At 46.6% G+C, this 126,276-nt stretch overlaps 3 protein-coding genes and 2 non-coding genes across 6 annotated transcripts; 4 read left to right on the top strand and 1 right to left on the bottom strand.

Moving 5' to 3' along the window:
• Positions 1–33,980: 33,980 nt before the first annotated feature.
• On the top strand, positions 33,981–48,351 carry FCSK (fucose kinase). The gene is made up of 23 exons (XM_065898588.1): positions 33,981–34,080; positions 34,435–34,586; positions 35,686–35,736; positions 36,720–36,845; positions 37,162–37,234; positions 37,585–37,682; positions 38,076–38,156; positions 38,642–38,761; positions 38,940–39,111; positions 39,527–39,639; positions 40,299–40,400; positions 40,522–40,692; positions 41,178–41,242; positions 41,957–42,327; positions 43,009–43,219; positions 43,394–43,560; positions 43,656–43,877; positions 44,219–44,362; positions 44,526–44,645; positions 46,304–46,491; positions 46,575–46,674; positions 47,177–47,400; positions 47,576–48,351. Exons 1-23 carry the CDS (start codon positions 33,999–34,001, stop codon positions 47,648–47,650), a joined length of 3,228 nt encoding a protein of 1,075 aa, XP_065754660.1. The 5' UTR covers positions 33,981–33,998; the 3' UTR covers positions 47,651–48,351.
• A 785-nt stretch (positions 48,352–49,136) lies between these two features.
• Positions 49,137–76,828, bottom strand: COG4 (component of oligomeric golgi complex 4). Of its 2 annotated transcripts, XM_065898649.1 has the most exons (19): positions 76,658–76,828; positions 74,935–75,017; positions 74,140–74,254; positions 71,065–71,239; positions 69,400–69,593; positions 67,089–67,194; positions 66,406–66,563; positions 65,616–65,674; positions 63,165–63,298; positions 61,347–61,465; positions 60,620–60,786; positions 59,651–59,816; positions 55,301–55,363; positions 51,848–51,964; positions 51,149–51,241; positions 50,175–50,258; positions 49,871–49,972; positions 49,493–49,621; positions 49,137–49,271 (listed from the first exon to the last, which is right to left on the bottom strand). In XM_065898649.1, the coding sequence occupies exons 1-19, from the start codon at positions 76,826–76,828 to the stop codon at positions 49,137–49,139; spliced, it is 2,370 nt and encodes a 789-aa protein (XP_065754721.1). The 2 variants fall into 2 exon arrangements, with proteins under 2 accessions (XP_065754721.1, XP_065754722.1); XM_065898650.1 differs by lacking the exon at positions 55,301–55,363 and having other exon boundaries at positions 76,658–76,816.
• A 321-nt stretch (positions 76,829–77,149) lies between these two features.
• On the top strand, positions 77,150–124,131 carry SF3B3 (splicing factor 3b subunit 3). Its single transcript, XM_065898486.1, has 26 exons — positions 77,150–77,242; positions 79,639–79,776; positions 82,047–82,373; positions 83,068–83,240; positions 83,945–84,086; positions 86,384–86,496; positions 88,648–88,785; positions 89,579–89,682; positions 95,523–95,688; positions 97,738–97,833; positions 100,991–101,063; positions 106,338–106,489; positions 106,794–106,949; positions 108,200–108,355; positions 108,858–109,001; positions 112,615–112,737; positions 113,473–113,627; positions 117,919–118,093; positions 118,800–119,005; positions 119,104–119,260; positions 120,226–120,351; positions 120,754–120,966; positions 121,479–121,577; positions 122,250–122,393; positions 123,012–123,116; positions 123,519–124,131. Exons 2-26 carry the CDS (start codon positions 79,707–79,709, stop codon positions 123,657–123,659), a joined length of 3,654 nt encoding a protein of 1,217 aa, XP_065754558.1. The 5' UTR covers positions 77,150–77,242; positions 79,639–79,706; the 3' UTR covers positions 123,660–124,131.
• On the top strand, positions 82,667–82,746 carry LOC136141572 (small nucleolar RNA SNORD111). The gene has a single exon (XR_010657747.1). It is a non-coding gene; the product is annotated as a small nucleolar RNA SNORD111 (small nucleolar RNA).
• Positions 88,303–88,393, top strand: LOC136141570 (small nucleolar RNA SNORD111). The gene has a single exon (XR_010657746.1). It is a non-coding gene; the product is annotated as a small nucleolar RNA SNORD111 (small nucleolar RNA).
• Positions 124,132–126,276: the final 2,145 nt, after the last annotated feature.

Genomic DNA, 126,276 nt, shown 5'->3' with positions numbered 1-126,276 from the left:
GTTAGGATTCGGAGCTTTCACTGCCGTGGCCCGGGCTCAATCCCTGGTTGGGGAACTGAGATCCCTCAAGCCGCACGGCATGGCCAGAATAAAAAATACATATAAATTTTAAAAAGTAAACAATAATAAAAAATAAGCAGAAGAAATAAATGGTAATGAAAAAATGTTTTGAAGCCACTTTCATAAGTCACTGTATAAATATGCAGATGGAAGTGATCATTATAACCAGCCCCCACTCTTTCAGCTTTGACGTTCTAGAAGTGAAAGCTTTCTCTAACTTCTCGTGGACCACCAAGACACACGAGGCCTCAGGTACAAACCAGGTTTCACAAATCGGAGGCAATGAGAAGAGTGAGTGTGTAAAAGCTAGAGAAGCTGCCGGGACGGTGGGAACAGTTGAAGTGGACTGCTCTTAAGCTTCTGTCAGCAGAGACACACCAGGGCTGCTAGGGACAGTACTCTCTCTGGTGGCTCCCCTAAGCACCGCAGGCTGCTGGCTAAGTCCTCCTTAGCTAGGACTTGTCAGATCTCACAACCATCCACCACAGCTCAAAGTCCCTTTCCAGTCAAGCCTCCCAAAATGAAGAAGGTACCTAGAAACACTTGGCTTCACATTTTGGCTTTGCCGCTTGTCAGCTATCAACCATTTAGCCCCCCTGATCTGTAAAATGGGAGTACCATCTACTTTGGAGGGTTTCTGGAAGGACAAGAGCCAGAAAGCTCCCAGCCTCAGTGCCTGTGCTCCTGGGGTGGGCAGGTGGAGGGCCACGGTTTGGTTAGTCCAAGACCCAGCCTGGCCAGCTTTCTGGGCTACAGGCCCGTGACCCCGAGTAGGCAACACAGGTTCCTCAGCACCCTCAGCCCCACTCCAGCCCCGGATTCCCCAGGCCAGCACCGCCAGGGTCTTGCTCCAGAGCTTCCTTCCCTGCCTAACCACAGGCACTGCCTGCCCACCCCATCGACCCCCCACTGTGGCAGCTTCCAGGGAGGTGGAGTGGGCAGCGTAGACCTGAAGTCTCAGAGCCTGCTCTGCCCCAATGACCCCCACCCCCAGGCAGCACAGCGAGCAATGCTGTGTCCATCCTGTGGCAGAGCTTGTGGGTCACGGAGCCTGTCTCACGTGTTCCCTGGCTTCATCACACTACACAGAACAGAGGCCTGTCCTGAGCTGGTTCTAAACAGCTCACTGAGGTCCATCCCATACTTGGCCACCTCTGTGGCTCTCTAGACACAAGTTGGCAGCAAGATTCTAGAAGAGACACACAGCATCTCACACGCATTTCATTCTACAGATAACGCACCCGGGAGAACTTTTCAACCGAGATTTTTAAAAGCCTTAGTCTTTGGTGTCTTTTTTTAAGTTTTCAAACTCTAAGTATTGGGCTTTGTATTTTGATGAAAACTCAGAATAGTGGCATTTGGGGCCTGTGACCAGTAATCAGACCAAACTTGTAACCGACCATGGATCTGAATAAACCTGTTCTTGGTCCTGAAAAAAAAAAAAAAGATTCTAGAAGAGACAAAGTTTATAACGGGGTTCCTCTACAGGGCTGAAAGCCTCTGACATTAAGAGAAGCAGGAGATGGACCTCTCTGGCAGTCCAGGGCTTAAGATTCCGAGCTCGAGCCCAAAAAAAAAAGAGAGAGAGAGAGAGAGAGAGAGAGAGAGGCCGGAGACAGGTGAAAGACCCTGAAGGTAGGAGACTGGGAAAGAAATCTAAGCTTCTTTGAGGACTTCTGGAGGAAGCAGGGAGCAGGATGAATTAAATGGTGGCCTAGGGCAAGTCAGAGAGGAGTCTGGAGAAGCTGAGGTCTAGACCTTATTGCCCAACTCTCCCTTCCAAGGCAATTAAACTTGACTAGCCCACCCACACCCAGGGTCAGGAGACCATGATGCTTACAGTCTGCTCTGATTTCCTCTAAAGATAAAGTTCAAAGCGTGGGAGGCTTGGCTATTCTTCATGGTTTAAGATTCAGATCTCAGTCACAACAGAGATGTAATGAAGAACCACAGAAAAGCTGCCGGGCCCTCCTTTTCCTTCTGCACCTTGTCAGGATGCCTAGGGGATGCTTCGAATCTTAAGAGAAAAGCAAAGAGAAAAGCAAAGGATGTGTTCATTCAGCAAATATTTATCGCACAGGGGAGTGGCAGACAGCATGGGAAGAGCCCCAGGCCTCTCCCTCCTTGTATAGCCGCATCACTGACCCCTTAGCAAAGCTCTTCTCTCTCCAGCCTCGCAGTTCCTGCTCTGTCGAGGAGCAGAGCAATGGGACTCCTCTGTTTTGAGGACGCCCCACCAGCCCCTCTAGTCTGTCCGCCACCCAGGGCTCCTTGGTTTTGCCGGCCACGCTTCCCCTAGGAGAGCTGCCCTTCCAGGGGTATGCCAAGGGCAGCTGACTCCAGAGACCAGCAACCCAGGTCCCAGCTGTCAGCCTCTCCCTCTAAAGAGGAGGGAGCTGGTGACAGCATATCCCAGAGGCCTTCAGAGGGGCATAACCAGAGCAATACCCACCAGCTAGAACACGGGTGGAGGGCAGAGCCGAGGGCTTCAAGAAGGACAAGGTGAGTCAATCCTCAACTTACAGACCCCTTGGGGAGAAGGATCATGCTTCCTGTCCAAGTCACGCTTATCAATGGGAGTCCTCCTTCCTCAGATACACGGGTTACTCCAATCCTCCGCAATGTTGGCTCCCCCAAATGCACACACACTCTACCCTGGGGTGGGAGGACTAGTGTAGGTTTGATAGATAGAAGGTTTAAAAGAGAGTCTCATTGCATTCCATCGTCCCTGCCAGAAATGGGTGAAAAGAAAGGAGTAAATGGTTTCTCCGGGTAACCTTCAACCCCCTTCTCCCCAACCCACACACCCACGTGGCAGGGGACAAGCCTGTGAAAACCTGTTCCATACACCCAGACAGCTTCCTGGAATACTCCCAGGCAAGGGTATGCAGACTGAGAAGGAAGCTCCAGGGGCTGGGGGCAAAGGGCAAATGTTCTCCTAAAAGAGCAGATTCATACACATGGCAGAGAGAGGCAGGGCATTCCCTTTCTAACTCCCAACCAGCCCTCTTAGACAGCAACCCCAAGAAATCCTGAATCTGATAACTCTCGCCCTCACCACTGGGGAAGCGGCAGGACTGGTGCTTCTGTTTCCCACCACTGGCCTGGCTCGCCCCTTCCCCAGCCTGCACTGCACTGTGGCATGGGGCTCTGGACAGGGTCCTCCTCCCTATTCTGTAAGCACTGGAAGGTTGGCCACCTGAAGAGAGCTGATGGGGAAGGGCTGAGCTACGGTCTACACAAGTCCTGCCAGGACACACCTAGGGAAGGGAGAAGCTGTGCTTCTAGAATCTTCCAGGCCACAGTCTCTGTGGCTCACAACTCCAGCCAGGCCTTGGCCCAGGCCCAGAGTTGAAGGATTCAACTTAAAACTCTGGCATCTATCCCCATATCCTCTGTGCGATGGGGGGATGGGGCAGAGAATGCCGGGGAAGAGGTCATAACCTAAGTGGCCAGCACTGTGACCCTGCAGGAAAGGGGCCCGGGAAGCAGGGTGACTGATGCTTCGCTGGAAAGGAGGGCTGCAGGACCGGTGTCTGTGTAGTCATTGTATGTGCATGACCCAGTAGGACTCCAGGCCCTCAGCAACCTGGGGGCAAACACCAGCCCTTCCTGGGGGGCATACTGGGATGGACCTGGCCCAAAGCTCTGATACACAGGGCAAGCTCTGGCCCCTGACAAGGCTGGCAGAGCTCCTGGGATGTGAAGGTCCAGAAACAGTGCTTCTGGGAGCACAGCAGCCCCCTGTCTGGGGTTCTTCCGTCCCCCAACCCACGGCGGAAGTCAGGGGCGCACACTCACTCCACTAGGGCCAGCGTCACACTTGAAGGTGCAAGTGAGAACAGGGCTCTGTGTCCTCAGTGCCAGGACTGTGCAAACCTCTTCCCCTGGGCTGGTATAACCTATGGCTGGAACTCTTCAATCCTCATGGCCCAGCCAAGCCACCCAGGTGGGAAGTCTGTCAGAGCCTCTGGGACCAGGCAATATCATGAAGGTGACAGTCCAGGCTGCAGGCACGGAGGCCTACTTTGTCTGCGGCGAATTTCTCTAAAGGGCTCCAACCTCGGCAGGGTAGCAACAGTGGGCTGTTAACTGTCGGCAGACAACCTCCCTTACTCTATCCACCCTGCCCCCACATTTCCTTATCAGGCGGCGGTACTTCTGATTTTTTTGCTGCTTCATCTGAACACTGGTTATGAAATGGGAGCACCTTGCGTGCCAGCAGGCAGCCGTTTGGGGCGTGGACACTGTCCTGGGCACCACTTACGTGCCAGGCAGGATGCAGAAGTGGGGCTGCAGGCTGGAAACTCCACTTTGTGGTCAGGCGCTTATTTCCTTCTTTCATCAAGATTAGATGACTTCAAAGTGTTCTTTTTACTTTTTTTTTTTTTTTTTTTAAACCAGAACACTCTTTCCCCCCAACCCACCCGAAAACTTCCATCAACCAGGCCAACTTATCAGTTTCTATTCTTGTGGCCCAGTGGGAAGAGGGAGGCTGGTGGTGAGACTTGTATAATTCCTGCCAAGATCAGATGCTGGAGAACCACCAACCCTTTACGGCAGCTTGTGGGCTAAGCTGGGGCCTGAGTGCTGTGTCAAGAGATGGGGCGGGCTTCCCTGGTGGTGCAGTGGTTGAGAGTCCGCCTGCCGATGCAGGGGACATGGGTTCGTGCCCCAGTCTGGAAAGATCTCACATGCCACGGAGCGGCTGGGCCCGTGAGCCACGGCCGCTGAGCCTGCGCATCCGGTGCCCGTGCTCCACAACGGGAGAGACCACAACAGTGAGAGGCCTGCGTACCGCAAAAAAAAAAAAAAAAGAGATGGGGCCCTGTTACAAGGCTTACTTAGAATAAATAAGGTGACACTGTTATAGGTACAGTCATGTAGGTGCCAATTCCCTGGGGGACCTCGGGAAGGAGCTACATTCCCTCACAGCCAATCAGCCCTGAGTAGAGAGGAGGTGGCCCACCTGCCCTAAAGAGGACTCATGACAGGATGGGTCCCAGAGGTCCTTAGGGAGACAGGTCAGCGCTAGGAGACCAGAGACTCTGGCAGAAAGGCACACAGAGGTGCGCTGGCCCTAGGGGTGGGTATCTCCAGTGGGGAGAGTACCCCAAAAATCCTGGAAACAAACCAGTAACCTGTCCTCTGTGAGCCAGACTGTTTTTACTCTTCATACACCCTATCTTTAGCTTTCCTTTGTTCTCCTTTTATACTTAGTAACGTCTTTCGTCTTGGGGAAAGGTCAGACTGTGGCAGCTATGCTAATGAAAACACAAAGGAGGTGTTTGCATCCATGCCTGGACCAGGAGATTAAAGGGAGCAATGTCCCCTCTCTCCCTCGGGAGTGGAGGTGGAGAGAAGCCCAGAGGTGGGCCCTTTGCTCAGCCTGTGTCCTCTGGAGTCATCTTTCCCACAGAAACCTTGGGAATTGCAGTTAGAGGCCCTGAGCTAGTGCCCAGCCTGGTGCCACAGGGCAACTGCCAGCACCAATCCCGCAGGAAGCACCCCTGCCCTGTGCCCCCGCGAATCCCTGTGTCACTAATATTCAGCTCCAGGAGGCAGAGGGCACGTGGCTGGTAAACTGTAGAGGTCAGTGCACACCTGCTTTCATTCACCCCTTGCTCTGGCTAAGCCGTCTTCCTCGTCACTGAGAAGCTGATAATATGCTGTGACTGACTCAGGCAGGACCCCTGGGAGGAAAGAACATCCCCAAGGTTGCTAGGCAGGTCATCCGCTTTCCCTTCAGGAAAGTGGCAATATCAGCTGCTATGAGTAGAGCAAAGGCAGCCTTCCCCTTGCCCTGCCTCTGCCCCTCGCCCCTGGGTGAGGGGAGCCAGGGTGGGAGAGCAAGGAGCCCTCCCCAGTCCCATCCTCAAAGAGCGATTCATCCTCCTGGACCTGGCCTACATTATATGTTCCCTGCTAAGATAATATCTGTCATGACATCTATTACTGTTGTCAACTTTGGGGGAACATGGAGGGGAGGAATACACCAACTGGGGTCCATCACCATGGTCCCCAGGGAGCGGTATCTTTTGGCTAACTTTATTATATATCCTGGGGTTACAAGGGGATGGCCAACACGATGGTGCTTATTTGGGGCTTGGGCTGTACAGGGTGACTGGGGGCCACCAAGAGGTGGGGCCCAGGGCCTCCTTTCAAGCCCCTTGCCTGGTGAGACTGGGGCAGCCCCACCTCAACACGTGTCTATGAGTTAACATTTTACAGTGAACTCTGGACTAAACCCAGATGACCTCAATTCCAGGACTGGCTTTGCTATTCGACAGCTGCATGTCTGGGCAAATCTTACCGCTCTGGGCCTCAGGTCCTCCATCTGTAAAATGGGCATGATGATGCCTGCTGCCCTGCTTACCTCACAGTCCCCATCAAGATGAAATAAGCAATGACTATAAGCTTCAAGGCACTATGTACCCGAGGTACCAGTGAATTTCAGCCTCACCGAGAAGAGGGAGTCGGGGACAAGAGTAGGCACTGTGGCTAAGCCTGAGGGAACAGGAGACCGGACCCAAGCTGGCCAATCTCTGGGAACATGAACCCAGACAGAAACAGGTGGACCAGGGAGCCTGCGGGAGCCAAGCATGCAGGGCAGACACAGCGCTCTAGTCAGTCTGGGTTGGCAAACAGTTCAGGAGAGAAGACTGGTTGTCAACACGCATATGAAGGGCAGGAGGAAAGATGCATGAGGAGATGGTCAGAATGAAAAAGGAATTCAGTCCCAAACTCAGAAGAGCCCCGCCTTGCTCACTGAGCACCTTGGGGCTGGGGAGAAGCACCCCCAAGCTCCCAGGACCTCCAGCATCTTATTAACATACATGTCACACTCAGGGGACAGCCTTCCCTTTCTGACCAGGGGCCCCAGGGGAGTGACCCACTCTGGGCAAGACACCTGTGTCAGACTGAACTTGAGGTCTCCTCCTGCTAAGGTGGGGCTCGAAGCCCCAAGCACTTTTTTTTTTTTTTTTTGCTGCACTGCCCAGCTTGCAGGATCTTAGTTCCCCAACCAGGGACTGAACCCAGGCCCTTGGCAGTGAAAGCGCGGAGCCCTAACCACTGGACCGCCAGGAAATTCCCTCAGAGCTCTTTCTACAACACCCCATTCTTGGCTCTGCCAAGCTGAGTCAAACATCTGTACCCTTTACAAATTGGAGGTGATGCGCGAACTGAGGCCAAAATTGTGCTATTCATCTCTCTGTACCTGAAACTGGCACCACCATCCTGGGCATTCTCTTCCAAGGGAGAAGACACAGGGGCACAACCCTCCCCAGCAGGAAATACAACGTAATCCAGAAAGCACAGCAGCCCTAGAGCTACATTCTTATCTAGGCCCCAGCAGGAAACTGCACAGAGGAGGGTGAGCATCTAGGAAGTTGAGATGACAGGGGAGACGGGGAGGGGATGGAGGCAGCACCAGGGCAGAAGCGGGCAGACTTGGGCCAATGCCTCCTCTGTTTACTGGGACCTGGTTGAACACACACTGAGTGAATGTCTCCCTCATCTCAGACAGATGGCCCCGGGCCACCACGAGGAAGGGGCTATTTTCCATAACCTGCCTGTGTCTATTCTTTGTCTTGCAGTCCAGGGGATCAATGACTTTGTGGATGGGCAACCGGGGTATGGCGGCTCCTCCCTAAAAGACACGACTTACTACTGGAAAGAGCCTCAGCCTGCAAGTCAGATGACCTGGGTTCTGGACTCAGTTCTTCTACCTACTGGTTTGAGGAGATCAGGCATATTTCTCAACCCCACTTCCTGATATGTAAATGGAATGACTCAATGATTCTAAGTCCCATTCTACATGCTAGCATTCAGTTTTTAACAAGGTAAATGAATACATGGCAATAAATCCTTATAAGTTTGTCTACAGTGGTGATTCTGACATGCACACCTAGCTCTGCCTACTGCCTCAATACACGAAGTCTTTAGAATGCATGACAACCCCATTTTCCTTTGGGAAGTCATCTCTCCCCAAATTTCCATCCCTGTGCCTGGCCAATCAGAGCACCAAATGCAGCCAGCCATGTACTTGATCCAAGGTTGGGCAAGGACCCTGATTCCAAGTGAACCCAGGACTGCTGACAGGTACAGTCAGCCTGCACTGCTGACAGGCACCTTCTACCACATGGGAACTGAGAATGCTGTCACTATGGAGAAGGGTGGGGTGAGATGGAGTTGTTTGAGTCCCTCATCTTCCCTGTATGTGGCCAGCCATTCCCTCAGGTATGAGTCAACGGATTCCCTTTTATAAAAGCACTTTGAGTTGGATTCTTGGCTGTAATTGAAGAAGTCCAACTGATACAATCTTGCACACATGTACAACCATTTTCCATTTCATTTAAAGGAATTTTAAAAAGCCACTACAGTATCGCTTGCCATCTGGTACAGAAGGGTTGCCCTGAACCTGGCCCTAAAACCCTGTCCTTGGTAGGTCAACCCAACTCAGAGGCCCATGGGCCCACAGGAACAGAAGTGATTCTGGGATTCCCATCAGTGACTCATTCCTGGCCAGGACCCACACCCTTCTCCAGCCGCGGACACTGCCCAGATGTACAGATGGTGAGAGAGCCACTGACATGCATGGCCTTTCTGGGTGGCCTGGGTGGGGTCAGGAATGCCCATAGCCAGAGTCCCCTCGCCACAAGCAAGACTGGAGGGCCCTGGCTGGGCCCTGAACCGGCTGAAGTGGTCAGGGAAAGAAAAGATGACCCTGGACATGGAACGCAACAGGAAGTCAGGACCCTAGGTTCCATTCCTTATCTGGCAATGGATTTTGGGAGGAACCCTTTCCAAACCGGTTTCTCAACCTGTTAAGAGTCATGTCTGGCTTTTCAAATGATGTCAGACACTCCCCTGAACTCCAGACACATCTATCCCACTCATTTCTGGAAGCCGCCCCTTTGATGACATACCTTAGAGGCACCCAAAATTACCTCAGACTCACCCTGCTCCAAATCAAACTCACGCACGCTCTAAGCCCCCCAAACTGGACTCCCTTCTGTATTCCCAGTGTCTGGAAAGGGACATCATCCAGCCAACCCTGAAACCTGGGAGTCATCTATGTCCCTTCCTTCAACCTCCTACAGCAAACCTCTTATAAAGTCCACCTGTTTACCACCTAAATCTCTCAGCTTTCTACCTTCCTCCACGTCTGCCACCATCACTCTATCCAAAGAACTGTCACCCTCCACCAATAGTAGCCCCTTAACTGCTAAAGCCCCAGATCTACTCAACGGACCCCCCTCTAATTCATTCTCCAGAGAAAGGCCAAAGTTATCTTTCCAAATGCAAGTTCCATCAGATCCCCATTTCCACTCCTCCCAGCAAAACACCCAGCCCTCCCAAAGCTCTGGGGCAAAGGTGGGACTCCGTTAAGACCCCATGGTCCCAGGTCTGGCTGGCTGAGTGGCAGGTTAACCCTGAGACCAAAATGGACCAGGCAGGTCTGGGAGTCATTGCTCAGCCCAGAGCCCTGGCCGCACCCTGGAGTACATCCCACTCCCAGGTCAGGCTCAGAACAGCTCAGTCTTGCCAGGACTGACCCTCCCCCAGTACAGACTTCATCTAATCACAGATGGGAATGGGAGCTAGAGGCCAAGCAGGGGAAGCCCAGCTGGGCTGAAGCCAGGGGCTGTGTATATCAGAAAGGAGAGAATATAGAGCAGGGCCACAATAGCCTGTCAGTATCTGTGGCGCAGGCTGAGAGAAGGCAGCTGTCGGGAGGATAAAACTCAAGAAGCCTATCTCTTCCCTCTTATCAGACTGACCCTTGGCAGCCTCACAGCCTGTGGAGAACAAACAGTCATTAACAACCCATCCCATACTTCCAGCACAATCGTGTACAACCAGCCCAGCCCTGGGAAAACCCAGGCCTTCCCCCCTGCCAGGGTGGTTCTTGGGGCCCATCTCTTGGCCAGACCTCTCCATCCTGCTTCTCCTTCTTGAGCAATGAAATGTTATGCTCTGCTCAAACTGGTCTCCTCGGGGCCAGTGGTCCCTGCCCATTCATTTCAGGCCTTTGCATCATGTTTTGTGTGGCCTTTGCCTCACCATCTTCCTTCTCTCCTCTACTAAGAAACTCTACCCAGCCCCCTTCCAGGCATGTTCTCAACTCCTTGCAGACCCGCCAGGAGTCTGTGCTACCGAATTGGCGTCTCCCATGATCAGCCTGTCATCCAACCTCCCATGCTGGCTTTGGGGAAAAAATCTTGCTAGAGCAGAGTTAGGGTATAAGGAGGTGAGGGGACTGGGAGCAGAAAGAAACAGGAAGCCTATAAACAGTCACCCCAAAGGCTAACCAGTATAGGCCAGTATAGGAAGGGAAGAATGCAATGAGAGACCAGTTGGGTTTTTCTGCCTGAACCCAGGACAGAGGCAGAGCGAGGGTTGGGAGGTGGGGATGAGGACAACGAGAGGCACGGGGACAGCTCCCTTGGCTGCAGGAGCCCAGGTTCTCCAGAGAGATGCCGGAGCAGGCTGGCTGCTGTTCAGTACATCCAAGCGGGTTAGCAGAAAGGTCAAACCGATTCCCATGGACGTCTGGACTGCATGGCGGTATCCTGGGCCTCAGCACCATCTCCTCACTCAGGATATGGCATTCCTCTGTCAGGTCTACCAGACGATTTGAGAGCAAATCCCTGAACAGGTCTTTAAATTCTTTATTTACAGATGAGGACTCTGGGGCCCAGAGAGAGGCAGAGACTTGCCCTGGGTCACACAGCACCAAATCCCTGCAGGTAAGTAAGACAGTAAGAATCCTGTATACACCCAGCCAGACTGGGCCCTGGACTATGAAAATCACCGGGGGCCCCCTGACCAAACAAACTGCTTCCTCTCTGGAAGAGCCAAATAGCCCTGCCCTGAGGCTCTCATTCAGGCCAGGCCCCACCCTGGCCACAGTGGCAGACAACAGATGGTCTGCTGGCTCCTCTTCCTGTTTTGCACAGGATGAATGGCAGGGTAGGCCCACAGATCCAGGATGGGCAGGAACTGCTGGGATAGTGGGTGGGCAGCATAGGTGGAAGAAGACACCTTGTGAAATAGCCCAACCAGGTGTAAAGAGGGGTGAAGTATCTTCTGTGTTAATCACAGGAAATGCCACTTGAGAGATCTGAACTCACATTCATCCACTGCTGCTTTAGGGTCCAGCGTGAATTGCTTTTCAGGCACTGAGGAAATCCCTTCATTCATCAGCTGCCACTGCGGCCTTGGGCTGGACCTCCCTGACATAAGCTGCTTACCCTGCTCCCATTGCATAGCATCTTCCTCTCTAAGGAAGTGCCAACACTGGCTCCCCTACACTGGAAGAGCCTGAACGGGGTTCCCATGCCTCTCCAAACCCCCTTTGGGCTTTCCCATCTCCCTCTACCCATGGTACCTGGGGTCTCCTCCTGAGTCATGCTGGAGGCCCCAGGGATCAGCCAGAAGCTACAGAGGTGTGGGTTCAGGGAAATACAAAGCCCTCTGGGACAGGATGGAACAGAGAGAAGGCCAAACCCTGGAAACTCCCTTGTGGCCGCCTCGGACTCAGATGGTTCCCTAGAAAACCCAAGAGACAGGAACTGGGAGCTCAGGGGCTCTCGCCCCTCCCCTGCCTTCCCGCACAGCCTCAGTCCCGCCGGCTGCTGTCTGTTCCACTTGCTCGGCCAGAGGACTCAGCACCGGGCCAGAGACTTTTGTTTCCTCCTGACTCTGGTTCCAGTTTACCATCAGTATCAAATGAGGTATTTTGTTTTCAACTGAACTTGGGAGAGAATGAGGGTTGCAGAGCACTCCACTGACAGGTCAGGGGAGAGTCCCTTGCAAACCCAAAGGGACCCTCCCCACCAGGAAGGAAGGAGGTGGTAACTCTGCATGGTGACAGATGTTAACTAATTTGTAGACATTTCAGTGTATACAAATATGGAATGTTATGTTGTATACTGGAAACTGACATAAGGTTATATGTCAATTACATTTCGATTTAAAAAAAAAAGGAAGGAAGGAGTGGGAGTGAAGCAGGGTGGAGCTGTGGGAGGTGACATGAGTGGGGAGGGGCAATCCCCACTCGCGCCCTCAGTTCCCTCACTTGTACCTCTTCCTACAGTCCACCTCTCAACCTCCCCTCTCACTACCCACTCCAGCCCCTCTGAATTCCCTGCAGCCACACTAACAACTTGTTGATTCTTCCTCACCAGAACAGTTCCCTCTAGACCAATTAGCTATTCGCATTTGTTGCTGATTTTCTTCCTCAGAAGGCTTCAGACCTGCTCAAGCTGGGAGGCTGTTGCCTGCCTGCTGTGCTAGGACTTTACAGCGGAAGGGTGGAGAGAAAGGGTGAGGGCTGCTCTCTGGGGTCCCTGGGTCATGCCCCAACACCTCAGGGTCTCCTGCCCTCCCTCGAGCACAGGATGGGCCTCATGCCCCGACTGCACAGAAGCCGGGCTGCTTTCTGTGTCCCTCCGGTATGTTTCCCTCCCTGATCCTAGAGAGGAAGAGAAGGAGAAAAAAGGAAAAAGGATGCTAATGGGCAAAGGTGATAAACTAGCAAGAGATGAGAAACAGAGGCCTACAGGACAGAGAACAATGCCCCTCCAGGGAGGAGATCCCTGCGCTGCCGACTCCCCTCCCACGTCAGCAGCCGGTGGGGTGATGTCAGTCAACCTCTTTCCCTCTCTGGACTTCCTCATTTGCAGAGTCACATCCCCTTGAAGGAAGAAGCCATTTGAGGATGTTTTTCAACAACTGATAGCACAACTGTTTGTTTCATTTTAATGTTATTATTATTCACAAATACAAATGTTATTATTTCACAAATACAAATTTAGCACGGACATCAAAATAAAGAAAAGTTACATTTTTCTCTAGATTTTTCTTGCCCCTGGTTCACCTTCCTGTCCATGGTGGAATGCACTGCATTCATAGGTGACAAAATATCACATATATTTGAATGCTAACAGCTCTAACTGAGGGGAACAGTCCTCTTCACCCAGGAAGATGACCTTCTCTCTGAGAATCTGTGGAGATAAGTACTCTTCAGCACTGCCCCTCCTGCCCCACCCCAGAGAGGACCCTGTCCCCTCCCTCCCGTTCCTGTAGGAGGAAACTTGCCCAGTTCTCAGCTAGAAAGTTGGGGTGGCCCAAAGCCCAGCTTATGCCCTGGGGCCTTAGGAGAGATCTGCAATGGCAACATGAAAGTGTGATTGACAATATGCTGTATAATGATTTATGAATAAGCACCAAGAAGTGCTCTAGAATGGCTGCTTAAGGAAACACACAGGCGTCCCTGGTGAGCCCGGCCTAACTGGAGGAAAAGCCTGTTGTCCCCAGGCAGGCAAAGTTCAGACCCTCTCCCTGCAAAATGTCATTTGGAGATGTTTGCCCTAATAGTTAGTAAGGACTTGTTAACAACCATTCTGAGCACAGAGGGAGGAAAATCTAAAACCTAAGTCCCCAGAGAGCTGGGCCAGGTCCTTTAGTTGGTAAGGGCTCAGGTATTGGGAACACGTGGTGGGGGAATTTGGGGCATGGGAACTGAGAGTGGGGAAGGGGAAGGAGGAGGAAGAAGGCCACGCAGGTGGAAGTGCGGAGACAGAAGAGATGTAGGCATGTTGAGCGTGGACAACAAAGCCCCAGCTGCTTTCAGGATGTACTGGGCCCCTGAAGCTTTGGGGCCCCACCTCCTCAGGGCTGAGGCCCCAAACCTCAGGCAGCATGGAGCCAGGAGTAACGAGCTCACCAGGGTTTCGTGTGTGCTGTGAGCATCCTGCGTGCAGCTCCTCCAAAGCAAAGGCACATCATCTCCTGCAAACTCTTTCTCCTCCTGACTGCCCCACTTCAGCTAAAGGAACCAACCTCATCACCCAAACAATGAAGTGTCAAACCCTAGCCAATCAAGTGTCTGTTCCAGAAAATATCTACTTTCACAATTCTAGAATCAGTCCCTTCTTTTCCATTTCTACTGCCAAGTTCCAGCCTTCATTACATCTCACCTGCACCCTATCTAGTTTTCCGTTTCCTCCCTCCCTTCTTTTCTTGTCCCCTTATGACCCAGCTATACCCTGCTGCCAGCCTGCCCTCTGCCTGCTCAGAAACCTTTCAGAACCAAGCCCTCCCTTTGCCGTCTGCCGATTTGAGTGCTCATTGAGCACCTTGCTGGACTGATCTCTTGAAGTGTCCACTGCCACTTCTTTTGGGGACTTCAGCTTTTGGATACAGTCTGGGGGGACTGCCTACCATGCCACCAGCCCTTCCCTGGCCAGGGAAGAAGCATGACCCAGCCTGGGCCAAAGAGACATATCCTCCCTGGGATATGACTCCCAAGCTGTGGTGACAAAATTACAGAGCACAGCTGGAACAGATTTATCCTGGCGACAGAGGTACCCTGAAGAGGCTGGACTTTGGCTCCTGCCTTACCCACTCCAAGACCCTGGAGGGGACTTGGGTCCTGAGTCATCCCTCAGATTCTAGGAGTTCCCATAGCCCTCCAATGAAGTCCTTTCCTGCTAAAATCAGCCAAGCTGTTGCTTGTAACCAAACAGGATCTTCTCACTGCTTTTTGAAATACCTCTCCTATGCTCCAACCAAAAGGGAAAACTCCCTATAAGTGCCATGATGGCCTCTCTCTGCACCTGTTGGCCTGCACACTCTCCAGCCTGTAGGCACTGCTGCAACTCTACCTGCCCCTTCAGGGCCCAACCCAAAGGCCTCTTCTGAACCCTCTACGTGGACGACTTCCGCCTCCTTTAAACCCACAAGCCACTGGCTGCCCCTTCTGCCTTCCACTGTGGACACTAGTGTACTTGTCTTATCCCTCTCCCAGCGGACAGTGACTTGGTCATTCTCTCCTCCACAACACCCGGCATAGTTCCAGGCTCAGTAAAATTCACCAGGCTCTGGGGGCAGACAACCCGGACGACAATTACAGGTTTTCCGGGCAAGACAGGCAGTGAGTGACAGAAAGCACCAGGGTGTGCTGTCAGTAAGGCCTGAGTCTGACTTCCGTATCCTCCACTTACCAGCTGTCTGAGCTTGGGCAAGTCTCATAAGTTCCGCAAGGCTCAGTGCTTCATCTATGAAAGAGTGACAATAATGCCGACTCCACAACACTGCTGTGAGGATATAACAAGCTGACATGTGAGGGCATCTAACCCGGTGACTGGTGAGGAATAAGCACTCAGGGAACAGCAGTCGTTATTCCAGCTATTCATAGCGACTGGTTTAGCAGATGCTCCATCAGAGGGTTGGAATCAGGAGCCCTGGGCCTGCTGTGTGACCCACAGTGCATCTCTCTGTTTCTCAGTAACCCCACCTGCGTCTACATCTGCCTTATCAACCTCCTAAAGAACAACAGGTGGAAAATGCTTGGCAAAGTAAAAGCACAATGCAAGGGGTTCCTCCTGTTTTTCTAAATTTCAGAGATTCCCAGGCATCCTGTCAAGTGTTCAGCATGGCCAGCACCCCAGCCCGCTCGTTCTGAGGGACAGGGCAGATGAGTGCCCGGTTTGGCGTCTGCTACTCCATGTCCACGCAGCCACCTCTTTTCCAAAGCCCTGGGGCCTAAATGTCCTGCTTTTGTGGGGCCTTCTTTCAAATAGCCATAGGGCAGTGTCTGCTATGTAGTTACAGGGGGACTGGGAGCTCAGGCCCCACAAGTCACCCCTACCATCAACCTAGCCAACACTGGGCAGCATGAGAATGGAAGGAAAAGGCTAATCCAGGGCAGCTGCCAGGACAAGCCTGAGTGGGGAAGCAAGGTAGGAGGAAATTTCTCTTAAGACTTTACATCTGGGGACTTCCCTCGTGGCACAGTGGTTAAGAACCCGCCTGCCAGTGCAAGGGACACGGGTGCAAGCCCTGGTCCGGGAAGATCCCACATGCCGCGGGGCAACTAAGCCCGTGCACCACAACTACTGAGCCTGCGCTCTAGACCCTGCGAGCCACAACTACTGAAGCCCGTACACCACAACTACTGAAGCCGGCGCGCCTAGACCCCGTGCTCTGCAACAAGAGAAGCCCGCGCACTGCAACGAAGAGTTGCCCCTGCTCGCCTCAACTAGAGAAAGCCCGCATGCAGCAACGAAGACCCAACGCAGCCAAATAAATAAATAAATAAATTTTAAAAAAGAAAAAAAACAAGACTTTACATCTGCCTGGATGAATCACCCAAGCAACCGTCATGGCCCCAAACCAGTGGTTCTCAAGTGTTAGGCCAAGAAACTGGGCAGAAATCAAATCAAATCCTAGCCCCCACCCAGACTGCCTGAACCAGAAAACTCTGGGAGTGGGGCCCAGCCAGCTGTGCTTTAAACAGCTCTCCAGGGGGATTCTGATGTCTAATCAAGTATGAGAGATCCTGCCCTTTAACTGCAAGACTCTCCACTTTAACTCAAATTACTGAACACCTACTATGTGCCAAGGACCAAGCCGGTGGTGATATTTCATAAATGAGGACACGTCTGAAGAACTTCCATAGTTTAATGGTGGTCAAAATCAAGTACACAAATACACAAGGCAGGATGGGGTATAGAACAAAGCAACGGAATCAGCTTCCCATCCCTCTTGCCAGACTCCACCCCTCAGATCTTCTCTTGCCATGACCGGAGGAAAAAGATAACTCCAGTTCTGGGAAACCGGTCCCCCCATGCTTCTATTTCGGACTCCTCAAAATTGCAGTTAGTTTTTTGAAGAAGAGTGATCCTCACCCTGAGGCATGTTTCAGGTCCAGAGGTTTGGCTCATGGGGAAATAGCCCACGAGGCCACACCTAGTGGTTCTTAGCAACTTGGAAATTGGCACTACCTAGGGTTTGGGCTCAGAAAGTTCCTAGAGAGCTGTGAGCATGCCACAGCACATCACAACACCGCATTCCCATGCAGGGTCACTCCCTCAGGTCCCTGGCAAGCTCGCACGTGAGTGCAGATGCAGACATAAACACGCACACAGACAGTTGGCCCCCTGGCCTCCCTTCCTCCATTCTCAAGTTACAAGGTTAAAGGCGTCCTATTCACAGCCAAGGGGGAGGCATGAGAGAGGGGTGCTGAAGCAGAGAACCATCTGGTTCAGATCAAGACTGCTCATTCAGGATCTCAGCGGAACTCCCAGAGCCTGCCTTCCTGATGGCTCATAGATTTCCCTCCCTCCCCCAACTCCCCACTGGGAAACTGAAGACTGGGCTAGGAAGGGGTGACCCATAGGCAAATCTGCCGAAGGAAGACAAAATACTGAATTATACACGCAAGTCTGTGCCACCTCTCTGAGCCCTGGCTTCCTCTTTCTTTCAAATCCTGAACACCACGACTAAACTTGAGATCACCACCTACAGTCACTGCATCTTCCTCCACAAAGAGCTCAGGGCACCGATCAGGCATCCTTCCCTGAACCGGCAAGCCCCTCCAAAGTTAGCAGCAGAAGCAAGATGAGGCTGAGGGGTGTGGTCTCCCAGACTCCTCTTACACGGCCATCTCCACCAATGTAGGAGGTTCCCTCCATCTCAGGGGGACGCTGGAGTCCATCAGGCCTAATAAGAGGAAGGGATGACCAACCAGCTTCCAGACAACTGTCCCAAAGACAAGATGGGAGTGTGCGTTACTGGCTAGGATTGACTCACCCAGGGACCCCAGAGTGTCCTGAACCTCCCTCGGCAGCTTTGGTTGAAAGAGGCTGCCACTCCCTTTCCACCACCAAGCCCCTCTCTCTCCCCTTTCCCCCCAACACCACCTTAGACTCTGTTCTGCAGTGCTTTATAAATGGGAGATGGATGCAGTTGGCAAGAAATAAAAATCAAAAGGCTAACTTGAGTAAACGAGCAATAGGTGGGTGACCCTACAGGCAGGGTAGGCCAGAAGTGAAATACAGGAAGGAGGAGGGGGAAACAGAAGTGGGAGAAAGCCAAAGGGGAGACTAAAGTGAGCTCAGCCCAGAGCTGCAGCAAGGAGCTGGAAAGTTTGGTTCCGTCACCTAGGAACGACTGGAGGGAGGAAATGACTCTTCCATGCCAAGACATGGGCTCAGACCAGCCCCACAGGACTGGGGCATGGACTTGGCCAAGTTCCTGGTTTATGCCAAGCCTCAGTTTCTCCAAAGTGGGAAGGAGGTCAAGCAGTTAGGTCTCATCAGAGAGAACTGGGCCACTGTGGGTGGCTTGGGGGCAGTGCCAGGTAGGGGAAAGAGGAGAGAGGTGCTGATGGTGCAGAGGCATCCTTCGGCCAACAGAAGCGGGGCAGGGGTCTCTCAGTAGTGCACAGGCCAGGAGCACGCGCAGGGGTTGGCGGCGCGAGCTAGGCAGTGGACTGAAGTCGGGACTGGGGCACGGAGCGCTTCCCAGGGCTGGGGCTGGGGCTGGAGGCTGCCACCAAGGAGTGGAACAGCCACGCGTGGGAGCGGCTGGAGGTGCAGAAGCAGAAGGCGGGGAAAGGGGATTGAGGCCAATGTAAGCGGACCCCCGCCCCCACGGGGGAGACCAGCGCCCCGACCCAGGGGAAGTTGCCGAGGTGGACCGGGCGGGTGTGGGCCGCTGGCAGAGCTAGCTGCCCGCGCAGAGCGGGTTCGGGGCAGAGAGGGGCCCGGGGCGCCCCACATCCCGCCCGCCCTCATCCCGCCCGCGCACCTCAGTCAGCGCTGAGCGCCGCGCGGGCCATACTCGCCGCTCCTGCTGCCGCCTCCGCCAGTGCAGAGAAAGCCGCCGCCGCCGCCAGCGTCTGGACCCGTTATCTCCGCGGCTCCCCAGTCCTCCCGCAGCGGGCCAGTCCCTCCCTTGCCCGCCGTGCCCTCCCCAAGCGAGCAGCCGAGCCGCCGCCGCCGCCGCCGCCGCCGCCGCCGCCGCCGCCGCCGCTGCCGCCTCAGCCCGGCCCCTCCCCCCACCCCAGCCCGGCTGGAAGGGAAGGGTGGGGGCAGGGGGGCAACTGCCCCCTCCCCATTCACATCCTCCTGGTCTGTCCCCTCCCACCTCCTCCTGCACGCCCCTGGGCATGCTGGGATATGGAGTCCAGCCTGCGCCAGGCCGCTAGGAGTGTCCGGCATCCAGAACTACTACTCCCAGAAGATAGCGCGTGAGCCTTAGGGCTTCTGGGCTTTGTAGTTTCGCCAAGGCTCAGGGATTCTACCGAGCAAGAGGGGAGAGGGGGATGGGAGATCTCCACTCCCAGAAGGCCGGGCTCGCGATGGTGGAAATAGGATGCGGGGTCTGCGATGCCCCGGACCCGGGTTGAATACCTGGATCTCAAGGGAGACGCAAAGTAGCCGAGGATGCCTCTCAGACACGGCTGTGTTCAGCTGCAGCTGAGCGGGACTAGAGAGGAAGCCTCCGACCCGAGAACCGCGCCCCGGGTACCGTTTCCATTTGCGCTCGCAAAGAGCCTTGACCTGAGGCAAGCTTGGCTTCGTGCCCGGGCTCCGCAAGCTGGAGCTGCGGTCGAGCCGCTGCGCACAGGCGGGAGAAGAGAGAACACCAGGAGCCACGTGGGCGTGTGGTTTTCCTGACTTGGGAAAAAGGGGCCGCGTGTGTGTGGGTTTCCTGGAGCGCTAACCCCCTGGGGCACCTTCTCATTCCAGTCTCACTCTCTGGTTGGGGCCCTTATCTCCCAACTGTTTAGGGCAAAGCGCACACATTTTAAATATTTTTCCATGTCTTCTCTTAGCACGTTTTTCCATGTCTTCTCTTAGCTTCCCCCAATTTCCAAACCTACCTCAATCTTTTTTCTTTTTCTTTTGCCATACGCGGGCCTCTCACTGTTGTGGCCTCTCCCATTGCGGAGCACAGGCTCCGGACGCACAGGCTCAGTGGCCTTGGCTCACGGGCCCAGCCGCTCCGCGGCATGTGGGATCTTCCCGGACCGGGTCATGAACCCGTGTCCCCTGCATTGGCAGGCGGACTCTCAACCACTGCGCCACCAGGGAAGCCCTCCTACCTCAATCTTAGTGAAGCTCCAGGTTGCCCTCCAAGTTTCATCCCCTCTGGCAGAGGGGAGGCCTGTAAACCAGTGGTTCTCTAACTGGCGTCTATCAGATTCTCCTGGAGAGTTTGTTCAAACACAGCTGACCCATACCCTCAGTTGCTGTTTCTTTAACCCCAGGGTGGACCTGAGAGTTTGCGTTTCTAAAAAGTTCCCAGGCGATGCTGGTTTGGGGAACCACTTTGAAAACTGCTGCTATTGGCGTTTGTTGGCTAGAGTTCTGGCATTGTCCTTCAAGGATGGGCCGGCTGTGGAATAATATTAGCCTCTGAAAAACCAGGCTATAGAAAGAGGGGTCTCAGGCTAGTTTACCACAGAAATGCTCTTTTTAATTTAAATAAGTAAATCAGTTCATGCAGTAAAAGGAAAATACTACATGGGCCTGAAAGGTGTTCCAGACCTTAGCCCTTAGCATTCTCTCCAAAGCTGGGAAAGTTTTCTGTTTCAAAGAGGGACAGGTGAGGTATACCTGGTGCTACTCCCCAAGCTCTGGGTGCAAGCCAGGGGTTGAAATCTCAAACCTATAGGATAGGGTCAGTTCAGTGGTATCCTCTGCTTCTGGGTGTATGATGACCTATAACAGGCTGGAGGATTGAGAGGTGGGGAGGTGGATTCCTGACTTGTCAGGTAGCAGAGAGTGACTCTCACACCTACCCAGGTAGATCCTACTTACCACATGATTTTCTGGGAGCTACAAACCTCAGAAGGGGGAACTTGGTGACCTTCACCCTCAGGCACGATCTCAGATTCTTTCAGCTGTGAGATGACAAATGTTCTCTGCTCCACCAAACTCTAGCCAGGCTCCTCTGGGCCCTCTTCTCCAATAGGTCTCAACCTTGGCCTATAAAAACTACACTCTTGGGACTTCCCTGGTGGTCCAGTGGTTAAGACTCCGAGCTTCTACTGCAGGGGGCATGGGTTAAATCCCTGTTGGGGAAATAAGATCCTGCATGACGCGAGGGGCAGCCAAAAAAAAAAAAACAAAAAACAACGCACAAACAAAACCTACACTCTCAACACAAATAATTTTATCCACCCTCCTCCACCCACATTAAAAGACTTAAACCCAATAACATAGTTTCTAACACCTCAAGGCCACATCCCTAGAATGACCCTAACCCCCTTTAAACTGCCTGCCAGAGAAAGCTCCAGAATTTACTGTTTGTTCTAGACAACACTTGTAATAAGCTCCCCACCACCACCCCTTTCTTAGAGCCTATACTAAAAAGGGCTTACAACTGTGACTTCTTCCTGTCCCTTTGAGGTGTATATCAGATGTATATGTATTATGTGTCTTTCTCAAGGACCTGAAAGCCATTCCCTTGAAATGTAATCATTGGGACGGATAGGGCCTCTGTCTCCCAGGCTCTGTGGGTGGGTGGAGTCCTGACTTCAATTATTGCCAGCTAACAAATACAGCTGGCCTAATCAGCGTTTACACTGACCAACCCTGACTCAACGGAGCCCCTGCTCGCCTCCCTCCATACTCCCTCATTCTCCCTTTAAAAGACCCAGTCACCTCTGTGCAAATTGAAGTTGCAATATGCTATTGCGATAGTATATTGGTTAAAATCTGTCCTTACTACTTTAACTAGTGCCTGGCTTTGTTTATCTTTGACAAAGTGGGTATGCGCTATGAGTTCTTGGGCCCCAGGCTCTAGCCTTCCTCCCATCCACCAAGGGCCAAAGGGCAAGTTATTGCTAGGTTCTTGGGCAAGTAGCCAAGAGGCCACCAGAGGCATTGGGCCCTAACTAATGTTGACCCTTGACTGCTTTCCTGTTTTTTTGGGGTGTGTGTGTGTGTGTGTGTCCCTGTCACAGACCGTAGAGGGGCTAAGTAATCCACAGGCAACCCCATGCTCTGCCCCTAAAACCAGCTGCCAGGCGGCTTTGCCTCTGTACCGGAGTCACATGCAATGGCAACATTCCCTCACAGGCAGAAGGTAATTAGCCTTTTTGAATTTACATCCGTCTCCCAAAGCTCTGTTAGCAGATTACCCAGGCAGAATTAAGATGTCCTTTCATGGGCAAGACAGACAGACCCTCTCTATCCCTCAACTCCAACAGGAAGCCCCATCATCACCCTGACTACCTCCCAGTTAGATGTCAAATCGGTTTTTACCCATTTTCCCTTGCCGGTTGTGTTTTCCTATCCTCTCCACCCATCCAAATTCTGCCTGACTCTCCAAAGTCTACCTTGAGTTTTCCTTCTTCCACAAGGTTCTTCCCAACTGCCTCAGCCACACAGCCACCGGTGAACATCACCCCTCGGGTAGCACTTGAATTTGCCTCATTCTCTTAAAAGCCTACCTTTGCTGGTGAGCATCCAGAGCAAGGAAAGCAGTGGAACAGGAAGTGAACATGGTGGGTGTGAGCACCGGGCTTTGGAGGCAGACAGCTACTAAGTAGCAAGGTGCAAAGTGGAGCTGGCTCCCTCCCTGCCTGGCTTTCTGTTTGACCCATTTGGCAACTCCCACCCTAATGGCCTGTGTGATCCAGAGCAAGGTACACAGTTCTGTGTTGTGTTAGTTTCAACTGTACAGCAAAGTGATTCTGTTATGGATATATATGTATTCTTTTTCAGATTCTTTTCCATTACAGGTTATTACAAGATATTGAGTATAGTTCCCTGTGTTACATAGTAGGTCCTTGTTGTTTACCTATTTTATATACAGTAGTGTGTATATGTTGATCCCAAACTCCTAATTTATAAAACGGCTTTTAAAAGTTTAGTCAGATCTCTACCTCATACCTAGCTAAAAACCAAAACCACAACAAGGGCTTCCCTGGTGGTGCAGTGGTTAAGAATCTGCTTGCCAATTCAGGGGACACGGGTTCGAGCCCTGGTCCACGAAGATGCCACATGCCGTGGAGCAACTAAGCCCGTGTGCCACAACTACAGCCCGCAAGCCACAACCACTGAGGCCTGAGCGCCTAAAGCCCATGCTCCGCAACAAGAGAAGCCTCGCAATGAGAAGCCCGCACATGGCAACGAAGAGTAGCCCCTGCTCACCACAACTCGAGAAAGCCTGTATGCAGCAACGAAGACCCAACACAGCCAAAAATAAATAAATAAATAAGTTTATTTTTTAAAAGAAACAACACAACAAAAACCAAGTCAATAGGAAAATGGACGAAAAGTTTGCAATTTATATCAGGGTAAAAGGCTAATACAAAGTGCTCTGTAAATCAGTAAGAAGATGACCAAGGAACAGGAAATGTGAAAAGAATATAAACGGACAGTTCACAGAGAAGGAAACACAAATGGCTGTGACATGAAAAGATGCAAAGCTTCACTCTTTTTTATGTTTTGTTGTTGTTGTTTTTGGCCACACCTCATGGCATGCGAGATCTTAGTTTCCCTGGTACCTGTGCCCCCTACAGTGGAAGTGCATAGTCTTGACCACTGGACCGCTTCACTCTTTTTTAAAAAATTGTGCTAAAATACACATAAAACTTACCATCTTAACCATTTTTTTTTTTGCGGTACGCGGGCCTCTCACCGCTGTGGCCTCTCCCGTTGTGGAGCACAGGCTCCAGACGCGCAGGCTCAGCGGCCATGGCTCACGGGCCCAGCTGCCCCGCGGCATGTGGGATCCTCCCGGACCAGGGCACAAACCTGTGTCCCCTGCATCAGCAGGCGGACTCTCAACCACTGTGCCCCAGGGAAGCCCCATCTTAACCATTTTTAAGTGTACAGTTCCGTGACACTAAGTACATTCACATTGTTGTACAACAAACACTACCATTTATCTTCAGAACTTTTTGGTTTTCCCAAACTGAAACTACGTGCCATTAAAGGATAACTCCCCACATTTTCCTCTCCTCCCAGCCTCTGACAACCAGCAGGCTAGTTTCTGTCTCTATGAATTTGACTATCAAGGCATGTAAGTATGAAGACAATATTTGTCCTTTTGTGTCTGGCTTATTTCACTTAGCATAATGTTCTCAGTGTTCATCCATGTTGTGGCATGTGTCAGGATTTCCTTCTTTTTTTAGGCTGAATAATATTCTATTGTATGTATATACCACATTTTATCCATTCATCCATTGATGGACACTTGGGTTGCTTCCATCTTTTGGCTATTGTGAACAATGATGCTATGAACATGGGTTTACAAATATCTCTTTGAGTTCCTGTTTTCAATTCTTTTGGATATACTCCAAAAGTGAAATTCCTGGATCATATGATAATTCTGTCTTTAATTTTTTTGAGGAGCCACCTTAATGTTTTCCACAGTGGCTGTACCATTTTACATTCCCACCAACAGTACACAAGTGTTCCAATTTCTCCACATTCTAACTAACACTTATTTTCTCAGAGCTTCACTCTTAATAAAAGAAATGCAAATTAAAACCACACTGAGATATCATTTTTCACCTATCAGATTGGCAAAGATCAAAAAGCTTGATAGCTATCTTGGCAAGCGTGTGGGGAACAAGGATTCTCCAGCCACTGCCAATGTGGCTGGAAATCCATACAGCCTCTACGAAAAGAGACTTGGTAATATCTTCAAAGTGCACATGCACACACAATTTGACCTAGTAAGTTCTAGGAAGATATCCTATTCGTACATGTTCTTAGTTACATATAGAGATGGATATCTGTTATAGCATTGTAAGAGCAAAGATTAAAAATGATCTAAATGTTGATGATCCAGATTAAAGATTAAATGAATGGAACTGGGGAAGTTTCAACTGATGGTGTCTTTTGTTATCATTACTTCACTAGATAACAGACTATTGGAGAGCAGAGGACCGGCTTTTGTAGGTCCAAACAGACCTTCCAGAAATGTTGATTAAATTAATTATTTCTTAGCCTCTGGCAGAACTAAATTGGCAGATAGCTCAGGGAGGTAAAGTGCTTGGTCCACGGTCTTCCATAGAATGTGTACTACCTATTCCTATGTGTGTACTACCTATTCCTATGTGTGTGCCTATGTGGAAAGCCCACTGGCTGGCACTGTGAAAATTACTGATATAGAAGACTTAGACCCTATCTTCTTGGAGCTTGAAACCTAGTAAAGCACTCTGACAGACTTTAAAAGTGTTAAACTTTTTTTTACAGTCCTTTCAATTATATCAATGGAGACCATTGGTCTGGTGTATAAAGTAAGTCCCAGCTCAGAGAAACAGTTTCTCCAAAGTTATACAAAAAGGCAGAAGAAGAGTGCTGATTAAAACAGAAGTCATAGGACTTCCCTGGTGGTCCAGTGGTTAAGATTCCACGCTTCCACTGCAGGAGGCTCGGGTTCATTCCCTGGTTGGGGAGCTAAGATCCTGCATGCCCTGCGGCTTGACCAAAACCAAAAGTCATCCCCCCAAAACAAACAAACAAAACCCCCAAACAAACAAAAACATTTCCACCAACATTCCATGCGCTGGGTCAGCCTTCTACATCATAGGTCCTGTGAGATGCTCTCAAAAAAGGATTCCCTAACCTGTTTGTGAAATGCTTTATAGGTTAGCCTAGAGGTTCCCCATGCATATAGGTATTTTTTTCCTTAGCTGTGTCCACTGAGAAGGCCTGAGAACAGTGACACCCCATTAGCAACAAGCACACTGAGCTTGTCCTGATTGTTTTTTTAAATTGAGGTGAAATTCACATAACATAAAATTAACCATTTTAAAGCATACAATTCAGCGTATTTAGTACATTCACAATGTTTTGTAACCAGTACCTCTATCTAGTTCCAAAACATTTTTATCATCCCAAGAGAAAACTCTACCCCTTCAGCGATCACCCCCCATTCTTCCCACCAGTCCCTGGCAACCATTAATCTGTTTTCTGTCTCTATGGATTTAACTATTCCGCACATTTCATATAAACGGAATCATACAATATGTAGTTATTTGTGTTTGAGTTCTTTCATTTTACATAATGTTTTCAAAACTCATCCGTGTTGCAGTATGTATTAGTATTTCATTCTTTTTATGGCTGAATAATATTCCATTGTTTTTGTTGATCCAGTATATTGGTTTAAAAGTTGTGGGAAGAAAATAAACCTTTCTACCTTTGTTTAATGGATCTGTACCTCCTTTACAGCAACACTTGTTAACATCCTATAGCAACACCTTTTGAAAAATACTGCATAAGATATTCGGCAAAGGCAAATCAGGCATTGGAGAAGATGGGCCACTTAATTATAAAGTACACTTATTAGCTCTCCAGAAAGGGTTAACTATTTGGTAATCCTATCAGGTCTGGGTTTTAGTTATTTAAAACCATACCAGGGGACTTCCCTGGTGGTGCAGTGGTTAAGGATCTGCCTAACAATGCAGGGGCCACGGGTTCGTGCCCTGGTCCGGGAAGATCCCACATGCCGCGGAGCAACTAAGCCCGTGCGCCACAACTACTCAGCCTGCGCTCTAGAGCCTGCAAACCACAACTACTGAGCCCACGTGCTGCAACTACTGAAGCCCGTGCGCCTAGAGCCCGTGCTCCGCAACAAGAGAAGCCACGGCAATGAGAAGCCCGTGCACCACGACAAAGAGCAGCCCCCGCTCGGCGCAACCAGAGAAAGCCCGCGCACAGCAATGACCCAACAAGCCAAAATAAGTAAATTAATAAATTTATAAAAACATACCAGGGACTTCCCTGGCGGTCCAGTGGTTAGGACTCTGCACTTCCACTGCAGGGGACACAGGTTCGATCCCTGTGGGATCCCTAAGATCCTGCAAGCTGTGTGGTACGGCAAAAAATAAAAGCAAACAAACAGGGCTTCCCTGGTGGCGCAGTGGTTGAGAGTCCACCTGCTGATGCAGGGGATACGGGTTCGTGTCCCGGTCTGGGAAGATCCCGCATGCTGCGGGGCGGCTGGGCCCGTGAGCCATGGCCGCTGAGCCTGCGCGTCCGGAGCCTGTGCTCCACAACGGGAGGGGCCACAACAGTGAGGGGCCAGCGTACCGCAAAAAAAAAAAAAAAATGCAAACAAACAAAAACATATCAGCTGCTTCAATTTCTCCTTGGAAGACCCAGTAGGAGAATTTAATATCCTCTCCCCGTTTTCTTCATCCAGTTCCCATCTCTTTGCCAGTCCCTTGGCAGTAAATACTCTTGGTTATATACCTTTACAGGGATGGTTGCACCCATTCCCCTGCTGTTGTGAGTGCTGGCTGCTAATGTCTCATAGATGCACCCTTCTCTGAAGAACTGGTATCAGTCCCTGTGAGCTGCTTTGCCTGGAGATGCCCTCCTTTCCCTACCTCTCCCTGGCCTGCCTACAGCCCACGAATGACTGATGTGGGGTAAAAAGTCCAGCTCCCTTGCTTCTAAGAGGGATAAACCTTGTGATGTATTTTATACTCCAGAGCTCCCCAGAGGATCAGACTGAGGCTAGACTTAGCTGAACCGACATCTTTGCTTGGCTTCTTCCCCTGCCCTATCCTGCCTCCCTCACTGCCCTAAGAGATCATTTGCACAAGAATCCCTTTCTCAGGCTCTGAGAACTCAACCTAAGGCATCTAGGGAACTCAACCTAAGATATCCCTGTGGGTAGTCCTGGCTCCCAGAGGGATTTCCTGCTACCAGCAGCCTCATATCTCATGCAGGGTCCTGCAGATTGTACCTCCTCCAAGAAGCCTTCCAGACTTGCACCCTTACATTTTGGCAGAATGATTGTTTAATAAGGAAGTTGGATGCCTACTCTGTGCCAGACCCTTTAAATGCATTGGCTCATTTAATTCTCCCAACAACCTGGTTAGGCAAATACTGTTGTATTCTTGCTGAGGAAGAAAGCTGAGCTCAAAGAATTTGAGTGGCTTGCTCACAGTCAGAAAGTGATGAGAACTGGGGAGGAGTTGTCTGATTCCAAACCCTGTATTTAACTACTAGAATCTGCTCTATATTATAGCATCAGAATGTTTTTTCATGGCTCTGTCTACCCCAGACCATGGGATGGAGAGCTACATGCTTTTGTGTCTGCTGCTGAGGGCTTTATCTCATTAAAAAGCCTTCTGGGGCTTCCCTGGTGGCGCAGTGGTTGAGAGTCTGCCTGCCGATGCAGGGGTCATGGGTTCGTGCCCCGGTCCGGGAAGGCCCCACATGCCGCGGAGCGGCTGGGCCCGTGAGCCATGGCCACTGAGCCTGCGCATCCGGAGCCTGTGCTCCGCAACGGGAGAGGCCACAACAGTGAGAGGCCCGTGTACCGCAAAAAAAAAAAAAAGCCTTCTGTGAGTATCTTTGCTAGTGGCCTTGGAGCCACTCCCTACGTGGCCAGCATGCCCGCCCTAGGAGGCCCTTGGCCTCTGAGCTCCTCGGAGCTGTTTTCCTTGAGCCCCCGCCACGCTGCGGCTGCAGGCATCCCTGTCTTCCACTCCACTGCAGAGCGGGGATCTGCGTTGCTGAGAACAGCAGCAATGGGAGGCAGCTCATCTCTTCCCTGGAGGCCTGCTGGGTTCACAGTAGAAGAGAGCAGGTGCTGAAGTGGGAGAAGGAGGATGAGACCTGGGCCAAGTGAAGAGGGGGGATGACTCTAGTGGGAGAAGACTGAGAGGAGAGAGATTTGGCGGAGGAGGCGGGGTAGTAGGAGCTGAGTAGGGGACTGCTCTTTATTCATTCCTTCATTCAACAAATTGTTGGGAATTCCCTGGTGGGAGAGTGGTTAGGACTCCACGCTTTCACTGCCGAGAACCCAAGGTCCGGGGTTGATCCGTGGCTGGGGAACTAGGATCCCGCAAGCCATGTGGTGCGGCCAAAAAACCCCAGAAAAACAAACAATACAAACCCAAATTGTTTTAACCACCTACAATGTCCTAGGCACGTTCTAGTGACTGAGGATACAATAGTGAACAAACCATTGATCCAGCTTTAAGGAGTCCGCATGGGAGTAACAACAGTCATCATAATAATGGTTAATATTTTTGGAGAATTTACTATGGAGTCAAGAATGTATTTATCTTATCCTCATAAGAATCTTAGGCATTTGACACTACTATTACCGCATTTTACAGATAAAGACAAGGAGGCAGAATAGCCAAGGGACTGGCCAAGGTTACACAGAGTTACAGCAGAATCCCTCATCTTCTCTGAGACTGACCGCTTGGGCCTCGCAGGCTCCCTATTAAGGACACTAGATTTGGCAAGTATATTCTCATAGGAAAAATTCAAACAATACAAATAAAGCTCAAGTTCTCCCTGCCTATCCCCATCCCTGGCAGTCTCCATCTCAGAGGGTGCTCCTTCCAGTCCGGTTCCTATCCACATGTACTATATGTCCGCATACATTATTTTTGACATGAGTAGATTCCCGTACATAATGTTCTTTAACAAAGTGTCTTGAACACTTTTCCCTATTGAACATGTAGATCTAGCTCATTATTTCTAACTGCTGCATAGTATTCCATTGCATGGATGTGCCTAGTTTATTTTCCCAGTACCCGGGAGAGAGAGTTTACAGTTTTCCGCTCTTACGAACAATGCTGCCATTCATAACTTTTCCAAAAAAGCCACAGATCTTTTTCCCACTACAGAGTTGAAAAGTTTCTACCGGAAGGACCCACATAATGAACCCGCCAAAGCATGGCCAATTGCCAATCCAACTGTAGTCGCTTACGCTCGAACACCTGTGGGGTTTTTTCCTCAGGGTTTGATTTGTGTCTCTTCGGGGAAACGCGGCGGCACCACGCCCCCCGCCAGGGGGTTAAACAAACGAACAAAACACAAACCTGGAACCCCGAGTCTCAGAAAACGAGTTTTGTCTTTACAACGCACTGGTTCCTCTGGGAGTTGTAGTTTTGCTGCCCAGCGGAGCCGCCTTCTCCCCTCACCTCACTTCTCGAAGGGAAGAATCACTGCCCTTTAGGAAAGCGCTGCCCTGACCATCTCCGCTGGCTCAGGCGATAGCTCCGAGCTGGGCTTTTGGGGAGGACAAGCCAGGGCGAGCGGAGGGCTGAAACTACATTTACCAGGGTGCGCCGCGAAGGCACGCACAGCCCCGCGTTAAAGATCCTGCTGTGCCGAGAGCCGGCGGAGACACGTATATCAGACCGCGCGGATACCGGTACGGTACCCCCAGTGTTCTGCGGCGTTTCTCCGCCTCCCTCCCACACACTTGGACCCGCAAGACTGAGCCGGGCCACTGGCTGCCTGGTTCCTGATAGGGAAGAGCGTCGGGGAACTCTGCAGCAGCCTCCGGGCGCCCACTTGCTCCAAGGGGCGTCTGCGGGTCCTTCAACCCGTTGGCCTGGGTCTTTCTACAGGAGCTCCGGGACTTGGGGACGCCCGGGACAGGGACCATAGGCAGGTGGGCCTCTGGATGCTGGCGCTGGTGATTTTTCCTTTGAGGTCGCTTTTCCTGCCTCCGTTTGCCCCATCGGGGCTCGTCATTATCCACAAATCTCAATTATATGACGTTTGTGTAATTTGCAATGTAATTTTACTCCCAATCACCTTCCTTCTGCCTTTTTTCGCTTCCCAGAAGATAAATCAGATTCCTCCGTGGGGCTACTCTTTCCCCTTAAAATGCAAAATCCCTGCCCCACTTCTCTTCAAAAAGCAAATATGAAGAGGCCTTACTATTTTATTCTGTCCCTGGCTTCCCTTCCCCATCCTAATTTTAGGCAGCGTGTGGCTGAGGACATTAAGAACTATTTCAACTTGGCCTCAGTAGATGAAGTTCTGTTGGAAATGTGCAGAATATTGGATAGAGGCCTGTATTATCTAAAATTTCTGTACAAATGTCAGGTATGACAGAGGTTAAAGACTCCAGGAGAGATGTCTTGTTTCTACAGGGTGGGTAAGAACAAGAGTCTTGGAGTTGGATACACCTGACCTGCCTGTAAAAGCTGTCTATGTCCTTGGGCAGGCTATTTCATCTCTTTATGCTACAATTTCCTTAAATATAACGTAGATGTGGTAAAATTCAATTCATAGGGCTGTTGAGTGGGTCACCTGAGCTGATACTTCAGCGTGTCTCTGGCGTGGTGCCTGAAGAAGACACTCCCTATGCCACCAGTACTGTTCCACCTTTTGTGTTCTCATAATACCCTTTAGTCTTATCGGGCAAGGCATGCTACTTAGCCTTGGTTGATTTTCCCAGGCCTTCCCTGATTTTTTTCTTCTACAGGGGCATCTTTGACCCAGAAAATATATCAGAGCCTTCGCTCCAACCCGCTTCAGGGTCAAGTTGAACTCTCCTGTTGCTTTTCCTCACTGGAGAGAACTACCATTCATTGAGCTCCTGCTGTGTGCCACATATTTTTGTGTTTTATTTAATGCAACCATCCTAGGAGGTTGCTATCTTGGCCCCAGTTTTCAATTAAGGAACTGAGGCTCAGAGAGGTTAAGTAACCTGCTCAAGATCACACAGGAAGAGGGAGAGTTGGGGACAGCCTCTGGGGGTTGATTTGCAGCCCAGGACTATTCCTCTGTCCAGTTTCTAGTAGAGTACAGTCCAGATCATGCCGTCCTCCCTCCTCTGCCTGCGACCTGTCATCTGCTCATGACTCTCAGTCACTATGCCAAGACCGGGCTCAGACCTTTGGACTCTCCTTGGGGCATTTCTTCATTGCTCTCTTTTAGAACGTTTGCTTGGGATCAAACATCATTATCACCATCACCTAAATAAGAATCTGAGACACCCAGGTCCCAGTCACGGATGCAGCATCAACTAGCATTTGTAAAGTGGACAGAATACTTACCTGGCAGTGGTGTTGTGAAGATGAAAAATCATAGTGCCTTAACTATGGGTCAGAATGGGTGGATGAGCTCACTTCTAGTGGCTGTTATCATTAATGCCATCCCCATTTCATTGTCACATTGTATTGGGCACTTTACATATATTTAGTACGTCTGTTCTTTTTTCCATCCTAAAAAGTAGATTCAGTGTAGGGGTTAAGAGAATGGACTCTGGAAAAAAGGTGTCTGGGTTCAAATTTGGCTCTACCACTTGCTAGCTCTGTGACCTTGGTCAAGTCACTTAATCTCTCTGTGCCTCAGTTTCTTCATCTTTAAGGATAAAGAAAGTACTTCCCAGACTTTAATTTAGAGGTTCTTACAGTAATTTTTCCTTTGGCAGTCCCAAGAGGAAGATGATATACTCCCATGATGGTTTAGCTCCTCAGAGAAGCAGAGAACAAGATGGGATTAGACTTGCAAGAGATTTATTGGGGGAGGGAAGAAGGGGAGGGAGCTGGAGGAAGCAGAGAGAGCTGTCAGTTTTCAGTTCTGCTTCCTGTGACAGCACCGGAAGGAAGAAAGGAGGGATGGGTAGAAAGCTCTCAGACTGCAGTGCGGTTGTAAGACAGTTTCTGTTGGGTTGATGGGGAGTTCTGGAGCCAAGAGTGCCTGTCAGAGGATCCCCATCTTGTAGGAGTGGGTCTGTCTTCTTCATGTCATTGGTTGGTGGGAAGCATGGTCTCTGTGTGAACAAGATGGGGGCATCTGTCCGTTACACTCCCTACCACAGGAGGCCAGAGAGGGTTAGGCATGCCGAAGATCACACAGGGAGTTGGTGGCCAGTCTGGAATCCCCAGACACCCCCTTTACTGAGAAGGCCAGATGGGTAACCTGGGGAATGCCTTTGACCTCAGATGCCTGGCCAAGATCTCTAGCTCAGGTTTCCCCTCTGGATTTCCCTCCTGAGCTGAACAGGGAAAGAGCAATTTTTGTTAGCGGTGGAAGCTTTCCCTGAAAGCTCGTGGGAGTATGAGCGTTGCTCAGTGGCAGTGTCTGTCAGCCTGAACCCTGGGCTCGGTGGCAGCAGAGTCTGGCATAGGAAGGAACCATTACTGAGGTTCAGGTTTCCTGTTGGCTCCAGCTGGGGTGAGGGTTGACTGCAGATGGACGTGTGCTCAGGGCACCTCTGGGGTGGCATGCAGCTCACTCCACCGGCCCTCCCCACACTGAGCTTTGGGGGCTGGAGGGAAGAGGTGGGGGTGGGCTGCTGCATGGGACAGCAACTGGGACCCTGCCAGAGGTAGATGCCAGCGCACTCCTAGGGACTCGTCCACAGAGGTCTTGGGGAGGCCAGGGTCTCTACAGTCAGATTGGTTTCTTATCCGGTAGGAAAGGAGTGTTGGGGGAGAGGAGTGGGTGAAGCCATAGCTTTGGCTTCACCTTCCCCTCACTTGCTCAGAGTGCCCTGGAGGAAGATGGCTGACAGGTGGGGTTGCAGCCCCCTTCTGGCTTGGAGCCTCTGGGAGGGGAGGTCCCCTCTGAGGTCCCTGTAGTGGGTGCTGTTAGCATGCTGTGCTTGAACAAACTGGTACACCTCTCCCAGAGCTTCCCTCTTTTCCGGGGAATTGCCCTCAGCCTCAGGAGCCTAGAAGTTAGAGCCTCCCTCCCTGCAGCTCAGTGCCAATGGTTGGATGATGAGGGGCCTGCGGTACAGAAAGGGCAGCCCCTTGTTTTAAGGTGGGATCCCCTGTCAACCCCACCCCACTCCCCTTACTTCCTCTCCTGAGGAAATGTCATGCACCCAGATTGATGAAGTCAAAGATACACTCATCACGTGACCCAGCAATCCCACACCTAGGTGTCCGCCTGGAGAGATGAAGTCTTATGTTCACGCTAAATCTGCACATGAATGTTTATAGCAGCTCTATTCATGATTACCAAAACCTGGAAGCAGCCCAGGTGTCCTTTAGTGGGTGGGTGGAGAAACAGACTGTGCGATGTCTATACGATGGAATACTGCTTGGCAAAAAAAGAGAAAGAACTATGGATATGCATAGCCAACTTGGATGAATCTCAGAGGCGTTATGTTGAGTGAAAGAAGCCAATCTCAAAAGATTACATTCCAACTATAGCTTTGGAGAACAGATGGCTGGTTGTCAGGGGTGAGGGATGGAGGAGGGTGTGACTGTAAAGGGTTAGCATGTGGGAGCTTTTTAAGATGCAGATGGTGGTAGTAACCACAAGAATCTATACATGTATTAAAATTCATAAAACTACTTACAACCAAAGAAATCAATTTTAGGGTATGATAATTTTTAAAAAATTCACATATACCCATATCTCTGCCCTGGAAGCCCCTCAACCTTGGCCAGAATGGAGCAGCCGAAGGGGGTTGATTGGACGGTCATCATCCTGACATGCCAGTACAAGGACAGCGTCGAGGTCTTCCAGAGAGGTAGTTGACTTCCCTCTCCACTCTGCCCCTAATGTGGAACCCTCTCCCCTTTCCTTGTCACATACCCCTACAGCCCCAGGAGCTGGGCAGACCCGGGTTCCAACCCAGATTCTGCTTCTTCCTAGCCGCGTGACCTCCGACATAGGTCACTTCACTGAGACTCGGTTTTCTCATCTGTGCAGTGGGAGTAATTGTACTTACCTCACTGAGTTGGGAAAAGATCTGATGAGCTACTAGATGAAAAGCTGCTAAGTCAAAGAAGATTAAATAATGGCTGTCAGGAGGTTTGCTTGAGGTGCTTGGGACCAGGGTGGAGAGGCTGGGGGACAGGTCCCAGTCATGTTCTGACTGCAGAGCTGGAGATACGGCAGAAGCGAGAGCAGATCCCCGCCAGGACGCTGCTGTTGGCCGTGGAAGACCCTGAGGTTCATGTGGGCAGTGGAGGAGCCACCCTCAACGCCCTCCTGGTGGCTGCTGAGCACCTGAGTGCCCGTGCGGGCTTCACTGTGAGTGCTGCTCAAGTGCCCCCTTGGGTACAGCGGGGATGGGGGCTTCAAACAGAGCCTTTCCAAGGTCCCCAGCTCTTCGGGCTCCATTTTTCTGCCCAGTTCTGGTTTGGCATCAGTTTTTGCATCTGTAGATTGAGCAGACTCGTCCAGGTGAGGGCAGAAGGCAGGGGCAGCCTTTGTAGTGGTTTTAGAAAGTCAGAGCCAGTATCTAGGAGTTAGGCTTTCTGGCTTCCCTTGAGAAATCTCATCTTGCTACCCTGGACTCTCCTTCCCACATAGCAGTGGTTTGCTGGAACTGAGGTGCAGTGGCCCCCGGTGTGTAGAGCTTGGGCCCACGTCCCACACACACCCAGCCACTTCACGAGATCACCTTGCCTGCATGGCACCCTGGCACAGGCAGTGAGGGTGGTCACAGGCATGGACACGCTCTGGCAGTGGGGGTGGCACCCGCAGGGGAGGGAACCACTGTGTGGTTGCCATGAAGCTGACTTACTGCGAGTCACCCGCCAGCCAGCCCCACGTTGTCGCCTGCAGCCTTCCCTAAAAACAGGGGACAGGGGAGTGGCCCAACTGGAAGGCTGCTGTGCTTCCTTATCCAGGAGTGGCCAGGGCTGCCTCGTGCCTGCCTGTGGCCATTGGTCTTGACCTTGCTGGTTGTTCCTTTGGTTCTTTTTTTTTTTTAATTAATTAATTTTATTTATTTATTTTTGGCTGCGTTGGGTCTTCGTTGCCGCGCACGGGCTTTCTCTAGTTGCGGTGAGCGGGGGCTACTCTTCGTTGCAGTGTGCGTGCTTCTCATTGCAGTGGCTTCTCTTGTTGCAGAGCACGGGCTCTAGGCGCGTGGGCTTCAATAGTTGTGACGCACGGGCTCAGTAGTTGTGGTGCACGGGCTTAGTTGCTCCGTGGCATGTGGGATCTTCCCAGACCAGCGATCGAACCCGTGTCCCCCTTCATTGGCAGGCAGATTCTTAACCACTGCACCACCAGGGAAGTCCCCCCTTTGGTTCTTGTGTGGACTTGTGCTGGGGTCTCTCCCTGCACAAGAGGGTGCCATCCGCCCAGACCTCTGTGAACAGTGCTCTTCCACTTTTGATAGGTGGTCACATCAGATGTTCTGCACTCGGCCTGGATCCTCATCCTGCACATGGTCAGTAGAATGCTGGGCAGGGGCCATGCAGAAGGATGGTCAATCCTCGGGGTTGGATGGGACTTTAGGGGTCTTCTGCCTTTGTGTGCCAGTGTGCATTGTGCAAATCCTGAAGAATCAGAAATACAATTAATCCAGGTGTCCAAAATAGGGAACTGGTTAAATATAAACGGCATATCCTCCTAGTGGAGTATTAGACAATGATTGAAAGGTCCATTTAACTCTCTGCACCGACCTGTGCATTGACCAGCTCTGTGACCTGGGACAAGTCACTTGACTGTTTCTAGGCCTCAGTTTCCTCATCAGTAAAATGAGGATGGCAGCAGTTCCTACTTCATGTGGATGTGCTGAGATGACCCATCAAATGCTGAAATTGGGGCCTGGCCTGGCTCACTGTGAGCATCGGTGAATATATTTTCATCGTTCAGTGAAAAAGGCCAGCCGCACAAGTTTGTATAGAATGATCTCAGCCTTTTTAATTGAAAGTTTGATTGAGATCATTGTAGATCCACATTTAAGAAATAATCCAGAGGGAAGCCTCTGTAAACTTTGCCCAGATCTCGCCAATGGTCATATTTTCCAAAACTATAGTATAATTACAGGCAGGATATTGACATTGATATGGTTCCCAATCTTTCTCCAGTTTGACTTGTACTCGTGTGTGTGTGTGTGTGTGTGTGTGTGTGTGTGTGTGTGTGTGTGAAGTTCTGTTGTCTCCGTCTTTTTCATTTTTGTAAAAAAAGAAAAAAATAGTATGCATATGAGGTATATGAAAGGGCATAACCTCAAAATAAGGGCAACGGTTATTATCCCTGAGGGATTGTTTTTCTTTCTGTGTATCTGCATTTGTTAATTTTTTACCATAATCATGTAATTTAAACAAATCACATGAGAACACACTCTGTAAAAGTCCTCTAGCTTGATGGCTTTCTGCCCAGGCTCTCTGCCTCAAGCTCTTCTGCCTGTCCCTGCTCCCACCCCAGGGCCGAGACTTCCCCTTCGATGACTGTGGCCGGGCCTTCACCTGCCTCCCTGTGGAGAACCCCCAGGCCCCTGTGGAGGCCGTGGTCTGCAACTTGGACTGCTTGCTGGACATCATGAGCCATCGGGTGAGACAGGCAGCTGCCATGGGGCCTTCCTGCTGAGCCACCAGCCATAGTCTGTGCTGGCTCAGACAGGGGATGCCAGGAACAATGGCTTCGGTTGCCTGGAGTTAGTTAGAGCTTCAGGATGTTAGCGTTGGCCACACTGCGGGGAGGTATGGCCTCAGGAAGTAGGCGGGAGGGCTGGCATAAGCACCATGGATATAGGAAGGCCCCTGTTACCTCAGCAGCCTGAGTCTCCCTGGAACAGGCCGAGGCTGTGCTGTGTGGGAGCAGAGGAAGGGCTGGGCCCAGCCACCAGCTTCATTCTCTCTCCCCACAGCTGGGCCCAGGCTCCCCGCCAGGCGTGTGGGTTTGCAGCACCGACATGCTGCTGTCTGTTCCTCCAAACCCAGGTGAGCCTGAGAAGGCTTCGGACTGCCTTCCCTAGCCACAGCCAACGTGGCTCTGCCTCTCCTCACCCACCCCGTCTCTGGGCCTGGCCTGGAGGCAGGGCTTCCCCTGCTGGGCCAGTCTGCCTGTCCGTAGAGTGGAGATACCCAGCCCTGCCCCCTTTGCCCCAAAGGGCTCTGTGGACAAACTTTGGGGGTGAGGTGTTGTCATTCTCCCAGAGGAATGTCCGTTTGGCTTTGGAAACCATATTTTCTTTAGAGGTGCCTGGATGCCCCTGCCCTCCTCCTGGAAGGGATTCCCCCGTTCCTTGGGTTGGGGTCCCTGGAGAGCCTCCTGACTCCCCCACCTGCAGGGATCAGCTGGGACGGCTTCCGGGGAGCCAGAGTGATCGCCCTTCCGGGGAGCACGGCCTATGCCCGGAACCATGGTGTTTACCTCATGGACTCCCAGGTAGTGCCCCTGGGGCAGCAGCGTGGGCAGCTGAGCCATCTTGGGATGGCCTCCTGGTCCTGTGCTCTGGGCAGCCTCGTCCTGGACTTTCTGGCATGGTCTGGATCTGGAGGAGTTTCGCCCCATGGCAGCAGCTCACTTAGTCTTTCACCAAACATGAATTGCCCCTGATCCTGTGCCAGGCTCTGTGCCCAGGCTTGGGGCTGTGGAGACATTTGAAGCCTGCCCTCTGCTGTCAGGGTGGGGGAGGTCTCAGGCCTTTGTATCCCCAGGAGTATGCTGGGGCCTGTCAGACTTGCATCCTGGGTTTACATCTGGAGAACATCCTTGCGTGCCCTCTTTCGTAATCCTCTGTTGCTCCCTTCCCTAACTCTGTTTTCTGCTCCCACGTAGGGCTTCGTTTTGGACATTTATTACCAAGGCACCGAGGCAGAGATACAACGATGTGCCAGGCCTGATGGGCGGGTGCCACTGGTATGGCTGCCAGGGCAGAGCCCCACTCCTTCTGGGGAAGGCTAGAACCAGAATCTGAGGAAGATCTGGAACTGGTATTCAGGGGAGCAGGTGAAGCCAAAATCTGAGGAGGGGGCAGCCTTGGAATTCAGGGTCTTGTCCCAAATGAGAAAGGCTGGAACCAGACTCAGGGGATCCTTCTAGAATGAAGGACAAAGGTACGAGTGGTGGATAAGAGCCTGGGACTAGACTATAGGGAAGATGGAGAACTGGGTTTGGGAGGAGACCTAAAAATTGAGGGGGTCCTAGAAGTTGCCTGCTGAGGGGCCCTTGGTGGAGCTGCCTCCAGTAAGCCTGGAGTCGCGGTGCTGGAGTGGCCCAGAAGATGAATGATCCTGTCCGGTGTGGCAGTCAGCCTTGCTTGGCCCATCTGCACATGGCCCTCCCCAACTCAGGCACAAGGCTGGCCCCAGGGCCTCCCGCCTGACCCCTGTGGGCCCCTCCAGGTTTCTGGGCTTGTCTTCTTCTCTGTGGAAACTGCTGAGCACCTCCTGGCCACCCATGTGAGCCCGCCTCTGGACGCCTGCACCTACATGGGCTTGGACTCCGGAGCCCGGCCTGTCCAGGTGACTGGGATTGGGGACTGGCAGGTCCTGGCCTGGGCATGAGGCACTGACACTGGCAGCCTGGCTGTGTGACCCCAGGCCAGTCCTTTCCCCTCTCTATGTCAGCGTCTCTAGAGATGGAACCACCCAGCTCAGCCTAGGAACCCACTAATAGCAGTGCTTCCCACCCTTGTCCCAGCTGTCTCTATTTTTTGACATCCTGCTCTGCATGGCCCGGAACGTGAGAAGGGAGGACTTCCTGGTGGGGCAGCCCCCAGAGATGGGGCAAGGTGATGCAGACATCGCAGGTTATCGGCATGGAGCCCGGGCTGAGCTGTGGAGGGAGCTTCGGGATCAGCCCCTCACAGTGGGTGGGTACTGCCTCTTGGCTCTCCGGGGTGGGGAGGCCATGGGAGTGAAGGCCCCCAGAATGAGGCTCCCACCCCACCTGCCTGGCCCCCAGGCTGCTGGACCAGGCAGGGCTAGTGAGTGCATGGACTGGACAATTACCCTCTCCCAGTTCCGAGTCCCCTGCTAAGGTAACTCTCCTCTTCTTCCTTTGTCTCATTCCTGGGCTCCAGTCCTGGTCTTTCTACTTTCTAGCTGTGTGACTTTGGGCAGGTTGCTGAGCCTCTCTGGATCTCAGCTTCCCCATTGGCACAGTGGGCTCATTTCCATGCTTGCCCTCCCAGGCCCTGATGAAGATGTGTCTTCTGGTGGGAGGCCCAGCCTGGTGTCAGAGCTGCAACATGCAGGGTGTTGGAGTCAGTACTTGTATCTTTACAGCATATGTCCCTGACGGCAGCTACAACTACATGACCAACTCAGCCAGTGAGTTCCTGCACAGTCTCACATTCCCGGGGGCTCCTGGGGCCCAGGTCGTGCACTCCCAGGTGGAGGTAAGACCTGCCTGGAGGTAAGGCCAGCAGAGGGGCCTACGGGGTACCTGAAGACAGGTAGGAATGGGGGGGGATGCAGGGAGGGGAGGGAATAGCTCACTCTTGGGACAGATTATCTATGCATGTAGGTGTTATTATCCCCATTTTGCACATGAGTCACTGGAGGCTCAGAGAGGTTAAGTTACTTGCCTAAGACCACAGAGCCAGTAAGTGGCCAAGTCAGGATTCTACATCCAAGTCTGAGTGAGCAGCTAGAGAAGATTCCCCCACACACACCCTTTCTGAAGGGTCTGCTTGGGGATTCAGGCAAATTCATGGTGATGGGGCAGGTAGAGTTCAGAGGTGGCCCTCAGGGTGGCAGGGGTAGGGGTAGCTGGACAGGTGGGAGAGGTTTTCTGGGGGAGCTCTCATTTGGTGGGACCTCCACTACTGGGTGCAGATTTGCTTTGGAGGAGAAGGCAGGGAGAGCGTGCCCCTGGGGGAGCAGCAGAAATCAAGATGGGATGGGAGTCAGCCTGAGGCTGTGGCCAGGGAGATATCGAGAGGGATCTGGCTGGCCGACAGGCGCAGGGAGCAGCAGGAATTCTGGCCCTGGCTGTGGAGGAGAATTGGGGCAGCCCCCGCCCCAGGCCCTCACAGCTTTCTCCCTGGCTTCACAGGAGCGGCAGCTACTGGGGGCCGGGAGCTCTGTGGTCAGCTGCCTGCTGGAGGGCCCCGTCCAGCTGGGTCCTGGGAGTGTCCTGCAGCACTGCCACCTGCGGGTGAGGCCTGAGAGGGCAGGCAGAGGGAGGGCAAGGGTACGGAAGCCAGGGTCCTGTATGTTTTGTGGGCATGCTTGGGGTTCCCCTGCCCACGCAGGACGCCTGCCCGCTCCCCTGCCAGGGCCCCATTCACATCGGCACCGGCTGCTTCGTGAGTGGCCTGGACGTGGCCCAGTCCGAGGCACTGCACGGCTTGGAGCTGCACGACCTCGTCCTGCAGGGACACCATGTGCAGCTACACGGCGCCCGCAGCCGGGCCTTCACCCTCGTTGGCCGTCTCGACAGCTGGGAAGTAGGTGCTCACCTGCCTCCCCTCGCCCCCATTCTTTAGGCTTTGGGGAGCACCGGGGGTCCTAGCGCAGCTTCATTGCAGGGCTCTCTGAGCGCTCACCTGAGGGATAGGCAGTGAGGAGAGTGTAGCCAGTAGAGTCTCAACAGGCCTTTACCTCCCTCCTCAGCTGCTCTGACGCAGGCTGGGTGGGGATTCTTATCCCCATTTTTCAGGCCGGAGACTGAGGTTCAGAGAGGGAGGTGACCCGCCTTGGGCTGCAGAGCCAGTTATGGAGGGTCAGGCGCCAGGATTCTGCTCCAAGTTCCAGGCACCCGGGCTGGAATGTGGAAGCTCCAGGACTTGATGCTGTCTCAGAACTTGCTTGCCTAAGTGCCCCTGTCTCTTTTCCTGTCCCCTCTTGAGCAGATCCTGGTCCTCTGGTCTTATTGCCCTTAACCCCTTCCTGTGGCCCCTGCAGCCCTGACTGCTTCCTTCTCTTTCCCCAGAGACAGGGGACAGGAACGTATCTCAACATGTCTTGGAGTCAGTTCTTCCAGAAGACAGGCATTCGGTAGGGTTGGTGGCCCCACGGGCCTCTGTGGGCCTCGGCAGCCAGGGTGGTAGCTGCTTGGAGGCTCATTCTGCTCATCCTGCCCCACCTCCCACCATCCCTGCAGTCTGGGGTAGTTTTTTTTTTTTTTTTAATTTATTTCATTTATTTTTGGCTGCGTTGGGTCTTCATTGCTGTGGGCGGGCTTTCTCTAGTTGCGGCGAGCAGGGGCTACTCTTCGTTATGGTGCACGGGCTTCTCACTGCAGTGGCTTCTCTTGTTGCAGAGCATGGGCTACAGGCACCCGGGCTTCAGTGGTTGTGGCACGCAGGCTCAGTAGTTGTGGCTCGTGGGCTTAGTTGCTCCACGGCATGTGGGATCTTCCTGGACCAGGGCTCGAACCAGTGTCCCCTGTGCTGGCAGGCGGATTCCTAACCACTGTGCCGCCAAAGAAGTCCCCTGGGGTAGTTTCGAGCAGCCTGATTTCCCCTAGCATCTTCTCCCTGGGCAACTCCAAATTCCTGGCCGTGCTCAGGCTTTGGGATTTTGTTCAATGGCCTGGGGAAGGAGGCAGGGCAGCTGGGCCTCCCTCCCTGAATTGCCTGCTTGTGCGGCCTCTGGAGTTCGTCCTGTCCCCATGAATGAGCCAACCCCCAGCTGACAGGTGGTCAGGTCTTGGTGACCAGGCAGGAGCACTTGCTTCCCTCCTGCTCATGTGTCTTCTCCCCACATCAGGGACTGGGACCTGTGGGACCCAGACATGCCCCCCATTGAGCGCTGCCTTCTCAGTGCCCGTCTCTTTCCCGTGCTCCACCCCTCGAGGGCCCTGGGGCCCCAGGACATGCTGTGGATGCTGGACCCCCAGGAGGCTGGGAGCAAGGCCCTGCGGGCTTGGCGAGCCTCCTGGCGTCTGTCATGGGAGCAGCTGCAGCCGTGCCTGGATCGGGCTGCCACACTGGCCTCCCGCCGGCACCTGTTCTTCCGCCAGGCCCTGCATAAGGCGCAGCACGTGCTGGAGGCCCGACAGGACCTCAGCCTGCGCCCGCTGATCCAGGCTGCTGTGCGCGAGGGCTGTCCTGGGCCCCTGATGGCCACCCTGGACCAGGGTGAGTGTGCTGGGCACCCATGCTGGGAAGCCAGACCCAGCATCACCTGCCCTGCCTGCCCTCTAGGTCATCGACCTGAGGGTACTAGGGAGTCATGAGACTTTAAAGCAGGGGAAAGACACAAATGGACTTAACTTTTAGGTTTCTGGGAAGCTCCATCCCTGTTAGTGGGGAGTTTGATGAGAGACGGAGGCCTGGGGCTGAGCCTCTGGGTCCTGTGAGCATCGGCAAAGCCTGCACGTTCTGTGCGGGGGGGGGGGGGGGGGGGGCGGATGTGGGTGAAGAGCTCCAGCACAGCCCCAGGGGGATGTGGCCCGCCATGCATGGGACCCAGGCATTCTGGCTGGGGACTCAGCCTTAGCCTCACAGGGACTGCCTCATTCCCCATTTCAGTTATTCACTCTCGGCCACACAGCTGGTTGGTGGGGGGCTGAGACTGAACCCAGGTGGTTTGCCCCCCAAGCCTGAGCTCTTACTCATTAAGGGCATCCTGGGTGGGGGGCGCAGAGGCATGTCTGGGCTGGGGCTGGTGGGATGAGAACTTTGCCAGGCAGAAGAGTGGGGAGCATTCCCGGGCAAGGATACATCTTGGGCAAAAGTGAAGAGGTCTGGGGTGCTTGAGGGCAGGGGGCATTGAGGGCGGGCCTCCTCCCCAGCTACTACTGACTCCTGGTCCCTCAGTGGCAGCTGGTGTGGGAGACCCTGGCGTGGCAGCCCGGGCACTGGCCTGTGTGGCGGATGTCCTGGGCTGCATGGCAGAGGGCCAAGGAGGCTTACGGAGTGGGCCAGCTGCCAACCCTGAGTGGGTGCGGCACTTCTCGTACCTGGAGTGTGGAGACCTGGCGCGGGGCGTGGCGGCACTTGCCGAGGAGCGGGACAAGTGGCTGAGCAGGTGGGTGCTAACGATGTCAAAACCCTTGGAGTAGCCCCTTGCCGTCCTTGGAGGTGGAAACCCAGAGAGAGGTGGAGTGTCCTCAGGTCACCTAGGGCAGTCGGTCCCCAAACCCAAGCAGCCCGCCCCCAGCTTGGGGCTCCATGTCACCATCTCTCTGTTCCCTCCTGGCAGACCAGCCTTACTAGTACGAGCTGCCCGCCACTACGAGGGGGCTGGGCAGATCCTGATCCGCCAGGCTGTGATGTCAGCCCAGCACTTTGTCTCCTCGGTGCCGGTAGAGCTGCCAGCACCTGGGCAGTGGGTGGTGGCTGAGTGCCCGGCTCGAGTGGACTTCTCTGGTGAGCCCCTTGGAGGGGGGTAGGGGTGAGGGTAGCCACCCCAGAACTGAGCTGGCAGCCCCTCTGACCAGCTTGGTCTTGTTCAATTGCCACAGGGGGCTGGAGTGACACGCCACCCCTTGCCTATGAGCTTGGTGGGGCAGTGCTGGGCCTGGCTGTGCGAGTGAATGGCCGCCGGCCCATTGGGGCCAGGGCTCGCTGCATCCCAGAGCCCGAGCTGTGGCTGGCATTGGGACCTCGGCAGGACAAGATGGCCACGAAGATAGTATGCGGGAGCCTGGATGACCTGCAGGATTACTGCCAGCCCCATGCCCCAGGTCAGGGCACCTGTGGATTGCGCAGCTGGGGATGGCACACCTAGCCAGCTGGGGGATGGGGGCAGAACCCGAGAGACCCTGCAGGCCACGGGTGCCTGGCCTGAGGGCGAGCCAGTCTGGTGGAGGAGCCCTGACGTTACACTGCCCAGGCACAGGAGGTAGAGCTGGCACATTTGCTGGTGTTATGGAGCCCAGAGGACCTTTCGTGGCTTGGGGATGGGGTCTGCACCGCTGCTGGGCTTTTATACCCTAGATGAGCCCCGGGCCAGGCTGAGATGGGTGGGGTGTCTGTTTCCACCCCTGGAGACCAAACTCCTTGCCGGATGCTGCTCACTCCACAGGGGCGCTGTTGAAGGCGGCCTTCATCTGTGCGGGGATCGTGAGTGTCCACTCCAAGCTCTCGCTGAGTGAGCAGCTGCTGTGTACCTTTGGGGGCGGCTTTGAGCTGCATACCTGGTCTGAGCTGCCCCATGGCTCTGGCCTTGGTGAGCAGGCCCTGTCTCCCTGCTGCTCACCGACTCCCTTCCCCCTTTCAGCTTTGCCTCCAATCCTCTCCCCAGCCTCTGCCCAGTGGAGAGGGAGGGGGTGGGGCAGGATTGGGCTGGGCAGAGCTGTTTCATGGCTGGTACTCTCCTCCGCGCCCTGCAGGCACCAGCAGCATCCTGGCGGGGGCTGCCCTGGCCGCCTTGCAGCGGGCCGCAGGCCGGGCGGTGGGCACGGAGGCCCTGATCCACGCAGTGCTGCATCTGGAGCAGGTGCTTACCACAGGTATGGCCTGCCCCAGGGCAGAGGGAGGTCACTGGAACTTTTTCAGGGGCCTCCAGGGGCTTCCCTGGACCTGCAGACAGAACTGTGCTGCTCCTTACAATGGTTAGAACTTCCCTCTTATCACTCTGACACTCTCCCTCTGGTGGTTTTCAAAATGAAATATTTCTACCTCAAAGAACTTGATGTAGGAGCACCTACTAAGTGTTAAGGGTCCGTGCTGCACCTTCCATGTGTGTTAGGTATTCCTCATGTCTCTGTTCCTACCCAGGGCTGTCCCTCAGGGCAGTGCTGGGTTTGGATTAGGGGAAAGGACCTTCAGCCTGTTCTTCAGCACCGCGCCTCTCTCTTGGGCTAGGGCCACTTGTCCCTCGCTTCCCCCACCACATGATGGGGTACCCGGTGCATGTCTGTGATCATACAGAATGTCACCACTAGCACCGTGGCTGTGATCATACAGAATGTCACCACTAGCACCGTGGCTGTGATCATACAGAATGTCACTAGCTTCTCCTACTCATCACTGTGGCCCCTTAGCATCCATGCACAATGGAGAGCAGCCAGAGGTTGGTCTGGCTCTGGGGTGCTCTGGTCACCTCAGGATGCCAGGCCTCATCTTCAGCATGACTCTGGGAGGGAAACTGCCACAAAGATGTATAGATGCCTGATTATGGTATCTTCTCTGGCCACTTTGTAGCCTAGCTCCCTCCTTTCATTGTAATGACTCACATCCCATAATAGGTAGTCATTAGCAAAAAGGGCAGATGGGGAAGCTTTTTTAGTTTTCTTTTGAGAAAACTAAAACATATCTCTCATTTGGTCAAATGACAACTATTTATCGAATACCCTCTCTGTATTGGGTCCTGGGGATAAAACAAGCAAAAACAGCATCCCTGCCATCAAAAGTCTTACGGTCTATTGGAGACAAACACTGATCAATAACCACTCCAATAAATGTATAATTACAAGCTACGCTACGTGCTCCGAAGGAGAGGGGTGCAATTAAGGAGTTCTTGACATTCCAGGCCTGACACTAACCACATTTTGGCTGTAAAGTTCCAGATGCCTCCTGCCATTTGCATTTTATACTCGAAATCCTTGCAGGCCCTTCTCCAAATATCAAAGGCCTATCCCAGAATCATCTCAAGTTTTGACATTTTTATATAGCTGCAAGAAGAAAAGAGATCCATACCTTTCATTAGTAAAGCAAAATGTGAACAAGCTATTTTAAGTTTGATAAGAAATGCTGAGAAGCTTATTTCCACCATCAACACCCTTTATCAGGCAAGCCAGGGTGCAGGGACTGTTAGGCTGTAGGGAAAGTCCTATGTCATCCCTCCTCAGAGGGAAAGGTTAGTGTAAGGTCTTAATCCTTTGATGTGGTTTACCCCAATTCCAAGTACACATTAGGTCTGCAACAAAACTCAGGCCTTGTGCATTCTAAGCTTGGCTCCAGAATGAAGCCCCTTCCATTGCTGGGCTCAACTTGCTCCCAGGGCGGGGGCAGAAGCTGCACAGCTCACCTGGCCCAGTTGAAGTTGTGGGGGGAAGCTGTCTTCCCACACTGGTCCCTGCCAGGGATGCAAGGCCAGGAGCCTGTACTGGGAGAGGGAAGCTGGGCCAGATAGGCTCCAACAGTGACGGGGCCCGGGCTCTCGCAGGAGGTGGCTGGCAGGACCAAGTGGGTGGCCTAATGCCTGGCATCAAGGTGGGGCGCTCCCGGGCTCAGCTGCCGCTGAAGGTGGAAGTGGAAGAGATCACTGTGCCTGTGGGCTTTGTCCAGAAGCTCAATGACCACCTGCTCCTGGTGTACACTGGCAAGACCCGTCTGGCCCGGAATCTGCTGCAGGTGAGCCCTGGCCCCAGAAGGGAGGGACGCGAGACGGCTCAGCTAGGCTGAGCCTCACTGCACCCCTCCTGCCCCATCTGTAGGACGTGCTGAGGAGCTGGTATGCCCGGCTGCCTGCCGTTGTGCAGAATGCCCGCAACCTGGTGCGGCACACTGAGGAGTGTGCTGAAGCCTTCCGCCAAGGTAAGGCGCTTCTTCCCCGGAGCTCAGGCACCAGGAGTGAGTGCCTGTTGCCTGTGGGTCTGAGGCCCGGGGCCTTTGCAGACTTGGCACCGGCCCTAGGTATGAAGCCTCTGTCCTCTGCAGGGTCCCACACTTAGGTGGGAGTCACATCTCAGGTCAATACTTGCATCCTGGGGAAGGCCTCCAGCCCCACCTACCAGGAAGCAGATGGGGGAAGAGGCCTGGCTCCATAGCCGAGTTCCAGGGAGTCAGAGCTGATTCGGGTTACACAGTTCAGTGAACACTGTGCCGGGTACCACGCCAACTGCTCTGTGCTCGTTAGTCCTCAAACAACCCCGTGAGGTGGGCTTTATCACTCCTGTTTCCAGTGAGTACTGAACCCAGGTTCTTAACTATGACACTGGTTAAGAAGTGCCTCTTGGCACCCCATCCAGTCTACAGATGGGCACTGAGTGAATATCCTGGCTCAGGCACACAACTCCCCTCTCTGCCCCCACCCCAGGGAGCCTGCCTCTGCTGGGCCAGTGCCTGACGTCATACTGGGAGCAGAAGAAGCTCATGGCTCCAGGCTGTGAGCCCTTGGCTGTGCGGCGTATGATGGATGTCCTGGCCCCCCACGTGCATGGCCAGAGCCTGGCAGGGGCAGGTGGCGGGGGCTTTCTCTACCTATTGACCAAGGAGCCGCGGCAAAAGGAGGCTCTGGAGGCTGTGCTGGCCAAGACTGAGGTATGGTGTGGTCGGGGTATGGTATCTGGCGCGGGACAGGAGCCCTCCCTGTGGCCCACCAGCTAACCAGCGGCTACAGGTGTAAGTCCCCTTGGCCCTGCAGCCACAGTCCAGCCTCCCGAAAGCCTAAAACCCACCCAGAACCCTCTAAGCACCTCCTGTCCTTTGCTCCTAGGGCCTCGGAAACTACAGCATCCACCTGGTAGAAGTGGACACTCAGGGCCTGAGCCTGCAGCTGCTGGGGGACTGAGACCTCAGCCTGATGCCCCTTCTCATGAGGCTTGTCCCTCTGCAAGAGGAGAAAGCCTGGAGCTATAGCAGGCCCTCCCTTCCTTCCCCCATGGGAGCGCTCAATCTTCTACTCTCCACCCACTTCTTTGTGAATCTGCTTCCAAAGGAAGCCAACCTGAGCTCAGGCCCAGCCCTTTCTAAAAGTTGGTGAAGCACAGATGGTGCTTGGGAACAGGACTGTGACCTCCTGGTTGACAGTGGCCTAGGCTTGGTGTCTGCTCCATCTGGACACAGGAAGGTCCTAAGTTCAGCGTCCACTGTGACCTTTACAAATCTGATGGCCCAGCTTGGGCCTTGGCCTTCTCACTCTCCATGAGGGCCTGGAAGAAGGGGATGACAACCAGCCTTGGCAGATGGCTGGGTTCCCTTGGTAAGGCCGACCCTGAAGAGGCCCTTTGAGGCATTTCCTGTGGCCTTCCTTAGAGGTCAGGCTTTTGCCTGAGTAGAGACTTCCTGTTCCACACTCACTCCCAAGCTGACTTAATGGGGGAGTGGGAACAGGGATGAGGGTCCACACTCGTGTCTGTGGCAGAGAGCCAGTGCAGTCCTGCAGCAAGTCACTGCTAATCGTGGCCTTAACCAGCAACTCTGCCATGTGCCTGTGGGCCGTGAGTTCTCAGGACTGCAATCTTCTTGGAATAAATTCACTCTGCTCTTCAAGGTTGTCCTCATAAAGATCTTTTTTGTTCCTGCTGGGAGCAATTCCCACTTCCCCTGGCACTGTGGGAAACTGCCCCTGGGATGATCCAACTTCTGATGCTGAGGGCCCAAGAGATGGGATGAGGGTCCGGGATTGGATGAGGTACCTGTTATCATGTGGGTCCTGGTGGTGGCCATGTGCCTCTCTGGGTGTGGGAGGAGGCTGAGGATTTAGGCTTTTGCCTTCACATTTCAGTGCAACTGATGGACCTGTCTTGCTCTGTAGCATCCAGCCCTTCCTGGAAACAGCACACTGGCATCTCTTCAAGGAGTATCTTTATTTAGGGTGATCATAAACATCACAGCCTCTCCTCGGAATAAACCTAATTCCTTAGGTCCCTAGATAAACCTAAGTCCTTTAAGACTGGCAGGGAGGCAGCCCATTTGCTGCAGTGTCCAAGGACGAGAGAATGACTACCCGTGCAGGAGACTGGCCTGCCCTGTCTTCCCCACCTAATTAGGAGCCAAGGGGGACCACGTTTGTTGCAGTGTCCAAGGACGAGAGAATGACTACCCGTGCAGGAGACTGGCCTGCCCTGTCTTCCCCACCTAATTAGGAGCCAAGGGGGACCTACCTCACTTGGTGGGGAGAGACTGTCCCCCAAAGCACCCTGACAGGTCTGAGAACAGAGAGTGGACTGCGTCGGGGCCTTGTTTCCTGCTGCCAGCCGTGGAACAGTCTGGGCTGTGGCCACTTAGGGAATGGGCCCCAAAGTGTGAAGGGCCAGGTGGGGTCACCCTGGCAGCTACAGGCGCAGCCTCTTGATGTCCTCACTGCGGAAGTCTATGCGCAGAGCCAGCACCTGGCGTACTTCAGCAGGAGTGAGGCGCCACGTCAATGGGCCAGAGTTGGCGCCCCAGTAATCTAGGATCTCAGTCACCTACGGGGAAGAACAGAGATGAGTCAGCAAGGAGGGGCTATCTTGAGAGAAGGCCTTGGGCTCCACCACAGGCAGAGCAGGGGTGCCCAGGAAGAAGGTGGCCTGCAGGGCTGGGTTGCTGGTGGAGACTTGGTTTTGAGGGAGTGGCAGGGATTCAAATTTTGTCTCTGCCTCTCTTCCCAGTCACCTTTCCCTGGCTAGGCCAAGGGAGCCTTACATACCCGCTCCAGATTGAGGATTGTGGCCATCTGGGAGAGCCGGGCAAACTTGTCTCGGATGGTCCAGGTGGTCACCGTGGTAAGGTAGGCAATGAGTGACCTCAGTTCCTTGTCAAACTGCAGACCACCCAGCTGCAAGGGAACACGGGTCCAGTCACTGTTTAAGGTCTGGCCCTCTGGCCAAGCAGAACTGGCTCCCTATTTCACTCAGTGCTGGGCTGCAAGGCCAGCTGGGCCTCAGATGGTGCCTCAGCTGGCCCCACTGCCTCAGGGCAGGACTGAGCCTAGATATGCAGGGCCTGGGCAGACAGAGGGGACGGACTTGTCTTCCTTAAGAGGGAAAGCAACAGAGCGGGGGGGCCTGTGCCTCCTTGACATTACCCGGTTGAAGGTGGACTTCAGCACCACTTTCTCCAACTCGACTGCGACAAGGCTGGTCATGAGGCTGGTCAGGCTGTCGTAGATGACTGGAGACAGGCTGGCCTGCAAACAGGTTAGGCATCAGCAGGAGTCCCAACTCACCCCTCTGCCTCCCAGGAGTCTTTCTCCTGTGGGAGTATTTCTATGGCCTGGGGCTCGGAAGAGCTTCCTGGGTTCCCAGCAGGAGTGTGATGAGAAGCCTCAGGCTGCTGACTGGGGCAGAGGTGGGTAATTCTATAGGCTGGTCCCAAGAGCCCCTGCTCACCTTGAACTCTGCCATTTGCTGCTCCAGATTAAGGATGAACTGTTGTACCCAAGGGTCATTGGCCTCATAGTCATTGAATTCTTCCTATTATCAGGAAGCAAGGTGGGTCACCAGGGGCGTCTCCAAGAAGGGCCATTCACCCCCACCCTTGTAGCTTATAACTCATCCAGCCTGAAATCAGCTTAAAATCAGGCTGGCAGAAACTGCTGCCATTTCTGCATCACACTTGTGACCAGCAAACAGCCCCGGGCTGCAGCAGTGGCCCACGCAATATGGCAAAGCTCCTGGCAGTTTATCCCCTCTTGTATCTCATGTTATACAGGAATGAAAAGATTAGGCTAGAGGGGCTTCCCTGGTGGTGCGGTGGTTAAGAATCCACCTGCCAATGCAGGAGACACGGGTTTGAGCCCTGGTCTGGGAAGATCCCACATGCTGCAGAGCAACTAAGCCCGTGCACCACAACTACTGAGCCTGCGCTCTAGAGCCCGTGAGCCACAACTACTGAACCCGCGTGCCACAGCTACTGAAGCCTGTGTGCCTAGAGCCCATGCACCGCAACAAAGAGTAGCCCCTGCTCACTGCAACTAGAGAAAGTGCATGCACAGCAATGAAGACTCAATGCAGAGAGGGAGGGAGAGGTGGGGGGAGAGGGGGAGAGAGAGAGAGAGAGAGAGAGAGAGAGAGAGATCCCAAGTCTATAAGATGTGGGGCAAAAAGAGCCTCAATAAATGAGAATGCATCAGGTCAAGGCAAACTCCCTTTAGGTGTCTTTTCGGAGCCCTCTGACTGCAGGAACAACCTGTTCTGGGAGGAACCACCTGTTTCTGGGACGAACCTAGCCTTTGAGCACAGGGGAAGTGGGCCTGAGAAATATGTAAGGTCTAGTCTGTTCAGACAGCTCCACTGCACTCTAGCTGTGGGCCGGGGAATGAGGGGTAATCCTGGGCTTTGTGGCCGTCCGTGGTCAGGCTGACCTCCTCGATGTTGTGGGAAACAGAGAGAAAGGTGTTGATCCAAGGCTGCACCTGCGGCTTGATGGCTGTGCTGTTTAGCTCCATCAGCCCTTCCTGTAGGACAAGGCAAAGACACATCAGACACAGAAGGCACATGCCTCCATCCCTTCCCTTTCTCCTGCTCTACCCATCCTTTGACTGTCAGGGCATCCTTCCAGCCATGAGGCTTTTCTGCAGGCCCTGTCTGAAGTCTAACAGAAATAATGCTAATCAAAGACTCCAGGAACAACTTGTTCCCTTCCAGATATATTCTGATTCAGGTCCAGGCCAGAGATGAGACCATGGGGTGGGTCTGTTAAACTCTAGAAAGAAGAGATTTCTGAGTGCCTGGTACTAGGCAGCACCTTCGGCTAAGGCCAAGCAGATCTCAGTACCCACATGGTTCAATTTCCTCTGAGGACCCTTCTGAGGGCTCCTGGCACTGTGGAGATTTTAGAGGACCAGAATGCCAGCTTGTCAACATGACAGCTGCACTGCTGAAAAACCTTTAGTCTTCAAGGGACTCACACAAGTTCAGTGGCTTGCACTCTGCTCCCTCGTGCCTCGTCTTCCCCGCCTCCCATTTCCTTATATGCACGAAGCCCACGATAAGCCAGTGACAATATTCTCAGAGCGAGACACAGGCCCAGGATTCAGGCAGCAGTTGAACCTGGGGCTTACCTGCAAGAGGTCTCGGAATTTGTTGGACACGGCAACCAAGTCAGAAAGGCAGCTGTCAAACTTGGCCTGGGCCTGCTCCCCTCCAATGCCTTGGTTGAACAGCTTGGTGCAGTCACTCTAGGGGAAAACACCCAGCCATCAGGCTTCTGAGCATGCCTGGGTCATGGGCGTGTGATGAGGGTGAAGAGGCCAACATGAAAGCAGCCATTTCTCCTATTCCAGCCTTCTCTGGGAGCAGCTCTGGTCAATCCGAGGCAAGAACCCTGGCTGGGTCTCAGGAAACCTGGATTTGATCCTGTGGCTAGTCATTTGGCTCCCACTTCCTTCTTTGTAATATGAGGGTATTGGTGTCAGGGGGTGTGAGTAAGAAACACAAATATCAGAAGTTTTCCACACCTTTAGAGTCAGGCATTCCTGGCTTCAAATCCTGGCTCAGCCATGTGTTAGTTGAGCGACCTTGGTCAAGTGATTTAAAGCTTCTGAGCTTTAATTTCCTTGGCCATAAAGTGGGAACACATTCCTGCTCCCATGGTGGTTTTGAGAGTTGGATGAGATGATGCACAAAGTGCTTAGCCCAGTGCTTGGAACGTAGTAGGCACTAAGGAGACACTAGCTATTGTAATAGGATCTGCTTTGTAAATAATTTGGTCTGGATGCCCAGGGGATATTGTCATGACCATAGGTAAGATTTAAGTGTTTACTCTGTGCCAGGGCCCGAGTTTTAAGCTTTTTACTTTTATTAATTAAAGTACCTTTCTTATAGAGTAGGCACTATTATTATCCCTACTGTATAGATGAGGAAACTAAGGCACAGAGAAATTAATAACTTGCCTAAAGCCACACAGCAGTAAGTCGTGAAGCTGGGATTCAAGCTGGGAATTATGGCTCCAGGGCACCTGTTCCTAATCCCACAATAAGGTTTAGCTGCAGAGAATGCCACAGGGGGAGCTGCTTTGGGTTGGCAGAAGTTGCCTGCATTTCCTATAGCCTCCTAACAGTTGGTGCCATTCTGGCTACAGTAGGAGCAGCTGTGAGGAAGAGCTGCAAAGGGACTGATCTAGCCGGGAGAGGTCCCTGGTCCCTGTGGCAGCTCCAATACTTACTATCTTTTTTTTTTTTTTTTTTAATTTATTTTTATTTTTTGGCTGTGTTGGGTCTTTGTTTCTGTGCAAGGGCTTTCTGTAGTTGCGGTGAGCGGGGGCCACTCTTCATCGCGGTGCGCGGGCCTCTCACTGTCGCGGCCTCTCTTGTTGCGGAGCACAGGCTCCAGACGCGCAGGCTCAGTAGTTGTGGCTCACGGGCCCAGTTGCTCCGTGGCATGTGGGATCTTCCCAGACCAGGGCTCGAACCCGTGTCCCCTGCATTGGCAGGCGGATTCTCAACCACTGCGCCACCAGGGAAGCCCCAATACTTACTATCTTTAACTAGCCTTTTAACCTCATCTGTTAAACGGATGTCACACCACCTGACCTGCCTATCTCAAAGGGGTTGAGAAAGAATACATGTGAAATGCAAATCTAAGGGGGAGGGGCGATTTATGGGAACTGTTTTTCCAGCTCTTTGTTACCCTTCTTTTCATTCACTTGGCTAATTCTGCTGGCTCAGTTCTGAATTCCTAACATTTCCCAAAAATTTACTTCAAAATCCAACAGACTAATTAACGTTAAGGAAAAAGTCTGGAATACAGTCTAACGTGCCATGACTTAAAAACAACTACCTTGTTGAACACTTATAACGTGAGAGACACTACACTGCTGGTAGTTAGTGAATACTGCTCTTATTTTATTGCATTTTAAGGCCTTTTTGGGGGTGAATTCCTAATCTGGTCCAGTTTACACTGTAAACTCCCACCTGACTGCTCTCTCCGAGCCTCCCTCAGGAACCCCGTCAGCAACTAGGCCCTCTTCTCACGTGCTGGTTCCCGGCCTCCTCAGTCCGCCCAGCCCTAAAGCCAACACTCAGCACCAGCCTTGGCACTGAGCCCCATGCTTCTGTAGCCAAGCATCTTCCCTGGTATGAGTGTCCGCTGCGTAGGCAGGACTCTGGCTTCCCTCTTCTCCCAGAGGCAGAATTGGGGAGTGATGGAGAGCTGGGCTCTTCGTTTTCTAATACTTAATGAAGTGATTGCTCCATGTTATGTATAACTACTAATACAATCATTAACTACCACTGCATGCCACTCATGTACCAGGTGCTTTATATTCTTGTTCAATTCTCATAACAAACCTGTGAGGCAGAGAGCACTACCCCTGTATACAAAAGAGGAAACTGAGGCTCAGGGAGGTTAGAGAACTTGCTTCAGGCCACACAACTGGTCAGTGGTCAAGTGGGGACTTGAACTCAGGGGTATGTGACTTCCAAGCCCAAGCAATTTCCACTGTTATATGGCCTTCCTTAAAAAAATGACAACAGTGCTTCCCTGGTGGCGCAGTGGTTGGGAGTCCGCCTGCCGATGCAGGGGACACGGGTTCGTGCCCTGGTCTGGGAGGACCCCACATGCCGCAGAGCGGCTGGGCCCGTGAGCCACGGCCGCTGAGCCTGTGCGTCCGGAGCCTGTGCTCCGCAACAGGAGAGGCCACAACAGTGAGAGACCTGCGTACTGAAAAAAAAAAAAAAAAAAAGACAACAGCAACTGGATCTGTATAGGGTTAAGTGAACCCTATATCATCATTTCTTTTTTTTTCCGGTCACGCCACGCAGCTTGCGGGGTCTTAGTTCCTTGACCAGGGATTGAACCTGCGCCGTTGGCAGTGAAAGCACAGAGCCCTAACCATTGGACCACCAGGGAATTCCCCCCATATCATCTTAATCTCAAAATTTATAGAGGGCTTTATCTTTTTTTTTTTTTTTTTTTTTTGCGGTATGCGGGCCTCTCACTGCTGTGGCCTCTCCTGTTGCAGAGCACAGGCTCTGGACGCGCAGGCTCAGTGGCCATGGCTCACGGGCCCAGCCGCTCCGTGGCATGTGGGATCTTCCCGGACCGGGGCACGAACCCATGTTCCCTGCATCAGCAGGCAGACTCTCAACCACTGCGCCACCAGGGAAGCCCGGCTTTATCACTTTTATAAAGTGCTTTCAATCCTGTTTTTTTCTCGGGCCAAGCAACAAACCCAAAGCGGGGCACCATGGAGATCTGTATCTTGTTTCACAGATGAGAGAACTGAAGCTCAGGGAGTTAAGGGATTTGTCCAAGGTCACATGCCAGGTATGTGCTGGAAGAGCTAATTTGAATTCTGATCTCCTAACTCATGGGTCAGAGCTCTCTCCATAGTTCAGAGATGTCCTGCTACCATGTCATTCACTAATGAATCCCTTCAAATGCTCTGGAGAAGAGCTGGCTCAATGCCAGGGAATGCCATCGCTCCCACTAGGAGGAGTGCACAGGGCTCACTCTCAAAAGGAGGCCTGGGGAGGCTACAGCCACTGAAAGCTGATAGGCAATTTCCCCTGTACCTCCAGTGTCTTCTTCAAAGTGGAGATGTTTTCACTGCAGACTTCCACGTTGTTCAGGGTCACCTGGGAGACAAGGACAGAAGAATGTGACTTCCTGATCATTATTATTTGTACCCACTCCAAGGCCAGACTGGCTGACAGCTGCACTCCTGAGGCTCGGGGTGGGGGTGGGGGGCGCTAAGGACCACCCACACCAGTGTCATCAGGCAGTGGGCTCAGGTCTCGGTGGGCAGAATGGTGAACCAGGCTCGCCCTTTCTCCTGGGCTTGACACAAAGGCAGCGAAGCCATCTGACCTCAGAGGTAGTGACCCAAGGTTTCAGGTCTTTTTGTTCCATGTTTAGGCATGCAAGTCTCGGAGAAGTCCTTGGGCTCCAAACCTCCAAGCCCAGGTCGGTGATGCAACAGCTGACATTGATTAAAGAAATGCTTCCTGAGAGCCTACCACCTATGAGGCATTTTCTCATCATTAGTTCTTTGGCTCTGTTGAATACCTTCTTCAAAACAAGTATAGTTGACCCTTAAACAACGCAGGGGTTAGGAATGCGGTCCAAAATCAGCACGTAACTTAGAGTTGGCCCTCCGTATCTGCATCTGTAGATTCAACCAACTGTGAATTGTGTAGTACTGTAGTATTTTACCATTGAAAAAATTCCACGTATAAGTGGACCTGTGCAGTTCAAACCTGTGTTGTTCAAGAGTCAACTGTATTATCAAGCCAGCTCACAGGTGGAAACATGACTCCTAAGAAGGTGAAATAATTCACCAAGGTCAGTCAACTTTTGATTCAGCAAATATTTAAAGTGCCCACTATGAGCCAGGCACTGTTCTAGGTTCTGGGAAGAAAGCAGTTAACAGACAAAATCCATCCCCTCGCAGAGTTTACATTCCAGAAGGGAAGTCAATAAATAAGTGTCAGGTAGTGATAAATGCCATGAGGAAAAATAAAGCAGGGTAGGAGGACAGCAATTCAAAGAGTGACAGGATTAGAGCCAGGATTAGAATTTAGGTCTCCCCAATCTAGGCCAAGGGCTCCTTCCTTCATAACTCAACGGCCTTATGAGTTTGGTACAGAAACACCAATCATAAAAAGCAGCATGTGACAAAAGTGACAATTAAGGTAAAAACTGCTATGGTCATTTAGAGGAAAGACACAATGTTTTGGTCTGAGGCATTCTAGGAAACTCCATGGTAGAGTAGGTAACTGAGTGGAACTTAAAAGGCTGGAACATAATTCTGATAGGAGAGGAGGGTGAGTACATTTCTCCAACCCTATCGGCCTCCTCTAGTCCAGTCTCCTGTCTGATATTATCTTAATGGTACTTAGGATTATCTGATATTGTCTTGTTTGTTTCTTGCTTCCCTTTCCCACTAGGATGAGAGCTCCAGAAGGCAGGGATCTAGTCTGTCTTCTCTACAGCTGTATCTCTAGCATAGCACCGTCCAAGAGAACTTTCTTGATGATGGCAGTATTCTAAATCTGAACTGTCCAGTAAAGTAGCAACAGCCACGTGTTGCTACTGAGCACTTGAAATGTGGCTGGTGCAACTCAGGAGCTGGATTTTTAGTTTAAAATTAAATTTAAATAGCCACACCATACTGGGCAGTGCAGCTCAAAAACCTAGAACAGTGCCTGATATATAGAAGTTTCTTAATAAATATTTGTTGAATGACTGAATGAGTGAATGACTGTCTTCTGGAGAAAGGATAACAAGCAAATGCAGAGTGGCATAAAATCCAGAAAGGTATTTGGGGACCAGGAGAGTCAGTGCACAGACATGTACAGGGAAATGGCAAGAGTTGGAGCTGCAGAGATGAGTGAAGTCAGACTGGGAATTGGGAGCTATGCTGTCCTGCGGACAACGGAGTGGCACTGACGATTATTTAAAGCGGGTGAATGCCACACGAGCACAGCTCTGGTTTGGGAATACTAATTTAGAGGCCTTGCATAGGAGAAATTAGAGTTTAAGAAGATCACATTGCCTTTGAACTGGTGTTCTGGTGCCATGACCAGGAAGGCCGAGGTGAGGTAGGGAGGGGCTAGTATTTCAACAGATGAGTCAGAAGCTTCAGGATGAAAGAAGAATCCCATAACCCCAGGGATTGAGATTAGGATGTCCCTCCTGTCTTCCACAAAAATACTGCCCTTGTCAGTGTCCTGCAGCTAATACTGCAAGATCATGCTGCTGACAATGCTGCTAAGACCACTTGCATGGTGGATGGATGAGACTTGAGGTCTTTCATTAGCATGCCACAGCACAAGGCTGCTAACATCGCAAGCTTCCAGAGAAATAACTGCACTGTCATGACAGCTCAAGGATGAAGGCCACAACATAAATGTTTCCAAGGCACTTGAGGGCATAATTAAAATCTGTCATGAGGGAAAAACGGATTTGAGTTCAAAGGGTATTGATTTCAAATACCAAAAACTTTGATGTCAAAGTTTCCTTGTACTGACAGTACTTGTAAGCATGGATTCACTGGGCTTATCGCTAGCTCATGGTGAATGATACATCAGCACTGTTGGGGAATTCATCTTGACAGCCAAAGGAATCAAGGTGACATAAGAAATAGGTCCTACAGTGGGAGTGATGACATTTTAAGTACTTGGCATCAGGAAAACCAGAAAACTGTCACCAAGCATTTAGCATCACCTTTTCTTGTTGGCCTTATCTTCTGGGCCCTCAAACAATGAAGCTGTCTGAATGGGAGCAGCGAATGTGTGAACACACAGCAGCCAGCATACTGGGAACTCGTGGAGCCAAGGGATGGAAAATAGGACTAGAGTGACAGGATGGATCACATTCTGGAGACCTTCAACAAACTGTCAGGCAAAGATGTCTAGTTTTTTTTTTTTTTTTTGCGGTACGCGGGCCTCTCACTGCTGTGGCCTCTCCCGTTGCGGAACACAGGCTCCGGACGCGCAGGCTCAGCAGCCATGGCTCACGGGCCCAGCCGCTCCGCGGCACGTGGGATCTTCCCCGACCAGGGCACGAACCCGTGTCCCCTGCATCGGCAGGCGGACTCAACCACTGCGCCACCAGGGAAGCCCAGATGTCTAGTTTTGATATGGTAGGTAGCAAGGAGTCATTTCTGAGCAAAGAAATGAAAGAATGAAAATAAGTTCTATAAAAAATGAAATAGAAAGCAAACAAAATGAAAAATTTAAGTCAGTTCATGATCATATGAAGTTGGTTGCCAGAAATTTTGGCAAAGTTCTCTAAAGGTACTATATTTCAGAGGCAATAGTTTCTTGGAGTTCATCCCCTTTTTTGGCATCAACCATGACATCCTAAAAAGATAGAACCCATGCTCAGGGAAGATATTTTCAATGACAAGGAGAAAGTAAGGTTTCCTAAATAGACTTCATTGGATCTGTCTGAGGACTAGTTACTGTGGGCTCCCCTGCATAGGGGCAAAGTAGATATTAACATGTTTAGGCTTCTGTCTCTGAAAGCAACATCTTAACTTTTTTGGTGTTATAGGCCCCTTTAAGAATGATAAAAGCTAAGGACCTTGCTTCTAGAAAAAAAAGTGTATACATTTTTGCATCCTACCCCCAGGTGTTCAGAGACCCCATCTGTGGACTGTTGACTGAGAGCTCTGCTGTTGGATGCTTCCATCAGGTCTCTGAACCCCAGGAGCCAAGCAGACTCAGAGCCTGGCCAGTGTGGGGGTGGAGCAGAATGACCTCTGACGGTGCTGTACCCACACACGAAAAGACACCATGTGCCAGAAACGCCTGATCACAGGCCCAGGGCTCATCGGCATTCTTTCTGGCTCATCACAAATTGGTTGTTACCCTGTATAAATCCCTTTGTCCTTCCACGATTCTCCTTCCCCAGCTGTCACACAATGGTAAGACTGCCGTTCTGTGTAGCAGGACTTTAAGAAGGTCACCTTTCTGAGGAAGCTGAGAGCCTGAGAAGTACGCTAGAAAAGCAGTTTGGTAGGCCTAACGGGTCAGCCCCAACCCATATTGTAGGATGTCCTCAGGGAAGTAGTCTGGGGGCCTGGCACAGATGTAATCCAAGCTTGATACTCAGTGGAGCCCCTCAGCAGCTGGGTAGTGCTCTTGGGAATAAGCGCTGGGGAGAGCTGAGGCGCCTAGCCTTCCAGGCAGGGAACAGTGCAGTGCATGTCCCGGCTCGGACTGCTCTGAAATAGGTCCCTGGGTAAGAAATGGTTTCACAACCTTCTAGGAGGAGCTTTCCTTAAAGGAGGAGTTTTCCTTGTATATAGACACTGGAGGAAAAGCCTCCAGTTGAAGGCTTGTTATACTGTGGCTTAGAGGTCACAGTTCAACCCCTTGAGATAAATTGAGCAGCTCCCAATCTGTGGGGCTACCTACCAGGAAGGACAGCTTGGCCTCATCAGTGCTCTCGATGCCTTTAGTATCAAATTTGCCCTGCTGGAGGCTGCTATGCATGATGTTCACGGCACTTGTCACCCCACGCTGGATGTCCTGAAAGGTGGTGGCTGGGAAGCCCATCCGCAGCTTGTTACACAGAACGTCCCTGGGGGGCAGATTGGCATATGAGGATTGACAGCACTCAACCTGGCCTCCAGTTCAGCATCACCAAAGGGCTCACTATCCTGACCCAGAAGCATAAGTTGCTCTTTCCAGGGAATAACCAATCCTTGAGATCACCACACGAGACACTTAGCAGCCAGGGTATGAGAGGCCAACACCCTCTCAAAGGCACTGGTATGAAAGAATACAGAGGAGACTGGCCAACTCTTTACTCCCTATGAGGCTTTCACTTAACGCCACTGAGCTCCAAAATACTCAAGAGAAGGCAGTACAGCTTAGTGAAAGGCAATATCGTGTAAGAGTTGAGAGAATAGGTTTTGAATGTCACACTCTACTCCATATTCTACCATTTATGAGATGTGTGATCTCCCTGAGTCTGTCTCCTCATTTACAAAAGAGAGCTAATGGTTCCTACCTCATAGGGTCGCTATTAGGACCGAACAGGAGCAGGAAGTTAGCACAGTGCCTGGTCTGTAGCAGTGATAATTATCATTGTTAAAATTACAACTACTGCCCTCATCTGAGCTGCTTGGTCTCTTTCCTAGGTCTGAGGGCCAATAACTCCTCCAATCCAGTCCAGGGAACACAGTTTTGGCCTATAACATATCTGGTTGCTGTACAACTGCCTGGAGTCAAGGATGTTGTGCTACGGATGGGAGCTTATATCCTGTATAGAACTGAACTACAATCATAAGGAAAAAAAGGAAGAAACAAAATGGGCCTCAGGAAGCAACCACAACTAGGACCTTTTTGCCTCCTAGAAAGCAGAAAGGGTGTTAACTGTACCTGAAGTCAGACTCCAGCTCTGTGGTGGCGAGGTTGATCATGGCACAGAGACAGTCGATGCTGGAGCTAGACAGAGCCCGCCCAACGCACTTCTTAACAATGTAGAAGACATCATCCACCATGCTGGATGTCAACTGGCCCTTCTCATAGGTGTCCAGAGCCACAGCCTACAAAAAAGGCAAAGCACCCAATGAGGGCCCCAGTTCTGTATGTCACGGTTCTAGATGGTTCTGAAACAGGCCCTGGCTCTGCTCCCTTTTCTGTACCTTGTCCGTGTTTTTCCCAACATAGCTTATTCTGGTCACAGCTTGGTGTGGTTCTTCCTTGCCAAAATAGCTCACTTCCCTACTGATCACCACGTTAGGAAATTAAGTATTTAGGGCGTGTGCCTTGGGAACATCTGTTACGTAGGTTGTAAGACACCAGGCAAGGCCCTTCTTTCCCAAGGCTCCTCACTCACATACCTCCAGAGAGGCAGGGAACAGGTAGGTTCCCTGAGGAGCTGAGGTGTTCTTTTGTGATCCTTGGGAAAGAAGTCCCAATTGGGTCCACAAAGAGCCTGATCACACCAAAGATACCCTCTAACTATTCAAAGCAGTACACTCAGTCTGCATGCAAGGGTATTCTCAAAGCAGGACCAAGAACTATGACATGCCTCGGCCTTTCCCTTCAGCCTGGCTTCTTGGACAGGAAGCCCCAATTCCCAGGGATGTGTCCTCTCTCCTACCTTGTTGACAGTCTCCCTCATGAAGTATTCCTCCATGGTAATATACAGACCAATTAGCTCCTGCATGGTGCAGCTCAGTAGGCAGTTATTGAGGAGTTTGTCCAGGGACTTCTGGTGCTCTAGGAGACAGCCAAGAAAGGAATACTCACTCTTCTTCCCCAAGGGAAATGGATCATTTTTTTCAGGTCCCTTTCTAATCTCTGTTCCAAATCTGTACATGATTTACATGGTTATAAACACAGTACCAATAAAATTTTGTATTCTGCTTAAAAATTATACCACAAATATTTCAATGTTTCTACATGGCTTAGTTCTTCTTTTTAGCTCACTTATTTTTAATGGCTGTGATATCTTATCATGTAGATGTTCTGTTTTTAGACACCTGGATTATTTCCAAACATTTTGCCATTATTAGAGATAACTGAAAATCATAGTCATTGGAGATTTCAGTTAATGTTATTGTACAAAGAAGTTTTTACTTCTTTTCCATTATTTCCTTAGAATTAACTGGTAAGACTCAAAAGACGTAAGCTTCCAAAGCCAAAGACTAAAATATATTGGGTACAGACCATTTCATTCTCTAACCAGTGCTATCCAACAGAATTTTCTGTGATGATGGAGATGTTCTATATCTATTGTCTAATATAGTACCACTATTAAGTACTTGAAATGTGCTTAATACGATAGAGGAACTGAATTTTAAATTTTATTTACTTTTAATTAAATGGCTGTGGCTTCTGTATTAAACAGTGCAACTCTGAACACACATGGCTATTATTATAACAGCAATAAGCACAAAACTCTAAATGAGCATGAATCCTCCTTTAAACACCAATTCAGGGAATTCCCTGGTGATTCAGTGGTTAGGACTCCGTGCTTCCACTTCAGGGGGCATGAGTTCGATCCCTGGTCGGGGAACTAAGATCCCGCAAGTCACGCAGCGTGGCAAAAAAAAAAACAAAAACCCACCTGGGTCATATAAATAATTCCCTTGCCGTGTATTATTGATACAAGCCATGCAGAATGCCACAGATGTTGGGTCAGTTTCAGGTCTCCAGTTCAGGGAATTCTGCCTATACTCAACCAGTAGGAATTAAATGGTCTTCTTAAAAATGTGGAGAGTCAATTTGTCCATGAAATAGGACCATGGCACACCTTTTTATTCAACATATTTATCCCTTCCAAAATTGCGACTGGAGGAACTGGGAGACTGAGGGAGGGAGTGAAAGGCTTTCTTTATACCATGTACTCTTTTTATATACTCTTTATACTACATATTCTTTTCTCAATATTATACCTCAGTACTCCATTGAGGTATAATTTATATACCATAAAATTCATGTACAATTCAATGATTTTTTTTAGTAGTTCTATAGAGTTTTGTAACAATAGCCACAATCCAGTTTTAGAATATTTCTATCACTCCTTTAAGTTCCCTCATGAAATTATGTATATTTTTTTGTTCTATCTACCTACCTATCTATCTTGTGCACATATCACCTACTTAAACACCAATCCCTAAATCTGAGCTGGTGAGGAAGCACAGTGTGGGGAAAAGAGCAGAGGAAAATCATTGAACCACTCTTGCCTTTAGCTTTCCTCATCTGTAAAATGATTAGATGGCCTCAAAGAGCCAGTCCAATTCTAAAATCTGGGAAGTCTAGATTTCCTCCTGGGAGTCAATTTGTCCACAGACACTCCCCCCACAGACTAATAAGCCCCAATTATTTCCTTATTAAAAGATCTGTGACTTAAGTATTACAAAACAGAGCCAACTATACCCCAACCCATCCCAGAGAACATGGGAAATGCCTTTACCTTGTTTTACTTCTTCTGAGGCCATGGAGTCCCCCACCTCAAAATCTGAGCTGATTCTTTTCCTGAGGAAGCGTAAGTACAGCTCACTGCGGGCATTCATCAGGGTGACCTCAGTCAGGATAGGATCCAGTTCCCTGAGACACATGGAGCAGAAAGAATAAGCAGGACACTGGATTCCTTCAGATATAAGAGCTACAGGGAAAACATAGTCCCAAACTCCCCTTCCCCCTGGGCCCAGAAGGGTCAGCTCTGCCTGATGGACCTCCTGGCTCTGCTGGTCCAATTATAATCAGAGACAGCTGTCAACCACATATCCCATTTGCATGTTTCACCTGAACTATTCACCCCCTAAAATCCTGCCAGGGCTAAATAAGAGATTGGGAGACGTATTTTTGTTAGTGGTTTAAAATGATCTATTAGTAAAAATTATCGATGCTTCATGGGAAAGAAATCACACCTTCCTAAGTCCTCATGTAGCTGTGCTGGGATTTTTTAGGGTACGTCCTTAAACTATGTCTCACACCCATTCATCTATCCAGATGAATAGCCAAAACAATCTTGGAAAAGTAAGGACTTGGAAGACTCACACTTCGCAATTTTAAAACTTACTACAAAGCTACAGCAAACCAGACAGTGTGGTTTTACTGGCATAAGAATAGACATACAGATTAACTAACAGTCCAGAAATCTTGATGTTTATGGTCAACAGATTTCCAACCAGAATGCTAAGACAATTCAATGAAGAAAGAGTAGTCTCCTCAACAATTGTGCTGGGATAACAAATATCCACATTACCAAGAATGAAGTTGATCCCCTCCCTCACATTATAGAAAAAATTAACTCATTTTCCACACTGAAGTCCAAGAAATCTTTTCAAAACATAAATCTGGTCATACCGTAATCATATGATTTCCATAGCTCTCAGGATACAAGACACTGAATGGCCTGACTCTAACAACCTCACCAGGTTCATCTCATAGCAGGCTCTTGCCAACTCTCTGCACTTCAGCTATACTGGCCTTCTTTGGGTTTTTCAAATACACAGGGTCTTTGCACGTGCTTTCCCTGCTCTACGTGTTACACATTTCACCTCTTATTCCTATTTACTCTTTCTGTGCTGCGCGGCATGCAGGATCTTAGGGATGGAACCCAACCAGGGATGGAACCCCTGCCCTCTGCATTGGGAGCATGGAGTCTTAACCACTGCGCCACCAGGGGGTCCCCCTATTTACTCTTAAAGTCTCATATCTAAGGTCATTTCCTCACGATTTTTTTCTTGAACTTCATCAGCTTAGGTTACATCCCTTTATTACATGCTTTCCTGTACTCTATGCTCAGTATGTTGTAATGGTTAACAGCACCAACTCTAGACTCAGACTGCTTGGATTCTATTCCTGGCTCTGCCACTTTCTAGTTGAACAACCTTGGGCAAGTCACTTAACCTCTCCAGGCTTCAGTTTCCTCATCTGTAAAAAGTGTTCATGGATTAAATCAGTGATCTTAACTGGGGGCGACTTTACCTCCTGGGGTAAATTCGGCAATGTCTGGTGATATCACGCTACCAGCATCTAGTGGGTTGACGCCAGGGATGCTGCTAAACATTTTACAATGCACAGGTAGTTCTCCACAACAAAAAAATTACCCAGCCAAAACGCCAATAGTATGGAAGCTGAGAAACCCTAGATTAAATGATTTAATATTGGTTAAGTGTTTAGAACAATGTCTGGCAGACAGTACACACTATATACATGTTAGCTATTATTGTCTACTTTATAGACCATAAATGCCACGAAAAAAAAATTATGTCTGTTTTGTTCACTTTGCTTTCTGACATATCCCCAGTACCAAGGACCAGTGCCTGGCACATAATATGTATACAGTAAAAATTTACTGATTGAATGAATACACTTTTATGTTTGGCATTTCTTTTAATAAGCATATGTTACTTTTATTAGAAAAAAGTAAAAGTTAAAAATTTTAGCGTAGTAGTTACTTTTGGGGGAGGAGAGTCACTTTGGGGAGTTCAAAAGTATTGGTAATGATCTAGCATTCTTTACAAAACACAAATATGTTGTACATATGCTTTTGTTTGTATGTTATATTCCATTTAAAAGAAGAGTCATAGGGCTTCCCTGGTGGCACAGTGGTTGAGAGTCTGCCTGCCGATGCAGGGGACACGGATCCGCGCCTCGGTCCAGGAAGATCCCACATGCCGCAGAGTGGCTGGGCCTGTGAGCCATGGCCGCTGAGCCTGCGCGTCCAGAGCCTGTGCCCCGCAACGGGAGAGGCCACAGCAGTGAGAGGCCCGCGTACCGCAAAAAAATAAAAAAAATTAAAAAAGAGTCATAGATATAGTATTTTTAAAACATAAACCACATTGTAAGAGAGCAGTCTCTGAATGATACTTGATTACCAATTCAAACTCCTATGGGCTGAAGAAAAGCGCATTACCTTGGTTCTATTTTTTCTGATGTAGAGTTTCTCATCAAGTTGCTCTGGACATGCCGGAACTGCAATATACCACAGAAATGAGAATGCTCTTCCCCTCCCTCCTTCTTTCTGCCCCTCGCTGGTCACTCCAAACTTCTGGCATAAGTATGTTTAGGTTTAGTCTGTTTAACAGACAAGCCAAAAGTAGGCTCTCAGGATGAGGAGCCAAAGACTTCCTTGTGATTTATAACGCTAACATTCATCTCTGTTATCACACTTAAAAGTGATGCTAGTACTGTTCCAATGGACTATTGTCTAGAGCCTCCCAGAGTTCTAGAAATAAAATTGTATGGGGCTACTCCTATTTCTAAGTCCTACTCCTACTTTACCTGCTCAAAGGAATGGACAAACAAAGTTCTAAAAAAGCAAATGTTACACCTTTAGCACTTAAGGAATGAAGGAGAAATTTGAGACAAATTACTTAACACTGAATAGGACCTTAAGAAGTAAAATTCCATTAAATCACTAGAAGGCACTGTTGTACATTTTGTGATAGAGAAGTGGTCTAACGTTTCTGTTGTGTTCCTTTTAGGAAGTCCTTTCTATTTCCTTCTCAGTCATGTACTGAGGCCATCATTAACTTGACAACACCTCAAGTCCAAAGTAGCTGGTGAGAGGCAAGAAGCAGGCCAGTCTGCATTTGCCATTTTTCTCCTAGCTGCACCTTTTTTCACTCCCCTCCCTAATTTATTCTATTCAGCGTTGCTCGCTAATGCTGCTACTAAACCACCTATAAGCCTCCCCTGCTCACCTGCTGGTGGTAGTCCCTCTGCTTGATGAACTTGTCTACCACCTTCTCCACCTGTCTGTCACATTCCACCTGCAGATATTTTATCAGGGTATAAAGTCTCCCTGGGCCATAATAGGTTTCCACTATTGGTTGATGGGTCTCTACAATTCGGGCAATCCCTAGAAGGGAAACAGTGAGAGGGTTGTATTCCAAATATTCTTCCCACAAGATAAACTCCTTTCTTCCATCCAGGACTGACCTGGGGTCTAATTCAACCCTTTTTGGCTGTTTTACTTCCCAAAATGAACACAAATTGTACTCGTCAGTGCCAGGAGTTGCTAAGCAAATCTGTCTATTAAATATGCACAGTGCTTAGTAAACCAGCAGGCATTTGATAAATTATACTAATAGTTTCTACAGGAGCATCTTTGGAAATAAGCATCACTCTTCCCTCTCTTATTTTGGGGTTAAATTCACTCTTAGAGTTTGGGTCTCGAGGACTAGGGAGAATCAATACATCTGAGAGACGCTAACTAATCTTTGCTAATCAGGTACTGAATTGGGAAGTTAATTCTCCAATAAGTCAACACATAGCAAACCATAGGATTAAATTAAAGGCATCAGGCTAGCGAGGAGAAAAGAAAGGCTAGTGATGCAGGTGTTATAAGTGTCTCCCGTCTCCTGAGAGTGGAAAAAGGGCTTGCCTTCAAACAGAAGAGTGAGTGTATCTGCAAAGATGACTGCAGCTCTTCGATCACTCATGTCTGTCCCTAGAACCAACAGTAGATTCTCCTCAGCTTTACTGGCCACCTGAAAAAGTAGAAAATCCACACATTTTTTTTTTAAAGGTTAACTGCTCATATTTCTGTTTTGAACATATATACGCACATATACGCACAAGAGAATGCTAAAGTTATTTTTTCAACTTTTTTTTTTTAATTTTATTTTTGGCTGTGTTGGGTCTTTGCTGCTACGTGCAGGCTTTTTCTAGTTGCGGCGAGTGGGGGCTACTCTTCGTTGCATTGTGCGGGCTTCTCATTGTGGTGGCTTCTCTTGTTGAGGAGCATGGGCTCTAGGTGCGTGGGCTTCAGTAGTTGTGGCACGCAGGTTTTAGAGCATGCAGGCTTCAGCAGTTGTGGCTCATGAGCTCTGGAACGCAGGCTCAGTAGTTGTGGCGCACGGGCTTAATTGCTCCGCGGCATGTGGGATCTTCCCAGACCAGGGATGGAACCCGTGTTCCCTGCATTGGCAGGCGGATACTTAACCACTGCGCCACCCAGGAAGTCCCCACATATATTTCTTAGACCAAAGGCTAGCTTCAGTTTTCCAAAAAGACCTCCCATTGGCTTTCTTTTTCCCTTGATGCTTGAAAGCCTAGGCAGCACACAGGAACATCCCTTGGGGGCTCTGGGTTGTCCAGGCGTCAGGGAAGACAAAGAACTTAACACAGTTAACTCTTCTTCCATTCAGAGGTATAAATAAAGCTTTCCTTTTCTTTGATAACATCTACAGTCATTAAACTGGGGAGAGAGTCCCAAGTTTCAATAATTGTTTCAAAGTATAACTCAAAGTTATTATTAATGGTGCTTCGTTGAGCAGGGGAAGGAATCTGGGTACTTGGAAGGGATTTTTAAGGGATTAACAGTAGAAACCATTTCCAGGTTTCAGATGGCAAAGTACTGATTAAAAAAAAAATACTGATATAAGAGTACCAAAGGGACTTCCCTGGTGGTGCAGTGGTTAAGAATCCGCCTGCCAGTGCAGGGGACACAGGTTCGATCCCTGTTTCGGGAAGATCCCACGTGCTGTGGAGCAACTAGGCCCTTGTGCCACAACTACTGAGCTTGCGCTCTAGAGCCCATGAGCCACAACTACTGAGCCCACGTGCCACAACTACTGAAGCCTGCGCGCCTAGAGCCCATGCTCTGCAGCAAAAGAAGCCACCACAATGAGAAGCCTGCGCACCGCAATGAAGAGTAGCTCCCACTCGCCACAACTAGGGAAAGCCCGTGTGCAGCAATGAAGACCCAATGTAGCCAAAAATAAATTTAAAAAGAAAAAGTCCCATAAAGCAGTTATATTTTATTTTTAGTTAATTAATTTTTAGAATGGGTAAAACATACTTAAACATTCAAAAGAAACAAAGGAGTGTCTGGTGAAAAGTAGTTCTTCATCTTACCTATGTCTCTCGGTCTCCTAAGTCTCCTCTTGAGAGGCGACCACTGTTAACCATTCCAAAAATACCCTATGTTTATATAAGCATACATTTTTACTGCCACTCCCTTCATTTTAAACATGAATAATAGCATACTGTTATTTAACTTAACCAACCACATGTTAGAGAGTAAAATGTGTCAGCACATATGGAACTGTCTCATTTTTCTTAATGGCAAAATAATGTTCCATTATATAGAATTGAGGGGGTGGGGACAGGATGCACTGTGACATATAGTTAAATAACAACAACCCTGTGCACATATGCCTACTGATGTTTGCTTCTGTCCATCTAAGGATGGGATGGGCGGAGGCGGGCTGAGACTAACTGAAGCCTGTTTCTTTTTCAGTTTTAATCTTAAGTGACCTCACCTGCTTCATCTCAATTTTTGAGACGTACGCCTGGGTTTCCCCCCTCACCACCAAGTCTTATTTTGAGACTCAAGCTTGGTTATGAAGTCTTAAAACCACTAACCAACTTCTCTGAATGCTCTTAAAAGAAGCCAGTCCCTGGTTGACAGCCTGGAAAGGGTGATTCAGCTTGTCAGAGAGCCTGCATTTTAATTTTTCTATACTTTCACTTGGTCTGTTGGAAATAAATGTACAGCAGCAGATGTCCAGACCATGCCTGATACACAGTAGACTGGAAATAGGTAAGTGTTGAATGAATGTATGCATCCAGTCCTGCCAGGATACAGCAGAAAAGGGGAGTCAAATCCAGAGGTAAAAAAGTATCCACAGAAAATGTATCCATCCAGTGGAGAACTGTACATTATCCTGCCAAGCAATCAGGAGTCATACCTGCTTGCAAAGGTATTCTGAGAACTTGCTTAGTCCCTCCTCATGCAAACCCAGCAGTGGGAAGATCTTGAAGAAGCGCTCCACCTGGGGCAGATCCCCTTCCTTAGTGGCAATGGCAAACTTCTCTGTGACAATGGCTTTGAGACGCTGCTCAGCTTCCTGCAGCAATTTCAGGTTGGCATCAATCATGCTGCCTGCACAATGGGGAGAAAATGAGAATTAAGGTAAAGAATGGTACTATGTAAGGTATATGCCACCTGGTCTGCACATTCCAAAAATATGTAATGAGCACTTAGTGTGTGTAAGATGCTGTACTAACAATATAGATGATTAAGAGTAGGGCTTCCCGGGCTTCCCTGGTGGCGCAGTGGTTGAGAGTCCGCCTGCCAATGCAGGGGACACGGGTTCGTGCCCGGTCCAGGAAGATCCCACATGCCACGGAGTGGCTAGGCCCGTGAGCCATGGCCGCTGACCCTGCGCGTCCAGAGCCTGTGCTCAGCAATGGGAGAGGCCACAACAGTGAGAAGCCCGCATATCGCAAAAAATAAAAAAAATAAAAAAAATTTAAAAAGAGAAGGGCTTCCCTGGTGGCGCAGTGGTTGAGAGTCCGCCTGCTGATGCAGGGGACATGGGTTTGTGTCCCGGTCTGGGAGGATCCCATATGCCGCGGAGTGGCTGGGCCCATGAGCCATGGCCACTGAGCCTGCGCGTCCGGAGCCTGTGGTCCGCAACGGGAGAGGCCACAACGGTGAGAGGCCCGTGTACCGCAAAAAAAAAAAAAAAAAAAAGAGATGAATCAGCCATGATCCTATTGTCAGAGAAGTTACAATCAACTGAACAAAATAAGATTTGTATGCAGATAACTGTAATAAAATTCAGTGTATGGTTAAGTGTCATAAGAAAGGTGCCACAGTCACATATCTGGTTGAAGTAATCAGAAAAGGCTTCCTAGAGATGATATTCCATCTCTCAAAGACGGGCAGGATTTTGATACCTGAGCAGGGGGAACATACATTCCAGGCAAGGGGAATGAAATGAGCAAAGGATTAGAAACAGAAAGATGCAGAGTATTGCAGATAGTACATATCCTGGTATATAGAGGAGCTCAATAAATGTGTGCACAATGGATGGACGCGTAACTGAATGGCATGAAATAAGGCTAGAAAGACAGAGTGGGTTGAGATCATAGAAGGCCCAGAATACCAAGCTAAAAATTTAATTTTAAATTAAAAAATATATATATTTATTTATTTGGCTGCACTGGGTCTTAGTTGTGGCATGCGGGATCTGGTTCCCTGACCAGGGATCAACCCCGGGCCCCCTGTATTGGGAGCATGCAGTCTTATCCACTGGACCACCAGGGAAGTCCCTAATTTAAATTTTATAAGCAGGCAACATGGTCAAGTGTAAAGAACCCACAGGTAGTAGGCCTGGATTCAGTTTTCTTTTCCGTAAAGTAGGAATAACAACCTCTGCCTCGTGATGGTCTACGACCTACACAGGGTCTAGTACCAGACAAGGAATTCCTAACAGATGTCCTTTTGCTGGTTGAGACTGCCTAGTTCAGATTACAGATGCTTGTACCTAAACTAGAAATTACAGATGTTTAAACTAGATTACAGATGCTTGTAACTAAACTACAAATCAACAGTTTGGGATGCCAACCTTCTTTGCCCTGTCGGCTGAGCTCAATGACTGACTTGTCCAAGCACAAGTAGCGATGAATGTGGGCTGCAGCCTGCTCATAATCTTCATTTCTCAAAGCAGTCTGAACTCCATCCATGCAGAACTTCAAGTCCAAGATGTCATCAGCTCTCTGAATGGCCTGATAGAGGCGATTCTGCAAAAAGACCTGGTGGTTAGAAACAATGTCCTATTCTTTTAAATATCTCTCTCCAGAAGGTAGAGTTTCAGGGGCTGAATGTGATTAACCAGACGTCCTTTTCAGCTTTCATTGGTAAACTAAAAAGCACCACCACTACCACTCACAAAACTTGTTGACGATGGTCAATACTACTGATGGGTATCACACAATTTTATTTACTTGATTGACCAGGTCATTTATTTTAATGGAAGTAGGAACGGGAATAATCCATATTTATATTTGGCTTGTACTGTTTAATTTATAACACAATCAAAATGTATTTGACTTTTTGGGGACATGATATTGTAAACCAGGTAATAAAATATGCAAAATACAGGAAAAGTATTTTTGTTTTATTTACTTTTCATATATTATCTTTATCAGTATTTCATTCTTTTTGTAAAATTTTTATTGGAGTATAGTTGATTTACAATGTCCTTTTTTTTTTGGCTGCATTGGGTCTTCGTTGCTGCATGCAGGCTTTCTCTAGTTGCAGTGAGCGGGGGGTGGGGGGGGCTCTAGGTTTCACAGGGTCTAGAGCACGGGCTCAGTAGTTGTGGCACATGGGCTCAGTAGCTGTGGCTCGCGGGCTCTAGAGCGCAGGCTCAGTAGTTGTGGCGCACGGGCTTAGTTGCTCTGCAGCATGTGGGATCTTCCCAGACCAGGGGTCAAACCCGTGTCCCCTGTATTGGCAGGTGGATTCTTTTTTTTAAAATTTATTTTATTTTATTTATTTTTGGCTGCGTTGGGTCTTCGTTGCTGTGTGTGGGCTTTCTCTGGTTGTGGCGAGCAGGGGCTACTCTTCGTTGTGGTGCGCAGGCTTCTCATTGCGGTGGCTTCTCTTGTTGCGGAGCACAGGCTCTAGGCGCGCAGGCTTCAGTAGTTGTGGCACGTGGGCTTCAGGAGTTGTGGCTCGTGGGCTCTAGAGCGCAGGTTCAGTAGTTGTGGCGCACAGGCTTAAGTTACTCTGTGACATGTGGGATCTTCCAGGACCAGGGCTCGAACTCATGTTCCCTGCATTGGCAGGCGGATTCTTAACCACTGCGCCACCAGGGAAGCCCTGGCAGATGGATTCTTAACCACTGCACCACCAGAGAAGTCCAGTATTTTTGTTTTAAAGAAGCAAGACATTTAAGAAAACTTTAATATGTGAGTTGGCAGCTGTGTGGCTATAACGTTTCATGGTAAATTATTTTGGCAGAATCTGAACAAATAGATAGGGAATTGTTATGCTATTTCACAGGGGCAATCTGAGGCTGGGACTGACTTGTTCAAGAACCCAGATCCTGTGCTTGTGCTCAATACAGCAGCTACGAACCACCTGTGGCTAATGAGTGCTTGAAACGTGACTAGTCCGTGAGGAATATCCTGGTGGTCTAGTGGTTAGGATTTGGCGCTTTCACTGCTGTGGTTGGGAACTAAGATCCCACAAGCTGTGTGGCATGGCCAAAAAAAATAAAATAAATAAAATAAAAATAAAAACTTTAAAAAAAAGAGGTATAAATGTGGCAATAAACTGTATCTTAAAAAAATAAAAAAAAAGACAAGAGGGCTTCCCTGGTGGCGCAGTGGTTGAGAGTCCGCCTGCCGATGCAGGGGACACGGGTTCGTGCCCTGGTCCGGGAAGATCCCACATGCCGCGGAGCGGCTGGGCCCGTGAGCCATGGCTGCTGAGCCTGCGCGTCCGGTGCCTGTGCTCCGCAATGGGAGAGGCCACAGCAGTGAGAGGCCCGCGTATACGAGTAAAATACATACTGGATTTCAAAGACTTAGCACAAAATAAGGTAAAATATCTCACTGATACCGTTTCATAGTATTTCCGATATAATGGGTTAAACAAATGTTATTTTTAAATTGTTAAAATTATATTCACTCATTTCTGTTTTGCTTTTTAAAAACGGTCACTGGGAAATTTTGCACCACATGTGGGGTTCATATTAGATTTCTTTTCCAATCTGAATGACTTTTATTTCATTTTCTTACCTAACTGCCCTGGCTAGAACCTCCAGTACAATGTTAAAGAGTAGCAGCAAGAGCTAACATCCTTGTTTGGTTCCTGAACTTGGGGGGAAGCACCTAGTCTTTCACCAATAAGTATATTAGCTGTGGGATTTTCACAGACGCCCTTTATCAGGTTGAGGAAGTCTCTTCTGTTCCAAGTCTATTGAGTATTTTTATCAAAAGGGGTGCTGGATTTTGTCAAATACTTTTTTTGAGTCTATGAGATGATCATATGGTTGTTTTTTTTTTTAATTTTACCTATTTTTATTTTTGGCTGCACTGGGTGTTTGTTGCTGCGTGCGGGCTTTTCTCTACTCGAGGCGAGCAGGGGTTACTCTTCCTTGTGGTGCACGGGCTTCTCATTGCAGTGGCTTCTCTTGTTACGGGGCATGGGCTCTAGGCACGCGGGCTCCGTAGTTGTGGCACGTGGGCTTAGTTGCTCCACGGCAACTAAGGGATCTTACTGGACTAGAGCTCGAACCCGTGTCCCCGGCATTGGCAGGCGGATTCTTAACCTCTGTGCCACCAGGGAAGCCCGATCTTATGGTTTTTGTCCTTTATTCTATTGATATGATATGTTACATTCATTGATTTTCAGAGGCTAAACCAACCTTGCATGCCTGGGATAAATCCCACTTGGTCACAGTATAGTCTTTTTTTTCATATACTTTGCTGGATTTGATTTGCTAGTGTTTTTGAGGATTTGTATGCCTATATTCATAATAGCTATTGGTCTGGAGTTTTTTTGTGAGACCTTCGTCTGGTTTTGGAATCCTGCATTAGGTTTCTATTGGATGGTGCTATTCTAATTTCTAACGTGGTAGCTTCTCTACTGCCCTCTACTAACTTAAATATCAAAAGCTCAACGGGATTACCTTGGCCAGGTCAAGCTGACGGACTTTGCTGGACACATTCTCAGCTAGGTTGCAGGTAAAGGTGATCATTCCAGCTAGCTGCTTTGCATCTCCTTCAATCAACTGCAGGTTGGGACTGGAGACATACATTGTCAGCACACATATCCATAGGAGTAGACAGTAGAAGAGATGGAAAAATTTTTTTTGCAGATGGAGACTACGTCTTCTACTTCTTTTGTACCTCCCTACAACTCTTAGATTTCTCTCAAGAGTGTTTTAGTGAAAACTCAGGCCTATACTTAATAATAAATTAATTTCAATAACTATTAAAGACACCCCTAAATAAGTACTGCCAAAGAACCTATTTAGATTCCAAGTGTTAAGTGAGCATAAAATGCACTAATTAACAATCTAAGAGGATGATGAAATCAAAGAGCAATTTTTATGACTAGAAAATATACAAAATATGTAAAAACAGGGGTTCTCAAACTTGAGCCATATATCAGAACCACCTGGTATGCACATTAAGCTGGAGAGTCTAGGGCCCCACCCCCAGAGTTTCTGGTATAATAGGTTTGCGGTGAGGTCCCAAAATTTGCTTTTCTAACAAGTTTCCAAATGTTGATACTTGCTGGTCCAAGGACACTTTGAGAACAGCTTAACTATACCCTTAGGTAAACACTTTACCTGGAGGTAATGCTCCTTTTCAATTCAAACTCAACTTGCATTGTATTAACAGAATGTTAGGAAAAATAATAACCTATCCAGTGGACCCTAATGGAATTAACAATAGGTCTTGCTGAGATGAAGACTCACCCCATCCGGTGGAGAGTGACCATTTTACTTTCAATGGTGTTTTGCTGCTCTAAAAGAGCGTCCAGCTCTCTCTCCACCACTTTCTGAAACACAGAGAAACAACCTGTCATTAGCATGATCAGAAGGAACCTTAAGAGTTATCTAATCCAACCACTTAGCTGAAGGGTAAATCCCATTTCAAATGTCTTCTTTCCTCTCACTAAGCTCCTCTAGGACTTTAACAAACAATACTTCATTTTTGCACTTACCATATTACATAATAATTACCTTATGTGTATCTATCCATCTAGGAGATGAACACAACAAAGGGAGTACATAAACTTTTATTCAATGTCATTAGCACAGTGCCTAACACAGGAAGGCATTTAAAATATAAAGGCTCAAATAAACAAATGAAACTTCTAGAGTGGCAGTTATACAAAGTTTCTTCTAGTGTATAGTCAGTAGCCAGAAGCGATAAATATAATTCTCTCTCAGCCAAGGCATTTATTGCACTACCTTAACTAATGTAACCTTCTTATGCTTGAGTTTCTTCATCTGTAAACTAGGGACAGTAATATATACCCCATACGACTGTTGTGTGAGCCAAACAAGAAAACACATACAAAGTGCTTAACGTAGCATGTCGCGTATGGCTCAACAGAAGACATAAGTATCAGCTATATGTTTCTACTGAAATAGTCCAGTAGGATCCAGAGGAAAACATGCCCTTGACAGTCATCAAATACAAATACAAAACTAATATTGTTTGTTCTGTTTGTAAGACTGACTTAATTTTCCCCCCCATTCATTGAATGCAAGCTTAGTACTGAACTTTATAAAGCACATCTTGCTGAAAAACGTATTAGAAGCTGCTAGAGTTGGTATAAGTTAATATTATATTTGAAAATTCTCAAGATATCAATGACCACCTCTGCTCCAGTATGAAATTGCCTTTTGTGCTCAACCTTAATAATAGTTTGGTTTAGGAAACAGCTACTAAACTTCTAGATTAGAGTTTAGATCTTTCTTCTGACTGGCAAGGAGCCCAATGGCATTCAAAATTGTATTGACATCATCAAGTCGCACGGAAAAGTAAAGCAGCCTGCAAGGAATGAATCTTCGACAGAATATAGCCCACGCCCCTCATTTGACACCACGCAGGGGCACAAGAGATGAAGTGACTTGTCCAAGATTAGATCAGTTGTGCCTGAGTCTTAAAATCTCAAGCTTCTATAAAGCCCTGCATTTAACTGAAACACTAAAATTACACCCCCAAATTCATTCCCCACAGGAGGAAATCTTAAAACGCATCAAGGTTATTTGCAATGATTTCTCGCTTAAATGAGATAATGGGGTAAAAGGATTTCGTAATTTTTAAAATTGCTAAGCCGTTGCAAGAGAGCCTTTACTCTTATTTTGAAAAGCAAGCGAGTCGGCGTATACCCTCAAGTCTAACTTCACTCTGGCGGAGAAACCTAGAGATTAAGGGCCAGGGAAATCAACGGGGGAGGGGGGGCAGATCCCCTAGATGACAGGAAAACATGCTTGGGGGCATGAGACCGAGTAAACAGAGAAGTCAGGTCGCCCCAACTACACTCAACTACACGCTTGCTTCTCGAGTAGGTGCTTTTTTGTTTCCTCGGCAAGAAGAGACCTTCCCACAGCCTGAATTTCCCAAGACTGACGGCTCCTAAGCCCACTGCCCCTGCATCCTCTTGGAAAAAGAAGCTCAGCCCCCCACCTCCTCGCCGCAGAGCCGTTGATACACAGCTTCCAGCTCCTGCAGCTCGGTCAGGGAGCGAATAAGCTCAGTGGAGATTCCCGAACAGCTGCCTCCTCCCACGCCGTCAGGCGGCGGAGGCACCCCTAACAGCCTCTGAGCGGAATCGAAGTCGGCCATCTTGGTCCCCATTCCTCGCTTCCGGCCCCGCGAGGACCCCCCCACCCCCTCCACGGCTCGTTGGCGCTCCACGTCTTTGGGGCTGCCCACGGCAGTGCCCAATGAATTTGTAGATTTTTGGGTTTTTTTTTTTAAGTCTACTTTAAAAGGTCAATTCATTTCCTATTCTCCTGGAAAAAGTGACGGTCATAAAGTATATTTAAATAATTTTCAATGCTGTGTGGAAGCAAGACAGAAGCAGTTAAAAAAAATTATATATACATTCTTCAGGCGCCGGTTGGGGACCTTTTTCCGTCGCGCGCCAACCGGAAGGTCCCTGTCTTAGGAGCTAATGGCGGACGCCGGCGGCTTGGCGTTGGTGGTTGTTTAAGGCTTGAAGGAAACTGAGGATCTGTCGGATATCTACGCCATCCTCCTGGCTGCAGGGTAAAGAAACAGCTCCCCGACCTCCCCGAGACCGGGGAGGCGGATAGCGGCCTTGTAGGAGGGTGGGCCGAGCCTGTGGCAGGGGTTTCTGAGGCAGCTTAGGCCCGAGAGGTACGGGAAAGGGAATGCTTGGGGCGGCTTTAGGGAATCGTCTCCCGTTTCCGTTCACAGTGTGGGAACCAGGCCTGGCTCAAAATAAGCTTTCTAGAAACTGTGTACCTTTTAGGCGCTGGGGGAGGTGTGAGAAGGAGCAAGCAGGAGGGACGTTTTCTGGAGAAAGTAAACGACACACGGGAGGGTGGAAAGATCGAGGGTGTTAAAAGTGTAAATAATGGAAACAGCCTTTGAAGTCAAGACTTTTGTATTTTGGCATTTGGGCGACTTGTTTCCTTCTCTGATCCTCATGCGGTGATGTTCTTTTGGCACATGGAGAAGGGGTGGAGGGAGCAATCACAGGCTCATTTCCTAGTATTCACCGGCAGGAGATAGAAGTGGGGGAAATCAAAATTTACCAAGTTTTGGCCGTTACTGGTTCCTGGTATATTGTTCTTGGCTGGTCTGCTTCCAGATTGCAACTTCCTCCATTACCCAAGATAACAATACTTGGGGAACCTGGATCCAACTAGGTTTGGGGAAAATGAATTCCAAAGATAGTAATGGATAGCGTAGGTTGTAAAGCTTTTCCGGGTTTCAGAAGTGGCCTGTGGTTTCCTCTGTTGTTTTCTAAAAAATTCTTTATTTTTAACGTAATCAGTCCTGCAACACGGATCACATTGACAACATGGTAGGGCTTTCATTGTAAATTCTGTTGTTGATAACTGGAGATTTGAAATTATGTTTGAAATTTTATAATAAGAGCAAGATGTAACAGAATAAATTATGTCTGAGAATCACATTCACTACTTTTCAGAGAGCAACTTTAACACATTCTCTGCTTATTTTTTACCCAGACTTTAAGCTGAGCACAACTTTCCCTGGAAATTTCCCAATGTCTAAGCCCTTCTGGGTGTGTGTGTATCTATGTCTCTGTGTCTGTATGTTTTTTCTATTTTTCTTCTTGTAGGTCATTTCTCAGTCCCTTCTTGTTCCATCTCAAGACTTTTTCCTTTTTTCCCTGTGATCCTAGAAGAACATTCCTTGGTTTCCTTGATGTTCCTTGGTTTCAAGTAGGAGAATGTATATGTCTCAGGACCTGTTTCCAGACTGCAGGATCTTTTCCTCTCTTAGGCACCCTGCTCTTGCCCATCCCCCAAATGATTATTATTTATAAGGACATTTGCTCATCATTTTCTTTTCTCATTTAACAAAACCAAACTCGTACATTAATTACACGGTGATCACTTTGAATTTCTCAAGATCCCTTCTTTTTGTAATTGAGGAAAAATAGCTCAGTTTATTTTCCAGCACTAACTGTGTATAGGTGTAGTTTTGGTAACTCTTTTATGGTAGAAGTGCATCAGTTTGCAGTCTTCAGTTCTGTCTGATGAGAAGAATCCTTTTCTGTGACTGTATACTCCTTTGGGGAGGCTTGCTCCTGAAGTGACAGTTCAGTTTAGAGATACAGTCATGCACATATGAATGGCCTATATATGAAAGATTTTCTTTGCAGCAGTGTTCGTAATAGCAAGAGATTGGGAAGAAACTGAATGTTCGTCAGTAGGGTGTTGGCTAAATGAATTGTGATATACTCTTTCAATGGAATACTATGTAGTTGTAAAATTGAGAAAGCCTTTTGTTTGTTGCTATCTCAAAAGATAGGTAAAGTGATAAAAAATCAGTTGCACTATGATGTGAGTGTATGATATACAGTATCTAACTTTTAGTTAAAAAGGGATAATAGACAGTATTAATATATATTTTTCTTTGTACATACAGAAAATATCTGGAAGGACACAGTATAACTTGGTGAAATTGATTCCTACAGGGAGGAAAACTGGATGGCTAGGGAATGGATGGAGTCAGCTTTTTGCTGTGCTTTTGAATTCTGAACCATGTGAAAGTAGAGCCTATTCAAATACAAGTAAATGTAGACCTACTTGGTTTCTGTGACAAAGTCAAATAGACAGTGTTGGTTTAATGGTACAGATCCAAGCTCCTAGCGATAATACTACTTGTTACGTGACCTCAGGCAGACAATTTAATTTCTTAGCTCAATTTTCTTATCTGTAAAATTAGTGTAATATTGAGTACTTCATAGGTTTCTTGTGAGGTTGAAACAGAGTGTATAGTAGCATAGTGCCTGGTATGTAGAAGGCACTCTTAATTACAAGTATGTTGTTCCTCAATAGGCCTTACTCTCCTGGTTCTGCTGTCTTCAGCCAGAAGTTCCCATACAGAAATGTCTGTTAAAATAACAGTTGCACAGCTGATATTTTTCTGTTTTTATGTACTCTTAGCTTGCTTTGACTTGGTATAACCAAAACCTGGATTGTGGAGTTGTGGGTGGCTCAGTGTTACTGCTACCATGTTCCTGTACAACTTGACCTTGCAGCGAGCCACTGGCATCAGCTTTGCCATTCATGGCAACTTTTCTGGTAAGTTTTTCTATTATTATCTTTCTGAGCTTAACATTTAAAAAATTTTTTTTTGGCCACATGACGCGGCTTGTGGGGTCTTAGTTCCCTGATCAGGGATTGAACCTGTGCCCCCTGTAGTGGAAGTGCAGAGTATTAACCAATTGACTGCCAGGGAATTTCTAACATTTTTAATATTACTAGTTTTATGCTTCAAATTGCTTTTTCAATCTCAAACTTTTTTTCTAAAACAAATTATGAAAAAAATCTTTTAATCGTTAGAGAATATTGTAATTTATGTGATGCTTTACAGTTTCTAAAGCACTTTGGAGTACTTGATCTTCCAAAGGACCTTTGGAAAATAAGGTGGCCTGATAAGTGATGGCATTGAGCAAATGAGAATGGATTCAGGTGGGTAGGAGTGGCATATCAGATAGGATAGGAAGCCATTTAGGCATTAGATAGTGAGGATCTATATTAGGGCAGTGAGGATAGAAGGAAAGAGAAAATATGAGTTTGCAACCTGGGTGGCAGAGAAAATGACAGTAACATTGATAGCAGGTTACTTGAGACCAGAGAGTGTGTTTGGGGAAGGAGGAACTTGGATATTTTAAACATTTAGTTTAAAGGTGATGACAACTCATCTGGGTGGAATTACATAGCAGGGAGAGATGGGGACAAGTTGACTGTTACGTATTTGGAGGTGTTGATTGCAGTTATAAAAGCAAGTGAGCTTTTTAGGAGTCAGTTTAGAAATAAACACCATATATTAGGTGGTAGCTTTAAAAGGTCTTTGAGATATTACAGCTAACAGCCCAGAAAGTTAATATGATTTTTTAGAACAATAGCCTTAAAGATGGGCTAGAAAGAGCCTTTGGTAATTTTAAATTTTACGAAGCAAAACATTATATGGTTTTTTTTGTTTTGTTTTTAAATCATTTATATTTGGCTGCATTGGGTCTTCGTTGCTGCACGTGGGCTTTCTCTAGTTGCGGCGAGCAGGGGCTACTTTTCGTTGTGGTGCGTGGGCTTCTCATTGCGGTGGCTTCTCTTGTTGCGGAGCATGAGCTCTAGGCGCGTGGGCTTCAGTAGTTGTGGCACGTGGGCTCAGTAGCTGAGGCTCAGGCTCTAGAGCGCAGGCTCAGAGGTTGTGGCACACGGGCTTAGTTGCTCAGTGGCATGTGGGATCTTCTGGGACCAGGGCTTGAACCTGTGTCCCTTGTATTAGCAGGCAGATGCTTGACCACTGCGCCACCAGGGAAGTCCCCAAAACATTATATGTTAATATCGTTTGTAGGCAACTCTGAGTTAACGCAGATTGATGGCAAATCTCAGAAAAATAAAAAGGAAGTTTTAAAATAACTTGTGTGACCATTTTTGAAAAGTTCTTTGATACCACTTTTGTTAGATGTTTTAAATTCTGGGAAAAGTACCTTTTTTTTTTTTTGCCTTTAAATTTATTTTATTTATTTATTTTTGGCTGCATTGGGTCTTCATTGCTGTGCGCGGGCTTTCTCTAGTTGCGGCGAGCAGGGCTACTCTTCATAGCGGAGCGCGGGTTTCTCATTGTGGTGGCTTTTCTTGTGATGCATGGGTTCTAGGCGTGTAGGCTTCAGTAGTTGTGGCTCACGGGCTCAGTACTTGTGGCTTGTGGGCTCTAGAGAGCAGGGTCAGTAGTTGTGGCGCACGGGCTTAGTTGCTCCGTGGCCTGTGGGATTTTCCCAAACAAGGGCTCGAACCTGTGTCCCCTGCACTGCATTGGCAGGCAGATTCTTAACCACAGCGTCACCAGGGAAGCCCAGGAAAAGTACCTTTTAAAGTAGAACAAATTAACTTAAAATACTAAGCCCCCAGCTCGGTTACATTTATCTTTTTTGGCTTTTTTTAAAATTTAATTTATTTAATTTTTTGGCTGTGTCAGGTCTTAGTTGCGGCAGGCGGGATCTTTCGTTGTGGCCCGTGAGCTTCTCTGTGGTTGTGGTGTGGGGGCTTCAGGGCGTATAGGCTCTGTAGTTGTGGTGCGCGGGCTCCAGAGCACGTGGGCTCTGTAGCTTGCAGCATGCAGGCTCTCTAGTTGAGGCGCGCAAGCTCAGTAGTTGTGGTGTGCGGGCTTAGTTGCCCTGCAGCACGTGGGATCTTAGTTCCCTGACCGGGGATCGAACTCGTGTCCCCTGCATTGTAAGGCACATTCTTTACCACTGGACCACCAGGGAAGTCCCTTTAGTGGAATTTTGATCCATTCAGGTTACTAGTTCTGATTGTTCATGATCTTTATTTTTCGTGTTTTTCAGGAACCAAACAACAGGAAATTGTTGTTTCCCGGGGAAAGATCTTGGAGCTGCTTCGCCCTGACCCCAACACCGGCAAAGTACACACTCTACTAACTGTGGAAGTATTTGGTGTCATCCGGTCACTCATGGCCTTTAGGTTGACAGGTGGCACAAAAGACTACATTGTGGTTGGTAGTGACTCAGGTCGGATTGTTATTCTGGAATACCAGCCATCTAAGAATATGTTTGAGAAAATTCACCAAGAAACCTTTGGCAAGAGTGGATGCCGCCGCATTGTTCCTGGCCAGTTCTTAGCTGTGGATCCCAAAGGGCGAGCTGTTATGATTAGTGAGTGACTTACTCTGTTGACTTTTTGACTCTTAAAGAAGCTCAGTTCAGGGTAACAGTGCTGTGATCTTGATAGTGTGCCAAGAAATCACTCAGCTGGGTAAAGTTTGGATCATTTTGGATGTTTAAAGTTTAAAGTTGCTTTTCCTTTTAAAACAATGGGAGAAGTTTTAACACACCTTTTCTACTTCTTATCTAGTTGGAAATGGGTGTTTTTCCATTTCTTTAAGTGTAGCAAAAAGGCTACACTGTAAGATTTTACATTATTAGACAATGAATATGGTTGCTTTCATCAGCCTGAAGTGATGCTTCACATTCATGTCTCTTCTCTGATAAATATCTTGAAGAAAATTCTGTGTATCTGATCAGGCTTCCAGAGGGCAACCTTCTTTGACCAGTCACAAAATCATTAGATCTAATTCAGAGAATAAAGCTGGCAATTCTATGAATTATTGTTTAGTTTGTCATAAAAATTTTTGAAGAGTTAGTGGGATATTAAGATCCCTATTAGGAAGGAGGGGGGTAAAATTATGCTCTTGTCTATTTTAGCAAAATCCTAAAGCATGCATACGCTTGTAGAGTTAGTACTGGCTATTAACGATCTTTCAGAAAATAATTGTGACGTGAATCTAGCTGTTCTGTAGCCTCTGGTTTCATTATCTGGAGTATTTATATGTTTTGTCTCCTTCAACAGGCGCCATTGAGAAACAGAAATTGGTGTATATCTTGAACAGAGATGCTGCAGCCCGGCTTACCATTTCATCTCCACTGGAGGCCCACAAAGCGAACACTTTAGTGTATCATGTGGTCGGAGTAGATGTGGGATTTGAAAATCCAATGTTTGCTTGTCTGGAAATGGATTATGAGGTGATGGTGGGGGGGGTCTCAATCTCTCTACCCACCTTTTCCTTCTCCTCCCTTCTCCCCGTCTCCCTCCTTTGGGTTTCTTCCACTCACCTTGGTGCTTTCCTGAGATTATTTTCTTCATTGTGCATTTCTTATATCTTACTTGCTCACAATTTTTTTTTTTTCTATTCCAAATACCTTTCTGAAATACTTTGGAGTGTTTCAGAATTTACCTGATTTGAATAGTCACCCTGTGGAAACAGGGTATTTATTGGGAAAAGCTCCCTGAAAAAGGAGGTGAAAGTGTATTTGGGATATTTTTTCACTGGGAGATAGTGAAAGATGGGGCATACCATTCTTTTGCTTGAGAGGAAGACAGTATTTTCTAGTAGAGCTAACCCTGGTCTCAGAAATAGAAGACCTGGGCTCTTGCTTTCACTCTGCCATTACTTAGTGTGAACTTTGGCAAACCATTTGGCATCTGTGGACCTCTGCTTCCTCGTTTGTGAAATGGAAGAATCCTGATGCCCTTTCCAGCTATGTTTGTTTGTTTGTTTAAATAATTTTTATTGGAGTATAATTGATTTACAATGTTGTGTTAGTTTCAGGTGTACAGCAAAGTGAGTCAGTTATACATATGCATATATCCACTCTTTTTTACTTTCCAGTTTTAAAAGTTTGATTTTATGGTACTGATTAGTCTTCGTGCCACTGTTATTCTATAGGAAGCAGACAATGATCCAACTGGGGAAGCAGCGGCTAATACCCAGCAGACACTTACTTTCTATGAGTTAGACCTTGGTTTAAATCATGTGGTCCGAAAATACAGTGAACCTTTGGAGGAACATGGAAACTTCCTTATTACAGGTACTTTTCTCTTAGAGCTGCTCTGTACCATTTTGCTTAGTCCATTTTATGTTCAAACTTAGCACTGTTTGCTTAATATGATTTGGAAACTATAATCAATTTGTAGTAAACCTAAGTGCCTTGTCTATGTTTTGGCAAGGTTAGAAATTCATGTGGTGGTTAACTCTTATCCTCTAATGGGGGCAGGGAAGAAAAGAGAGCAGTCAGCTTAGAATATTGATTACTATTGGTTGCTCTGGTGTCTTGACTGTAGTCAATCTTTCACTCATTACAAAAATCAAAACCTGGCTTTGTGAAAAGACAAATGTAACTGTTACCAAAATTGATCCAATAAAAAATTAAGAACCTGAATAGACCAGCATTTGTTAAAGAAATTGGAGCAATAATCCAAAGTTTCTTTCTCTCAGAAGATTTAAGGTCCAGAATTTTCAGGGACCTTAAATTTCTCCAGAGGTTAGAAAAAAGAATAAAAACTGTTGTACCACTTTATGAGCCTAATATAACTTCAGTACCAAAAATAGAGAAGGATAGTAATAAGAAAAATTTGCAGGCTGGTTATACTTGTGACTATGAGTGCAAAAACCTTAAATTTTAGCAAATCAGATCAACAGTGTTTTAGATGCACTGGAGCAAAGTACGATTTTTGTAGGAGCTCAAAGATGTTCACTATGAAGAATCAGTGTTGGTTTAATTCATATTAAAAGACTAAAGGAGGGCAACTGTGTTTGTGGTAATCTAAATTTCATCAGGCTTGAGTAAGACAGTGATCCAGTCCTTTCTATTTCAAGTTATTTGCACTTGAATTAATTTCTAAAGTGAAATATGTCAGTTGTTGGGGGAGGATTTTAGGGAAGAAAGATACAAAACAGTGCTTGTCTTTGAGCATTAAATCTTAGGAAGAGACCTCTTATATATTAAGCAGAAGAATTTTAGAAAATAGATTGTACTTAATTACTTGCTGTAATGTATTATTGTACTTCTCATTTATGAGGGTTTCATTCATTAAAACAAATTTTTACTGAGCCTCTACAATCAGTATGTGCAGAATCAGTCTACTGGGCTCTGGGACTGCAGTGATGAAAAATTAGATGTGGTGTCTCCTTTTATGCAAGATTGAGTGTAGTGGTGAATATATGATAGTAGCAAAAAAATTGCCGGAGTGTGCCAGATGGTATGACAGCATGGAGGAGGGGTCCCTAACCTAGGGAAGGAAGGCAATGCGTCAGAGAAAGGTTTCAGAAGAAGTGCTCTCAGCTGAGAACTGAGGACCAGTTAGGAGTTAGCTAAGTGTAACGGGGGTTGAGGAGGAGTTTCTGTTATGGCCAAATGGAACAGAATGCACAAAAGACGAAATGCAGGAAAAAACATGGTTCATTGAAAGAACTGAAAGCTCATTGTGATTGGATCATTGGAGGTAAAGGGATGGGGTAGAGGTGGGAGGTAGCTACTGAGGGATTTTTTTTTTTTTTTGCATTACGCAGGCCTCTCACTGTTGTGGCCTCTCCCATTGCGGAGCACAGGCTCCGGACGCGCAGGCTTAGCAGCCATGGCTCACGGGCCCAGCCGCTCCGCGTCATGTGGGATCTTCCCGGACTGGGGCACGAACCCGTGTCCCCTGGATCGGCAGGCGGACTCTCAACCACTGTGCCACTAGGGAAGCCCTGAGGGATTTTTAAGCAGGAAAATAATGACATGTTTAAAGGTGAACGTTTTTAAAAGATCACATGCTTTCATTTTGGTAATGGAATAGAAGATAATAAGCCAGGAGATTTGTCAGGAAGCTGTTTCACTAAACCAAGAGAGATTCGCAGCATGAGGACTGCTAAGGAGGTAGAATCAATAGGGCTGTGGGAGAGGGGAGAATTGAAGGATGACATTCTTGTTTTTGGTTTGGTCTGTTGGTTGATGACAGTGTTCTTTAAGGTGGAGAACCCAGGAGGTGGTTTGGGAAGGAACTCTGCACTTGTTTATGAATACGTTCATTTTTAAGCTGCTATGGAATATCCATGTGAGAGCGTCCAGTAGGCAGTTGGATTATAGGTCCGAACGTAAGAACTGAGTTCTGGGCTTGGAGCTAAACATTAAGATGCATTATCAGAGATCTGGACAGGCTGAGATTCCCCAAATGGTGCCCTATCCTTGTCTAGCATAACTATCATGGAAAAGAAACATTGAATGTTTATCACCTTCAGGCACACTGTACCTTCAAGTTGTACTGAAGGAGGGAAGGAATTGAAGGCTAAATTGTAATTCATGGTTATGTCAAATCACTGCTGAGTTTCATTTTCTCTTGACAGTTCCAGGGGGGTCAGATGGTCCAAGTGGAGTGCTGATTTGCTCTGAAAACTACATCACCTATAAGAACTTTGGTGACCAACCAGATATCCGCTGTCCAATTCCGAGGAGACGGGTAAGGTCTTTGTTTGCCATAAGAGAAAATATATTTGTGTTTGTGAAATGAACTTAATTTTTGTAATTACAGTGTGTTCTCTTAATTTATCTATTAATCAAGTTTTAGTTTCTTTGTAAATGTTTTTAATAAAGCCAGTAAAATACCTTAACAAAAGCAAAACAAAATCTTTGAGAAAGGGAGTTAAAAGTCAACACAATTCTATGTTGTGCACCTGAAACTAGCATAATACTGTAAGTCAATTGTACTTCAGTTAAAAAAAACCCAACACAGTTTTCATTCTCGAAGAACCTATGGAGATTATCAATTTGAAATTCCTGAAAGTTTCTAGTTTGAAGAATCCAGGTGTATTCATTGGAGATAAATTGTGTTTCATTCTCTCCCACCCCACCCCATTCCAACATACAGAAAAATCTAAAAGGAGAGAATGGTGAATTCCTGTATACCTTTCACTTAGATTCCCCAATTAATACTGCTTTGCTACATTTGCCTTTTCTTTCTTATGTATCTGCAAATTTTTTTAGGCAAACCATTTGAAGATAGGTTGTATGACACTGCAAGAATTTCCTAAGATGTAGCTCCTAAGAAGGAAGAAATTTTCCTACACTATCAGTATTGTGCCCAAGAAATTTACCATTTTGAGTAATACAATTATCTTTTGTACAGTTCTCTCATTGTATCCCCAAGATCCCTTATATCTACCTTTAGTCTCCTTTAATTTAGAATATTTCCTCTCACCTTTGTTTTTTTATGATACTGACTTTTTTTTTTAAGAGTTTGGGTTAATTTTCTTGTAGTTTGTCTCATAGTCTTTTTCCTCATGATAACATCCATGTTATATTTTTGATAGAATTATTACTTAGGTGCTGATATATATTTTTCATTACGTTACATTACGCGCACATAATGCTGATTTGATTCATTATTGGTAATGCTAAATTGATCACCTGCTACTTCTCTTTGTTGTAAAGGTACCTTTTCCTTTTTGTAATTGGTGTGGAAACTAGTGAACTTTGAGACTGTGTAAATACTCTTTTCCCCTAAATCTTTTCACACAGTGGTTTTCCTCTCAATCATACACTGGTGGTTGAAAATGGTGCTTTATTGCTTTTAATTTTAAGTTTACTGTGGAAACCGTTAAGCATACAATTGGGCCTCCATATCTGCAGGGTTCTCATGCATGGATATGGAGGGCTAACTATTCCTTGTACTGCCCCATTTTATATAAGGGATTTGAGCAACCGTGGATTTTGGTATCTGGCTGCTCCTTGAACCAATCCCCTGCAGATATCAAGGGATGATTGTGTATATAATGAACTTCTGTGTACCCAGCTTCAGCAGTTATCAACAGCACATGGGTAATCTTATTTGATGTCTGCTTCCTCAATTTCTCCTCTCACCGCAGATTATCTTTTTAATATTAATTTATAGGTGCTGAGGTTAAATCTTTTAGGACTTAGTTTATCTAGTACATGGTATCTGAGTAAGATTCCATCAATTTTAGAATATCTGGTAAGATTAGCAAGTTAAATTCTTGGTAAGGAGTGATAAGTGATTCCGCTTAGTTGATCAGTTTAGTTGATCCATTTAGTTGACCTGACTGCCAGGTGCTGTACTTAGCTTTGGGGCTGCAAAGAAGTATAAAACATGTTTTGCCCTTGAACTTACTCTGAGAGAAGTACAAAATGTTGGAAACATTAAAAAATAAAACCAAAGTCCAGCCAAGGGGGAATGCCCTTTGGAAATAAGGGCTGATGATGATGCTTTGGATGGTATTGTCGTGAACATGTAACAGTCTTTTATTCACAGCCTGAAATGATGATTCTTTAAATTTCATGTCTCTTCTCTGACATATTTCTCTGGAGGTAGTTCTTGCCTTATTGATCTGATTAGGCTGTAGAGTGGAATTGTGGCTTTTTTTTTTTTTTTTTTAAACGTAAGCTTTATTATGTATTTATGGTAGACAAGAATTTTTGGTTATTGTGTTTTAGTCCTGTGACCGGCAGGCTGCTCTGGGTCAAAGCTTGCATGGAGAGGCTCCAGATGCCTCTAGGCCTTGGATGGCCCGTATGATCCTTGTCGGTAAAGTGTTGAATTCCAGAAAAGGAGTACTCATTTCCAAGATGTTGGTTGTGTATTTGACTTTGCTAGAATGACCTGGATGACCCTGAAAGAGGAATGATTTTTGTCTGCTCTGCCACCCATAAGACCAAGTCAATGTTCTTCTTTTTGGCCCAAACTGAGCAGGGAGATATCTTTAAGATCACTTTGGAGACAGATGAAGATATGGTAAGTAGACCATGGAGGGAGGGAAAAAAATGAAAAAAACCTATTTGTTGTGGTTAGTCTAGTTAATGAAACTTTCTAAAGTTTCATCCTAATTTTAATTAAGTAACCTTATTTTAAAAACTGATATGTGCATTTAAGATTTACAGAGTGGTTTTATAAACCATTTGTTCATTACAACTACTCTCTGAAATAGAAAGGATAATTTACAAGTTAAAAAAATGGAAACAGAATGCCTTAAAAAGTGGTTGCCTAAGGTGTTAAAGCTTTTAAAGTTTGGAACTGGTACATGAATGTAGGTTTTCTCCCTCTGGTTAACAGATTTTTGGTCTGATGCCATATAATGTGAGAATGGGTAATGCCGTTTCTAGTGAATAACAAGAGAAAGTTCTCCATGTCTACTGAAAACTGGTAATACACATGATCTGTTACTTTTTTCATCCCATGGAGGAGTGCTGAACACTGGGCGATTTCTTAGATACCTGTTAAAAGAGCTCAGGAGGTGGCAAGTTTTTTTTTGTAAAGGCCAGGTAGTGAACATTTTTGGCTTTTGTGGGCCATGTGGTCCCTGTCTCAACTACTTAGCTCTGCCATTGTGGCACAAAAGCAGCCGTAAGTACTGTGTAAACTGTGTGACTAGCCTGAGGGTTGTAGTTTGCTGACCGCTGGTTTGGAAATGAAGGACAGTATTTTATTTGCTACTTTGCTTATTACACTACCTTATAATACTGGGCTATTTTCCATGGCGTGGCTTCACTTGCCTATTCACTAGTATCTTTTTCTCTTTCCACTCCAGGTTACCGAGATCCGGCTCAAGTATTTTGATACTGTGCCTGTTGCTGCTGCCATGTGTGTGCTTAAAACAGGCTTCCTTTTCGTAGCATCAGAATTTGGAAACCAGTGAGTAATCCTTTTATTACTCGATTTCACCCCGGTTACTATAAAAGTTGGCAGAAGGGAGATGTAGTTTCAAGGCTGTGGAGCTTTTCCCAAGAATTTTAGTTTCTTCAGAACAAGTTTTGCTCTCTTTCCCCTTTTATATCTTTCTCTTGGTGACTTCCTCTACTTTAGTGGCTTCAATCAATACCTGTGGGTAGCTGCAAAAAACAGCTTTAAAAGTGATCTCTTCTAAGCTTTTTGCTGCATACTTCAATGAATAAATATCTATTGAACTACTTAGTATTAAATATATGTTCCACAGACACTTCACTTGTATAAATCTGAAGTTGAAGCTCATCAGAACCCATAGCTTCCCAGCCACATCACCAACCCTTCCAACCTCACTTGTTTTTTTTACATTCTTTTTTTTAATATTCTTTTCCATTATGGTTTATCATAGGGTGTTGAATATAGTTCTGTGTGCTATGCAGTAGGAACTTGTTTATCCATTCTATATATAAAAGCCTATATCTGCTAACCCCAGCCTCCTAATCTATCCCTCCCCCAACCCCTCCCCCTTGGCAACCACCAGTCTGTTCTCTATGTCTGTGATTCTGTTTCTGTTTCATAGATAGGTTCATTTGTGTAATATTTTAGATTCCACATGTAAGTGATGTCGTATGGTATTTGTCCTTCTCCTTCTCACTGACTTCACTTAGTATGATAATCTCTAGTTGCATCCATGTTGCTGCAAATGGCATTATTTTGTTCTTTTTTTTTAAAGTTTTTATTGGAGTATAGTTGCTTTACAATGTTGTGTTAGTTTCTGCTGTACAGCAAAGTTAATTAGCTATACATACATCCCCTTTTTTGGATTTCCTTCCCATTTAGGTCACCACAGAGCACTGAGTAGAGTTCCCTGTGCTCTACAGGTTCTCATTAATTATCTATTTTATACATAGTAGTGTATATATGTCAATCCCAATCCCCCAGTTCATCCTGCCTCCCTTCCCCCCCAGTATCCATATGTCCATTCTCTACGTTTGTGTCTCGATTTCTGCTGTACAAATAAGTTCATCTGTTTCATTTTTCTAGATTCCACATATAAGTGGTATTATGCGATATTTTTCTCTGTCACTCTGTATGACAGTTTCTGGGTCTATCCACATCCCTGCAAATGGCACAGTTTCATTCCTTTTAATGGCGGAGTAATATTCCATTGCATATATGTACCATATCTTCTTTAACCATTTTTCTGTCAGTGGACATTTAGTTGGTTTCCATGTCTTGGCTATTACCATTCTCAGTATTTCTGTTAATGTCTGATGGGGCAGTTCCAGCAACTTGAGTGTAAAGTCTCGATTTTGCTGTCCTCTACAACTTTCAGTTGAACGCCAAGTTGTTTTTACTTCTGTATCCCTTTTTTTTTGGTGTTAGTCTGAACTAGTTCCCTAGTTTGCTTATTGCAGTTCATTGTCTTTCCTGTAAAACTCGGCCTTTATAGAGTCATCTCATTAAGCATACAAGACACAACCCTGATGAAATTTCCTCATCCCGTGTTACAGTCTCTGATGGCTTTTCTTTGACAAATGGCTTAAGTCTGAACCCTAGCGTTGAATTCAAGACCAGTATTGAAGACTCCAAATTGCTTATGAGATAAGCTGCCATGGTCTTGCTTTCTAGTTCAGGTTTTGCCAGTATGTGGTAAAGTGTGTGCAGATCACTTACCTAATGCTATTTCTTCGTAATGAAAATGAAGGTGTTGTTTAGAATTTTGCAATTCTATTCCAATTTTGCCTTGTCTCCAGTTCTCCCTTTCTTTAACTTGCCTTTTACTCTTCTTTATTGACTTTATTCCAGCTGTCATTTTATTACTCCTTTTCCCAGTTTATATACCTCTTTTGATGCATTTTTCATTTAGCCTGTTATTATGACTATTTTCATCCATTTCTAATTTTTTAGTTTTTTTAACAAGGAATTTTCATTGTAGAAAAGTTTGGAAAGTTCATGTAAGCAAGTATGTCTCCTGTAATCCTTCCACCCAAAGATAACATTTTTTTTGTGTAGCCTTCCTGTGTGTGTATATATTTAAATGTTTCTACGGAATTGCAACGATGTACTATATATTGTTTTGTAACCTGTTTTTTTTATAGAGTAGTAAGTAATAAATATTTTTCTTTACCGATACGTACAGATCTTTTTTTGTTTTTGTTTTTGTTTTTGTTTTTTTTGCGGTACGCGGGCCTCTCACCGCTGTGGCCTCTCCCACTGTGGAGCACAGGCTCCGGATGTGCAGGCTCAGCGGCCATGGCCCACAGGCCCAGCCGCTCCGCGGCATGTGGGATCCTCCCGGACCGGGGCACGAACCCACGTTCCCTGCATCGGCAGGCGGACTCTCAACCACTGCACCACCAGGGAAGCCCTAGAGAAGACATTTTTAATGGCTACATAATATTTTATGGCTCTACCCCTTCTTGATGGATATTTAGGGTGTTTGTACTTCTGGTATTATAAACAGTGCTATAGGTTCTCTCACCTTCTGAGATGGCCCACACTCTGTCTGTGGAGTGTGTTTCTGTCTAAATAAATCCACTTCTTATCTATCAAAAAAAAAAAACAAAACCAACAGTGTTATAGTGAACGTTGTAGGTGTATCTTTGCATGTTAGCTGAATAAAGCCATAGTTTAAATTTCTATATGCGGGATAAAATTTTGACAGGGGATGCCAAATTGTACTTCAAAAGATGACATCAGTTTACATTCCCACAAATGGTGTGTGAAATCTTTTTTCTTTTCATTACATGCAAAAGGGAGAGTTAATAAGCTCTTAAAAATCATTGAGTAAAAATGAGCAGTTCAGTCAATAGAAAAATGGGTGCAGGATTTGAGCATGCCTTTCATAGTAAAAGAAATACTAGTGGTCTATAAGTGTAATATGTAAAAAGATTTTCAAGCTAATTCATAATTGAAGGAATGCCAATGAAAACAAGGTGTTGGGCTTCCCTGCTGGTCCAGTGGTTAAGACTCTGCCTTCCACTGCAGAGGACTTGGGTTTGATCCCTGGTCTGGGAAGTTCCACGTGCCTCAAGGTGTGGCCAAAAAAAAGAAAAAGAAAACCACTTTGTTTGTTTTTTCACCTAGCCGATTGGCAGACATTAAAAACTTAGGTAATAACCTGTCTTGATAAGGCTGTGGGTGGAGTCAGTAGCTGCAGACATATAAGGTATTCTATTCTTACTCATTACCTTGTGCAGATAGTGTGTTTGCTGGGATTTACACATTCTAATTGTTAAGTCTTCTAAGTCTTTTTAGAAATAATACAGACAGTGATTCCTTTTGTTCTAAAGAATCATAGTGTACATTTGTTGAGCACTTGTCTGTATGTAACAGGCACTGTTCTAAACATTTTTCTTATATTGTTTCAGTTTGGGCTCCCCTGTAAGCAGAGCCCGAGACAAGGCTAGATTATTGGGAGGTAATTGCAGGAAGCAAGAGTGAGGGATCAGTGGGGAGAGATAGGGAAAAGAGGAAAAGCCTGTATTAAGGGCCCATTACTGAGGTTCCTGCTGTGGTCATTGGAAACTGGCTTCTGTCAAGATCTGCTGAGAAGCATGCAGAATGCCTTTGAAAATTGCCCACCTGGGGGTTAACAGCACCAGTTCCTCTCCCTCTTGGGTTGAAGGTTACCCCTGGGGGCATGAAGTCCCCTGTACATCCTGTTGCTCAGGCAGCTCCCAACGGGATAGATGTTCTGAGGGCAGAGAATAGAAAGACTACAGTGCACAGGTGGGATGCTTGTTAGAGTGAGATGGGTTTGAACTTGTGAGAAATTATCCATTACTGTTGCACCTGAAATCTGGAAGACATAAGAGTGGAGATTTGGGGCATCAGAAACGTGCTGTGGGTGTTAACTCATAAAGCAAACTTATTTATCAATCAGATACTTAATATAGCATTTACTGTGTTCTAAGTACTTTACAAATATTGATGCATAACATTCCCTGTAAGACAGTGCTATTAACCCATTTATAGTAAGGGCACTGGGGTCACAGAGAATTTAAGAAATTTGATCACACAACTAAATCTAACTCAAAGCCAGACCACCTGGTTCCAAAGTTCCTGCTCTGAAGCACATTATAATCACAGAAACTGTTTTATCGAGATTCAGCCGAAGCAACCTTTCTTGTGATGGAGGTAGTGAACCCAGCATCCTCTTGGTTATCTGTGAAAGTGTCTTTGATGGGTGATCTTTATCATCTGTATATGGACATCTTGCCTGAATAAGAAGTTTGTATTATTTAACTTTTTCTTTCTTTTCAGTGTGTTTGTAAATCATTCAAGGATAATAACCCAGTTTGCTTTTTCATAATTTAGCATAGAATCTGATGAGTTTACCAGAAGGTTATATGCTGAGATTTATTTGGCTAACATTTATTGAGTGTCTTATGTATTTCAGACCCCAATGTAATCATTTTATCTTGCTCCTAAAAAGCTACACTGGATTGTTCAAAGGGCTTTGTATTGAAGGTTTGGTATATGACTTAAAGAATAAATATGAAAAAAAAAAAGAATAAATATGACCAGCAGTGTGATTTTATTTTAATTGAGCTGCTTCCCAAAAGTGTGCTCATTGCACACTCAGTTTATGATGGTATATTGTTACAGGTTATCTACTCCCAAATTGCTTTCCCTTTTTTATTTTTTTTTTTGTGGTTTGCCTTTGAATCAGTTTACAGACCCCCAGAGGACAGACAGGAGAAGGGCAAGATGATTTTGTTGCTTATTATCTCTGGATATGTTTATGTTTTGTTTCAGGAATAATAATACAGTATCTGCATACTTTTGTGAAATAACCAATTCTTGTTTTTTGTTACATTTGGCCTGGTGACTGGTTAAAATAAGAAGTGGTTATAGATTTTCTTTGGGTTTCATTTATCCATACTTCATTTTATTTGACAAAAACTGTGCTTACTAGGTGTGATGCAATGTTCTAAGTACTCATTGAATTCTTTAGGAAGGTACTATTCAATTTTATAAATGAGGCAACTGAGGCAAAGAGAGATTAAGTAATAATATGCAGCTAGTTAAGCGGCAGAGCTAGGATTCAGACCCAGGCACTCTAGTGGAAGTCCAGTACTCTTTTTGTTGTTTTTTTTTGCTGTACGCGGGCCTCTCACTGTTGTGGCCTCTCCCATTGCGGAGCACAGGCACCAGACGCGCAGGCTCAGCAGCCATGGCTCACAGGCCCAGCCACTCCGTGGCATGTGGGATCTTCCCGGACCAGGGCATGAACCCGTGTCCCCTGCGTTGGCAGGCGGACTCTCAACCACTGCGCCATCAGGGAAGCCCAAGTCCAGTACTCTTAACCACTGTGATGCTAAGGTCCTGCCACTTTACCGGTTTGAATTCAGTAGTCTTAATTTCTTTATCCCTCTTTTTAAAGAAAAAGAAAACCCCAGTCAGATAAGCAGAGATCTCAAACTATAGATGCTGACTCAATATTAAAGTGATTTATGAGCATTATGTTGATGGCAAACATCTTCAGACAGAAAATATTTTTTAAATGCTATTTGCTTTCTTCCTTCCAGTTTTATTGAGATATAATTGACATAGCACTGTATAAGTTTAAGGTGTTGCAGCATAATGATTTGGCTTACATACATTATGAAATGATTATCACAGTTCATCTCATTTGGTACAACATTGAAGAAGTAGGAAAAAAAATTTTTTCCCTTGTGTTGAGTACTCTTAGGATTTACTCTCGACAACTTTCATGTATAACATATAGCAGTGTTAATTATATTTATCATGTTGTACATCAGACAGAAAATATTTTAACTAAAGTCTTTGCTTCTCTCTAGTTACTTATATCAAATTGCACATCTTGGAGATGATGATGAAGAACCTGAGTTTTCATCTGCCATGCCTCTGGAAGAAGGAGATACATTCTTTTTTCAGCCAAGACCACTCAAAAACCTTGTGCTGGTTGATGAGTTGGACAGCCTCTCTCCCATTTTGTTTTGCCAGGTGAGGATCTTTCCAGTCACTCCATAATGAACAGTGCTAGCCAACTGTTTCTGAATCTGAATGAGTTTAAAGTTTTAAATCCAATTAAATTAAGGTCTAGTTTAAGAGGTTCATCAGCATATCTGTGGTATTGCCAGAGTATAAGGGTGAAGCACCTAAAGGTAGTTGGGTAATTAAAAACCATTACATAAATCCTTGGGCTTAAAAAAAATTTTTTTAAATGATAAAAATCATGTTTTATAAAAATTCAGACTGTACAAAAGATAAAAAGTAAAAGTGCAATCCCCAGTCTTTTCAACCCTCTATTCCACCGAGGCTGTGCCATTAATAGCTTCCTGTGATTGCTTTCAGACATTTTCTCTGCATCTATAAGCATTTGTGTGTTACACTTTTCTTTTTAATGTAAATATGCTCATATCCTTTACAGTATTCTGAAGTAGACCTTTATCACTTAACAGTCTGTGAATATCTATATCTCATTTTAACAGTCACTTCCTCCGTAAAGTACTCCAGAGACGGGATCAGTCAGTAACAGAACCTTTTTGGGAACCCAAGGTGGCCCAAGATGGGAACTGTGTCTCTCACTACTGGCACTCAAGTGTGGCAGAAATTTTACCATGCTGTTGCATCCTGGATTCCTGGGGTTCCAGTGACCATTAGGCAGCACCCTACCCTGTCTAGATGATTACACTTTTAGTGGAAGAGTTTTGCTCACTGTGCCAGGGACACACAGTCAGTATTCAGGCACTCTTCCTGGTAAAAGTAGCAGTTTGAAGTTAACTGCTTTTGTTCTTTCTTTTTGAGAAAGGGTTACTCCTGAGGGCAATAGAAAATAAGTATGAATAATTCCTAATTGGATTTTTACTGATTTTTTTTTTTTCTGCTTTCATTAGAATTTGAGGAGATAATTGTGTAAATAGTTCATAGGTCAAGAATAAAATTAACAGGAAGTTCAGGTATCTGTAGCAGGGCTATAAGCATTTTTTGCCATGTGTCTCTTTACTAGCCTAGTGAGGCTTCTGGATCCCCTCTGTGAATAATATTTTTAAATGCATATAGTAATAAACATGATAGCCAAGAGAGCAAATTATTTTTTAAATTGTGAAAAATTAGTATATGTGCTTCTGTAATGGGCTTAAAATAACAAGATAGTGCATTTAAAATAGGTAAGTTAATTTTTTAAAGAAGTCAGTGTGAAGGTTATATACACTCACAACCCACATGCTCATCCATGTTACAGTAGGCTGCACTGCCTTACAGTCAAGAATTTTCATTTGAATTGTACAGTTTGACAAAACTACAATACAAATAACTTCTTTCCACATGTTGATCAACAAATATTTGTACTGGAAAGCAGCTCGATATCTAGGGTGACTAGTAAAAGAACACATGGCTTCCCCGTTTGGTGGCAAACAGCCAGGTGCAGAGTTACTCCGTAATTGGTCAGATACATCATAGGAACGTCTGTAGTAGATAGGGCAGCTGTGGTCATGTGCGTTCTAACAGCGGATCTAGTAAATGTAATTTTGAAATAGTGATAAGGGAAATGATATTTGGAGGTGTCTATAAACTTTAATATTGGTGACAAAGTCACAGATAAAGATAATTAATTCATTGTCTATATTTTTGGTTGGAAGGAAATGCTGAGATTTCAGTTTGAGGTTATATAACAATTTCACTGATTGTAAAAAATATTTTGTTAACTCGAACTGATACACGTGGGACTTCCCTGGTGGTCCAGTGGTTAAGACTCCACGCTTCCACTACAAGGGGCACAGGTTTGATACCTGGTCAAGGAACTAAGATCCCACATGCCACGCAGCATGGCAAGAAAAAAAAAAAAAGAACAAGCTTTTTTGGTTGGTAAAACTTGCTGCTTCAAACTGTTTGCTTTTTGGAACATTGGGTCTTTTCCACTCTGTGCCCCCAGGACCAGTAGCAGTATTTAAGTCTAATAAACTAAAAAGTGGTTTGTCGCCCTGAGAACAATCAGGGTTGGGTACGGAAAAGTAGCAGAAGTAGACATTTTTTTCCCCTTTCTCTGTGCAGATAGCTGACCTGGCCAATGAAGACACCCCACAGCTATATGTGGCCTGTGGTAGGGGACCGAGGTCATCTCTGAGGGTCTTAAGGCATGGACTTGAGGTAAGATTGGAATTTCTAGATCATATGCAGGGTTTGGAGGAAAGCATTGACAAAGCAGCCTAAGGCTTTATTCTGATGAGATCAAAGTGAAAGAAAAATGTTTTCTTTCTCCCCATTTCCATAAAGTTTAGAGTTTAAATTTCTTATCCTTTAACATGTTAGCACAGCAAGCACATTTTAAAAATTTGGCAAATAGGAATCAAAGGGGAGAAACACGTCTGTTAGTTCCAGGTTCAGTCGCCATTACGTGGAGGTTAGGAAATCTGCATGGCACATTTTACTCCGTTTCCTTTTAGTGTTGGTCTTTTTCGTAGCTTTTAGATACTTATATTTTTAACTATGTTAGTATTGTGTATATATTTTTGTATCTTACTACATTCCTGATTACTGTGTGCTCTTATGTCATTATTTTTAGTTTTATTTATTTTTTGTTGTTGTTGTACGCGGGCCTCTCCCTGTTGTGGCCTCTCCCGTTGCAGAGCACAGGCTCCGGACGCACAGGCCCAGCGGCCATGGCTCACGGGCCCAGCCGCTCCCCGGCATGCGGGACATGACAGGGAAGCCCTGTCATGTCATTTTTAATGTTTTTGTAATATATTTCCACAGTGGGTAGATTAGAATTTATTTAATGAATCCTTTATTTTTTTAATATAATTTATTTTTTATACGGCAGGTTCTTATTGTATATCTGTTTTATACATATTAGTGTATATAGGTCAATCCCAATCTCCCAATTCATCCCTCCACCCTCCCACCTCCCGCAATGAATCCTTTATTGTTGGACTTTTTAGGTGATATGAATACTCAAAATTACCTTCTCAAATCCCACACCCTCTTCTCACCATGGTTCTAGTGTTGATGGCTTTTAGCAAGTACACTGGACTTGATTTTGTTAGGAGTAAAATAAAGCTTTTTCTGACACTTTGCTCTTAGAGGTTGTGGTTGAGCAGGCTCCAGGCTCTTAGAGTCCCACTGCCTGTTTTTGGAAAGTTTTATTGGAACACAGGGAAGATGACCTTGGTTTTGAATTCTGGCTCTACTACTTAATAGTTATTACTAAGCTTTATAGGACCCGCCTTAAAGGATTGTTGTGTGAATTAAATGAGAATGTGTATGAAGCACTTAGCTCAAGTTCTGGCATATAGTAACTGTTCAATAAATGTTAGCTATTAATATTGTAGTTTCAGAGAATTCAAAAAATTTTGACTGCCAAAATATTCATCAGGTCACCAAATTTTCGATGACTTGAACCCAATTTAGACCAGTAGTTCTTTTTTTTTTTTTTTTTTTGCGGTACACGGGCCTCTCACTGCTGTGGCCTCTCCCGTTGCGGAGTACAGGCTCTGGACGCGCAGACCCAGCGGCCATGGCCCACGGGCCCAGCCACTCGGCGGCATGTGAAATCTTCCCGGACTGGGGCACAAACCCGCGCCTCCTGCATCGGCAGGTGGACACTCAACCACTGCGCCACCAGGGAAGCCCTAGACCAGTAGTTCTTGATTAGTTAGTTACTGCTAATTGGATCCTATCGAGCATCTGATTAAAGCAAGCGCTCAACACAAAAAATACATATATGCATTAACAGAAAATTTTGTGTACCGTGTAAGAGTTAAAGGACCCAATTAAGAATCATTGTTTGTGAGTCATCTGCTTCCTCCTAATTTTTTCTAATTATATTAAAAAAAATTATGTTATATAAAATTATTTTTAAATTGTTGGACGTTTCTTTTTTCCTGTATATCTATTTGTTGAACCTTGTTGTCTAGCTAGATTATGGTCTCAGTTGAACACGGTCACTGTCAGATATTACATTTGGTGTATAGAGTGTGGTATACCTGACATTTACGTTTTATTGATGGTGAAGTTTTCCAAGATTCTCCTGTACCACGATCAGGTATTCCTGCTATTATCACGTCAGTAAACCAACAAAAGGGTAATGTCTTTCATATATATACTAGCGTTCTTCCTATAAGATGTAGTTCCACTGTACAGTATAATAGGCTGCCTAATTTTTTATTTCTAGGTCATTTAAAAAACACTTAATAAAATTTTTATTTTTGAATGGTTTTAGATTTACAGAAAAATTGCAAGGATATTACAGACAGTTAATATATAACCCACACCTAGCTTTCTCCTCTAGATCATTTTGAGTTCATCTTAGTATTGCATTTACTCTCATTTGAGAGCCTATAGGACATTCAGAGGATTCTTGACTCTGACCTTAAGGAGCATAAGAACCTAGTAGGAAGGACAAAACAATTCCTCAGATCACTTTTTAGGTAAGTGTCCTAAGAGGTGGTGATTGTGATTCCTGTGAGAACTTATGAGGAAGAGATGACTGCCAGCCAAGAGAATAAGGGAAGATTTTTCCTAAAGAATGTGGCATTTGAATTGTTCTGTGAAGGGAGATGGAATTTGGCCTTGAGGGAACAAAGAAAAGAAATGGGGGACTTCCCTGGCGGTGCAGTGGTTAAGAATCTGCCTGCCAATGCAGGGGACACGGGTCCGAGCCCTGGTCTGGGAAGATCCCACATGCCGCAGAACAACTAAGCCCGTGTGCCACAACTACTGAGCCTGCGCACCAGAGCCCACGAGCCACAACTACTGAGCCAACATGCCACAGCTACTGAAGCCCCCGTGCCTAGAGCCTGTGCTCCGTAACAAGAGAAGCCGCCGCAGTGAGAAGCCCAAGCACCACAACGAAGAGTAGCCCCTGCTCGCCACGACTAGAAAAAGCCCGCGTGCAGCAACGAAGACCCAACGCAGCCAAAAATAAAACGAATACAATAAAATCAATTAAATAAATACGTTTTCAAAAAAGAAAGAAATGGGATGCTAACTTAGATGGACTGTTTTCATTCCCACGTGCTCACTTTGAGGAGGATGCAGGCATGTTATACCCAAAGGAAGTGTTTGGTCTTGGCTGCAACAACTGTCCTAGATGTTCCATCACTTCTTGCTGAAGTCTATTATGGGAATTGCCAGTGCCTCTAGCGTTTTGGTTCTTACATTCTTTTTGACTAGATGGCTCCAGTGTTTTAATCAAGTATGCAGTGTGAGCACTGCTATGTTGGGACTGTACTATCTAGTGTAGTTGTAAGCAAGGGGCTGAGTTTCATGCTCACTGGATCTGTGGTTTGTCTCCTCTCCCTGTCAGGTATCAGAAATGGCTGTCTCAGAGTTACCTGGTAACCCCAATGCTGTCTGGACAGTGCGTCGGCACATTGAAGGTAAGCAGCCCTTTCCCAACAGTCAAAATGAGGGTCTGGGTGCCACTGACAATAGAAGGCTTAAGAGATTGCATTTATAATGCTTCTATATCACATCATCTAGCACCATATACTAGAAACTTCTTCTGACTCAACACCATGTTTTTGAGGCTCTCCCAATCAGGGTGCCTTCACTTACTACTTTTTGTACACATGGGTAAGGGGAGCATAGGGTGGCTGTTAATATTCAGTACATATACACTTGAGTATCATAGATAGAGCTGTCGTATGTTGTGTTCTTTGACTGTATTCATCTTTAAGATACTCTTTCCATTTGTGTGAGGAGTATTGTGTAAGGGAAAGTTTTTGCTTCTTTTTTCTTCAACGATGTTTTCTCTCTTATTGTGCTGAAATCACAGTGAAATTAAAGGTATTATTCTGGGTATTAAGAGATTGGTAAAGTTTGTTAATGCTCAATAGGTATAGTAGTTGTGTTTAAGGAAAGCAGAGGTTGATTGAATGGAATCAGAATTTTAGAGTGAGTAGAAAAGAAGGGATGGAGGAAAGAGGAAGTCTGAGCTCCAGAATAAAAATGGTCACCTCATCCTAAAAAATTGAAAGTTATGCGAAAATTCATTTTGGTGCAATAGCAGGAAAGTCTTGTGACAACTGAATTTCATTCCCTTAGAGATGAAACTCAATTCTCATTTTCCCTTTGATTCTTTGGGATCGTAGGTCATTTCTATTCCTAGACCTCATTTTCCTCTTGTTCCCTCAGGAATGTGGAACTGGCCAATATACAAAGCTTTTTAAAGAAAACAGCTGGAAATCTTCCTGCTATTTAGATGTTTTGGTTGTATGGAACAAATTTAAGGGAGCTGGGAAATGTGGAGGACGGAAATCTCGTTTCTTTTAATAGAGTACACATTTTAGTGGATTTTGTCTCATGTAAGCATTGGAATCCAATATGAGTTGAGTAGAAAGAAAAAAAAAGTGAATAGGAAATTAGTAGGTTCATTTTAGCTGAAAAGGTAATTATTGGATGATTGGTTTTGAAAGATTTCCCTATTTTGTGTAATGTCTTCATAAAGAAACTGGTCACTGTTGATGTTCACCTTTAGCTTGGTGGCAGATTGGCTGGTTGATATTTAGGCTCTTGAAAACATTTCCCAGACTGTTTGAATTAGAAAGAGCCTTTGAGATAAAACCTAGTTTGCTCCTCTTTTTTTGTTTGTTTTTGTTTTCACTTATTAAACTTTACTGTAAAATCAATTTAGATTTGCAGGAAAGTTAACCCCTCATTTTTATGAAGAAGGCCGAAAATCACAGGCATTGACTATCCCAAGATAGGGCACCTAGGTAATAGAGACTGAAAGCAGTGTCTCCCGAATCTCAATCCAGTGTTCATTTGACTAACCCTATAGTGAGTTTGGGTCATGCTGGTTTTCTAGGATAAGTTCAGTATTCTCATCCTGCTACCTTGTAGTTAAGATAGGACTCTACTCTCAGGGCATGTACCATCTAAAAAAGAAGGTAAATATAAAAAACTGTTGTGGGCCTCCCTGATGGCACAGTGGTTGAGAGTCCGCCTGCCGATGCAGGGTACGTGGGTTCGTGCCCCGGTCCAGGAGGATCCCACATGCCGTGGAGCGGCTGGGCCCGTGAGCCATGGCCGCTGGGCCTGCACGTCCGGAGCCTGTGCTCTGCAACGGGAGAGGCCACAACAGTGAGAGGCCCGCGTACCGCAATAAAAACCAAAACCAAAACAGAAAACTGTTGTGTGTTCAGATGTGATGAAAGGCACAAGCATGTTGCCAGGAGGGGTTAGAGAAGAGGGAACAGGCATGTGTTTGAGAATCAGGAAAGGCTTTTGGGGTAAGTTAGATAAGTTCGTGATCTGTGGTATGTTGCATGATGGAACTTGTACCTGAAAAGTTTTGTCCTCTAGATACCAAAATCTAGGAAATGATTACATCCTGATAAATTTTACTCTTTAGAAACTATAATTTGGGTGATCACCCACAAAACAGGTCAAGTTCTCTCTGTTCATTCTCTTTCCAGATACCCTAAGTTACTATTCCACATGTCCACACATGCTGCAGTCTTCCAGGCAACTACTAACCTTGGCTGGTACTTGGTGATGCACACTACCAATACCAAGCCTTTTTTTCTCTTCCACAGGTGGCTGGTGAAGGTGCTGATCACCACAGGTGTGTACCTTGTACCTATTGCTAGGGTCTACTATGGGGTCTTAGAGATTACCCAGGGAGAGGGACCTGCACAAAATATTGAGGCTGCCCTGGTAGCATCTTTCAGAGGGTAACTTTGCAGTTGGCTCTCCATGTGCAGTGTTAGTGGTGCACACCCATCTGCCTGTATGTTAAATAGTCTGAGGCAGGAATCACTTTCTCCTACAGAATATAGAACATTTGATTAATTTGCCTCTCATTAAGCTAAAAGAGGCTGTGGCTAGAAAATCTTAACTTCATACTCTCTCTTGATGTTTTTGTAATGTTCCACATGTACTGACTGAAAGATTAGGTCCTGGAGAAAGCCCCCCTTTTTCTCTTGAGTATAATCAAGACTGTGCTGAGGCAAGTCAAGCACTGAGTAGTCTGAGTATAGAGTGAGAGTGAGACATTGGAGGCCTAAATCATCTGGATGGTCACTCACTTTTCCCTTTGGAGTAGTGAGCTGTTTTTTGAGCCTGAGATACTAAGGCAGGGGAAAGAAGAAGAAAGCATTCCCTCTTCTGTGGGCTGCTTCCGTATTGCTCAGACAGATGGAAGTCCTTTTTAACTGAGACAAAGATGCGTTCTCATATCCTAATAGATTCTTCACTGAGGTTTGAACTAATGGTCATTTATATGAAATTTAAAACCTCTGGAAGAAGGCAACATAGATTTCATAGTTCATAGTCATTTATCTTGACTGAAGCTTGATTTTTGTTCTGAAGTCCACCTTTTAACCTATAACCTGCCTAGGACACAAGAGCAGCTTATCTGTTTCTGGTCTTCCTGGCCGTAGAATGGAAAGGGTAGAAGTTACAGTGTGCTTAGTATTTACAGGGTAGTGGATATTTTGAGGAAATCCGTGATGTAAAGGAGCTTTCAGATGTCAGTCATTGCTTTACTCCTTGTTGAACTGCCCAGCAAACATAAGACCCTATTTAAGTCCACCCAGCATCTCTTTATTTTTATACCTGAGCAGTCTGGGGCCTTGGGTCAGAGGAAGGATAAGGGGCCCAGGCAGTCCTTTTTCCCTCACTCCCCTCATTCTCTGCATGTAAGTTATAAATGTGTGGTTTCTTTTCTGGAAGCCCACCTTTTCCCTTGACTGAAGAAAGAGGCTGAAATCCTGACCAGTTTGAGCCATTTTTGTTTGGCTTTAATTTGCTCTGGCACAGCTTTTAAAATACAAGGTTTCAGTGTTGAGAACATGGGAAAGGACACGATATTTATATAATGTTAAAATTAAGCAATTCCTGTTACTTTTACATACCAGAAATTTCCAGTTCAAAAACTGAGAGCTGGAGCAAGGCTTCCAAGCTTGGTGTTGTGTGGAGAGTGAAGATGGTTTTGTTGTGCGCTATTAAGGCATCCATTTCAGAGACAACCACGTCCACACTCCATGTTTTATGATGGCGAACAGTGCGGTCTTCTTACAAAGCCATTTTATAAGGTGTCCCCAGGCATGTGATACGTGTTGACAGTTATAGTAAAGTAATCTAAAACCAGTTATCTGCTTGTTCAGTGTTATACCTTATGATGGAACCCTTGCTCTGGATTCCTGGTGTAGCCATTAGATTATACCCATTGGGAAAGATCTTTGATCCTTGCCTTTCAGCCACTCATTCAGTGCACACGTATTATTAACTGAAGCAACAGTTTTGCAGAATAGTACTTACCCTTACTATGAGGCATCCTCATAAATTATATTTATTTCTATATATTTGTATTTTAAAATGCTGATTGCAGTCCACAAAATTGATTTTATGTCCTGCTAATAGGTCAGAATGCTTCTATAGGTTATACCAATAATACATTTTCATCTGGCCCCTTTTTCTGTAAAGAGCACTGATTCTGCTGAACTCATTGAGTAATCTTAGTTCAGCTGAATGACCCTTGGAGCACTCAATCCATACTGTGTCCTTGATGTGAGTGGGGTGGATCAGGCCTATGGTATTGAGCTCTGACAGGGACTCAGGCAAGCAGGATCCTTCAGCTGCTTCTGCTAAGAGTGAGGCAGCCACTCTAATTTAGTACCTTGTCTGCTTGTCATTCTATCCGTTGTTTGCCTGATTTCTGTGTGAAGGGGACAAGAAGAGGGGAATTGATATAGAAAATTCAAATGTAAAGTAGGAAAATCTCAATTCATCTCAAAAAAATGAACATACATTTATTCACCATTTATCAAGCTTTATGCCAAACATTGTGCTGGATGTGGGAGATACATACAGAAGTTGTTTTATGTTGTAGGGTGGAATGTGTAGGAAGTAGACAGCTTTTAACTGTGGGATCTGTGTGAGAAACTTTTGGGGTTGCCTGTATACCTCTGACCTCCTTGAAAAACTTGGTGTTTGTTTATCCAAGTGCATTTTATTAAATGAAAAGCAAGTTCTAATAGGATTGCTCATGACCATCGAATGGTTATATTTTTAAATGTGAAAAACTAGAGAGTTCAAGGGCTGACAATATAAACTACCACCACCACCCACCCCCTCCCTGGTTATCCAGTGTTCTTACATCATTCCTTTCGGGACATCCTAGGATTCTCAGTTTCCAACCCTAGAATGTCTTAGTCTCATGGAGGCTTAAGTAATCACTATTTTATTCATTAGGTCTTGTGTTCTCACATAAGATACTTTTGGAAGAAGATGGGGACCTTCCTTGGTTATAGGGAGTTATCTCTTAAGAATGGATTGTGATTGGCATCTGAAACTCTAGCTTCAGTACATATAAATATTGTATACAAAATTTCCTCTTGCTTTGTTCTCTCGCATTTTTCTAGCAAATGTCTCAAGAAAATATTAATTTTCAAAGGTATTAGATGTGGGCATGTCTACTTTATGTACTGTTTAGCCATTTAAGGAAGCAAAGTATATCTGTAGGCTGTTATGACCTTTAATTATCTTTTGGATCATCCTGTGCTGTTTGCCACATGACTGTGTGTGATGACTACACATAGAAGAAGTGCCTTGGAAAGTTTCTGAAGAGAATGCTTAGGGTGTCTCATTTGGCTTTGTAACTAATGAGTTCTTAGCTAACCCATTTCTTTCTTCTCTTTCCGTTTCAGATGAGTTTGATGCTTACATCATTGTGTCTTTCGTGAATGCCACACTTGTGTTGTCCATTGGAGAGACTGTAGAAGAAGTGACTGACTCTGGGTTTCTGGGCACTACCCCAACCTTGTCCTGCTCCTTGTTAGGAGATGATGCCTTAGTGCAGGTGAGGATTCCAGAGAGCTACTTAACCTGCTCACCTTACTTTGTCCTTTCTTTGACCTCATTATGGTGTGGATTGCTGGGTTCACATTTAAGGAGCTTTGAACTTCTTTGAAATGGATGCTGCAAAACATGAACTTTTTTGAAGTTAACCTTGCCTGGGACCTCTTAACTCTTTTTTGTCATTGACCCAACTGGTGCCTCAAATACAGTGCCTCTAGATCTGACAGATCTGATACGTGTGAGGGTCATGCTTGAGTGATGAGTCAAATTGCTAAAGTTGGGTTTCTTTCTGTTACTGCCTCAAGGTGTATCCTGATGGCATTCGGCACATACGAGCAGACAAGAGAGTCAATGAGTGGAAGACTCCTGGAAAGAAAACAATTGTGAAATGTGCAGTGAACCAACGACAAGTGGTGATCGCCCTGACAGGAGGAGAACTGGTCTATTTTGAAATGGATCCCGTATGTTATTTTACCATTCACTGTGGGACTTAATGTAGGGTTCAGAGGTGAAGATGGGAGCTGCAGTCCAGGTCTCTAGATTACATATTCATAAGAAAGGGAAATGAACACTACCAAATGTAGAATAGTTGGCTGCTGGGAAGCAGCAGCGTAGCACAGGGAGATAGGCTTGGTGCTTTGTGATGACCTAGGGGGTGGGAAAGGGAGGGTGGGAGGGAGGGGATATGGGGACATGTGTATGCATATGGCTAATTCGCTTTGTTGTGCACACAAAAAACTAACACAGTATTGTGAAGCAATTATACTCCAATAAAGATCTATTAAAACATAAAAAATAAAATTTTAAAAATGAAAGGGAAATGAGAAGGGCAAGTGTCCTAAAGCCCTTTACAAGGGGGTTGGAGGTGGATATGTTTTCATGTCTTTAATTCTAATTGGAGTTATGAAATGCCATCTTAGCAATGAAACAATTTTTCTGCCCTTCACACTCTAGTTTTCCACCAGATTACTTGCCATATGTTTAGTTTCTGCAATCTGAATCAATTTCAGAAATTTATTTTACTTTTATATATGGAAGGATGTTAGGTGTGTTTAATTATGTTCTTAAGAAGTCTCTGGATGTGGCCAACTTGTATAGTCCAACTGTACCTATGATTGAGGGGTTTTGTCTTTAAATGCCATATTTGAATTCTCTTTCACCCAGAGTACTTTCATGAACAAATAAACAATTTTATGTATTTTCATTTCCTGAGAGCTAGGTTGGCTTAGAAAATTTGTGGTGCATTATACTTGTCAAGGGTCTCTTCATTCTTTTTTTTTTTTTTTTTTTTTTTTTTTCTGTGGTACACGGGCCTCTCACTGTTGTGGCCTCTCCCGTTGCAGAGCACAGGCTCCGACGCGCAGGCTCAGCGGCCAAGGCTCACGGGCCCAGCCGCTCCACGGCATGTGGGCTCTTCCCAGACCGGGGCATGAACCCGTGTTCCCTGCATCGGCAGGCGGACTCTCAACCACTGCGCCACCAGGGAAGCCTGTCAAGGGTCTCTTGATTCTCTTGTCAGTAATTTTGCTTTCCATTAGCCTGTAGAGTTTAGTCTTGGAACCTTAGGTAGAGATATTCTTGGTCATTGATTATAGTAAGAAGAGTGCGAGGAAGCAAAAAGGAACTTAACAAGCTCCCTTTGTTCTCCAGGCCCAGGGTTTGGGGGCAAGTTGGAGTGGTTTGTGACCTCTCTCTGTCTTCATTCCTGTAGTCAGGACAGCTGAATGAATACACAGAGCGGAAGGAGATGTCAGCAGATGTGGTGTGCATGAGTCTGGCCAACGTCCCCCCTGGAGAGCAGCGGTCTCGCTTCCTGGCTGTGGGGCTGGTGGACAATACTGTCAGAATCATCTCCCTGGATCCCTCAGTGAGTGTCACTCTCAACTTTAAGGATCTTCCACTTGGAACCTGAGCACCTGACCCATTTTTGATGTCCCTCTCTGAGATCAGCTGGGCTGGACCCTGAAATCTCCACCTGCTGCTTCTCCTGATTATTGTAGCAGCACACCTCAGGAGTCTTCTACAGTGCCTGCTTCTTTGGCTTATGGCTTGATTCCCTTTTTTAGTTTAAACAGAAACAAAAAAAAAAATCCAAGACTGTTTTTACAGACAAGGGCCTTGGATGACTTTAAAGAGGTGCCCTTTGCATATTTACTTTTACCATTATCCACTTTTGCAAAAAAAAAAAAGGAAAGCACAATCCTCTCCAGAGATTGTTTTAAGGTTCAGTCTAAATAGAACTCCTTTTTCAGGTTTTCACTGTCCATGAGAAAGAGTTGTTCTTCACTTCTAGAATTAGATTTCTCTGGGTAGGTTTTTTCCAAAATTGGTCACTTCCGATGTTTTATTCTTTTCTCTTTCCCCCTTAGGACTGTTTGCAACCTTTGAGCATGCAGGCTCTCCCAGCCCAGCCTGAGTCCTTGTGTATTGTGGAAATGGGTGGGACTGAGAAGCAGGATGAGCTGGGTGAGAGGGGCTCTATTGGCTTCTTATACCTGAATATTGGGCTACAGGTAAGAGATCTAGAAGCTCACATTGTTGGTGTCAGGGCTTCTTTTACTTTCATGACTCCTTTGTTCAATACTGTGCCTATGGTTTCAGTTACCCACCTTATGAGAAGTGAGCAATGCTGCTCTGTGTTCCACTTATTTCACCTCTAATTAGAACAAATCAGGCCTAGAAAAAAGTATTTTTGTGAAGAGTTTTTGATAAAAATGCTTAGCAATCGCTGTTCTGTGGCAGAACTAGATGGGGTTCTTAAGAGTTGCCTGTACTCACAGTATGCACCTTTTGAAACTAATACGATTTTCCTTTGGTATCCTTGGGGGATTGGTTCCAGGATCTCCCTTGGATACCAAAGTCTGAGGATACTCAAGTCTCTTATATAAAATGGCATAGTAATTGCATATTCTCATATACTTTAAATCATCTCTAGATTACTTAATTACCTAATACAAGGTAAATGCTATATAAATAGCTGCTGCAAATTCAAGTTTCGGTTTTTGGAATTTCCTGGAATTTTTTTTTTCCCCCTCAAATATTTTTGATCTATGGTTGGTTGAATCCGTGAATTCAGAACCCCTGGATACGGAGGGTCTCACAGTTCATAATGGGCTCCATTAGCAATAGAGGGCCCCTAGATGTTCCCTGTTGTCAAAGCACCTGAGCTCTTCATGGCCCAAAAGGCAGGAACCTAAGGATCAGAGATTGTCAGGGGTTTTGACCATATATTGATACTTTCTGTTTTCATCTAGGCCAGGTACTTTTTGCTTTTTAATTTCACTTCCTAATTTAGAATTTCTCAAACATGCCCAGGAGTTAGACTAATGTAATGCACCTCCATGTACCTATTACCAGTTATCAGCACTTTGTCTTTTCCCCTTCTTTTTCCTGGAGTATTTTAATGCAGATCCAATATGGTATATAGTTTCATCTTTAAGTACTTGAGAATGTAGCTGTGCCGAGGGGTGTGTGTGTGTTAAGGCCTTAATATCATGCTCAACAAAATTTAACAATTCCTTTGTTTGTTTATGGCTGGCTGCGTTGGGTCTTTGTTGCTGCGCGCGGGCTTTTACTCTAGTTGTGGCGAGCGGGGCCACTCTTCGTTGCAGTGCGCGGGCTTCTCATTGCAGTGGCTTCTCTTGTTGCGGAGCACGGCCTCTAGGCACACGGGCTTCTGTAGTTGTGGCTCGAGGGCTCTAGGGTGCAGGCTCAGTAGTTGTGGCACACGGGCTTAGTTGCTCCGCGGCATGTGGGATCTTCCCGAACCAGGGCTCGAACCCGTGTCTGATCCATTGGCAGGCAGATTCTCAAACCACTGCACCACCAGGGAAGCCCTAACAATTCCCTAATGTCATCTGATAGCCCCGTATTCTAGTTTTCTCCTTTTTTTTTCTTTTCCCAAAAATGTTTTTACATTTGGTTCCACTCGGGATCTACATAAAGCTGTCCACAGTTTTCATCTGCTTGATTTATCTTTTTATGTTTCTTTTAATAACTGTCCCAACCTGTTAAAACAAATTTTTTTAAAGAAACCAGATCACTTTTCTTGTGGAATTTCCCACCTTCTGGATTTGACAGTCATTCCTTGTGTGTTTAATGTTCCTTTATCCTTTGTATTTCCTGCAAACTGGTGGGTAGATTAGACCATGCTATCCATTAAAAATATAATGCAAGCCACAGGTCTAATTTTAAGTTTTTCAGTAGCCACAAAAAAGGAACAGATGGAGTTAAATTTAATGTTTTATTTAACCTAGTATATCCAAAATATCATTTCAATTTGTAGTCAGTAGAGAATTAAGATATTTTATGTTTTCTCCCTTTTATTTTTTTGGGTATGGGGAGAACTAGGTCTCTGAAATCTGCTATTTGGTAGTTTGCACTTAACAGCACTTTTTAAAAAAAAATTATTTTTGGCTGCATTGGGTCTTCGTTGCTGCGCGCAGGCTTTCTCTATTTTCTCTACTCTTAATTGCAGTGCGCAGGCTTCTCGTTGTAGTGGCTTCTCTTGTTGGCGGAGCACGGCCTCTAGGCTCATGGGCTTTCAGTAGTTGTGGCTTGCAGGCTCTAGAGTGCAGGCTCAGTAGTTGTGGCGCACGGGCTTAGTTGCTCCATGGCATGTGGGATCCTCCTGGACCAGGGCTCAAACCCGTGTCCCCGGCATTGGCAGGTGGATTCTTAACCACTGCGCCACCAGGGAAGTCCTAATAGCACACTTCTAATTCTAACTAACCACATGTGGCTTGATGGTTATAGTATTAGAGCACAGACCAAGAGGTTGATTAGATTTGTTTTGGGTGAGGGACAAGAATATTTTTATAGGTGCCATTTGTTTTCCTATTATATCAGGTGGCATATGAAGTCTGGTTGTCCCACTTAATTTAATGATGTTAGAATGTTAGTATCTATTTTGAATGACCTGTTTTAAAGCTCCCTGTCCATCTTTTACTTAATAACAGCCAGTGATACACATTGCTTAGATTCATTAGGGGTTGGGAAGTGATGGTTTTCTATTTCATTCTTCAATTAGCTGGAACTTTTCTCTAGAAACAAAATTTGCTTTATATCTTTGCTTACCCTGAAGTACAGTTCATATAGGGAAAGGATAAATATTTCATTTTTTTCCCCTTTTCTCACTTATTTTCAGAGTAAGGAGTTGGTGCCGTAGCATACTCCAGTGAAGACTGATGAAGTGTTTGTTTTGTTTTGTTTTTTAAATAACGTTATGAACTTGCAGATTTTATAATATTTGTGCATCAAACTATTGTAGTTGTTTTGGATGCTAAATTGCCACATTTTAGATGAGTGGGAGTTCCCCTTTCAAGTTGGCTCCTTTGTCCTTTTAACATGACCCCACTATCTTTGGAGGCTTCTTCCTGGCACAACAAAGTGCCCCACACACATTTGGAACATTCTTGCTTCAGACCTGAAGAAGCCATTTCTCTTAGGATTCTTATTATTTTTTTTTTTTTTTAATTTTATTTATTTATTATTTATTTTTTGGTTGCATTGGGTCTTTGTTGCTGTGCGCGGACTTCCTCTAGTTGCGGTGAGCGGGGGCTACTCTTCTTTGCGTTGCGTGGTCTTCTCATTGTGGTGGCTTCTCTTGTTGTGGAGCACGGGCTCTAGGTGCGCGGGCTTCAGTAGTTGTGGCACGCGGGATCAGTAGTTGTGGCGCACGGGCTTAGCTGCTCCGTGGCATGTGGGATCTTCCCGGACCAGGGCTCGAACCCGTGTCCCCTGCATTGGCAGGCGGGTTCTTAACCACTGCACCACCAGGGAAGCCCGATTCTTATTCTTTTTAAGGGAAATGGTATTTAGAGACCACAATAGGCGTGGATATTAAACTGTGCATATATCTTAAAACTTAAAATTATGAAGAAGAGTTTAACATACTTGGTAAAAATATTTTTAAGGATACACAGTGAAAAGTAACTGTGCTTTTCACTTAGTAAATACTCAATAGCTATTTGAGTGAGAGTGATTTAGGAGAGAGTGAATGAATGGCTGGCTGATTACTATATATTTAAACCACCTAGTCATTTCCTTCCATTTGCTCTGAAATTAAAGTAGCTAAAGAAGCTTCCATTATGTATTGGCTTTAACCACTCCTCTCCTTTTTATTAGAATGGTGTGTTGCTGAGAACAGTCCTGGACCCTGTCACTGGGGATCTGTCTGACACCCGCACTAGGTACCTGGGGTCCCGTCCTGTGAAACTCTTTCGTGTCCGGATGCAAGGCCAGGAGGCAGTAAGTAATGAAAGGGGCGAGATAGTGTTTTTGGATGTTAGTGGCATCAGCTGAGAAAAATCCCCTTGGTATAAATTTTGCTGTCATTAATTCACCAGTGTTGTAGTTAGTTGACATTAGCTTTATCTTGATTAGTTTCCTTCATGTGGGAAGTCTTGGGTCCCTTAATCTAGAGCTTCTTAACTGGATTTCCATGGCACTGTGCCATGATTTGGTTATAGGTGAGTTAGAATATTGATCCCTTCAATCCTGAGGCTGAGCAAATGGAGTACACTGACAGTTAGCTGGAAACCTCCGATGTAGGATACCACTACCCAGGAGCAACCTGGTATCAGTGTCATGGCTTACTGTGTAATGTGAAAGAGGCTGGGAAACATTGTGTCCTTTGTAGCTAAGAATATCAGTGTTGCCGGGTGCTCTGCTAGTTCTTTACTTGTTACTGCATTTAATACTTGCAACTATCCAGCCTTGTGATAGTATTCCCAATTTACACATGTGGAAACTGGGGCTCAGAGATTGAGTGATTAGTAGGTCATCTGGCTAATAGCCAATGCTTTTAGCAAATAGTAAGCCATACTGCCTCTTCTCTAGGCCTGTTTTTCTTAAGGTAGCCCTTTAGGTTTCTAAAATTCCTTGGGATATTCTGCACACTGAAATTTGGGGATAGGATAATTTGGTTAGCATACCATGTTTGGGCTTTTCCCAAGCTTATTGGAGATGTTTTTCTTTCCTCAGGTGTTGGCCATGTCAAGCCGCTCATGGTTGAGCTATTCTTACCAATCTCGTTTCCATCTCACCCCCCTGTCTTACGAGACCCTGGAGTTTGCATCTGGCTTCGCCTCTGAACAGTGCCCTGAGGGCATTGTGGCCATCTCCACCAATACCCTGAGGTGAGAGAGCCCCACAGTTGAAGCCCCGCAAGAGGCTGCAGAGAGCTGACTTTTTGCCATGGCACTAGTGTTGTAATTGAAGCCTTCATTTGGCTCAGGATTTAAGTACCTGGTAGCCAAGTCTTGGTGTTTGGGAGTTTTAGCTTCTGTTTAGACCTTCAGTGCCAAGTTTCTATACTCAGCAGTGTAGTTCAGTCTCTGAGATTTAAGATTCTAGCTTTCAAGGGCCATGCCATTGGATTGGTTTTAGAGCAGGCGTTGTTGGCTCACTGATAATCTTTTCTCACTCTGTCTTGCATTTGCAGTGTTATATCTTAAATATTAACCAATATAAATTATTTAGGCCTTTTGCAGGTTGACAGATTATTTACACTGATCACATTGGAGTGAACTCTGTCTGTATTGCAAGATGGAAAATAACCTATTCAGTTTGACTGTCTAGAGTTCTGGCGGTTGGTTGTGTTTGTTTTCTTTTTTAACCCTTTAATGCCACTAGTGTCATACATGTCCTAGTTATAACTGTTGGTCATACGTGTCCTGGTTATAACTGTTGGTCATACATGTCCTGGTTATAACTGTTGGCTGTTTACAATGGAACTCTGACCTCTTGATATATGAGTCACTTGGTACTTAATCAAGTGAACTGCCAGATTTGTTTGCAAAGACTTTTGGAAGTTTTCAGTCATTGTCGCTCTCTTTCTAAGCGTCAGCACCTTTGTATACCTTATGCTCCAGCAGAATTACTCTCCCTGCATACCTCCATATATTCCTTCCTGGTTTTTTATCTCTGCAGCTGTCCTTGGAATGCTTCCCACACACATCTCTGCCTTTCAAGGCCTAGCCTCATCCATGTATCCTCTAATTGTTTTATCGACATGTGCTCTCTATCTCCTTGATTCCTTATTAATTTTGACAATTCCACAGGTTTTCAAACTTTTTTTGTAGCAGCAGAACATTTTTCCCCCAGAACAATATCAGGGAAGGCTGCTGTGTGAAACATAAAAGAAGAATTCTTGGGAACATAGTTTAAACACCGCTGTCCATAGTACTTACTGTCAGAACCATTCACTTTCACTTTTGGTTATTATGAATAACGCTGCTGTGAACACTCACGTACAAGTTTTTATGTGGGTGTATATTTTCATTTTCCTTGGGTATGTACCTGCAAGAGTGGAATTGTTGGTAACTGTTCAACTTTTTGAGGAGCTGCCAGGCTGCTTTCCAAAGTGGCTAGACTATTTTACGTTTTCACCAGTGAGGTTTGAGGATTCCAATTTCTGCACATCTTTACCAGCACTTGTTATTATATGACTTTCTGATTCTAGCCATCCTAGAGAGTGTGAAGTGATATCTCATTGTGGTTTAGATGTGCATTTCTTTGATGGTTAATGATGTTGAGCATCATTTCATGTGCTTATATTGGCTCTTTGTTCTTCTTTGGAGTAATGTCTATTCAGATCCTTTGCCCATTTTTTAATTGGGTTGTCTTTTTATCATTGAATTTGTAAGAGTTCTTTTTATGTTTTAGATACAACTGCCTTATCAGATAATATGATTTGCAGATATTTTCTCCTGTGGATTGTCTTTTCACTTTCTTTTCTTTGTTTATTTTTGGTATTTATTTATTTATGGCTGTGTTGGGTCTTCGTTGCTGCGCGTGGGCTTTCTCTAGTTGTGGCAAGTGGGGGCTACTCTTCGTTGCGGTGAGCGGGCTTCTCATTGCGGTGGCTTCTCTTTGTTGCGGAGCACAGACTCTAGGTGTGTGTGCTTCAGTAGTTGTGGCACATGGGCTCAGTAGTTGGGGCTCGTTGGTTCTTGAGCGCAGGCTTAGTAGTTGTGGCGCACGGGCTTAGTTGCTCCGCGGCATGTGGGATCTTCCTGGACCAGGGCTCGAACCCGTGTCCCCTGCATTGGCAGGCGGATTCTTAACCACTGCGCCACCAGGGAAGTCCTGTCTTTTCACTTTCTTGGTGGTATCCTTTGGCACACAAAAGGCTAATTATTTTTTAAAGAATTATATTTTAAAAACTCCATCTTAGGGACTTCCCTGGTGGTCCAGTGTTAAGACTCCATGCTCCCAATGCAGGGGCCCGGGTTCGATCCCTGGTCAGGGAACTAGATCCTGCATGCTGCAACTAAGACCTGGTACAGCCAAATAAATATTAAAAAAAAAAAAAAAACTCCATCTGAGAACTGCCTGAAATCATCTTGGGTATCAGCAGTGGTATATGCCCCACTTTGACAAACGCTGGCTAGCCTCATGTTTTCCAAGGAAGAATACAACACGGGAGCATCTGTGTCCCTTCCCATGTTATGTTTCTCCCTTAGGGCAGGTGCTCCCTCTGTCTGGAGTCTGCCTTTTGGTGTGGTAGAGTGCCTTTATGAAAGCAGGCCAGTGTGTGGGTTGGACTAGAAGAATCAAAACTCAGGGGTTGTGGGTTTTTTTAATGCCGTACTTTTTTTTTCCTTGCAGAATGACAGTTTTTGATGTTTAGCAGTTGATTTTTTTTTTTTACTCACATGTTGGTAAAGTATTTGATTTAATGTCTGCAAGTAAAGGGACCTTGCTAATTATCCCCTCAGAATATTTGGATATTTATGGGAGTGGAATGTTGTTAATCATAGTCTATTAGAAGATGTTTTGGTTTTTATAGTGTACTCTTTTTTAATGATTCTTTTTTTTTAAAAAATACATTCATTTATTTATTTATGGCTGCATTGGGTCTTCGTTGCTGTGCACAGGCTTTCTCTAGTTGTGGTGAATGGTGGCTACTCTTTGCTGCAGTGCATGGGCTTCTCATTACAGTGACTTCTCTTGCTGTGGAGCACAGGCTTTAGGCACACGGGCTACAGTAGTTGTGGCACACAAGCTTAGTAGTTGTGGCACACAGGCTTAGTTGCTCTGCGGCATGTGGGATCTTCCCAGACCATGGCTCGAACCCATGTTCCCTGCATTGGCAGGCGGATTCTTAACCACTGCGCCACCAGGGAAGTCCCTTAATGATTCTTAATTAGCTGTTTTTTTCTTTCAGCACTTTGAAATGGTTTTTCCTATCTTCCATTGTTTTTTAGGTCTGCTGTCAGATTGTATATGATCTGTAAGAATATTTAAATTAAAAATAAAACTCCATTGTTAGAGACCAAGTGTCTATATTTTTAAGAGCATCTGGGTTCTGCTCATTTTGCTTATAGTTTGACTTAATGCACATCTCTGTCCCTTTTTTTTTTTTTTTTTGCGGTACGCAGGCCTCTCACTGTTGTGGCCTCTCCCATTGCGGAGCACAGGCTCCGGTCGCGCAGGTTCAGTGGCCATGGCTCATGGGCCCAGCTGCTCCACGGCATATGGGATCCTCCCAGACCAGGGCATGAACCCGTGTCCCCTGCATCGACAGGCGGACTCTCAACCACTGTGTCACCAGGGAAGTCCACATCTCTGTCCCTTTTGACAAAGGTTGTAGAACTCATACTTGTCATCTCTTTGTGCGTCGTTGTGGATTTCCTAAAGCTTAGGTGATTATCGTTCAGGATGGCATCCAGTTTATTTTATGAAACACTGTCATACAAGTACCACATATGTTCAGATAATTGCAGTGCTTCACAACAAATTTGGAATTGGTACTCTTTTTAAAATTTAATTTTATTAATTTATTTTTTTGGCTGTATTGGGTCTTCGTTGCGGTGTGCAGACTTCTCATCGCAGTGGCTTCTCTTGTTGCGGAGCATGGGTCTTGGCGCATGGGCTTCAGTAGTTGTGGCTTGTGGGCTCAGTAGCTGTGGCTCACGGGCTCTAGAGCTCAGGCTTAGTAGTTGTGGCTCACGTGCTTAGTTGCTCCGCGGCATGTGGGGTCTTCCCGGATCAGGGCTCGAACCCGTGTCCCCTGCATTGGCAGGCGGATTCTTAACCATTGCACCACCAGGGAAGCCCTGGAATTTGTACTCCTTATATCAGGGTTTGTCAGTAATAATCAAGAGGAAATTTTAACTTTTCACTGTCACATTATTATTGGAGGGATAAAAAATCCTTTGAGGGTTCTAATGTAGGTTTCACTGGTGGAAACTGGAATCACCATGAACAGTGATGGGCTGTTGCTAAAGTAAAGGCCCTCCCCTGATCTCCTTGTCTCTTAACGTGTAATCATCTAGATAAGAAGGCTATTGTTTCTTGTTGTCTAATGCCAACATTAGAGCTTTAGGGATTGACGTGTTTGCTGTGACTGCTTATAAGACCATTTCAACCCCAGTTTCTTGGTCCTGAGTGGGTGACCTATTAACTCCTTGCCTTTTGCCGTAGGATTTTGGCATTGGAGAAGCTGGGTGCTGTCTTCAATCAAGTAGCCTTTCCACTGCAGTACACACCCAGGAAATTTGTCATCCACCCTGAAAGTAACAACCTTATCATCATTGAGACTGACCATAATGCCTACACTGAGGCCACAAAAGCTCAGAGGAAGCAGCAGATGGCAGAGGTAATGCATTTAACCTTCAGGGTTCAATAAAAAGGCATTCCTGTGAAATTGTGTTGAAAAGCTTAAACCTCTGTGTAATTGATGGCTGTAGTCTTCGTTATATTTGAAGATCTAGGCTCTTTTCAGGTCCTTCACGCAGAGCCCTTTACCACAGTCCTTGGTTTTAGAGGCTTTCTTGTGACTTAGGACTAAAATGCTGAGCTGGGTTTATTCAGTACTCAGCTACTTCTCTGGAACGGTTCTCCAGTCCTGGAACTTCCAAAACAATCTGTTTCCTGAAATTGGGCCCAGAGGAGACTGCTTTTGTATTCCCCACAACACCAGCTCCTTCCAGAAACCATTTCCCAGCAAAAAACAAATGGTCCCAACTATATAAAACTGTACCTGGCCTAGAAAAGAGGAAACAAGTACTCTTAGCAAGAGAAATCAGATGGGTTAGATAGAAAAAAGGTGTTTTCATCTTCATGTTTCTCAGACCACCAGTCAAGTATTCGCCACAGCTGATGTTAGTTCTTTAGTTTCCCCTTAGTGATCTTTCCTCTTCCCCTTGTCTGTATACCTCTCCCTTTGATCCTGATTTTGGTGGACAGATTTGGCTACTTCGTGTATTATGAACACTCCCTGGAGGTGTTCTTGCTACTTGTCCACTTCTCACCCAGCACCCACCTCTGAACACACCAACTCTTCCTTGGTTCTTTGGATTTAGGAAATGGTAGAAGCAGCAGGGGAGGATGAGCGAGAGCTGGCTGCGGAGATGGCAGCAGCATTCCTCAATGAAAACCTCCCTGAGTCCATTTTTGGAGCTCCTAAGGCTGGCAATGGACAGTGGGCCTCTGTGATCCGAGTGATGAATCCTATTCAGGGGAACACACTGGACCTTGTCCAGCTGGAACAGAATGAAGCTGCTTTTAGGTAAGGAACCCAGGACATACAGAGTTTTGAAGACTGGAATGGGAATTCTCTGGGCTGTGACTAATACCTGACTCCTGATTCTTTCTCTGTAAATGCAGTGTGGCTGTGTGCAGGTTCTCCAACACTGGCGATGATTGGTATGTGCTGGTGGGTGTGGCCAAAGACCTGATACTGAATCCCCGATCTGTAGCCGGGGGCTTTGTCTATACCTACAAGCTCGTGAACAATGGGGAAAAACTGGAGTTTTTGCACAAGGTAGGAACCAGCCAGTGGTTTTCCTGGTTCTTAGGTCCTACTAAACTTTCCCACTTTTGTGTAAGTTGTGGATCAGGTCTTTCTGATCCATCTCTTGGTGGCACGTGGAAAATGCTCCAGTGAAGCTCTGCTGCTTGCTGGTCCCACAGGAGGCCTGTGTGCTAACCACCCTCCATGGGGAATAGATGCATACTGAAGTAGCCCCTTGTTTTCTAGTCTTACTAAGTAGGCAGCAATTTGTAACCAAAATTCAGCAGTTCTAATGAATTAATATTCTCGGGGCAGGGGTGACAATGTGGATTTCTGTTTAATGGTTACACAGTTTCCCTTGGAAAGATAATAAAGTTCTGGGGATGGATAGTGGTGATGATTATCCAACACTGTGAATATGCTTAATGTTACTGAACTATATACTTGAAAATGGTTTAAATATTAAGTCGTGTATATTTTACCATAATTTTTAAAATAGAAGAAATTCCTATTCTCTCTTCCACACTGACAGCACATGAATGTGATTTCTCCAGGCGTCCCACAAGGGGAGTGTTCTCTAGGAAATAGTTACTTCACAGAGGCTTCTTTGTGCTAAACTCATTGTGTCTCCCTTACAACTAAGGTGTCCCTTAAACTAGCACTTCTTTCCCCTCCCTCCATGTCCCACAGTCACTTTTCTGATATTGAGGCTTCACATTTAGTTAATGGTGCCAGTTGAATTCACATGGGTTCTGAAGTGTTCATCAGGTACCAGGACTTCTTTTCACTTGTGGCATTGATCCACTTGGGGAAGTGGAGTGTTTACCCAAATACTCTGTTTTATAGAGACTGTTGTATGTGTGGTTTATTTTCTCTGAGCAAAAGATGATCACTTGCTGTCTGTCTTCCTGACAGATGCCTGTAGAAGGCATTTTGGGTTGAGGAGGTATGGCTGTATATTTTAATAGCTGCATCACCTGTTTTTCCTCTCACAGACTCCAGTGGAAGAGGTCCCTGCTGCCATTGCCCCATTCCAGGGGAGGGTGTTGATTGGTGTGGGGAAGCTTCTGCGAGTCTATGACCTGGGAAAGAAGAAGTTACTCCGAAAGTGTGAGAACAAGGTAAACATGGAGACCCTGGTGGGGTGGTGGACAGCAACTGTTAGAATGATATGTCTTTATCAGGACCTTCTTTGTCTTCCAATACCAGGTTAAGAATTAGGCCCTTGAGACTTGAGAAGGGGAGGAGTAGGTGGGTTTCTTGACTTCTTTACACTAAGAGCCAGATTTCTCTCCTTGCTTCTGTAAGGAATTTAACTGTGACAGGCATATATTTCCACTATATTAAAACCGGTTAGCTCTTTTTCCCACCTTCTAGGAATTTATTGCTGACTCCTTGTTGACTCCTCTTCTTTGGTGTGTGCCATTCTTCAGACCATATATATGCTGCAGTCATGGTAACCTGGACTTTCTGTTGATACTGCACCCCAAGGTTACACCCATTGCTGTCCTTGTTTTTTCCAGCATATCGCCAATTACATCTCTGGGATCCAGACAATTGGACATAGGGTAATTGTATCTGATGTCCAGGAAAGTTTCATCTGGGTTCGCTACAAGCGTAATGAGAACCAGCTTATCATCTTTGCTGATGATACCTACCCCCGATGGGTCACAACAGCTAGCCTCCTGGACTACGATACTGTGGCTGGGGCAGACAAGTTTGGCAACATTTGTGTCGTAAGTTGATGTTTACTTGGGTTACAGTGATGTATAGGAAGGCTGCCCCAGTTTGTTTGTGGTAAAGCCAATGACCCAAGACTGTGATCTCTGATATGGAAAGTAAAAATGGGTATAAAATTCTTTAAGTTTCCCCTACCCACACCCCATTCGCCTCTCTCATCCCCATGCAACATGATTTAATAATGATAGATTTAGTTTGAGCTAAGGACTAATATTTATTTTTACTTTTTGCCAAAATTTTGGCTTATCTTTTAAAGCCCAGTCTGGCTTTTCTTGTTTATGTTCTGTGGTCTCCATTTATGCTCTTTAGTTTTTTGTTTTTTGGAGTTTTTTGCTTTTGAGTTCGTCACTCCTCGGACATCAAAAGAGGTGCAGGAGACTTGGGCTCAGGCCCCTGTCAAACTCGGGGCCCCAAGGTTTGCGTGCAAGGACCTGGGGCAAACGTTGCTTGGTGACCGAGGTGAATAGGTTCAGGACCCAGCCCTGTGATTTGTGTCACTTCATTGTAGGTGAGGCTCCCACCTAACACCAATGATGAAGTGGATGAGGATCCCACTGGAAACAAAGCCCTGTGGGACCGGGGTTTGCTCAACGGGGCCTCTCAGAAGGTAAGATTGCAGAAGGGACTGCAAAGGAGGGGCACAAGCCTGTGTAGCACATTCTTCATGACCCTCACCGAGGAAACATTTCTTTAGTGAATTATCCACAGTGCGTGTGACTATGTTGAGTGTTCTCCCATGCATGGTGGGTTTGACACAAGGTGACCAAGTTACTATCCCATTTTTATGACAATAGAAGAGAAATTTTTCTGAGACATTTTAGCAGTATAAATCTCTGCATAGTGGGTTCCTTAGAAAGGATGGTTGCACAGGTTCATTCCAGATACTAACCAGCTCTTCTCTGAAGTATGCCCTGGGCTTTACTCTTCTCCTGTAGATATATACTTCTGTATCTCTGGACTTTTAAAAATAGATCCATTTTAGAGGGCAAGCCTAGAGATTGCTGTTTTTTATACTTTTCTTTTCTTCTTTTTGCAGACTTGATAATTTAACAAAAAGGTTTTGTAGTTATAAATCAAAAATGATCTAACTTCAGCATGTTTGTGAGGGCATTAAGCTCTAAGTAAATGCTAAGGACATTTCAAAGTATTTTTAAATTTTAGTAATTTTTGAATTTCCAAAAGTGGTGAAATCTGGCCTTTGGAGGCACTGTTTGCTCTTGGGAATCTAGAGCATGCTCCTGAGGGCACATATAGTCACTATTCTGGTTTCAACTTGCAGGCAGAAGTGATCATGAACTATCACGTGGGCGAGACAGTACTTTCGTTACAGAAGACCACGCTGATCCCTGGAGGCTCAGAATCGCTTGTCTATACCACCTTGTCAGGAGGAATTGGCATCCTTGTCCCGTTCACATCCCATGAGGTGACATCTTCCACACTGGTCTGGCTTTTGCCTTCCCAAGGTTGTTTCTTGGTGCTAAATCTGCCTAAGAGGGCAATCCATTTTGTCTCCGTCTGCAACTAGGAGTGTTGTACAATTTTTATAAGGTGACAGGAGTGCCTGGGGAGATAGGAATCTTGAATTTTTTTTTCTCCCCCTGTGGAAAGCCATCTGGTTGTATACTGTACCAGGGTTTGGTTAGTCAGAGGCTGAAGCCCCAGAACAAAACCCCACAGACCAGGAATGACGGGATGGTGTGGACTGGGCACTTAATGCCTCCTAGAGTCAGCTCTTGGCTTGGCTAGATTTGGTTTATGTAATTGCAGCCAAGGAAGCTGTGGTTAGGAATCTGACTTTACAAACCACTCTTTGCATATGGTGTTTTCTCTCATGTTTTGCAAATACGAAGGGGTTTTCTTTCAGGTTTTAGCTATCTTGTTGTAGCAGGAGAACCTGTGGTCATGAGGAGCAGTTAGATGCTTAACATCTCCTTGGTGGTAAAAATCAATAGCTTCTCTGTTCATTGTGCTTTGGAAACTGTAGACTAGTAGTTGAAATCACTTTTTTCTTTTAGTGACAGATTCTTCGTTTCTTTGCCAGGACCATGACTTCTTCCAGCATGTGGAAATGCACCTCCGGTCTGAGCATCCCCCTCTCTGTGGGCGAGACCACCTCAGTTTTCGTTCCTATTACTTCCCTGTTAAGGTAGGTCTTTCTTGGAAACTCGAGTTGAAAAAGGGGATCCTCAGCATATTTAACCAGTCTTTTTCTCTGGGCCTCCCTCCCTTAAAAATCGGAACAGTCCTGAATGAAGGAGCATTGAGGATGTGGATTGATGGAGGCAGTAATGTGGGAGAGGAGTAGTTAGTGATATTCAGAGACCTCTTAGCTCAGGGCAGACCATAGCCAGAGAAAAGTTTTCACCCAGTTTTGCTAATCTGAACTCTGGCTACTAAGGGTCAACTTAGAATAGTATTCCTGGCTCTGTAAATGTAGTTCAGGTTTCTGAGGGAGAATAAAATGCTTTCCTTGCAGTTGCTGCTTTAGCATGTGCCATTTTCTTTGGGCATCTAAGCTTTTTCTTCCTCCCATTTTTTCATGCCTTAGAATGTGATTGATGGAGATCTCTGTGAGCAATTCAACTCCATGGAGCCCAACAAACAAAAGAATGTCTCTGAAGAACTGGACCGAACCCCACCTGAGGTGTCCAAGAAGCTTGAGGACATCCGGACTCGCTACGCCTTCTGAGCCCTTCCTTTTCCTATGGGGCTTGTCAGAGACCTTATTTCCCTCACCACCTGGTTCTGAATCCATGTGACAGAAGAAGGGTGGCTGTATAATTAAGACTTTGTAATATTAAAGCTAGTAGCTCTTCCCCATCCACTCTTCCCCTGGAGTGACTGGTTTCCCCTAAAATTGGCACTGAGATTTGCTACACTTCTCCTTGCCTGGTACATAATACATTGCCCCCAGGTTCCGGTGTGGAATACAGTGTCCCTTTTCCCAGAGCTTTCTCGCATTGATATTTTTGGCTCTGCTCTCTACTTTTGTATACACCCTTAATTTTTAACTGGTTAATCTGTAAATATAGTTTTGTAAGATGTTATCTTTGTGGGAGGCGGGAGACAAGCTGAGGTGGGGACCAGGTTGGCTATAGTACAACTCCAGAGTTCTGCCACCCTGGAACCTAACCAGAAATACAAACCTAGCTTTTAAGGTGGCTGGTGTCCATGTGTCTTTGCTGAGAATCTAGGTGGGAGATTGGATCCCAAGTTGGAGCAGGAAGAACTGAGTGTCCTCCTTCCAGTTACCAACTTGGACTTTTGGCACCCTGTGGCCTCATGCTCCCAGCTCTGTGATGGTTTTTGGCTTTCTCTAGTCTTTTCTACTATGCAGATGAAACTTGGGCTCAGTAATAATTATATAGTCATCCATATCTCTTCCCATTGGATAGTGAGGAAGGGTGGCTGGTTTCTTCTTCCCTGTTTTAGCTCCCTTCTACTTTGAAGCCTTAGAGTGAAGGATTTGGCATGAATTCCAGCTGCCTAGTCTCTTAATAGATGCTCCTTTTACTTCCACAGCTCCTGAAATGATCATTTGCCATCTGTCTACTAGGAAGGATCAGTAAGTACAGAAGAACCTGCCCTTGGGAATAAAGTCAGTACATGTGGTCCCTTTTTAAAGGCACATGGGTAATGGGGTCAGGGAGGGGGAGGCCTGTCTTCAACAGACATCTTAGGTGGGCTCTGGAGGGCCTTTGGAGTATGTGGAGGCAGCAGCTGGAAGTGACCCAGTGTCAAATGTTCCAATTCACACTTGAGAATTCAGCCTTCCCCTGTCAAACTGTGTGGGAAGCCTTAATGTTCCAGGCAATCCGTCAGCTTCATTGAACATGGAGAGGCCTGAGTCATTTGTTTTCTGAGTACTTCACAGAGTAAAACCCTTTTTTGTTTGTGTGCTCAGCACTTCCATTGAACAGATTCTCTGGCAGGCACTGGGTTAGAGTCAGGAATGGAGGTGGTTAGATATAATCTTTGACCTCTAACAGCCCACATTCCAAGTGCAGAGAGGGTTCCTGATGCTATCCCTGGAGCTGTGTATCTCTTTAATCACAGCTTGGTTTTGGATCAGTCAGTAGAGACCTGAGTTTTGCCAGGAATTGAATCCCTAAATGACACTTCATTTTCTCAGTTCATGGGTATACATAGTAGACAGTACTTTTGAATTACATTTGCATAGTTTGATTCCAGGGCTCATTTTTGCTGTGCCCCCCCCCGCACTTGTTCCATTTAGCCTGTCAGATTGATTGTATGATGTTGATGTGCGGTAGTATGAGAAACTCAGCATAGATATTTGAGCAGTGGCTCCTTGTTCCTAGGCTCTCTCCTGAAATACTTCTTCCTACAGTAGTAGTGGGGTTATGTAAGAATGGAAAACTTGATCTCTGTATAGAATCAGGAATTGCCACCCTTTTTTTGTTTTTATTATGTAGACAGCAGTTTATTGTCCAACCCAGGGGAGGAAGACACCACGTCACTCAGGGATACTGCATGCAATCCATGCTAGACAACATGGGGGTTGCATTCAGGAACCCAGTAAACAACTAGGGGCTTTGGGAGGCAGGCTTTGTAATATCAAGAGGGTGGAACTTCTCCTGTTCTTGTGGGAAGTTGTGATTGGCTTGTTTGAATAAACCCACAGACTGGCAAGGAGCTGAAACCTCCCCAGAGGTGGGCAGGACCTGTGCCTGGTCCTTTAGTACAGAGGATTGTTTAGCCAGGGAACCTCATTCATGAGAACAGAGTGGGGAGGGAAGCTTTGGCGATTAGGCCACTTGAAGCCCTTCTGATTTTATAGCATGAGATACTGGACCTTAATTTTAGATCTTACACCATAACTGGGAATGTGTGGTCATCTGATTATTGCTCCACTAGAGAGCTACTGGTAGGCCAGGCAAGGGTGAATTTCACATTAGATCATCATCTTGTGCTTCCAGTGTATTACAAGATTCTCTTCCATTCCCGGGGAAAATGATAACAAACTCAGTGGAATTGTCAGAGAAATATGGGTGTGTATTGGAAAATGTTATCTGATAGATGACAGCAAACCATGAGCTTATATTCTGAGCATCGTGCTAAGCACAGTGAGAAATTCTCAAGGCTCGCTCAGCTGAACTTGACATTCTGGTAGGGGGGAGGAGGCTTATACATGGGAAATAATCAGCCAAATGTGTTTATAGTAGAAAGAGGACTAGAATCAGGCAACGTGTCTGATCTGGTTGGGCCAAATAACAGCTGAGTGAATTTGGGCAAGCCATTAAAACTTCTGAGCCTTGGCTCCCCCAGCTGTAGAAAGTGAAAGGAGA

Source organism: Phocoena phocoena, chromosome 20 (genome assembly GCF_963924675.1).
Source record: "Phocoena phocoena chromosome 20, mPhoPho1.1, whole genome shotgun sequence".
In the NCBI taxonomy this organism is placed as follows: Eukaryota; Metazoa; Chordata; class Mammalia; order Artiodactyla; family Phocoenidae; genus Phocoena; species Phocoena phocoena.
This window is presented reverse-complemented; position numbering and strand designations above follow the sequence as displayed.

Coding starts and splice junctions, on each gene's coding strand:
- FCSK (XM_065898588.1), top strand. CDS start 33,999: ATGGAGCAGCCGAAGGGGGTTGATTGGACGGTCATCATCCTGACATGC. Junction 34,587..35,685: donor GTGCCCGTGCGGGCTTCACT/GTGAGTGCTGCT, acceptor CACTTTTGATAG/GTGGTCACATCAGATGTTCT. Junction 43,561..43,655: donor GGCTCGAGTGGACTTCTCTG/GTGAGCCCCTTG, acceptor CAATTGCCACAG/GGGGCTGGAGTGACACGCCA.
- COG4 (XM_065898649.1), bottom strand. CDS start 76,828: ATGGGGACCAAGATGGCCGACTTCGATTCCGCTCAGAGGCTGTTAGGG. Junction 75,018..76,657: donor AACGGCTCTGCGGCGAGGAG/GTGGGGGGCTGA, acceptor TCTGTGTTTCAG/AAAGTGGTGGAGAGAGAGCT. Junction 55,364..59,650: donor AGGCCAAGCTGTCCTTCCTG/GTAGGTAGCCCC, acceptor CTTGTCTCCCAG/GTGACCCTGAACAACGTGGA.
- SF3B3 (XM_065898486.1), top strand. CDS start 79,707: ATGTTCCTGTACAACTTGACCTTGCAGCGAGCCACTGGCATCAGCTTT. Junction 79,777..82,046: donor CATTCATGGCAACTTTTCTG/GTAAGTTTTTCT, acceptor CGTGTTTTTCAG/GAACCAAACAACAGGAAATT. Junction 109,002..112,614: donor ACCTGAATATTGGGCTACAG/GTAAGAGATCTA, acceptor CCTTTTTATTAG/AATGGTGTGTTGCTGAGAAC.